The sequence below is a fragment of the Coloeus monedula genome (genome assembly GCF_965178545.1).
Source record: "Coloeus monedula genome assembly, chromosome: 3".
Classification (NCBI taxonomy): domain Eukaryota; kingdom Metazoa; phylum Chordata; class Aves; order Passeriformes; family Corvidae; genus Coloeus; species Coloeus monedula.
Window position 1 is genome coordinate 105,487,310 of NC_138783.1, and position 113,197 is coordinate 105,600,506.

Below are 113,197 nucleotides of genomic sequence, written 5' to 3' on the forward strand. Positions count from 1 at the left end.
CCATTTCAACCTGTCCTTCAGGGATGTTCACCTCCAAGAAATGCATTAAGGGAAATCAGAGCATATAAGGATGAAGCAGGATATCAAGCAATGTTGATATTGAATATTCAAAGTAAAAAATACAAGAATGTCATTTTAATTGAGCTGCAGAGAGTACAGCTCCTTTCTAATTTCCTGTACAAAGTAATGCAAATATATGGAAACTTAAAATTCAAAAATCATTTCAGTTAGCTTTTGTATTATCTGACAGAGCAAACAAGAATTAAATGGATGTCATTGTAAGTAATATTCAACTTGAAATCTGTTTTCTAACCAGAATAATTATCTTTATTTTATTTGAATAAACAAGAGCCAGGCACAGAGTTTCAGAGTATGTAGAATAGCTTCAATCAACATTAGAAGAATATTATTAAAAACAGCTCCTCATATCCCTTTACAGTAAGTAACATAAAAGAGACCAAGGAGACACAGTCTATTAAATTTCTCTAACAATAAGATCTCATTTCCAAAAATAGAATAGGCATCAGTCTTCTTTTATGTACAGTCCATATAACCCTAGTATCAAGGATTAATCACTCTATGTAAGAGCTGCTGTGATCATACACTACTTTTGCCCAGCATCCATATTCCCATGTCCCCTTTTCATTTGAGCTTTTGAAGATAATGATTGTTCAAGCTATATTCATGAACATGCTCCATCAAGGCTGGATGACTGTTTATTTGAATAAAGGTTGCAGGTTTTCTGTCAGCTACCTCACATCTTGTATATTCATTGTATAAAGGTGGTGCATAAGTATCAGAACAGCAGTGCATTTTAGATTTTGGAGAAAAAGAAACACTTTGTCTCTACAACAAAAGAAAAATTTAGCTCAACTCACCAGAAAGACCATTGCTTCTAATATTTTCCTTTCCTTTATTACACATGATACATGATTCCTCTTCTATAACCAGGAACTCACAACAGGACATAAAAGATTTTACACTCCTCACTTATTCTGCATTTTGTGAAGTCATTTAAAAACTCTTTTTATACGCATTGACATTTTTCAAAAAGAAAGAAACCAAATTAATTGCAAATAATGATGTAATTTTTTAGAAGTATTTATTCTACTTTTGCTCAAACTTCAAATTACACTATTCCCCGTTCTCAGGTCAAAATCATCCCTGTACACACACATATTCATTGCTAGTTGCTTTGTTCTGTTTTATTTCAGCAGTACTTTCCTATGTTAAACAAAATGGACAACAAGAAAGCATTGATATAAATGTACAAAGAAGATACTTCCTATGGGGTATTGAAGAGTTGGGAAGTTCATAGTCTTCATACAAATATATAAAATACTTGAAATTATCTCCATTCATTGGAATCCATTCAGTTTCACTTGTCAGACCTGTGCAACAAATACAAGACCAGAAATTAATCATTATCAGTGCACTCGTGGGTATTTTCATATCATGCAGAAAAGCTGTGAGGGGGAGGACACTCCCCACACCTGCAATTTTTCCTTTGCTGACAGCACTTGTTTACAGCCAAAGTCAGGGAATACAAATCTTTGTGATCCACTAGCTTTTCCCACCTACTCTCCAAATCTCTGTCTGATGAAACTTCATGATTCTGTCAAGACCTCAGGCCTTTAAAGCCTTGAGTTTTGCCCTTGCTACAGGGTGCTGGGGCTCTGCCCCACCCCATCTGCCCATCCAGCAGAGTGTGGGAGCTGCGCAGGGCACTGGGCAGGGTCCAGCCCTACACAGACCCTGAGTGGGACTCAACCCCAGGAAAGCCCTGCCACCGCTCCAGCAGGCACAGGGGGCAAATCCTGCCATGTGCCCAGCAGTGTGGCCATGTGGCAGGGTTTAGAGATGCATCAATTTATAAAAACCAAAACGGTGTTTAATTTTACCAGTAAATACTACTTACTGATATATACATATATTTCTGTGCATTTTAAATTTTTTTTTCAACTACTTTGACTATCCTTCTCTCTTGCCTTTTCTGTTCTGCCCATTACAGTCTTTACTGGTAAGACTCCATCCAAACTGAAAAGTCTTGGGGAATTTTCAGCCTCTCTTCTTTTGGTAGAATATATCTTCCTGTAACTACTTTTGTCACAGCTCCACTTCTCTTTTATTTCTGCTTTAATTCTCTTGATTGACCAGCACTGAGGACAGTATTCTAGACATAGTAGCAAAGCATTTTCTGTGTTCTTTTCATAAATCCCACTGATTTATTTATTTATCTAAAGCAAGGCGGGGGGGGGCACTTAGCTTCTGTCTGGGGAGTGATGAGCAATTTCTTTTGACCTGTCTACAGGGACTCTTTCCTGCATAGTCACAGCTAATTTGAAGCCCAGAAAATGGCCTATTTCTGTTCTCTTTGAAGTTAAGGAATACCATGGTTGCTATTGATGTCAGTGGTTCCAGACAGCTCAATATTGAAAACCAGAAAACAGGTTTTGCAATTAATTTTCAAAAGATCAAGACACTAACTGTCCCAGCATATATGTTTAATCAGCTAAGATATAAGTATTTGAGGTGGAGAAATATGTCTACTTTTGGTAAATTTTGTTGAACTCATGAACCTTTTATAAATGCTTAGAAAATAGAGAAAAGTCACAGGACAGAACAAAAAATGACAACTTTCTATATCTCATGATGTGTTACAAAAAGTGAGTTTCGCTGTGCTCCTGAACACATGCAGGCTGTGCACATTTGGACAAACACTGGAGGGACATTCAAAAGGCTGAGATTGCTTAGCTTTCAGAAAAAACTCTTCCCTGGGGAAGAGAGGTGCTATTAAGAGAAACCCTGCATTGCTTACACCGACTGCTTGAAAGTGACGGCAACTTTTAAATAAAGAAGCCAAATGTTAATTAACTTGTCTTGAAAAAAAGTGAGAGGGTGTCACTGCCTACAGTGAAGCGGCCATAACACCGTATGTGGTGCTACCAACACTCTCTGTGGCCTTTAGCAATCAAACGACGTGGCCATCTCATAGCTGGGCTCAGTAAGGCAATGCACTGTTCTGTTTCAGCTGAAATTTCCTTCCAATCAGGTAATTTTAGGTATTTCTCTTTCTGATCTAAAAACCAAAATCCAACTTTAAGGTTGTGCTTGATGGCTCCCTGGGATATGCAGGCATGTGTAATCCTGTCCTATATAATTACCTCCTGCCTACACACGCTCTCCATGTGCTTCAGCACTCGGGATTATTCTGTCTTCTCTTTCAAACTCTTCTGTGTCTGTTCCTGAGTATCACAGGGTGGCTGTTGTCAAGTGGTGTGTGAATAAAACATTGCTGGCTGTGACTGAACTCAAGGGCTCAAACCTGGGATTGGGAGAAAGAGTGTGCAGGGCACAGCAGGCAAATCTGAGCACAGTGTGGTCCCCGGTGTCACAAGTGTTTTCTGATCCTTCTGCTGAAAGGCACCAGTGACAGGTTCTGCCTCCAAACACATTGTGGGCAGGTTTGTGGCACGATGGACATCTGAAATTTACCATTCTGGGTTTTAGGATTACATGATTTTTTTTTTGGTACCTTTCTAGCAGATTCAGCTTCTTAGATTGTAAGGCTGTATTTTCTGCATTTTCTGTCTCCCTGGAGGAGACATCTGCCCTGCATGGGAGCTCCATGCTTATCTTCTTTAAGTAGTTTAGCCTCTCCTCACTTCCTGAGTTCCTCATGACAGCCATCCTGTGCTGGGCATATCAAGCCCCCAAGTATTGTGGTGATACAAAGAAGATGGGTACAAAGCCCTTGGGTACAAAAAGGATGGAGACAGACTTTCTTCACTGTGCCCAGGGACAGGATAGGAGACAGGCACAAATCGAAATACAGGGAATTTCATCTAAATAGGAAATAAAATTTCTTTTACCATCAGAAGGGAGAAACACTGGTCCAGGTTGCCCAGGAAGGTTGTGGAGACTCCATTCTTGGAGATATTCAAACCCTGAATGGACATGGCCCTGAGCAATGACCTGAGCAGGGCATTGGACTGGATGTTTTCCAGAGGTGGTCTCAAGGCTCAGGCATTCTTTAAATCCGGGAAGCGCCTTTGCTTGTCCCAAGGGAAGCTGTCCCCCGCTCATGAGGGCCAAGGTAGATTCATGGGCCATGTGCAAGGTCCCTCTTGCCCCTGCCTGGCTGTGGAGCCATCAGTGAGTTTACAAACTAATACAGCAAGGTATTATACACTGTGTTACTGTGTTGCTAAAAAGCCAAGTAATCTGGTTGATGGATTACTTTTACTCACACACTCCATTTTTCAAATACTTCTTTGTCCTTTCTTTGTTTCCTCATGGTTCCTAGACCTTTGTCATTCATCTCCCATTGAAATTAATATTAATATCACTTAATACCTTTATGACCTCAGGGCTGAAAAGTCCAAACTGGCATCATATTCTATCCAGCCAAGCAAGCACCCCTCTTCTTCCCCCCCTTCCATGACACAGGTCTCTCACCAGGCAGTGGACCCACCAAAAGACCTGCTGTGTCCAGTTCTTCCAGTCACAACTGAGACACAGCAGCTCTAACCAAAGGATCCAGCCTTCTAGGAGACAATGTGCCTACAAGAGTAGCTAATTAGCAGGAGGAGCAATAAAAAAACATTGCTCCCAGGAATTCTGCCACTTGCCATCCAAAAGAAGCAGAAATCAAATTGCCATGATGATAAATCTTTCCTCAGGGCTCAGGTGCTGAGGAAAATCAAGCCCACTGTTCTCAAGTTTTGTCTAGAGCATGCTGCTTGCAAGTGGTGCTATTTTAACACCTGGTAGCAATATTATCTTTCTTTCAGGTATACTCTCTGCACTCTGGTTGCTTATAATTACTACCTGAGTTCCCTTTGCAGTCAGTGGACCCTCTATTATCTCCCTGTGATGCTCTAATCCACTCAGACCTCCCACTGGCCAGCTCCAATTCTCCCTGTTCCAGCTCCCAAAGGCACGTTATTTTTAGAGCACAAACTCCTCCGGAGATCAATGGGAGCCTGTAAACTCAAAAATAGGTTGCTTATGGTACATTAATAATCCTCACAGTTATGTTCTCTGGTGAGTCTTTCAGCTGCTGCAGGTTATCACCAGACTCCCTCGCTGCTCCAATCAACCTTACACGGATCAACCCTTGGCCATTTAAACAAGGGATATACTTGAGAGGAAATGCTTAAATGTTGTCCTGATTAAGGGTGGGCATAAGCACATGCTTATGAGCACTTTGAAACATGGAATCAGAGGGTTTTTCAGCCCTCAAGACCTTCTCCACTCCCTGACTGAGAATCTGCAGGGCTATGACTACAGTCGGTTGGATGCCAGTGTCAGCTTCTGCAACAAAACAGACTGGATCCCTGAGGTTTCTAACCAGAGAACAAAGCAATAGCTATTTTTATATAAGAAATTATTTAATGTATGTGCTGTTCAACACAGATGCAACTTCAAAAATAAATGCAAATAAAGGAATGAATTGCAAAATCTCTTTTTTTTTTTTCTTTTTCAAAATTACAGTTTTTAATACTACATCTCCCTTTTAATTTCTGAAAACACCCAACTGGTTAACAGCAAGCAGATAAAAGATTTATTCTTAAAAAAGCACTAGTAATTCCAATTGCCAGTGTTTTCTGTTCTTGTAGAGTATGATAGCTGGAAGAAGAAGAAATATTAAATCCATCCAGATTTTTGCTGTATCTCCATATATGCAATAAAATGACCCCATTTGGTGCTAATATTATAAAACTAAAGACCATGCATGAATCACCTAGGCACTAAATAAATTTATTTTCATTATTTCAATGGTTTCTAGCCCTATATATTTAACCCCAAAATTCTGCTAAGGCATCATCTTCTATAAGAAGTAACTTTACACAGGAGAAAACAGACATTAGCACTTCAAGGAAGATCAGTGATTATAGCAAGTGCACCAAGGTTCAGTAAATGCCTCCCACTCAACAAGCTTCCAAAGTGAACGACCACATGATGTTTACTCCTCACCAGAACCCATTTATAGATCTCTTACTCACCACTATCTCAGTCATAAATGCAACCCTCAAAAAGAGGCAGCAAGGAGCACTCTATCTGGGAGCAGACAGAGAACTTGCAGTTGGAGAACCAGCCCTTGTCTTCACAATACTGTTTAGCCAGGCTGTGGATCATGATTTAAGTCAACTACACTCTAAAGATTCCAAACTACTGAAAGTGTTCATTGCATACCATGTGAATTGCACATGGACAACAGGTATGGCTGCTTGAAGAAAATTCTGCACCATTTGGAAAAACTGATAAAAAGGGGTAAAAAATGCCCCTTCAAAAGTGCAAGTGGTAAATGAAGGTAATGACTTCTTACGGAATTAGGAGACCCAGGAAAGAGTTTTGTTCCCATGATGTCATTTAAAAGACATCTGGCCATTCCCAGCAAATAGCACACTGGGAATGAAAAGGGTATCAGTTACAGTAAGGTAAGAAGGGGACAGAGGTCATGAATGTCTGTCAGTCTGGAGCAGAATTAGTCTGGAATTACAAACACACTCCTCTACAGAAGGAAAAACCTGGGCAAGAGGTAAATCCAGGGACATGTCTTCTTTGATTGCTCTAGTGAATTGTCAATGTGAAATAAAGCCAGACTATCTCCTTAGACTCTCTAATTCTCCTGCACATCTGGTAAAAGCCTTGACCTTTTGGAGACAGTAACCTGGAGTGCCAGTGAATCTGCTTTAATTCCTCTCCTCTCACTTCCCTTTGATGGGCAGCACTTGCTACGACCAGCTTCTCACATGCAACTACTTTAATATTTATATCATATCGGGATCACTGTCCACACAGATGCCAGAGGAAGCAGTAGGAAGTCAAATGTGCCCCAGGTTAACATATTAATGCTATGATGGGATGCCAGAGAGATGTTTTAAGTTGCAAAGGGGAGGGAGTTCATCCCTTGACTCCTTTCCAATGATATCTGGTTGACTAGATGAAAGATCCTACTTTAAATTAAACTATTCTTTCCTGCATGGTTTTTTACAAATTATTTCCACACATTTGTTATATTTCTGTCAGGATAATGAGAAAACTCTCATAGAGCTGAGTGTATATCATATGTCTGTTAAGATAAGTTTTCTCTCATTTATATTTTCTGGGCATTGTCCCTGTGAAATACTGGAAAGATTAACATTTATGCCTTTTTTTTTTAATTATTTTTTTAACTCTGGGTGGTTTTTTTTTTTTTTTTGCACTTTTCCTACAGTCAATATAAATGTGTAAGAAAGCAGCTGAAAATGGAAATGTAGATTGCACATGCACATACACATACATGCAGGGTTTCAAAACCAAAAGAAAAAGGTCAGAATTTTTATTCCTTCAATTTGTCTGATAAAGAATGCTAGGCAAAAAATATTTTCCAACAAAATGCAAAAAGAATCTTTTTAATTTCAAGCTTTGCCATCTTCACTATGAAGAAATTATTGAAAGCCAAATGCTCCTATTGACATGTATATGTTCTTTCTCTAATTTATATCTTAGTTCAGACAGTGTGACATGGAGAGTGAAGGGCAGCTTTGACCCTTTCACTATTTGCAGCTCAGTAGTGCACACACAAAGGAGCTGCAGCCGACTGCTGTGTAACAGCAGGTCTAGGCAGACACAATAGACCCTTTTATATAAGACAAGAAAAATCAGGTGGAAACATTCCTTGTGTTTCAAAATTTATCAAAATTTCTTGTTACCTACACTGACACAAAGCTTTCACCAAAGGAACTTGCAAAAGAGACCCAATTCCACTCAGTGGTTCTGAAATGACAGTTGTCAAATAGAAGTCTTTCAGATCAACATGAATTCTAAATTTTTGTTCTCTGGAAGACCTAATGTCCATAAAGTCATGACACTTTTCATGTGTTATATTGCCTTTTTTTGATAGGGGAACCCAGATGCTGATGATCCACATGTATGTGGTTCCTGACAGTCCAAGATGTTGCGATAAGTAGCAGTTTCAAAAGTGAAAAAAAACCCTCAGATATCAGTATTTCCAGTGAAAAATTAACAAATATCCCTACATCTTGACTAGTACTAATTCAAGAGGTTTGGGATTTGTAGTGTATTACAAACACTACAACCTCTAGAGCATGGAAATGTGTTCTGAACTTTTAGATCTCTTTAGCCTTATCGGTTATAAATTTACTCGTGTTTGGGCATCTCTTGGCTGAGATCAGAAAGCTGCCTAAAATATTATGCTGGGCTGCCAGTTATCACTTACATGAAGTAGAACCTTAATGAGCATGGATTTTCTTAGCTTATGGATTCACTACAAACGCTGATATAAATACATTGTCTATAAAGATAAAAAAACAACAGTTTCCTAAGGCCGGAGAAGCATATCTTGAAGTTTATCATATCTGAGTAGTTCATAATTTTAAAGGACTGATTATGCAGAGCACTTTGAAATGTTATTACAAAGAAAACCCTATATAAATTCTGGTATACCTTCTGTTATTGGTATTACTACTTCTGCAATGACTTTTTCTGGAGTTACCCTTAATATTTTCTCTCCATAGTGTACAGGTTTTAAAGCACAGTGGCTGTAAGAGATGCTTACCTCACATTAAATTCAAGTTTTCATTTCAGTTTTTTGGTTTTCATTAACATTTTCACTACAAATTCTCATAACTTAAAGTGTCACCCCTATAAAAAGATTTTGCAGACCCATCTTCAGTTGCTTTGGGATTGCATGAGGTTATTTGTGATTCATAATGGCTAGCAAAGATTAAGCAGCATATACCATATGCTGTGATTAAAGTTGTTGATAAGGAGCTGCAGAGACTCTTTCTACCTCTGTTAATGAGAACTATGCTGCAGCACTTTCTGCCTTTTAAATTAGTGTCTTCTGAAGAGAAAAAAAAAGCTTTCCCTCTCTAGCACTTTAGTAAGGTGTGCCAAGTCCATGCAGGTGTGTGCCTATAATTGTTATTCTTTGCAATTATTTATTAGTATAGGGAAAACAATGTTCTCTGAGTTTATGTTAAGTGGTTCTTATTCACCTATACATTTTCTTCTTTCAAAAGGGTTTGATTTCCAGTGTAGGCCTCATTCAAGAGCTTCATCCCCATTGGAAGGTATCATCCAGACCATATTAGCAGGTACACCCAAATAGTGTGTTCATGAATCCAAGTGACTTGAACAGCTTAAGCAGCAAAAAATTTATGTCGCTGACATTAGAGGGGGATTTCTTGGTCAGTTTAGTTGTACTTCATTTTCATTCCCCGTAACAGCAGACAGTGAAACTTCAGGAATTATCATTGTAGCAAATTCATCAGTAAGGAAGCCAAAGCCTAATGTCTGACCTTGCAAAGTGTTTATTACCTCCTTTGAGGTGCAACAAATCCTATTGATTTCTCCAACGATAACCAAAACCACTCAGCTGCTTGCAGGCACAGGGTGGAAAATAGCCAGTAGCAATGCACCTGGGTGGTGGTGTAGCATGAAAAAGAAAAGAAATTGCTGGGAACCCTTATGGATTGGTAATTGTGATGTCTACAAGATAAAGCTCTATACAGAAGGGACCAGAAAAAGCACTTATTACAAGTAAAATAATGATTGGTAAAATATTCAGTACAGGAAAAAAAATACCAAACCAAACAATAAAAATATTAAAAGAGGAAGTCAAAAAAAGCTGTGACATTTAAAACAATGGGACATTTCTTGTACTGAGAGTGGTGATGCAATATGAAATGCACCCTCTGAGATTTAATTGCATGACTGGGGTTTCTCAGCCAGGGTATGTCTCTGAAAACAAAGTTCCCAGCTAGGAGAAAATGTATATGGTGGTGAGTGCTCTTGCTGCAGAGGCTCCCTGCAGTCAGGACTTGGCAGCCAACACAGAGGTGGCTTGAGGAAAATGCCTCAGAGGTGTCTGCAGCTAAAGTACAAAGGCAAGAACATGATTATTGGTATTGAGCTCTCTAACCTGGATTAAATATTATTATACAGCTAAGCTACAGAATTCCTGGATTACTTCAAAAGTGACTTGTGACTGTGGGGGCCAGAGCCTTCAGGCTGGATCGGGAAGGAACCCACCAGAAGCATTACAGCTCCAAAAAGCCAAACCCTCTCATGTCCCATGAAGGGCAGCACAATCAGGAGGACCAAAGCCATTTTGCACCTCTCAAACCTTTGCTGCCTGCTCTCGGGGCAGCCCCACTCACTCCAGTGGAAGCCTCAGCCCACCAGCCCTGCATGTGCCTTGGCCAGGCACTCAGCACACAGAGACCCAACAGCAGGAGCTGTGCCTGGCAGCGAAGGAGGAGTTTGGTGAGGCATCTCCCAGCCTTGTAAATCCTCACTCAGTAGCTTGGACTGTAAAATTTCATAATGATCTTAATGGCTCATGTCTGCACCAGACCCATAGCATCAAGGATTTGAAGCTGCAGAACAACAGCTGTTGGAAGTACTTAGAAATGTTATTTGGGGTGGACAGGGAGCTGGAAATCTAACAAATCAAAGCTTCTTGACAAAAGCGCCTAATTTAGTTTAAAAATCTGGATTCATTCTCAGGAAATTGAAAATCCACAGATATTCTGTGCTTTTCTGGGAAAACTCAGGCCACCTAGGTTTGCTTTTCTAGAAAAATATTCAATTTGGGGAGGCTGAAATTTGGAGAAAGATGATGTTATTTTTACTGACATTTTTATGGTAGGGTAAAGACTCTTCCAGGTGAATCCTTTTGTCAGTCCTATTGTAGTCCCTCAAACAGTGCAATAAAAGCCATTGTAGGGGTGGGCTATCACCCTCAAGATTGTGCTGCCTCGTGCCATATGAACTCTAAAATGCACAGCTGTGCTACATAATCAAATTATGAACAATGATTTTCAAGTTGTTTTGCACAAAAGAGATTCTGGAGGAAGGCACTGGCTTTGGACTTCTTTTACGCTGGCACTTCATTTGTGATGGCTCTCCAATCAAATATTAAAGATTTACCCTAAATTATGTACGAGACATTCTCACAAATCCGAATGCAACATATCACACAGCAAAATGCTGCTGCTGGAAAGGCTCTATGATTTCACACCTGAATGCTCATGTCTTTTGTTACTGTCATGCTGGCTGCCACTTAAAACTCCTGATAAGCTGGCATTTTCTCCAGAGACACATGCCCCATGCTAAGCAACACTGCTTGGTGTCTGCATGGTTTTCACATACAGAGAAGGGTTTAAAAACTATTTGTTTTATTTGTGTTATTGTATTTTTTTAATTAAAAGTGGTAAGCAAAAGATTAAGAAATTTTATTTTGTGTAGATGGTAGAGCTGCAGGGACGAAGACCCTGAAAGTGAAATATTTGGCACGCTGCTGATTCCTATGGAGTCCCTCACTAATGGCATTTCTAAAGTGCCATTGATCTTTGTTGACAGCTGACTTTTGTGGAGTCAATGGCTTTTTCCTTTTCAAAAAAATTGAGGAACTTAATGATAAAAAGCACATATTAAAATAATATTGAGTTGATAAATGACTCACATAAGCATCAGTTAATCAGTCAAGACTGAACATGCCTAATAGTGGTTATTCATATTCAAATATTAAGGTATCAATACCAAGTTTTCTTTCCCCTATACTTAAAGTGAGGTAGGCTACTTCAGAAACTTACTGGCATGTAGAAAAGGTGATTCAGCATTGCTGTGCATTGTTTTGTAACTACCCAAATTTGTAGATATGAGATGGTATGAGGGAAATTGTTATGAATCATAAAATTCAGGCAACACAATATAAGGCAGACTGTACAGTATGTTAATTCATGTGCAATGACTAACATATAAACACTCACCCTTAGCTTCCATACTGCCTGATTTTTCACTTTCTATCAGACTTTAATATTGTCTGAAGATTTTTATTTCATTACCCGTAAGAATTCACATATTGTCCAGGATCCTAGCTCTGCCATTCATTTTTTATTGCAAATACTTTCCATTTTCGTGCAACTTTAATGGTTGAGGAGAAAGGTCTAAGCACTGGGTGTTGAGTGGTTAGACTTTCAAAAGCCATGTGTTCAAACTTTGGCAAGGCAGACAGTTGCCTTATGTTTGTCCCTGAAAAAAAAGCACAGTTAATGTTGATTTTAGAAATGACTACTTAAAAAAAAAAAAAATGTTTTATGAAACAAAGTCTGATCATGTGTATCCTGAAGGTGATTGATTTTTGGGGTTGTTTGTATATGCTTACTTTGGGATTAAAATTATATATATATTTATATCATGGCTTTTTATGAATTTCAAGTTCCAGGACAATGAAATTGGAAGCAAACAGCATCTTGGTGTACTGCAAACACGCCCTTTCTTCCTTCCATGAAGCAAAAGGGTGAAATGACAAGAGAATTATCAGGTTGGGTAATTTCTGGAAAAAAAGTTGAGTTTGCTTGATTTGTTGCTTGAGAGTTGGCATGGGCTGAGGCTGCTGAAATTTATTTAAAACGCAATGAGATTTTGTACCTTAGAGTATGCCAAGAGTCAAAATGGTCCAACATTTTTCTCATGGAACATTTCTCCACTGGGAAAGTTTTGTGCTTTGAAAATGTAACTTTTTATGGAAACATTTTGCTTTCAGCTATTCTCCTGATGCATCATGAGCATTGAGCATGACTGATCTGGCCAGTTTTTTATCCCAGCAGCTGCCCAGGAGGCTGGTGCTGCTCTTCGACTTTGGGGGCTTCATAGGGTCAACACCTTCAGATCTGACAGACTCAATAACCCTAATCCCTGCTCAACACTCCTAACACTCAGAAGTTGCTGAAGAGAGCTTCTCTAATCAGTGGAGAAATATCATAATTTTTAAAACTGTGTATTATGGCTTAACCCCAGCTATTCCTGCTCCTTTGTGGTTCAGCTGAGGGCAGGGCCCAAATCTGCAGTACAACATAACATTGGCATTCACAAACTGGTTCCACAGCCTCTGCCTCATCTCAGCCTCCTGCTGCATTGATCTGCACCTTCATTCAGGTGTGTGATGCCAAACACTTCAATGCTGCCCTTCAAGGTGCATTTTGACAACTACAAGCTCTAAAAATGATACTGTATACCCAGTTTCCCCCAGACTCAAAGACTGGCCCATAAGAAGTGAAAAGTTATTTTTATGAATGGGCCAAGCCCCATGCAGATGCTAAGCAGTACTCACAGTATAACAATAATGATAACAATAATAATAAAACCCTCTTTGGCCCACAGTGATTTCTAGTACACAATAAGACACAATTCATGGCACAAAAATTTGAAACAAAGGGGGGGATAGGTAAATGACAACTCAGTTATACTGGGTCTAATAAGCTGCAGACTTACAATAGCAGCTGCTTGACTGCTGACACACAGCAATGACTATTATTTTATGCAGCAGGCCTCCTGAGCCCTCCCAGGGCAGTATTTCGAAAGCATTTAGCTGATTAAACATGCAAGTCCCTAGGAGTGAGGCACTTAGCGTTTCCTTGGGAAGCTGAGGAGATACCTAATTGCAGGTTTACAGAGCTCAAAGTATTTTAGAAGCTTGCCCTCTAGTTTCCCTTAGGAGTTACTGCCACAATACAGTATTTACCGATATGTTTTGACTGGGATTTATCTCAGTGTAACAATTATTTCCCCCTTTTTTCCAGCAAAAAAAAAAAAAAAAATTCCCAAACGCAGATCCTACCAACAATCAACAGTGTAAATAAACTAGATTCACCATTAACCCTCTGGGCAATGTTCTGTACTAAATCATTATATTAATAGAGTTGACAAAACCACAATTCATTTGAAAACTAGTGCTTGGGAAAAAACCAGTCTTTATTAATGGCAAACCCAGAAGCACAAGAAGACAAACGACTGTCAGAAAAGAGTCTTTTGCATTTTTAGTACTTCAGATTGCTGAAGCAGCTGAAGGACACACTGTTCCTTTGCATTACTATTGAGAAGAGGCTGGGGGAAGTAAAACAACCACATTTCTGTGGTAGCCAGGGAAACACAGAAGGGCAGCAGCACAACCTACCTGCTTCTGCTGTTGGAGCTAAAGGGAAAAATGCAGCAGTGTAACCTCTACAGGCCCTTTTTGAACAGAGAGCTGCTGCCCCTTGACCCACCACCCTGGGGAGGAGGGACTGTCCCCTGCTGCTGCCTGATGTGCTCCCCCTTTAAAACAAAACTGCAATTAAAGTTACAAAGAGAATTGTCCCACTTCACTTCAGAAGCTTCTTTGTGCTAAACACTGGTGAGGGCTTTATCAGGATCTGTGTTTGTTTGGAAGCCTTAGCAAAGGGACATAGCTCTGTTCTAATTTCTGCTCTTTCAGGACTATTCAGGGATATCATGGGTGCTTGGACAGTTTGAAGCTCTGTGAGAGCAACACACACTGTTGTGTGTTGCTCTGCTACTGAAAGACAAGATGTGCCCAGAGATCCCAGTCAGTTGAAGTGACATTTAGTGGTCCTTGCTGGGCTGTGAAGGCAGGGGAGGTTACTACTTCTCAGCCGTGAGGCTGGTGTGCAGCCAGGTGGCTCCTCAGTGCAGCCCCACTGCAGGAACAAGCATGGGCAGCATGGTGGTGTTGGGGCTGGGACCAGCCAAGTGCTGCCAAACCTGAAGCAATCCCTATCCCTAAGCTCTCTCAGACTGATTTCTTTGCTCTCAAGGCATTAGCAGAAAGCTCTGTGATCTTGAAGACAGTGAGAAGAGGCTCCTCTCCAAGAAAGAAAACAGAAATCTCATCTATCTCTATTTGGGCAGCACTATCCAATTTATTCATCATGAATTCTGCCTCTTCTGCCACCTTACCCAGTCTGTACTGCAAATAACCCACATTTGACTCTCTGTTCCAGTTACAGTTTCTAAAAATGCTGCTTTCTCCTGGTCATATGGCTTCTTCTCACAGAATTCATAATGTATGAGTGAGTGTTGTTCCATATAAATATAGTGTACATCTGATATGCCTACAGATAACATCACAGCACAACTGAACTGTGATTAATTGTGGTACTAATCATCCACCTCTTTTCTTTCAATATAACTCTGGCACGTGCAATAAAAAGAGAGAGCCTGAGACAATGGTCACACCCCTGCAAATACACTCACAGATGAGACAGAAGCTGGCTATGGTTTTATTTTCAATACATTTAAATTGAGACTTAGTGGTCTCTGTGCACTCTGCAAATACATTTCCTGAAATTCTTAGCACTTTGTATCAAGCAAAATATATTGAAAAAATATAGCAAATGGGAGGAAAAGGAAAGGGTGGTAAGAAAATGGTTGCCTACTCAAAACCCAACACAGTTTTTCCATAACCCACATTTTCCATAACCCACATTCTCTGGAGCCTCTTCTGCATATTTAAGTCTCATCCTAGGTTTTATGGCCCCTTTGCTATGGAAAAGTGAGAGTTCTTAATTAGCTTGGGAAATTTGACAGCCGTCTTGCACCTAACCCAGAGGATCTCCTCAGAGATGGAAAAGCATGAAGCCAAGACATCATATACAGGCTGCTAATTTGACATGTTACTGACTGCATTAGAAAACTGTGTATTCTGACATCTGGTCCCTGCAGGATATGCTTAATTCTTCACATTATCTCGTTTCTTCAAAGCTACTGCAGGTAGCAGGGCAGTTTGTCCATTGACAAATAGCTTAACATTTGATACATAAATCTACAATACACATGTAGTTCTTTCACATCAGTAGCCTATATATATGCATATATATATATATATGCACATATATGTTGTGTTTGTAGGATTTTGTAATTTATTCGAGTTTCAAACATAAGCCCATCTTTTGCCAAGGAATAGACAGGTTTCTTCAAAACATAAATGGAAGTGTTACAACATGTTGTCTGTACTGTTAATACTTGATTTGCAATCTGTGGCAGGTGAGCATTTAGAAATGAGTTATTAGGATTGACTGGAAGACATATGGGAGAACTAAACATTCTCACGGCACCATGCTTCAAAACACAAAATTATTTTTTGACTAAAAAAATTGAAAAGAAATATGTTTCCACAGAGAAATAGAAGGGAAAGGTGAGAGGAATCACCTGCTGTTAAAAAACAGGCACCAGAGACCAATTATATTTTGTTTTTGAATTTGCACAGCTGTGATCTACAGTTTCTGTGGAAAAGATTTATTTTGCTCAGCTGGGCAGAAAGGCTCCTCCCGGAACCCGTGTGCAGCAGCTCCTGCTGGAGCACTCACACAGCTGTACCAGCACAGGTGCTGGATCTGACTGCAGAGAGACACAGAGCCCCATTCACTCTTAGCAGTGAGCAATATGAAACTTGAAGATTCAAATTTGGAGTATGATTTTGAGATGTGCTTAAGTGATTTATGAGCACAGTTCCCACTGAGTGGCCTCGGGGCTGAGCTCCTTACCTCTGGAGGACAGCCCCAGCAATTTGGATGCCTAAGGTGCAAATGGGATGCAGGTACTTAAATCCAAAATTGTGGTCCTCAAAATCATGATCCAACTACACCATAACCTCAAATTGTGCTCATGCCCATCTAAATTACCTGAGTTTCAACTACCTGCTCATCTGAGTAACCAGGAGATGTGTAAACCTGAGCAGCACCCAGAAGCTTGGTGAGTTTCCACAGAGACTTTCCTCCTCAGCACCTACGTAATTGCACCAGACTTTGTACAAAAACACAGCAGCAGCCACCCTGGTTTCTTTCAAATTACAGCTTGAGGAGACTGTTGCTACACAAATTAGCCTTTAGACATGGTACACAGCAATCCACAGGCTAAGGCACATGGAAGCAAGTTTCCTTATTGCCAGTTGAGCTCCACATTGCTAAGCTGCCATCAGGCTCACTTGTCTACAGATTCATTTTAATTCATTTCTGCACAGCAGCCGAGCTTTAGCTCAAATTCTAGAAAGGGCCCCCCTGCCAAGGTAGTCTGCAGTCTCCAAGGAAGCAAGAATTGTGGGTTTTAATCCTTTTGAGGCAAAGAAGGACCTGACCTGCTTTATTCATGCTTCCAGGCTGGGTATGTGTGATAATCACTGAGCCAAGGCAGAAGGGAGGCGCTACCAGCACATCCCTTCTCTTGCATGTTTGCAAATTTTTCTACTTGCTTTTAAAAAAGTTGGAGCATATCTGGAGGAGACAGCTCACACTGTAAATCCAGGGTGATGGGAAATGTCTCCTGGATTCACTGAGGACATTGCTGAAGCCCCAGGGGAAAAAATCTGATTGTTTTCAATTTTTTTCTGTTAGCTATGTCTAAACAGCTCTCCACACAAGCCTCACCATGCTGCTTGCAGAAGTGTCTCGAGGATTCTTAACAGCATATGCAAAACCATCTTCTTGAGATGAGAGAAGTGTGGGTTTCTGCAGGGCAGAAAGTTTCTGAAGGGACCTGTGTGATCAGAGACCAGAGACTATGGTTGAGACAGGACTCTGCCTCCATTTTCCTCTCTCTATAGTCTTTACAGCCGATTTCCTCTTGGGAGGAACCAGGACTTGTCCCTGAGCAATGCTAGAGCACCCTGGCAGGGGAGGACAATGCTGGCCTTCATCCATCCCCTGGGATACAGAAATCAAGGCAGAAGGCAGTGCCATAGTATGGACCAGCTCTTCTCCACTCCTGCCTGCCTGCCCTCAGGGTCTGAGGCACTTCAGCTCCCCTCTTTAGTGATGAAGCCAGCCAGCCACTAGGTGTTTACAGAAGCTGGAGTTCAGGCAGTTGTTCCCTCTGATAAGAGGATCACCTCCATGGCAAAGGGGGGCACTAGGAGACATGAAGTGTCCCTCTGAGGCAGATGAGAACACAGCAGTGCAATGTTTTGTTCTGCCATCCTTGGTGGCTAACTGGAGCTGCCTACATCACTGCTCAACAAGGATCTGGTCCCTGTGCTGTTCATAAAATTCCAGACACTGCTGAGGGATGTGAAGGAATGCTCCATTGGCTCAAGGTACTCTAATGCCATTGCACATGATTTTCACACCATGAGCTTGCCTTGATGAAAATGTTAAAGATGCCAAAAATCTCCCTGCAGATGGAGACCCAAGGACTTGATTTTGCTGCATGATGGTCAATCTTTAGCTCAAAAATGAGGCTTTTAGCCTCAGGTCAGCACAAGCTTCTCTAAAAGCCAGCCTCCACTCCCCTCTATGGTGTCTATTAAAGAAAGGCATTGAAGAAGTTGGAGGTGATCGCTCTATTTGTCATCCTGCCTTAGGGAAACAGGGTTTTTTAATTTCATCTAAACTGCAATAACTTCACACTTTGACATGGCCCAGCAAGCGACTGCTTGTCAACTGAGCTGTGATGTTCAGCCAGGTTTAACACAGGTTTGGCCAGGTTCTTGTTCTCTACACACATAAGGCAGAACATGAACATGGTTTGTGACAGACTTTGAAGCATTCACAAGCTCAACAGTGGCTCAGGTGTTGTCTACTAATGTGTTAAGCTGTAGTAGCTGGAGACAGACAACACTTAGCTGCAGAGTTAATTTGCCCCAGAGTAATTATTCACATACATGATAGCATATCTATTCTGTGCCGGAATAAAGATTTTAAAAGCATATAAAAAGCGGAAAGGGATGCAATACTACATTATTGCCTGATTCATTACTTTTTAATGAAGGGCTTAAACTAAAAAAAGGGTACATGTGTGATATACCCATCTGGACTCACTTTGCTTTCAGCAAAATGGACTGAAAAATTGAAAATAAGCCTCTTGTCTTCACAGAGAGATCTCTTCTGGTCTTGAGAACTAAAAGAGAGAAATATTATATATTTTTCCAAAATAAATGCTTCCATTCAAAGCCTGAAGAGACAGATAAATTCAAATATTTTTGGACAAAACCACAAAACCAAGGAAACCGAGAAATTCAAAATTAAAAGGTTTGAGATCCTTCATTAAGTATTTAATGGCAGAGGACATACTCTACCCTGTCTTTAACAATCTTTGGAAAGGATACTGCACTCAAGAGCAGCGTGATTTGTAAACACAGAAAAACTGAAGGTGTTCTTTTCTCTGTATTCTGCCTATTTCAGCTCAAATATTTGGTTTCAAGTCTTCAGATATGCATTTTCTTCCATTTCAGTACATACTTTGTGCTGGTTTCATCTTCTATATAAAGGCAGAACATTTCAAAGCTTTGAAACAGCAATATCCAGTTGTCATCATCCTTACCTCAGAATAGGAGCAGTTTGGCTTTGGGGGAAGCTTTTTGTTCTCTGCTGTTTCCTCAGTAAAAACAATTTCTCTGTGCACAGCAGCATTTCTGCTGCCACGGCTGCAGAAAGCACTGCCAGGGCAGCGGGCACGGCCCCGCCTCTCCTGGGGTTCATTTGCTGGGAAGCAGGGCAAGCACGACCAGCGCCCTCTCCTTCCCTGAGTGCATTCACGGCCACAGCCATTATTTGCTCCGAGATTGCTTTTCTGTGCCCTGAAAGACTCTGCGAGTTCACGTAGGAGTAACAGCAATTTTAAGACAAGGTGTGCTCCAAGGCAACAAATGAGAACAAAGACTCAGGAGAGCTAAAAGCTGAAGGACTCAATTTATTTTTTTATCCATTGAATAACTGAATTATTAAATTAAAAGCAATGCTACATCAAATTTACCAAGGTGGGGGAGTAAGTTCTGAACACCAAGACTGAGGGATTTATTATGCTTTTATGGAATCCATGTCTGTACATGAACCTCAGTCATTTGTGGTCAGAAACAAATACAGCCATACTGCTATAACCAGTAAACAGCAGGACACAAACCAGGCATTACACTTGTTCTCAAGTTGAAGTAAAGGTTAGATCAGCTGAGTCCCCTTTCAGCTAGCTACAACCTGCAGCAAATCAAACTTGTAAACTTTTGACCAACACTGAAAGTAAAACTAATACATATTTCTGCAGGAAAATGCTCATTTCTGCTGTGTCATTTGTTTTCTTAATACCTGGAAATACAGTGTATTTGAGACCAGTGTGGCAAATCAAAGGAGAATTAGGAGGTTAAAACAGCAGCAGATAGTGACAGCAAAACCCAACAACACTGGAAGCTTAGTATGTCCTCAGTAGTGTTGCCGATGGGGCAATGGATGTTGGGATCAGTGCCATGGTGAGCTCCACCTACACATGATGTTCTACCCACATACAGTGAGCTCAAACACTACAAAATGCTATTCTCAGGAGGAATTTGCAAACAAGCATGAAACACAGGTAGCCTTGGCACTAAAAGAGCTACATTTTCAAAAGAAGGCACACCAGGAGCAATTTGGTGGCTGAAGAAGGTGTAATCCTGAGTATAAAGCACGGCTTTTGACACTTGTAGATGGCCTGCTCCTGGACAGGGGTCACAAGGCTCATGCCACATTGAGCCAGTTCTGCAAGAGATGACAAAGTGCAGTGATGCAGTAATTTATGTGGTTTTTGAGCACAAGGCTGTGAGAACATAATTAGGTAGTCTTCTATCAAATGAAATGAATAAAAACTATAAAACAAAATGATGAGGCACTAAATTTAGAAGAAAATTCATTTGATTATCACATCAGAGCTGCGATATTTCAGATCATACTGTCAGCTTAATTGGCTAGAATTTATGTAGATTTGACAAAACTATCTGAGCTGTTACTAACGTGGGAAGTCACACTTCATGTATTCCAAAGCAGTTAGCCTTTTCACTCTGACGTAGCACTTGAAAACCTTGTGCTGAACACATTTTGAACTGTATAAAGTTGGAATGACTGGAATTGCTTATTATTTTGTGTTTCCGGTGATGTCTGTCATGACAGCGTCTGATTGCTCCAGGCATACCTAACACTGGCAGGACAGTTCCCAGGGACAGAGAAACAGCATCGCTCTCGTCTCACTGGTGACTCTGACAGTGATCAGTATGATCTTCCTGCTCTCCAGCTTCCAATGCAGACAGTTCCCTCATTACAGTTAGTTCTGCATGGATTTATATGCGTATGACTTGGGATAGGTGTCTTTTAAGTCACAGGACCTTCTCCTAAATTCTTGGACCCGCTCACACAGCAAATAACTGAAGTTTTAGGGATTCCTGATACCCTGTTTTGACATTTCCCAGAGGAATACATTTCAGTGGTACTTGTTCGATGCTGTACTTTATGCGCTAACTCTTAAAACATCTAGCACAGATAAGCAAGAAAAAGCCTGTTGACTGTATTCCATCTTCACACTTCACTGATCCCTCCACATCCATTATCTCCACGAGGCATCCTGCCTTTCTGTGCTTGTTTTGAGGGATGTCACCCCAGAAATTGCATCTAACTCAGGCAATTGAGTGTAAAGTTTAGTTTTTATGAAACTCTGTTATGAACAACACCAATGGAAAGAGAGGGGTTACTTTACAAAAGAGCCTAACAAACGTTCAGGACCAAGTAATCAACAGAATGACCACAGGGAAGCAGTTATTAAATATCAGTGACATTTTTTTGCTTTAATGAAAATATTCAGCTTTCAAACAAAATTCTTGGACCATTCTTCCAGAAATGGTTCTCACTTGAGAACGGAGCAGAGATTTGTGGGTCCACATTGCTAGCATTGGAAGTACTTTGTTACTTTAAGGGCCTTAATGTTTCAAAGGGAGAGGCTCAATGAAGACATTTCTCCTGTCTGTGTGTAGAGGCCTGTTCATCTCCACATCTGCAAACTCTCTTGTGTATGGTGCAGATAGATAAGTAGCATGCTTGTCTTCTAAAAACTAGGAGAGACTTCTTCAAGTTATTACTTTGTGTTTGTCTCTTCAGTAATAAAAAACCAGCTCTGCTTAAACATACAGTTTGGAAATAAAATACTTTTTTTCCCCATATTTTTGTTTTGAAAAAATACAAGCATTTGTTCTTGTAGTTTGCTTTGAAGCAAAATATTTTCTGATTCTTCAGTGTTTGTTTTGAAGTTATTAGTCAGTTTTCTAAACCACAAAGCATAATCTTTTCCTAACTAGTTTATGTAGAAGCATTTGTGGTTTATAAGAATATGCCCTGTTCTTTACTTGGGAAAATTAACATCCTAATACATACCTCCAAGCTTTCTTAGGCAATTAGAAAACAGACTCTCTCCAGTCTGTTCTCCTCTGTCTCTTCCACTATTCAACTAGAGAATAAGAAGGAAATCTCTCCTTGACTTGCAAAGGTCTGAGGAATGACGTGCTGGGGCTTACCACTGCATTGTGTCGGGGGTAGAGACTCAATTCAGGACAGACAGCAGCAAGCCATGTTAGACACAATTGTGCTGGGTTTGGCTGGCGTGGAGTTAATTTTCTTCCCAGTGGCTGGTATGGGGCTAAATGTTGGATTTATGCTGAAAACAGGATTGATAATACAGAGATGTTTTTGTTACTGCTGAGCAGGGCTTACACAGAGCCAAGGCCTTTTCTGCTTTTTGTACTGCCATGCTGCTGAGGGGGCTGGGGGTCCATGGGAGGTTGGGAGGAGACACAGCTGGGACAGGTCACCTTAACTGTCCAAAGGGATATTCCAGACCATGTGACATCATCCTCAGTATATAGTGCAGGGAAGAAGGAGTAAGAGGAGATGTTTGGATTGATGGTGTTGTCTTCCCCAGTCACTGATACGTGCGATGGGGCCCTGCTCTCCTGGGATGACTGAACTCCTGCCTGCCCTTGGGAAGCAGTGAATTAATTCCTGGTTTTGCTTTGCTTGTGTGCATGGCCTTTGCTTTACCTATTAAACTGTTTTTATCTCAGCCCACGATTTCTCTCACTTTTATCCTTCCAACTCTCTTCCCTCCAACGCTGGTGGGGGAGTGAGCCAGTGCCTGTGTGGTACTTGGTGGCTGGCTGGGGTTAAACATGACAACTAAATTTTTTCTTCTGATGACAGAAACTCTGGGAAACAAAAACATGAATAACTTTTTTTTCTTGCTTGAGGAGGTAACAGAATTACAAAGGTTACTCTGATATTAAATTATGTCCTGGATATTCCATTTTTCTCTTTGAAAATAAATTTCTGGCTCTTTTGTTTTAAAGTCTGAAAGCACATCATAAGTAGACTCAAAAAACCTGGAAGGCAAACCAAAAGAACTTAAAATATACTATTAAAAAAATCCTACAAACCTTCAACTACCTAGTTTCTTAGGACAATTTTACAAGAAGAAGGGACCTGAAAAAATTGATGGCTGGCCATGAAATCCTTGAGTGCTGCTGGTCTGGGAGTTCTGAATCAAAGACAGCAGGATGGTAGGAAACCATAGATAGAAGAAGACAAGAAGCACTTTGAAATTAACACAGGCCACACAGTGAGTATGTTGAGGGATGTCCAGTCACTGGGCATCACTGAGAAGAGTCTGGCTCTGTCCTCTTGCACTCTGCCTTTAGGTACTTGTGCACACCAAGGAGATCCCCCCATGATCCCTCTGACTTTGGCAGCAGAGTCCTGCAGAAATTCTTGATGCACATACTCCTTCTTCACCCCACAGTTCCCACTCCAGGACATCTTATCTCCTGACCTACCTCAGCATCCTCTGGATGCAGGATTCCCTTCTCTCACACAAGTTCTGGCTGCTGAGACTCAATCAAATGAACACACTTTCCTAAAATTGCAGTGCTCTTTAAAGAGCTCACAGCACATCAGAGTTCCTCTAGCAAGCACTGTTGTGTTTCTGGAGAAAAAAGGAGTAACCTTGCTTTTAACTGTACTGAAGTTTAACTGTACACCCCTGATCCATGTGAGCACAGGAATGAGATGCAAACACTAAACTGTGTGTCAGAGCAGGGACAGCAGGAGAGGTGAATGGCTGCTGTTAACTGAGGTGCAGCTTAAGACCAGTATATAGCAGAAAACTGTAATTAAATCCTCAGCACTCAGTGGGCAAAGTTATAATGTGCATTTTTAGCCTGGGATTTGACAAATTTTTTATGTAAATAATTAATAGCAATACCAAGGAACATCTTGTGTATATGGATATAAGAGCTTTATTCCCCAAGGCACTTCTGTTAGGGTTTTTTTTCCCTTTTTCTCTCTTCCCCGAGTGATGCCAATCTCAGAGGCTGCTCTGCTGACAGGAATTCCCATTTTAGGCAGGGCAGAATTCCCTGCATAATGCAAAGGCTAAGCTGCCCTAGGAAGTTTTGACAGTTCTTCAGCCTTCAAAATATAGTTCCCTTGCTTCTGTAAACTGACAAGAGAACTACCTTCTGCAATCAAACCACCCTCCCCAGCAGAGCTCCAAGACAACAGTTTTTCTACAAGTACTGCATCAGATGGTGAGAAACCATCTCATTGACATTGTGATAGGGATCCTGACCCTTCAGGATGGGGATGGGGATCCTGATCCCTTTCTCCAAACACAACCAGAACACAGTGCTGGGAGTGCTGCCCCTATGTTTCGTAACTTCAAGACAGTAAATTTCCTTTTTTGCCTTCTGAGAAATTCTTCTACTAAGAAAGTCTCCTTCAAGAGGAAAGGACAAGACCACTTTAGCTGAAGGTTTAGGTCCTCCAAAACCCAAGTCCAGCATTCAGACTCCATGGCCCTTCACTGTAAAAAGATTTGTTACACAGCCTTCCACACTTCAGGACACAAAACATGAAGGGATACAGAATGAAGAATGAGCATGAAGTAACTGGCTGCCATCATCTATATTCTCTGGTGAAATGCCAGTTTGTGCTCAGGCCCATTTTCAGGTACAATCACCATACTAGTTATCACAGGAGATACCACAACAATCAGCGATATATCTCAGCCACAGCAGGCTTAATTTGTCACAAACTAAATGTTTCCTACCATTACTTATTCAATAGGGCATGTATTTTTAGTGTGTGGTATTTTTTTACTATTTTATTTTGCATATGCTTCACTCCTGCGCATGCAGAAATATGCAGATGTGAAGGGAGCAGGAAAAAAATTGTAGATGGAGAAAGGGGAAATAAATCATAACTCACATTGTATATTAAAACTAGCTGCATCTAACACATCATCTACAGGTGAGGAAGAAAAGAATCTTTATGACAAGAGAGTATGCTAATTATCTAATTACAGATGATAGACCAGATCCCCATCAGGGGATGACTACAGGAATATTTTAACTTAGGAGCACTTGATGACCTTCAGTGGATCCAGCTTCATGACATCTCCCTAATTACATTCCTCCCACAAACTGTTACACTCACATCTATGATCTTAGCAAGTCTATTCATGTTTCCTATTCTGGCAAAGAGCAAGACCAAAGATATTTAACAGGAGTTACTCTAAAGTGCAAATTATGTAGGAATGGGTTTGCAAATAATGAATCAACCTACTGCTTTGCAGCTTTCTTATTTTTGCTGCTGGGTTTGCATGCTGTTAAACTGAGCAAGAAAACGGATCAAAATTAAAACACAATTAATCATGTTAGCTTGCAATTTACTGAAACTAACCATGAAATGTGACAATACAGGAGGTAAAGTTGGAAATAACTGCTGTGGATGTAAAAGCTTTGATATTTTTGACATGTTAAAGTGCACTTTTGATATTTTTTATTGTATCATATTATAGGATCACAGAATAATGGAAATTATCCGGAGTATTTGGAGTTATTCTAACTGTTTCAAGTAGGTATTTCCTACAGAGTACCACAAGAAAGACAAAAATAATATCAAAGAGAAATCCCTCAATAGTGAATATCTGAGAAGATTATAGTACTGATGTAGGAGAGAATTAATTTCTTAACTGTGAAAACCAAAGAACACCCTCATCTATCAGTACACACTCTGCACAGGCAAATTCTATTGACCAGTCAGTTCACCATTCCAAAGGATGATCTGTAATCCCTTCCTGTAGATGGAGCAAAGTATCAGGCACATGTGAGGGTGAATTTCTTGCAGACTAAGATAATCTTCACAGGATTTGCATGACCAATCATAAACCAGCTCTTTGACTATATCACATTTTATACAAGGCTGCAGGCCACGACTAAAACACCGGAACTGATGAATGTCCTCTTCTAGGGGACAGTCATTAGATTTAGTATAATTCAAGGCTGCTAGATGTGGCATGTGATTAATTTACATTTCAATTTTATGTGGAATTCATGCACATGCTTAGTTCTGCACTTCCAAACCCAAATTCCCGGGCTCCAATGAGTACTGTACCTGCAAGTCTTGTAGAAACTATGTTTTCAGATATGGCCTGTGACTACACTACTCACAAACTGGAAATCTGTATCACTGTCAGAACCTGAGAGAGACGGAAGTGACTTCATAATAACCTCACTGCTTTCGAGATGCCCTTTGCTGACCTTTCTGTAGAAAATTTTTCTTTAGAGTGAACATCTGAGCATGCCCTAAATGTTTCTGTCAGATTCTCAGTAATGTAATTAAAAAAACCTTTTAAATGTTAAAAATAGCAATCATTAGAGAATAAATATGGGGTTAAATTTATGTTGAAATAGCTCTTACAAGAAAAAGCCTCTTTAAAGACTCACATTAAAAATTCGTATTTCTCTGGGCAGTGCTTTAGTGAAATGAATAAAATCTTTCATTTTACAAAATGTTATTTTCCCCCCCCCCCCAAGTTTCCTGAAGAGAAAGACTCCATTGCTTCTTTAAAATATCAGGAACATTATGACACAGCAGGGTAAAAGCAAGAAAAAACTAAATGCTCTTTCCTTCCAAATGGTGTATTTATGCTGTACATAAAAAATAAGTTAATGATGCAGTGTGCACTGGGGCAATTCACTCAAATTATATGCCATTTCTTTTAGGATTCCTGGTCTTTAGCACTTCTGCATTTCCAGAACCCCTTTGTATTGCTTTCTGTTTTCCTCTGTTCTTCATTTATGTTTCTATGCAGTAAATTCCAGATTATTTTCTCCTGCTCAATTTAACTCCTCTGCCTCTCTTCAGGATAAAAAGGATTTATCAGTCAATATGCACAACTAGCAATTCAGGTGACGACTATGTGACACAACTATCTTTTTCTTACTGTAGCCAGGGTGGTTTTTTTTTTTTTTTTTGTATTGAAACTTCTCTGTACATCTGAGTTTTCATTGTAATTGCCTGATGCATCTTTACTGACTCAGGCTTTTCAAAGGAAATCAGAGGATAATTTCATGGACAGAAATTATTATTAATTTCTTTAAGGTTCAGAATGTAGAACAACAGAGGTTTATGGGTCTTATTTGAAATCAGATGTAAATTATTCTGAAGTTGGCACTGAAGTGATGAATATTTCCTTTTAAATAAAATGATAGAATCATAGAATGGTTTGGGTTGGAAGAGATCTTTAAAGGTCATCTAGTCCAACCCCTCTGCAATGAGCAGGAACATCTTCCACTAGACCAGGTCGCTCAGAGCCTCATCCAGCCTGATCTTCATTGTTTACAGGTATGTGGCATTTACCACCTCTGGGCAACCTGGTCCAGTGTTTCATCATCCTCATTGTAAAAAACTTCTTCCTTATATTTAGTCTAATGTCCTCAAGTTTAAAACCATTACTCATTATCCTATGACAACAAGACCTACTAGAAATTCTGTCTCCATCTTTTCTATAAGCTCTCTTTAGGTACTGAAAGGCCACAGTGAAGACAGCCCAGAGCCTTCTCTTCTCCAGGCTGAACAACCTCGCTCTGTCTTTCATAAAGAGATGCTCCTGCTCCTGCCCCACACATCACCTTTGTGACCCTCCTCTGGATTCACTCCAACAGGTCTATGTCCTTCCTGTGCTGGACTACAGCAAGTCCTTGGGTGCCACAAATAGCATTGAGTATGTTTGCGTGACCAAATACATGGAACCATTAGCATATCAATTTTGAATTACATAAATTAATATCAAATAACTAATGTTCCAAAGGAGCTTTCTAAAAAAAATTCTGACTTACTTGTCCATTGCTGCAATAAATTTATTTGCACTGTAAATCATTCATTTGTAGTTAGATTGTAAAAGTACAAGTCCTGTATTTTGCAAAACTGGAACTTGTGCTTATGAAGCAATAGGTTATTTTAAGGTGGCTTCGATATTCCAAATACACTGAATTCCTAATATGCTGAATAGACTACTTGTTAGGCTGGTTGATGGGTGCCATATATCATTGGATATAGTCTCCAACATGATCAATGTTTGAAATAACAGAAAATCCTAAGGATTACGACTTCATGTATTTTTTCTTTGAATTATGGGGTGCAACTCCAGGTCCATTGAAGTAATTGAAAAGCCATCTTTTTACTTAGAGAGGTTTCTGGATCAGCCTACTACTCCTAGAGCCATGCAAAGAATCTCTCTTTCACTCACCTGCTTCTTCCAGCTACTGTTCAGCTTTGGGGACATATTTCAGCTCACTCTTTATGTTCTGAATCTCTGACAAGTTGACAGCAGGACCTGGAAGTTTCTTAGCTCCTGGGAGGCGTTTCTTCTCTTTCTCCTCCTCTGTTGAAGCAGGAACATTCTGCACAAAAGGACACAGTGACCTTCCTGCTGCAACAGCAATCTCTTGAACATGAACATAGATCAGTTATTTGAAAAACAGGAAAGGATGTTTTTATACTAAAGGCATTCCCAGTGGAAATTGGGGTGGAGCCAGGAAGAAATAAGTTATTTTGGTTTTTTTTTGTCTAAAATGTCTAAAAACATTCTCAAAAGAATAGAAGATGCTCAGTTGTAGAGGAAAGTGGATAAGAATGGGTAAGAATTTACAGAGCCAGACCATTAGCAGAAAATAACTGACTGGAGAATTAAAGGCAACTCCAAGTCCTTCATATTTTAGATGACAAAAAAGTAGAACCATTTTTATCATCTAATTCCTTTGAGAGTTTCACAGTTGCCAGACAGTTGGAGAGGAAAACCATTATGCATGTCTGCAGCTCTGGGGAAGAGCTATGATAGTAGGTTATGTACCCCAAAAGCTCCATGCAAGATCAACATGAGTTGAAATTTAACTTTTCATGACCTCAGTTGCAAGACCAGAAGGGTTTTTGTCATTTTATATTTGAATTAGGGTAGTGCTGCATGGCTATTCTGCTGACACTGTAAAAATACCAGTTAAATAACAGCACTTACGCAATAGTGAGCAACTCAGATAATTTCCCAATGGACCAGAGTATTTCAGCCCTTGGTACTTCCTCAGCTGTACTATTGCTTCTAGGTGAGTAGAACAGGTATTTTAGACCATTTCTAGACTGGGTTATGTTTTGCAGGAGTAGATTTCCAGACAGGAGATTACTGTTGTTCCAGCTTGCTGTGTATCTTATAAAGCTGGCATACATGAGGAATCAAGTACATTTAGAGATTAATTTATATTTTATTGCAAATAATTTAATGAGGAAAATATTTTTTCTTTTTTGATTACTCTGTGAATGTCCTCCTGTGATGGACTTTTTGAAGTTCAACCACTATTTAGATTTATTAGCCACCCTTTTTGAAAAGTTGTAATAACTGTGAACAGTGAATTCTTAGTATTTAACTTCATTTTTTAGATTCCAACATTACTTGTCAAATATTATTGGCCAGTAAACCCCTCTTTTTTTTCTCTGTTGACTAATGGACTACATGCTAATCAGGAAGAAGAGTTTGCAATATCAACTAGCAAACAAACAAGGCATTGTAGAAAACTGACATTTTCTTCCTATCTGATCTTTAAGGACTTTCTTAAGACCACTATACATAAGGAAACTGAAGTGATAATTACATTGCTTGGCTTGGTAAACTTGTATTATCTTTTCTCACATTTTAGCCAATTCACTATTAATTAATACAAGATAATACTAATAATATATTTTAATATTGTTTTTGCTAGATCATTTCAAATCCCAGACAGTAATTCAGCCCCAGGTACTGTATGTACTGTCTGATATATGGCTCAATGATCTAACATCCTGAAACAGTAGCAAAGCACAGCAGGAGAGTAAGTAAACTGATACAGAAGCTGTTTGGAAGGATGCACAAAATTGTATCAGTAGTCAAAGATGCCATGAGCTTGTATTGTTTCCTTTGACAGTTTTCCTAGGTAATCTGAATAATCAGGGGAAACAAGCACTCCCTCAACTCCATAGTTCTTATCAGTACATAGCAGATACTATGTAAAAAATACCATTTCAACTCATGGCAATACCATTCCTCTTGTGGAACAAATGGTGCAAGCTTTGCCCATGTTTTGGAGACTTTGTGCTCAGCTTGCTCTTCCAACATCAGGTCTGTGCTATTTATGACTTCACCCCTCCCTATATCACTCACTCCATGTGCAATGCACAGCTGAGATCAGACTATGGCCTTCAGTTTTATGGAAGGAAGCCTGAAGAGTGACTTGGATATACAACAAGGGTTAACAAATACAAGCATGGGAATGCTCTGACTGATGAAGAGTTATTTTCTGTAATTCCCACCTTCCATTTCTTTTCATGTTAACATGTTTGCTCCACTGACCTTCAAAAATACACATTCCCACCTGACTGCACCACCCCTGTGAGTAACATCCATATTCCACTCATCTCCTTTGTCAAGGCTTTAAAATACAGTGGAAAATATTACTCACTGTTACCAAAAGTTGCATTTGTCTAAAAATGCTCTGAAAAATCATGACCTGTATGGAAAAACCTAACAAGATGAGACAACTGAAATGACAAGTTCACTGGTGGCATTTGTATTCTATTCCTGTAACAAGACCTGTTTCTGTAGTGATTACTCCCATCGGTTTGGTTGAGTACTGGCCATAAAACCTGGGCCAAGAACTTCCATAACGTCTGTCTTATATATAGTATTCATGTAGCTGAGAAGCAAAGCAACATTCAATTACCCAAACAAATGTAATTATCAGCACCAGTCATTTATTTTAGTTCTCAAACACTACTAGAATTCACACATGCTATATTAGTTTCTGCTTAATAACATGCACTCCTTCACCCGTTTAATTACTGCGCAGAGAACATGCTTTGATTTCTTTCCAATGGAAAAAGCCACAATATATGTTCAAGGTCATTTTGTATATCTGGCTTTTTTAAATCTTAAGAGCTAAGTCAGCCTAGGTTTGATTACTTCAGGAAAGTTCTCTGTAAACAGAGCACTGTTTATATCAAAATATGGCAAAAAAAAAATATGACTGAGACAGAAAATGAAGAATTAGCTCTTACATAGCCTTTCCTGCCCTTAGCTGTGAGGAGCATTGGGAGCTCTGGACCAGTAGGATGAGTTCTCATGTGGGGATTACAAATCCAAAATAAGTAAACTGGCCAGGAAACCAAGAACACCCATCTTTTTTATCTTGTTTGGAGTATCTACCACTACCTTTTCTTCCACTGCTGATTTTAGGTCTCATTTATTATAAAAGTTAATGATAAATACGATAATTTAATATCATCCAGAAATATGATATCTGTGTTTACTCATAACCTTTGTGATCAATGTTAGTTAAGGTATAAATTGGATTTTAATATTCAAAACTCAGTGCTAAACACTCCCTGTAAAATACAAGCATGAAAATGCAGAATTCAGTCTAAAATGGAGTCTTTTCACCCCTGGACAGGCAAATGGGTTCAGAATTTCTGTTTTAACTTGCAAGTGTCTTCACATGCAACTTCTTGTTGATAAACCTTCCAAAAAGCGTTGTGTTTGAAAACCTGTTCCAAAACTGTAAAGCTGTAACAATAAATCACACCACAGGGTGGCAGGTAGCAGCAAAGTCTTCCAAAGCCTTGCTACAACTTTTCCTGCTGTATCTCACCAGGTCCTATCTAGACAAATGCTGCTCGGGAAATCCTGACTCTCTCTCCTGACAGCAGGTACTATCCCGCTGTGGCAGCAGAGCTACACACCTTTGAAACAGTTTATATTCCTATAGGGTCCTTGGCACACAAAGCAGAACTATTTATACATGAAGTGTTAGTAAGTGGCCGTTTATTTCCATGAAATATCAGTGCATGTTCAACTGTGGTACCTAAGATTGGTATGCAGAGCTTTAAGATCACTTTAAAGGCTTTCTTCCATTTCATGGCAGGGATTCTCCTTGGAAAAAAAAAATCAAAAAAATCTTTTTTGCTTACCTCCTCCACTTCTTCAGGTGTAAATTCTTTTCTTTTATGAGGGTGGCCTGCACCAGGTCGAAATGCTCCCATTGGGATGTTAATATTAGCCTGTGAGAAGGAAATTGTGATGTATATAATAGTGACTGATAAATAAAGATACTGTTGGTAAATGGCAAAACTTGGAGTGGGACAAGCATATAGACATTATCATGGTTTCCAAGCACTTATGCCTTCAATGTATGCACATCACACCACTCCTGGGAAAGAGAAGTGCTTTCATCTCCATTTTAAAGACAGAAAGTAAAAAATAAACTAGAAAGTGAAGTACTGCATTTTAGACTAATGTTTCCTAATTTCACTGGACTTTAAAAAAATGAGTACTGGACACTAAAGCATCTTTAGGCACCTGGGTCTGCTTCAGTTTGGTCAAGGTCAAACAGAAAGTGAGCGCCAAAAGCAACATTTAAGTGAAAATTACACAAATCTTTCAATAACACACGATCACTGGACCACTCTCCATTCTCCAATGACACCAGTTTTCACCTCACTTAATCACAGGTAGCTTAGAAGGGAAGCCTGCCCTGAATCAGCTTAAGCCATAAGTGTTTAAAATGTGATTTTACCAACAAAATGTACCCACGGGTGCTACAAACTGTGAATAGTTGAACCAGCTCCAACACTGGGCAGACCACTGGCCCCTGGCTTCAGCAAACTCCCTCCAGAATGATACCCACACAACTGCATCAATCTGATCTTTTAACTGGGGCAGAAAGCCAGTAGCCATAATGTAATTGGGGCTGATAATAGGTATCTTAAAAATAAAGATTTTGGGGAATAGAATGGCACAAAACACTGCTTAGGAAAGAACATCTGAAAAGTATCCATTTCCAAATGTGACCAAGCCCAGATTATTTTAAAAGTCGAATGGCATGATCAACTAAATGCACAATTTATACTTATTCTTATCTCGTGATCTCAGAAGAGAAGCTGCTCCTAGGAAATGTCATCAAAATACCATGGCTCCCACTGGTAAAACCAGGGGGTGAATTGGTAATGTTATGGAGCAGAAGCAGAGAACCTTCTAACAGCGAGCTCTGTTCTTGTCCTTTACCATCTGACTGATCTGCACTAAACAGAGATGAATAATCTCATCCTTCTGCTCAAGTTATGGTCTTGCAGATCATGCCCCACTTGGGCAACCACAGGAAACAGCCCACAGTTTTCAGTAACAACTGTTCTGACGGCTGTAATCAAATGACGAGCAAATTAAGAACACATCTGCCAAGAAATGAGTACTTTTCCCTGTATTCTACTTACCTGTTTCCCATTATCTTATTTATGCAAGATGATGCTGTAATTTCAGCAGGGCTGCCAAATAACTGCAGGGTTACAGAAAACCAGGTATTTGTTTCATGAAGCTTTTTCACTGAGTATTAGTTTAGATATCATGAAACTTTTCACCTGCACTTCGTAAGTTCCCAGGAAAAAGGGCATTTTCAGTCTCACAGTTCTTAACTCATCATTTCATTTATGGGTGGAAAAAAACCAGCTTTGCCATTTCTAATTTTAAGTTACTGCCCCGCCAAGTGCTGGTATCTCCAGACAGCTTCAATATTTGGACTGGGAAACTTCTCTGCAAATTACAGCTAGCATGGTCATACAAGTTTGCAAAGTTGAAAATTTAAGAGATATCTCTCCTTTTGGTGCTCATCCTGAACTTGGACATTCCTTTCCCTTGGAGATAGTCAAAGCAGAAGCCAGCCCCCCATGGCACACTACAGCCCTTGCATGTTCCACCATGATTGACAGGTCAATGTGACTAAAAGTGGTTCAGAAAACAAAAATGAACCTCTAAGTTCCAGGCTGCTAATTAAATTCAATAAACCACTCTTTGGTCTGCTTCAGCACTTTCCCAGTAATCTGTGTCACACAAAAGCAGTTTGCACTTTGTTATCTGCAGTAAGGACATTCACGTCAGAGTTTGGGCAAGAAATACACAATCATGACATAATAACTTGGTAAAATGAGCATCCTTTGAGACATAGTTAAAAACTGTCTGGATCTGATAACAGATTCTGTAAATTAAAATATTTCCAGTATAAAATGAAAGTATGACATTTCCAAACAATTCTGAGCAGAGGTACCAAAGTCCTGAGCTGCAAATCTCTCTTAATCCAATGTTGGTTCTGTCTCTCAGATGAGCAGCTGTGTAAAGAGTGGGCCAAATTCTGTACACCAGCATAGCTCTGCAAAGACTCATGCTGTGATTAGCACAAGTTCACAATTTTGTTTTAAAAATACGTTTCAAGGCTTATGTCACCTGCAAGCTGAGATGGAGATATAGCCCCTGGGGATCTCCATCCAGTAAAATGCTAAATAGGAAATTTTCTGTTCCAGACTTCTGAAATCCTAAATTTTAATTGCTTTAGACAGACTTTCTAGGTCTGATTGTTATGTTTAACCATCCTAATTATGAAAACTACTGAGTTTGCCTCTTCCTTTGTTTGAAAGGCCTACCATACTGTGTGCCATTGCAGTTCTTATAATGAGTAGGTAGGTATGTGCACTGATGTACTCTACCAAGGTCATTCTGAATAAACCAAAGGAAAAATACCTGTAAAAATGGCATACTAATACATTGCTATTCTCTAACTGGTATTTAGAGAAATTTTTTGTGTGTTCTTCTTTCTGTTTAATAGAGAGAGGGTGTTCAGATTAGGCTACAACTGATGCAGCTGTGCATGACTTGAGGACTGTTATGGGTAAGTCCTTCACAGCATCACAGCGATTCCTGGCTGTCCAGATGGATGACTGAGTAATATGGAAAGACACTTTTGTATAGACATATTTAATTAAAAAAAAAAAAAAAAGGAAAGAGAGAGAAAGAGAGAGAAAAAGACAGAAAGAAAAAGAAAAAGAAAAAGAAAAAGAAAAAGAAAAAGAAAAAGAAAAAGAAAAAGAAAAAGAAAGAAAGAAAGAAAGAAAGAAAGAAAGAAAGAAAGAAAGAAAGAAAGAAAGAAAAAGAAAGAAAGAAAGAAAAGAAAGAAAGAAAGAAAGAAAGAAAGAAAGAAAGAAAGAAAGAAAGAAAGAAAGAAAGAAAGAAAGAAAGAAAGAAAGAAAGAAAGAAAGAGGAAACTGAATGAAATCCAGCAACAACCAACCAACCAACCAAACCAAACCAACAGCAACAAAAACCCCAGGAATCTCCTCACCCTTACCTCTGGGGAAAGCCAAGAGTGTTTAAAGATAGAATAATTTTCAGTCAGAGCTGTTCCCAGCCTTTTACACACTGAGAAGGGGAGTGATGTCTTAAGAGGCCTCGTAGAAACAGAGACTAGACAGGAGTAAGAGAATAAAGGTGGGTATTTATTTGAAAGGCCTTCAAAGTTACCCCCTGGGGAGTCCAGAGGCTTTTGCCAAGATGGACCCCAAGATGGACTCCAAGTCAGGAGTTCTTAGCACTTTTATAGGTTTAGTTCATTTGCATATCAGGGTTAATTCTCCAATTAAAGCTTCAGTTAATGATGTAATTTCCCCAAGCTTTCCCCCCCTTTAGAGGCTTTTGGTTTATATTTTTTGGGCCTAGGATGGTCTGAGTGTCCTTGGAGAGCAGGCCTGGAGAAGCTTGGTTATGTCTACCTAGGATGAGAGAGCAGAAATTAACAGGCTACAAGAAACTTCAGTTACACGCTGGGCAACACAGGATTTGAAAAATATGAAAGTTAAAACCTAAGGTATCAGGAGGTCAGCAATTGTTTAAAGGAATTAACAGTACTTTGGTACTACTCTTGGGAACCAGTTGCTGCCTTTAACTCTCACACATCTAGTAGCTATTGGCAAGTGAACATTTTTGTCTACATCTCGTACAGTGAGAAAAAAGACATTTCAGACACAGAACACCAGAAATGCTTCAGTTAGTTAGGTGCCATTACATTCCCATTGCTGCAGCATGATGTACATTCTCTAGGGCACGTCAGTCCTATTATACCACCACACAATAGCAAAGGATCATAATATATGAATCACAGTGTATAAAAGTAATGTGACATTTTGTTCTTAGAGTGCTCAAAGCGTAAAAAGCATCAATTCAAGTGCAAGTCTCCCTACTAGAACCACCTTTGACAAAATGCTTAATAGATATATTTTAAAATTTGTGCTGTAATTATTTCTCATGATTCAAATTACCTTCGCAAAAATTAAATTTTCTTAAAATATTAAACTTAGTGCTTAAATTTAAAGCATTTTTTAAATGAACAACCTAGGAACATTGTTTACATTTAGAAGTTGGAAAGTCATCCTAAAAATAAAATGCAGCATATCATTACATCTTTAAGAAAAAAATGTAAACCAATTAATTCCTTAAAAATGTTTGTATGTGCCTATGGAGTTTAAATGTAAAATGGAAATAAATATTTTTGAGCTACTAAATGTCTATATATTTTCATTAGTCATACAAACATTTCTACAGCCACTGTAAAAGAGGCATGAAAATTTGAACTGAGTGAAATCAATATTCTGGCAAAACGGCAAAATTTTTCTAATTTCTACAGAATTAGAGTACAGTAGTTTGCATGCCTGTTTCAGTAGAATTGATGATGATAAAGAGAATCTGCATTTTTACAGTGCCTTGATCTTCAGTATGCTGCCTAGCCCCTGGGTAATTAATCTTGATACCCCAATCTTTGCACTAGTATTATCTCAAGGAAACAGAGAACAGAGCAGACTTCAGAAATTCCATTTTGTGTTTCTTAGGTAAGGCAACTGAACTCATGGCAAAATTTCTCTGGAAGTGCATTTTACAAAATACATGAGAACTCTCTAAGATTCTCCAGTTCAGAAGACATTTTTGCCTCTTGACAAGAATCATTGATAACATGAACTAAACACATTCTTCATGATACTACTTCATTATGATGTTGGGATAATTCTCTAGCTGTTTCTTTTACAAGTATGCAACAATCGACTTCATCCTTATAATCATGCACCATCGAAGAGGTATGTGAGAAACAAGAATCTTTCAAATTAAAAGATCAACATTTCTCTCATTTTACTTTGGCTTTTAAATAAAATGCTTCTTAATTATTCAAAGTTGAGGGTTTTTCTCCTTAAGGAATGCAGACATAAAAAACTTCACTATACCCATGCCATCTTTTTAGCCTATAATTCTCCCAGTATTACATCAGCTTTGTGGGAAATCTAACGGTTACAGGAATTATTTTAACTTAACAGTTATGCAGATGCATTACCATGTTTTGCTTAGATGATCCTCCAGTAGGCATAACCTAACACTGGAAAGACTGTGCAAACAAGTGATTAATGAACTTACCTGATCCAGTTTTTTTATCAGCTCAGAACAAACGATGATCTCCAGGTCACACTTTTTCAGTGCTTTTATGTCTACTAAGTTTTTCACTTTAACAGAAGAACCCCAGCTAGCACTCCTATGGTACTTTGTCCAAGTAAAAATACAGTCTGCCAAGCAATGGAGATTGAGATTTATCATTTTATTATATTAAAAACATAAATGCTGTCTCTTACCTGAATGGCTTTGACATGTGATGCTGGTTGTTTTGACATTTTTATGACAGAGGCTTATCCCTGCAAGCAAAATTGGAAAGTGTTACAGGCTCTGACATTCTGATAGCTATGGAAGATAAGCCAGAACTTAACCCACGCTGCCTCTTGACAGGCATCCATTTCATCTGCCCAGCTCCTGTTTCCATCTCAGTTTCCAAGTTGCTTAGTTATTCCTTCTGAATATCAGAAGGAGACAGAACACCTGAGCTTCTCCAATTAATCTTTCATAGCCACAAATGAAGCTATCTCTTTCACATTAAAAACAATAATGAGTAGAGATAAGGAATCTCTCAAACCTTAACAGCACTGTAAAATGAGTAAGAATTAAGGGAAGCATTTGAGGATAGACAATGTATGATTAGCCCTGTCACAGTATGTATGTGGGAATTATTAGAACTTTCAGTTTAAGCATAAATAAAATAAAGCATAACTTGTTAGGAAATATTGATAAATGCAGACATAACCATTTTCTGACTCACAAATCCTTGCAAAACTTTAATACCTGTGGACTGAAAGTGATCAAGATGGTCAAATGGAAAAATCCTCCTTGACAGTTGCTAGTGCACAAAGTAGCCCCTCCTCAAAGTTTTAGATCATATAGATTAATCAATTTTCTTTAGCAATAAGATCAAAAATAACATATTTTTCCATATAATTTTGTGCAGGTGGAGAAATATGGACTGATACAGTATCAATATACAATAGCAAATGGAAATACACCAAAGTAAAAAGAAAGAAATTTTATTAGCAGATTATTTGAAACACCATCTTAGCTTTTTATTCTCTCACTGGGAAGTTAGGTTTTAACTGGACTAGACTTTCATCAAAGTCTAGTTATTTAGCTACTATAATATAAAGTAAGGTAGTAATTCTAAAAGCTGAGAAATTATTTCACCAGAGAAATTCACTTATCACCACAAACTACAGCACATTTTTTATACTGTATTTAACCTGAGATAGGAAGGGAAGTAATGAGAATAGAAATAAATGACATAGGAGAGAATAGTAGAATTACACTGAGAAATTTAAAGTGTGTCAAAGACTTGGGTACTCCAAAGAGTAAAACTGTCACATGAGGCAGTATCAAAAAAAATATATGGATGAATTGTAGGTTGGCTTCAACTTGGAATACGAGCCTGATTGTATTGCTGGGACTGACTGGAAGACCCTCTCCTGCATATTCTCACATCGGTTTTAAGTCTGTGTACAGTGCTGAGCAGAATTAAAAGTACAAATGACCTGCCATTAGAGGTCTCCCTCTGGTCACACCCTCAGCTGCAAAAAGTGCTGTCCAAACCAACAAAGCATTCCGTCAGAGGACAATCATGGTCTTAAATTGCTTTGGGTTTAAATTTCTTCTACTGAATTAATAAATCAGAAAAAATCCCACTGTGCAAAATAAAACCAGCATTCTTTCAATGAGTTTTATATTGTGGTTTTACATATACAATCTTAAAATGAGAGGGAGTTTAAAACACTTTAGAATTCACTTTAGGGGATGCAATCTCGGCCACTGACCTTCATGACAAAATTCAAACAAATTTCAGAAACACAAAAGGATTTACTACACTCTCCTTTCTTTCTGAAAATCTTTATATGCGTATAAATAACTGCTCTGTTGACCAGTGACTGTATTCCAAAATAAACAAAAAACAATCCCCCAAGTGACTGGGAAGATAGGACTCATAATACGGAATGTTTAATTAATTTTTCTTATCAACTTTTCATCTTTTTAATCAGAATGAAAAATGGAAACAAAAGCACAGGAAAACAACATTAAACATTTTAAAACACAGTGGAACTACTTCCCAAGCACTGCTACAAAGAAATTCTTGCCAAGATGAACTTCATCTTGCATGCCTGTGCATTGCAAAAACAGCCATACAAGCCTCTTGGGCCACTTAGAGATAAATGGCAAGGATTTACCCTGAACCTCAGCTTTAAAACAAGCACAGCAGTAGTGCTCCTCAGCGAGGTGCTCTGGGTTCACAAGCAGTCAGTGTTCAAAATTACTGCAATCAGACACCAGTCCCTAAACATGGATGCATGATACAATTGTGTAGGACTGCTTTTGGAGGAGGTGATTTTCCTACCAGACCGTGCTGTCCTCATTACCGCCAGAGAAATCAGGACAACAGCACACTACTGAGTAAAAATAGATCTCTGGCTCTTTCCCCTTGCCTCCCTTCCCTGAATTTCCTTACAGAGCAATACTGACCATCAATCACAGGAAAATAGACCTTAGATTACAGAACTACCCATTACAGAAGTGATTAGATAATTTTTATAAATTCCTTTGTTCTTTCACCATGTGTCTCAGAGAGAGTCAAGAGTGCTGCACTGATTGTATTAAGTTATTTCTGGTATTCCAATCAGCTCTGCAAACTTGAAAAAATCGCACTTCACCCTTATTTCCACAGCAGGATTTCACATCTCTGGCAAGCAGAGAAACGTAGACAGGCAGCCTGTATTCCCCGGTGTCTTTTTGGCCACCCCACACCTTACCTTTTACCTTTTATGGGCTGCATGCTGAGCCAAACTTAGAAAGCAGTGGCAATGTTAGCTCAGTCTGGAGCTGGTTTATGGCAGACTTCCCTTGCAAATTCCCTTGATTTGCAGTGAAAGTACTCATGAGCAGGACTACTTGTGAAATACAGGACTAGTGCAGTGAAATAAATGAGTGTTTTGAAGCGAAACTTTGTAAAACAAAGGAACCTATCTTCTGTCTCTCTGCTAAAAATAATTTCTGACAGGGCTGCAGCAAGATAATAAGCTGATTTATTCAATTTGCTTTAAATACGATGAGATATCATAATGCCATCTTTTGTAATGCACACAAGAGATGTACAGTACCACATAGACAACAGCAAGAGCCCTCCCCCTGCCCCAGCTGGAAGCTGTCCTCTCCCCCTGCCACATGCACGGCATCAAGCACAATGGGTATTTTGGAGACAGAACTGCAGTGTATTATCTTATTAAAAGGCTTTGACAGGAACTACACTACCCAGACAGTACAATGAAAGCTACCCTGCAGCTTTCAGCCTGTTACATGAAAACTTACTATAAGCTCTAGGCAAATGTGGTCACATTTTCTGTAATACATCACAATAATCTTTGCTACAGTTGCCTGTTAAGAATAGCGAAAGAAACCTCTCTTACATCAAAACCATAATGTAATATTTCACTAACTATAACAAACATAGAGAAAACAACAACCATCTTCCTATGTACTACCGTATTCAAGCTCATACACAGTTCTTATGAGTCACGAGGCATTTAAGTGACTTTCTGTTTAAAATCTTTAAAGATCCCCACAGACTATGAAGCAATAGCAATCTGCTCTGAATACTCTGATACACTGCACGAAACATTAAAATAGGCAGAAACCCGCAACTATTGCAGTAAACTCAGAGCACTTACTAAAGAGTTTTCATAAGGGTCTTTCAAGACTTTAATTGACCCCTTCAAGATTAGCTAATTTATTTACTTATACAAAAAAAGTTCCAAACCGTCAAGTGAGTATGCACACCTCCTTTTGATGCTGAAAGAGATACCTTCTTCTACCAGCTGAGGTATTGACTGTGACCGTTTTAATGTGTCTGAAATAGCTCCGATGCTTTCAGCCTGGACGGCACTGAGTGCTGCTCCAGGCTGGAGCGGGACTCAGCAGAGGAGCGAAGTGTAAAAGGGAATTCCTGTCATAGCTTCCAGTTGTTCTTCCTAAATATAGAGTTTGATTCACCCTGTAACTTGGTCCCCTGTGGCACTTGACCATGGTAAAAGCAGGGCTCAACTGTCAAGCAGGAGGTGTTGAAGGAACACACCTTTAGGTCCTTTTCCTGCCCTCCCTCTCCCTGTCATTCCAGGCTTTTCCCAAGTGCCAGGCATACAGCGGTAGTAGGTAATGCACAACTCCTCCCATGGCATTTGGGGCAGTGCGTGCCTGCCTACGCCACACTGGAGAAGGAAATAATTATGGAGACGTAATTATGAAGAAGTCACCTCGGAGGAACTATCTAGGGGAGGTGAATGACACACCAACGTGACCGTACTGCTGCTGCTTCAGGAGCAAGCTCACACAGCAGCTGCCCTGGGGTGTTGGCAGAGCCTTCCCCCATGCAGGACAGCCCTGCTCACAGGGGAGGGCTCCAGAGCATGCGAGGCCATAGTGACCAGCTGCTGAGCCTGTAGGCATGGGGATGAAGAAAAGCCAAAGGAAGAGCGTGTGTGTGTGTGTGTGTTCGTGAATCACACAGTTGTGCTCGTGCTGGCTGGAGTACTGTCTTAGTGAGGGCTATTGATGGAGATGTCAAAGTTGTGTGTGGGGCATATCCTGAGGTTTCTACTTCCAGAAGCACAGATTCCTGGTCATCTGTGCATCTTCACAAGAATGAATTTCTCTCTTCCTCACTCCTCTGCTGTACCTATTCTCCACCAGATCCACACCAGTAATGGTGACAAGAGCAGCGTCCTTATGAGCAATACTGTACTGGCCACTTGCTGCTGCTACTTGCCACTTTTAGGAGAACAACAACTTTCAAAATTAGTGCCAAAGACATTTATCAAAGAATCACAGAATCATAGGAGTTTCTTTGGAAAGAACCTTAAAGATCATCTAGCTCCAACACCCCTGCCCTGGGCAGGGAACCTTCCACTAGACCATGTTACTCATCAAGACCATCCAGCCTGGTCTTGAACACCTCCAGAGATAGGGAGTCCACAACCTCTCTCAACCTGTCCCAGTGCCTCACCACCTTCACAGCAAACAAGTTCTTCCTAATACCTAATCTAAACCTGCGCTCCTTCAGTTTGAAGTCATTCCCCCTTGTCCTATCACTACAAGCCCTTGTGAAAAGTCCCTCTCCAGTCCTCTCCTCTTGTAGCCAACTCTATGTACTGAAAGGCTGCTAGAAGGTCACCCCAGAGCCTTCTCTTCTCTAAGCCAAACAGGTCAAACTCTCTCAGCCTGTCTTCATGAAACAGGTGCTTTAGCACACTGATCAACTTTGAGACTCTCCTCTGGACTTGTTCCAACAGGTCCACATCTTTCTTATGCTGGGCACCCCAGACCTGTATGTAGTGCTCCAGGTGGGATATCACAAGAGCAGAGTAGAGCAGGAGAATCATCTCCCTCAGTCTGCTGGTCACACCTTTTTTGATGCATCCCAGGATGTGCTTGCCTTTCTGGGCTGCAAGGGCAAGGGCACATTGCAAGGGCACATTGCCAAGTCGTATTGAGCTTTTTGTCTGCAAACACCTCCAGCCTTTCTTCCCAGGGCTGCTCTCAATCCATTCATCCAGCCTATACTTGTGCTTAGGATTGCTCCAATTCAGGCCCTTACACCTGGCCTTGCTGAACTTCAGTAGGTTTGCACAGGCTCATCTCTCAAGCCTGTCAAGGTCCCCCTGGGTGGCAATTAGTTGTAACAACTCATGTCTGGGATAGCGATTTCAGAGAGGATCTCCCTTTAACTCATTTGATCACTGATTCTTTTCATTTCAAGTATCTCAGAGAGGAAGATGACCAAGCAGGCTGCTTCATTAAGCCTGGCTCACTCTCCACTGCCCTCTTTCCCAAAAATGCTGTCATCTGGAAGCCAATAAAGCTGATGACTTGCCCTGGGAGATTGCTGACTCCTTATAGCCACCCCCTTCCCAAGTCGCCACAATAAGATGGATGACTCAGAACTAGGTGCACAACATTCATTTGTGCAGGTCAGGACTGATGGATGTACATATAGCAATCAGCTCAGTCCAAGGAGACCCCTTGGAATATTCCTCAGTAAGGCCGATTATGGCTGTTGTCAAACATTTTGAGGCATGAGAGGATCACTGCACTTGAAACGTGCTGGAGGTCGCAACAGGGCTCACAGAGCTGTTCTTTGGCTAGAACAGAGGCGTCTGCAGTCAGTCTAAGGCCCTGCCTTTCAAGTGGTCGAGACCACATTAAAACAAAGCCAGAATCAGGTAAGTGACTTTACATATCTCCTTCTGAAGGTTCATATTTACAACAAAAGTACCAGAAGGCAATGGAAGAGGCAATATGTTTTTGTAACATGGTCTTGTACCTTAACTTATTTCAGTTTATATTACAATAGTAATATTACAAACTAGCTCTTGAACACAGAGTTCTTTCTTCCATGTGTTGTTAATTTAGCAAAGGTAGGCCATTGTTTAGATTTTACAATCTTCATCTTGCAAATATGCCTAAGAAATACCAGCTCAACACTACTCCCTTCAAAAAATTTTCATAGCAGTGACAAGTAATAGTCTTAGTGATGAGTAAACAGGAAAAGAGTCTGTCACCTACCTAACACCCAGTAACTATCACACCTGAATTGTATTAAATTGTGGAGATAAAAGGAGTAAACTCAAATTTTATCACTAATATCAGAAAATGCAGATCTGAGTAGATTTTGAAGGGGAAAATAGTCACTCTTAGCATTATTTTGCAGCATATCATTGCCGTTGAATAACCTCTAGGATGCACAGCCCCATGACTTGCAGAGTCATCTGTTAAATACATGCAGCAGATGAATTTGTAAGTAAATAATGAGGCATAAGTGCATTTCAGATGATGGATTCAGTGTCTGGCAAGTTAGGCCTTGTACATTGACACACACGGCATAAAATTATTATGTCTTGTGTATAGAGATACAACAGACATAGTAGAAATGCATTTATGTGAAGTATAAAATCCCAATATAGTTAAAAATAGACTTCCGTGGCATTGGTAGAAGCTTGTCTAATTAATATGCTTCCTGGCACAACTTACTAGTTTTGAAAGTGAAGTTGATGGTTAACAGAAATGTGTATGTGTCTTGCTTCTCCACTGAGATATTTCACTGCATAATGTCAGAACTGTTTTTTAAACCTGTCACTACTTAATACACTCACATAAATGTTTTGCTTTTTGAGAAACCTCATGAGCACAGACAAAACTTCCCTGAGCATCCCAAAAGAATTTTTTTCTATTGTAGCCCACAATGTTTTAGTGTAATGCAAACAGTGTAATACAGTTAAAAATTCAAGTCCACACATAAGAAGTCACAACCTCAGCTCACTTGAAGTAAGACTTTTTTAAAGTAAAAAGCTAAAAAATATATTTCTGGAGTTTTGCTTTAAATTACCATGTAGTAGCAACATATTATAGACCTTTAGCAATGCAAAACTTTGCTTCTCTGTCTTAATCTTGGCTACATAAATTACAGTTTTTTATTAGGTAAGAATACTGAGTCCACGATACTAAGTATTTGGCTAATTAATTCCTATCTTTACAGTCATCTGAATTTTTTGATAAAGAATATGAAAACCAAAGTTGCAGTGTAACCAGTATAACTATTCTTTTCATTCAACACACCTAAATTACTGACTAAGATGTAAAAATAAGAAACCTGCTATCAGACAAATTTATCAGAGGACTAATGCAGAGGATAGTGAAAAAAAACCCAAACTCACCACCCATTTTCTAATTCACTCAGATTTTATTTGTATTTTTGGGCTCTCTCCCCTTAGTAAAAATGCACCCATGCAACAATGACTTGGCCCATAGGCTTGATGAAAGGCAGAGCCTTTTAGCAATGGTACCCAGTCACATGCAGTCAGACAGAACTACAGAAATTTAAAATACAGTGGAGCTACCAATTTTCCCAAGCATCACAAACCATTCCTATACTTGGTTTTAACAGAAAACAACTTTGAATCCTAGCTTGCAGAAAGAGTACCAAACCTCAGTGATTTTGTCAGAAGAAAAATTGTTTGAGGAACTATCATCTACTGGTTGTTTACTTCTCCCCATTTTGCCTAATCTTTATTTCTTAATATCAAGAAAAAAATCAAGAACTTGCTCTTGAGTTTCTGCTTGTATAGTTATGCCAACAACAATAACATCAAGTTATTTAAATAATGAATGACATAAAATAGCATGCAAAAGTGTTTGTCTAATAGGCAGGAAATCAATAAAATACAAATCTAAATTAGCTTATTTTGTTCCTGTGGCATTTCTAGGCTACTAAATAATAATTAAACTCCAGCATGCTCTCTTTCTTTTCCACAGAAAAGCACGATGATTATTATCACAGACTGTTCCATAGAGAAATAATTAGCCTTGTATTAAGGAGATGGTCTCGTTAAAGGCGCGCAGTGACCTTGTTCTGAATTTCAGAGTTACAGAATCATTAATAGTGTTGTTAGCATCATCTACGAATTTGTAGTAACTTCTGAAAACTGCCTTATGAATATAACCCATACAAATTCTAGAACATCATAGCTTTGACCACCATTACCCAAAAGCCATACTCTCTGTTCCTTTGTATTGTGTAGAACCTCTAGTTACCTAAATGTTTTTGGTAACTGAAATATGATGATGATTATAATGACGACGATGATGATGATGATGATGATATACAAGCAACAAATTTGTTTCCACTTTTCTCCTGGTCAGCTTTAACCAGTGTATCTGGCAGAGCTGATAGCATAAGAAAGAGAAAGGCTAATGGCAGATTTTGAATATGAAATTTAAATTACATGCTGATTTTTGTAAACATCCTGTCTACTGTAACGATTCACAATTATTTGGAAAAGAAACAAAAGCACGACACTGCACCATGAGATACTGTTCTCAGCAAGCAATTTTGACAAAATAGGAACTGACAATCACTGTCGAAACTTTCAACAGAGAGACTACTAATTGTTTTCACAGATCAGAGTAATTCAAGTAATCATGTACTATCTTTTTCAATCCCATCACACACTTATTTTGCTGATGCCCATCCCCATCAGTTGATCACATCAGCTGTGCACTAGTATATCTTGTCAGATTAAGACCTTACCTGACTGCAGCAAGGCGTTTTGCTGTTGACTCAACCCAGAGATACATATGAGAACTAGGTACAGATATACCAGAGGACTTGGGGACTCAGCACCACAGAAAGTAACTTATTTACCTTTTGAAATAAACCATGACAAAAAATTGCAGCTATGGTCCCTCTGTTAGCACAATCATCTCTAGTCTAACAAAGAGAACAGTGACTAAATTCTGATGATTTCTCATCTGAATGGCATATTGAGAGGAAAGAAATACATGTCTGAGACATGAAAAATCTGTCTGGTAGAAAGATGCACCCAGAACAAGTAAGATGAGGAAATGGGCAGGAGCAGAATTTCAAGGACATTATAAATAAATTATTGCCTTTAGATAAAAAATTACCAAACTCAAGGACAACTTCACCAACCTGCTGAATTATATGTGATTTATCAGTTGCTATCTTTGGTTTGTACCTGCTGAACAGAAAATAAAAGACAAAGATGGTTAAATCATGGGTGTGAAGATTTTTAAAGTTTGAATCAATATCAGGGCACTTCCCTTAGTTCTAAAGAGTCATAAGGAAAAAGTCCTTACCTTGTCACACCTCCAAAGGTCTGAAAAAATAAGGGCATTAAGAAGGAATGCTCTCTATGGTGAACACATGAATAAATCTACTAGTTATACCTACCTATCAAGTAGTCAAACATGACCTCTATTAACCTTATTTTTATTAAATCAAATCTGCTACAGGAACATTCTTCAATTATCTGAGGCCTCTGCCATACAAATATTGCAGATTTTCAGAGAGAAATTGCCAAAAGAATTCAGTGTTAGCACAGAAAGACAATTCCTCCCACTGCTCCATTGGGCATTGATGTTTTCCAATAAAATATCAAATCTCCAGGACTAAAAAGTGTTTCTCTTAGGAAATTACATGAAGGAGTTTTTAAAATCTTCACATCTCACTTTACACCCATATGAATTAGAGTTGTGGACAGGCAATATCTTCTATACAAGGATAGAAACAAGTCTGGAAAAATAAACTATATTAAGCTGTTTCACTCTGTGTCCTCTGGCTGTGCAACACAGGGGTGGCTCTTCAAAGCACAGTTCAGTTCTCAAGATCTGGAGCTAAAAGTGATGATTGAAAATAATTTGTCTTGGAAATCACTTTTGAGAACTGCAGACCGCTCTGTGTTTCCTTTGCCCACCAGCTCTTGGTGAGGTGCTGGCCATTATCTTTATGCCCTGACTAGAGTATCCATGAAGACGTTCACAGCTTTATTGCAGCCAACTCTCAAACCATTTATTTTTATTAGTAAGAAAGGAAATGTTCTTAGCTTATGCTCCTAACATAAAGTGGTCTCTGTAAGGCAAACCCACTCTTTCGTCATGGATAGTTCCGGTGCTCTGGCTGACAAGGGGCAGAGTGGATTTGTAGTACTGGGACACCAGTTAAAATTAGTTTATCCACTGTGTGCAGTGCTGTGCAATCACAAAGCTGCTCACCTCTGTCCTTGAGGTAGAACAAAATCAGTGCTGGTTTAACTGAGTGCCATGCTGCATGATGAAGCAATTCAGGAGCTCCTTCAGCCATCTGTACAGTCCAAGTGGACAGTTACGGGGATATCCTCACCGGCTCATCCTGTGCAAGACATTCCTATTGTTAGACAGCCAAGTATCACACATGCATAGATGAATCCAGACTGGATGGGGCCCTGAGCAACCTGGTCTAGGGGAAGGTGTTCCTGCCCATGGTGGGGGATTGAAACTAGGTGGTCTTTAAGGCCCCTCCCAACCCAACCCTATCCATGCTTCCATGAACAGAAATGCTTCAGGCTTTAACAGCCTATGAAACTATGAACTACTTTGTCCCAAACTGTTACCTCACTTTGACTTTTCATGCTAAGGCCACTTCTTTTCCTAGGGTTTAAGGCTGCCCTACAGGTTTTGGGGTTAAAAGTTGATAGGTTTAACGCTATCATGTGCATTTATTTCAGGTTACAGTAAGCATGAAACAATACCTGTTAGACTGAAACTATTCTATTTATTTTGCATTCTGCAGTAGAATAAGGGGATTGTGTCCATAGGAACTTTACAGGTAATTTAAAGCAGAAAAATCCCCCAAACCTTGAAACAATTGTTTGATATTATGCCCTTTTATACTCTCCTCCTTCACTAAGCCCTTTATTTCCTGTAATTTAGGTAAACTCACTTTCATGGATAGACTTTTAAAGTTGTAAAGGGCTCCCGACATAAGAGCTAATGCTGAAGAGCTGTTCTCCAGTAGATATTCCATGCTTTTCCTCATTCATAACTTCTAAATGCTTACAGAGGGTACAAGCAAGACTATAATCTAAAATGGTCAGTATAAGCCTGAAACTAGTATTCCTCTGGAAATGTACTCTAGAATAATATTCAAGCCACATGTCTCAAGTTTCACCATTTCCTTTGCTTTTCTTTAAAGTCTGATACTTACTTCTCCTTGGAGCGCAACAGCTTTAGAGGAACCTCTTTTAGATGTAATTCCAGCTGAGATTTGCCTAACAGAGTTAACAGATGGCTAAAGGCTGCAAACTGACAGCAAATAAGAAAAACCTATCATTTGTTTTGCTATAGACCAACACCGTGAAACAACTGGTGAAAAAGCATGTACGACTACTGTGTTTTGCAGAATAATCTAGTAAAGGTGTGTTTCTAGGAACACTTGTGCTTCTCCTTTACCTATGTTTTCATATGGGTAGTGACTTTAGAAAAAATGTCATTTGTTTTGAGAATCAAAATCCCACCTTTCCAGCAAGTGTTTTTGGTAACCAAGTTAAATACTGCAAACAAATCCTGAACCTCAACAGAGTATTTTGACCTCATTTCTATTTAAATAAAGCTAGACTGTTTCATACTGTAATTGGAACATGAAAGCACCCAAACCAATAAAATTGTGTAACATTCTGCTCTTATGTTTTTTAAGCAGAGCAAAGATGAAAGGATTTTTTTATTGTCTTGTCTGAGTTTCAGTTTAAAAGATCATACATACAACATATCTCCATAATTCCCATTACCTGTTACTCCCCTATACAGAGATTTTTTTATACAGTAATATTAGTAAGATAATGAAAACTTATTTTTCCTTCATACTTTTACAACCGATACTACACATCTCTGTAGTGTGCCAGTCTCTGTATGTCTCTTTTCGTGTCTCATATTTCTTTATTCTGATCTCTTTATTTCCTCCAGAAGCAATCTCCTACCCTGCAGAAGTACTTAATGGACCATCCATTTCATCTTTACCCATGGATTCCTTCTTTCATGCATTCTAGTCTGTACTTTAAATTCTACTCTGTATTTTAAATAAAGCTAGGCTTGGAGGCTCATTCTGGAAACATTCATGTACTCTGTGAAACCCCCCCTTCACTTTATGCTACACTGGCACATAACCATTTGCAGAGTCCCGTTTTATCCCAGCTGTCCTCTCCTGTCCTTAGCTCATCTCCATGCCCAACCATCTAGAGATGAAGACTACTCAGAACGTATCTAAAATCCCATTTTCTTTCCCTGAGGCTCAAACACTTATCCAATCAATTCATGTTCTGATTGTAGTGCCTTCAAACTGACAAAATTTACAACCTCTCCTCGACAAAATCAACATCTTAGCTGATTTTAGGTCTCAGCCTGTGATGAACTGCAATTGGGTACAATTTCCCTGAAACCCTGCAAACTCCTCTAACATCAGGGTTTTTAATGGTGCTGTTCAGGCTAGTTCTACTTTTATTTTGCAATGTGTCTTCTGTAGTAACATCTGAATAATCACATATCTACTTCAATAACAGATCAAAGTTGAAGAGATTAATTATTAGACATACTGATAATTAATCTTAAGATAGATATATTTACCATGTCTACAAAAAGATACCTATGATATTAAATCACGAATTTGATAATATCTTAATTACTGTATTATTAACAGATTCGGTTTGGTATTTACTTGAGAAATTATGTTTAATTAGTAGTATTGCTTATGAGTATATTTTTTCTGTCTAACCTTTTTGCATGGACTTACATACTCTTGAATGATAATTGATGTTTAAGCTTTTCCAACAATCCTTGATGCTTGCCCTGCTGAGGTCCGCCCATGCCCTCCCCTGATGCACCCCTCAGCTGTGACCCCTGAAACTCTGACAGCTGAACTGCTCTGTAACAGCGTGTGGACACTGGGCACTCATGTGGTTACTGCGGGGCATTCTGCTCTGGCCACTGCTCCAGCTTAATAGCTGGCTCTAAGTAAAACCAAGCAGGGGTAAAGCGTGTATCAGTATCTGTGCTACCTCCTGAACCATTTTAAAGTGGAAATCTTTGATCCTGAATACCTTTACTTTTAAAATGCAACCACTCCACGTAACACTTCACAGTCCACAACAATTTAATTCCATGGGACCAAGGATAAACTTTGCCTCTCTGCCATGGGCAAAACATCTGCTCAAATTACCCAAGTCAGAACTCTGGGGCTGGCAGTCACTCAGAATATCCATCTTCTGTGTTCTAGAAAATTCTTACTTCTGTTTATTTTCTGGAGATAAACTTTCCAGCAATAAAATATAGACTGTGTATTTTATTTTCATTCCTTTTTTAGTTGCACTTCCAATTTCTATGAAAACTCTACAAAATTCAAGTCTGTATTTTTATGGTACACTGAATATAGAAGTGAAAATACAATAATGCTACAAAACCTGTTTATCAACTGGTTCATTTAAACACATCCATTTTAGTTTGCTTTATTTCAGTAAGGGTATGACGCTAGTTAAAGTACTTGTGTTCTCAACTGTTTGAATGCAATTCTTCTCCACTGCTTCTGAAGTCCACCACTGCTTTAGAGTCTGTACATTTATATTAAATTCATGTTGGACTATGGAACAACTTGAGTTTTCAGTTAATAAGGTGTAGAATAAACCATATTTGCATAATTTCTCCATGATTTGCTGCATTTGTTAGACTGGGAACCAGTGCGGAAAAAAATCATTATCAGATCTCAATATTCTGTGACTGTTTATAACTCCTTTTAGATGCTGGGCACATCTCAAAGTCATCTATGTCAGTGCATAAACTCAAATCCCGTTGCATGCAGGGCTGGATGCGCTTCCTGTAATTAGTCAGCTTTTGTGTCCAAATGAAGGTCTTTCCAAAGTTCTCAAAAGGCATCAGTCAACATGAACAGCTTCCATCAAAAAGTAGGGCTGTTAGGATGATAGAAAATCTAAACGTAGGGGGAAGACAATCCCTGAGTTGAGATGAAAGACAAAGAAATTGAGCAAACAGAACAAGTGAAAGCCAGCATCGACTACTAGATCAATTACTGCTCTGCACCTGCAAGTGCCAATGATGAGAGACTGCCCAGGGCTGTGTTCCCTCACTTGCTCTAGAAGTCAAACAAATAACAAATGCTTCCTCCTCCTTTCCTTAGTTTTTATATCTGATGCCACACGGCATAGAATATCCCTCTGGTTAATCTGGGCCAGCTGTCCCAGTAGTATCCTCTCCCAGGATCTTGCCCACCCCCAGCCCACTGGTGGGGAGAATGTTGGAGAGACAAGTGTTGAAGCTGTGCCAAAACCCCGGTGTGTTATCAACATCTTTGTAGGTACCCCTGAAAGATGTGAGGCTGCTGTGGGAAAATGAGCTCCATGTCAGCCAGACCCAATACCGGCACACGGCCGGAGAATTAGCACAGTGGCCTGGGAAGGAAACACAGCCACTCTCACAAGCAGCCTCATGGAATGATTTTACTGTGAAACGAGGTCGGTGCTGAATTTCTGACAGAACGTCACCAGTTAAAGGGAATCTTGTTCCTCTCTCGTTACTGAAGCACTTCCACAACCGGCTTTGATCTTTCCACCACAAACGACTTTTATTCTCCCGCGCAATTTCCGGATCGCTGTCAATGGATCTTCCGCAAACAACCCGCAGGGCGCCGCAGCTGGGGTAAATCCAGCCAAGGCAGGAGGAAGTGTCCCAGCCCCCGCCGCCCTCAGCCGCGCCCCGCCCCGCCCCGCGCCCCTCCCGCCCCCACTGCGCACGCGCCCCGCCCTAACGACCCCTAACGCTGCCGCGCGCCCGGGCCGTGACGTCATGCCGCCACCTGCCCTCGCCCGACGCGCTGCCCGGAAGCGTCCGCCCGGGCAGTAGAGCCGATCGGAGAAAGGTTCCGGGCAGGTTGCGTTCCGGGGCTGCCCCGCTGAGGCGCGGCCCGGCCCGGCCCGCGATGATCCCGGTGCCGGTGGTGGTGACCGTGCTGGGCGGGTGGTGCGCCGTGTACCTGGCGGACACGCTGCTCAAGGTGAGGGCCGAGGGCGCAGGGCCGGACGGGGCCGGGAGGAGGCAGAAGCAGTCCCGTTCCCCACCCCGCCGAGAGCCCCCGGCGGCCCCGGGCCCCGCTGCCGTGCCCGGGCCTGCTGCGCTGTCTCGGGCTGCTGAGGCGATCCGTGGCCCAGACGCGCCTCCCCGCCCGCAGCCGGGCCCAGGCAGCGCCTGTTTTGCTTCCGCCCGGCGCTGGGTTCAAAACGCCTCCCAGGAGACTGCACGGGCTTCGGTCTGTGTTAAAGGACCAAATCTGCCGAAAGTTAAGGAAGTCAGCTTTTAATCTACTGCTTCAGCAGTTCCGTGGCATTTTAATGTGTTATCTGGAGTTGAATTGTTATTATACTTAAAAGACCTAAAAGGCAACCTTGTAAGTTTGTGGTGTGGAGTATGTGCCTTATAATGATGATTTTTCTAAAAATGTAAAAATTAATGTGTATTTCTTTCTTTTGAATGTCTTTAGTTTTAGTGAGAAAAATAAGTTGAGACAGAACTCGATACGCTTACTTTTTTAAAGAAATAAATTTTGATCCTTGGAGAATTTGTCCTTTTCTTCCTGATGTAGGGGGAAGGTTTAAAGAGAAAATACACCCAGACATAATTTGTTATATCTGGGATGCATCCGTGCATTGCTCAAGTTTCATTAAGTGGTGTGGCATTGTTTTGATTTTTTTTTAAAGATTCAGAGGTATGATTTTTAAGACATGACTGAAATTACAAAGAATGCATGCAAAGTAAACTGTGTGCTGGTTAAATATGAGAGAGAACAAAAGGTTTGATCTGTGGTTCTTAATGTTGCAGTCCAGGAGCTGCTTCTGTTTCTGCCAACACAGATAAGACATAGTGATATGAAAGTAAAAAATGTTCATTTTGTCACTCCTGTAAAATATAGGAAGAAATACAAGAAAATTCAGGTGCTGAGAAAACTTGGAAAAGTGTCTCCCCCTGCAGCTAACTGGAGAGCAAATGTAGCTCTGTAAATCATGAGAGCTGTTAATTGCAAAATATTAGTCTGTGCATAATGACAATAATAAATACAGTCATTTACCTGAAGACTTCTCAAATTTTCTTACAGCAAGTCTGTGTTAAGTATTTGGAAAAAAAATACAGAATTGTTTTGAAACGCATTAGAAGATTGGCCAGGTACCAGAAGAACGTGCTGTGACTGTAGTGAGACACACCAGGAAGGTCAGCCAGGAGGCTGCTTCTCTTTTGGCAGCAGCTTTGTGTCTGGTGAAGAATCTTGGGCTGTGAAGCAAGAACTGAGCTCAGGTACCAGACCTGTTGTGCCATGATGCTGAGACAATTTGCATCTCTGAGATTCTGAAGACCTCCTTCTGCATTAGACCATAAAATAATTCTCTTTTGTAAGTAAGGAGAGCCACTGCATTTCTTGCAGCAGCAAGGGAGGAAAAAAACCCTACATTGCAGCCTACTTAATGCCTGATTTATGTTGAAAAAGAAGGGAGAATGCCTAGAATTCTACAGCAAGCATGAGAGTCCAGGAGTTAAATTCTAATTCTGATCTTTTAACTAAAAGTTGTCCAAGGTTATTAATCATCAGGAATTACGTGGGAGCTGTTGAGTTTCAGTGAACTTACTGGTAGATCTCATGCTGTACATCTCAATCGTAGGTTTCACTGTGAGTACCACAGTCGAAATAGAATCTGGATTAAATAACCAGACTTATGTAATTAGGAAACTCAGGTTGCTTGTTTTTCTGCTGATACTGTAAATCTCCTACCACAGTCACAGCCCAAGGCTGCTAGCAACCACAGCAAACGGCAGGCCCTGTTTAAACCTCAGATCACTTTGAGTGTAATTACACCAAGAGGATGTACAGAGCGTGAGTGAAGAGTAACGTAGGAGCACTTTGCCATGCACGTTCCTGTTGATACTTTTGGTGAGAGAAGGATGCGTGCTGTAACTTGCAGTTAGTGTTTATTCTGTAAACCTGTTCAATGTGCAATGTCTTTTGCTCAGTTTGTTACCTTACTGGTTTTGTTCAGATTTTAGATAATTTATTTGGCAGTCTGACTCTTAGACTACAGTATAGGAAGTATAACTGTGTATAAATGTATTTTTGCCCAGATAAATCCACATATTATCGTATTGCTAGAATTAAAAGATACACTTGTGTTAGGAAACTAAAGCTATACCAAATCAAACTGGAATTTGGATGTTAAGTCCCTCTTGTTGCTCCTCATTTTACCACTGCCACCAACCTTTTCACTGAAGCTTGGATTCTGGAAGAGGAATCACTCAGATCCCTAAATTCCTTCTCCCCAGCATCCTAAGTCATCACATTTCATTCTGCCTGAAGGATCAGGAATGAGGGAAGAGTAGAAGGTTGTCCCTCCTCTGCTGTGAGAAATACTGGATGCGTTAGACACATTCAGTCAAGGTTGGCTCTCAGCTTTTGAGATCAGGAAGCTGAAATGATTCAGAGCTCTTGAATAGATTTTGTCAGTAAAGAAGAATGTAAAGGACTCCTGCTTGCTGGCACATACCAGTGGAGCTCCTGGAGTGTTTAGCAGATGTCTGGTATTTTGAAGGCTTGCATAAATAAATAGGTATTGCTTTTACAGTAAAACTAATATAGCAAAGATCACCTAGATCTCGAAGAAGCACAGCCAAGGCGTGTGTGAAGGCAGCTTGAAATGAAGCACAGCAGGCATGAAGGTCTGTGTATAATGTGGTGATCCCACTGGATCAGGACAGAAGGAGCAAAAGTTTGCAAAGAACTTTTTAGTGCATTTTGCTAAGGATTGCAGTCATTTAGTGATCATGAATAATGTTTTCACAACTTGTGAGGAAAATACAAAAGAAAAAACTTTTGGTACCTTTCTTTTCCACATTTGACAACTGTATGGTCAGTGATTCCATATTTCTCATGGAAAACTTAATATTTTTTTATGTCTTGCTAATACAATGGGGCTTTGATGTTGTTGGAATGAATTTGAAGGGATGAATTTGTGGCATTTCTAGGGAAAAAGAGTGGGGTTTGCATGTAATAAAAGGAACACATTTTCAAGTGCCAAGTCAATGTATTTTTACATTGACAACACATACATGATTAACTTTATTAGAGTAATGTATTAGGGTGGTTTTGAGGTTTTTTTGACTGTGAATGACTAGGATGGGGGTTTTTAATTCACAAAAGAGAGTTTCTCATATCAGAGGTATGTAATGATGTATGTATTTTTGTTCTTAATTATCTAGTAGATTATATGAGGAGGTCTTTTTCTTGGTTTCCTTGGCTTATACTTCACTAATTGTGTGCAAGTCTAATAATTTTTGTGATCTCTTCTGTTGAAATTAGCAAAAGCTGATCTGATTGTGGACACTAAACTTAGGGCGTCATAGGGAGTGAGTGGTGTTGATGGGAATGCATTACAGTGAAAATTCCTGTTGGTGCCCTCAGCTGATGGAAGAAAAATGTGGCTGAAATCAGTAGGGTGAAGAAGAAGGAAGTGACACAGAAATATATTGGCAGAAAGAATAAATGGTATAATAGGTGATACATGAACAGTTACTCAAGTAAACGGGTCTCACATCTGAGGAAATTTGTTACTTGAAATAAACTTTTAGTGTTCAAGTTTTAATTAATTTGACAAAATGAGAAAAGCTGTTAATGCAGTTGTGCAATATGAGATCCTCAATCCCCACCAGCACTGTGGTGCAGGGCAGGAGGAATGCAAGGGATTGGCAAGTTCTAAATTTGTTCAAAGAGCCACGAAGAACAGCCAGAAACTTGTGAAGTTCCTCATGGGGGAGGAGAAGGGAGCCTGTTGTGAATGGCACGTTCCGGATGTCTTCAGTAGGTGCTGCTGCTCGTAGGGAACCTTGGGAACAATGTTCCAGTTCAGAAAGCTCCAAAGACTTGTCTGGATTGTGTCAGAGACACTCCTGCTTTGGGAACTGCCCCATGTCAGAAGGCTCAAAGCTCATGTGTGCTTTTCCTGAGCTCTGAGTTCCCCTTTCTCCTCCAAGGAAAGCGTTCCTTCATCTGGGTTTCTGACTCAAGCTTCCATGAAGCAGGTGACTAAAGCCTACTGAGAGTGCAGGCGCCATATAATGTAAAGTTAGCAATTGCAAAAACCATGTCTACTGGTCTGTAATTCAAGATAATTCTGCAGATAAGTATTCATCATGTGGTTTACAGGTCACATTTCTCATCAAGAGAAATCTTTGGAACTACTAGAAGTATCTTGAAATGCTGGGAAGTTACTATAGTGAAATTGCTCTTGCAATGCAGATTGATAACTTTAAATTCCTTGTGGTTCTTTGTTAGCACAATCTGATATTTCAGACCCTCTTTAAGATTAGTTACTGTGTTTGAAAAATGACCTCGTTTTTATCCTTGCTAACAGGTATCTGCAATACTGAGTCATATCTCACCTGTATTAGAAAGTTTTTTTCAGCTGAAGACAAAAGAAGTATTTTTCATTATTGTAGTTCTTAGAATGTTTATTGGAATATAATTTCATGTTGAAAGAATAGCATCAACAGTCTGTAGCCTTCCATCCAGAAGGCAGAATTACTGAAAGTGATTTAACACTAGGAAAGATGATGGAAGATCTTGTTTGTCAGATAACTCTGGATACCCGATCTCTCTCACAAACCTACAGTTGTTGCAAATGACATAAAAACAGTGGCATAACTTTTTCGTGTTACATGTCACATCTACCTATTTGTCAAAATGTAAATAATGTGTAGGACATTTATCTGAAGCCATACATCTGTTTTTATATAAACAGATCACATTTACTGCTTGGTCACATTACAAAATCTTCCTAGAATGTTTTGGTTAAACTGGTTTTCCATTGCTTTGCAGTCCTCCAACTCTCTGAAGGCATCGTACGAGGAGTGGCTGCTGACGTACGGCTTGAGCGTCTCTCCCTTCCACCTGCGGTGGCAAACAGCGCTCTTCAACCGCCAGTTCTACAACTGGGGGAGATGGAGACCCAGATTTCTCTACTTATGGTATAAATTCTGTGTCGTTTTTCTTCTGTCAAATACAGAGTCAACAATTGAACCACACTGGTGCCTTTCAGCATTAGAAGGGCAGTGGATAGACATGGTTATTTTAATAGGCTAATGATAAAACCAATTAGAGTGGTTGCTCTAATTGTTCTGTGCCAGTGTAAGTCTTTCTCCTCTGCTAAAAAATACATAGTTGTAATACAGGTTGCATATTGAGATACTATAAAGCTAGAAATCCTTAAACTATTTGTACCTGTGGTTTGAACTATGTGTAGTTCTGAAGAGTACAGCTGTTACATGCAATACTGCATACAGAAGTAGATCTGAAAGCAGCTTCTCGGATCCTAAATCACTTCCAACGCCGTACACTTAGCTTTCCCAATCACTAGAGTTTACAAAGTACTCAGAGACAGTTGTGTCCCTGCAGTTAGTCATTGCAGTTAGACATTCAGCAACGATACCTGCTCAGAAGCACCTTGCTCACCTTCTGTCTTTATCTGCCTGCACCTTTCCATGCTAAGGTTGCATAGTGCTGGGAATGGGTAGATAAGTAGGCTGGTTTAGTATGGATGCGCCTGGACTGGTTTAGAAAACTATTGTTCAGTTGCTTTCCTAGCTTTACTTTGTATCTGCTCTGAAAATATAAAGTGAGTAAGGTTTGAATTTCTTTTCATTTCCTGTACTGCTACCCTCAGTGAGATAATAATAAAAGAGAGGTCTGCTTCGTATTGGTTTCTCTAGTATGTAATGATTTTGTAATAATCAGTCTGAAATAGCTCTATATCAATTACAATTTTTAATGTGTATGATTTATTACAGTATAATGTTTCCACTAGTCTCTTTAATTAACATTACAAGTACATGTTGCTTAAAATAAATCTACTAATTCCCAGTGAGCTCCATTAAGGATGATAAGAGAACTCTTACAGTGTTGTGAGAGGAAGGAGGACTGGTGGTGAAGTGTTTTAGTTATAAAAAAAAGTTATGACATCCTTCAACTATAGGACAGTGTAAAATAAGAATAATAATAATGCTGAATAAAAATTTGTCACTAGGTGGAGTGACATGAATTGAAATTATTTTCAACATTGATTTTAATGGAAAATAAATTGGTGAGAAGAACAATGTAGCTTAAGAAATTGGTGTTAGTGTGGTCTTGCGGTTGTATTTTTTAGTTGTTCTTTAAAACAGATTGTCTCATTTATTGTTCTTTAGCCCCTTTTATTGTTTGTGAAAAAGATGCAAAATGTACCGAAGAAGCTTATATATATAAGTACATAAGCTGCCCTATCATTTGATCCAGGTCTCTAAATATGTGATGGTGTGGTGCAACATGGTCAATTATACATTGTTAGTTATGTTTATATATTCATATAAATTTAAATATTCATAGCTACAGACAAGTTACATGTATTGGGTAACTGAATAAAAGTATTTAAAATTGATCAGGATATGGTTTGGCTGTAAAACATTTATTAAACACGGACAATGTATGTTGTTAGTGTTATTACTATTTATTATTATTACTAGTTTCATCTAGTGTTTTTGTACTGGGGTGTTGATGAATTGTGGTTGCATCATGGAAGTTTTGCCCTGTGTTTTGTGTGCTAACTTGTGCTATAAAGCAGAGATTATACCCTTTTTTTCTTGAGGCTGTGCATTGTTGAACTATTTGCTTCTCTGTGTAGGTTCAGCATAGGAATGGTGTTTGGAATAGTTGCCATGTTTGGCTCTGTTATTCTGCTGGGAAAGACCCTGCTGCAAACACTGACCCAGATGCTCACTGAGGCTCCAAAAGCCCAAAATGATCGAATGCTGCAAGTTGTGGTGAGTGTTCCCTCCTTGGGTCTTTGTTTGAGAGCTGTGAACAGATCTAAAGCAGCTTCTTTATGGGGTATAAGATGCTTAAATATTCCCATGCAAGAATAACCCAACTCCTGATGTTCATCTCCATGAAAATGTGCTGGTGTATTACCAGCCTTAAAAACCCAACTCCTGATGTTCATCTCCATGAAAATGTGCTGGTGTATTACCAGCCTTAAAAACCCAACTCCTGATGTTCATCTCCATGAAAATGTGCTGGTGTATTACCAGCCTTAAAAATGGGGGAGTGGGTATAGTAAAAGGGCAAATGAAGGCAAACGTGGAAGAGTTTATATTAAAAATTCTGAGGAGTGGGAATTTGATAGTAATTTTGAAAAGCCCTAAATTATAGTACTAAGAATATAAAACTGAGTTAAGAACTCACTTCCTGTGACCTGTGCAGTGTAGAGGCTCTAGTGACCCTAACGTTTGCAGAGCTCATACAAATTGACAAGAAAAGACAAGTTCTGTTTCTTTTAATACAATACAAAACAGCAGTGGAAAAGGAAAGAAGGGCAAAAAGCTTTGTGTGATAGTAGAAGCAAAGATTCATTAGTGGTGAAGTATTTTTTGATTCTTCAAGGACTTATGACTTAATTTACAATGTGAAATTTCAAGTGCTGCTTCTGGCAATATCTACGTGAAGTCTAATGATACATTTAATTGTTTTACGGACAATATATTGTATGGTTTTAGAATGGTACGTATTTCACAGGATAGGAGAGACTGCAAATGCTGTCTTTTTAATCTCTTCACAAGGCAGTAATGGAAGAACTGACATTGCCATACAACAGTTTTAACCTGGAAGGATTCCTAGTCACCTTTTTTATACCAAGAGTGCAGTCTGGCCAAAATGTATGGTCATTTTCCAGACATTCAGAAGGTCTTATGGGATTACTCTGCCTTCTGCTACATGGCTTAGAGCAGAGGTGCCCAGCCATGTTACTCTATTTAAGTACTCAGCTATTCTAGTGAACAGAAGTTGAGAATTGTGTGCAGACAAAACAGACCTTCCTGTAAATGCTAAACTGACTGCATGCAGCTAGACTTACAAAATGGCATGAGTGCAGGAAGCCTGATTTAGCATGTTGCATAAACTCAGTGCCTGTGGATGGTTGGGTCTGTTCCACACAAGCAGGGTGAATATAGAGAGTGCAGTATGTGTTGGCAAAAGCAGGCAGTGAGACCTGAGGGAGGACCACTGTCACTGCCACTGCTATCCCCTGTCCAGAGCCTGCTCCTGAATTACCTCCAGGGGCAGATAGGAGTGGGTAGTCTGTGCATCCAGGAGGGCACGAGCTGAAGATGAGACAGAAAATTTTGTAATTTACGTTACAACAGGATCTCTCCTAACCATTCTGGAGTAAGGAAAGCCGCCTTTACATCTTCATTTCCTAAGATCATTATATGGATCCATCCACTTTTGTGACACTAGAGTAAAGTGGTCATTGACAATATATTGCTTTTTGGAGGAAACAACAGACACAACCAAAGTAAAGATGAGCCTTTGGAATGAATCTGGTGTGAACTGGAACAATGAAAGCAGAAAAGCAGGATGATGTTCACAGTTCAATGTGGAATTATTTCCTCTGTGACTGCCTACTGGCAATATCACTGCATTCAAACCAAGGATTGACTGGCACTGAAAACAGTTTAATTTATAGGGATAATGTAATGTCATGTGTGTGGATAACGTTACTTCTCCTAATTTGAGTTGTGGTTCTCTTCCTTTCTTAGCTCATTATTTCATTTCTGAATGGTCACAGTTGTGTAATTTTGCCTTTAGCGAGTTTCAATGTTCTTTTTAAGGGGAATGTGCTAGTATAAATTGACACCAAAAAGAAACTTACGTGGTTGGAAAGAGGTGAAGAACGGCTTAGGAGGACCTTCTCATTTAAATTATTTACTTGTATTTGACTGCCTGGAAGAGAGCGAATTAGTTAAAAAAAACAACAAACCCCCACTTTTTCTTTTTAAACTTAATTTTAGTCTGTGGCATAAACCTGTTTAGCCTTTAGCCTCTGCCTGTGGAGAGAGGGAGAAACAGTTCTGATTATATCTTATTAAGATTTTTGTACACTTCCTATTTTGTTCAGTCATGTACTTGATTTAAAATACCTGTCTGTAGGTAACTGGGCTGTTTCTCTTCAGCTGCCCCCTCTTGTGTTGGTTGCCTACTGACAAAAGTAGGAAAGAGGCAGATTAGTTACTAGCAAAGGATCTTCTTGTACTAAAGGCATTTCCAGAAGGCCATCAAATACAAGACAGTGTGGTTTTTAACAAAATACTGCTATTGGTTTCAGAGCCCTTCATGAGAGGTAGCTTCTGTTTTAGGTGAATCTTAAAATAGCTTCTTTGACGTAAAGTCTGAAAGCATCTGGTGCTGTGTTCTAGCAGGCTGTAGTCATGGTGGAATTGAGATAGCAACTCTTGCTGTTGCCATCTGTCCTCCCATAGCAGAGGCAACACCACTGAAGTGATGCATTAGTGCCACCAGCTGATGCTGTAGTGCAAGCAATGATGTTTAACAAATAAAGTGTAGCTGTCTTTCATGCTGTGAGGTACCACAGTTGAGCCAGTTTAGGTGGATACCTTGGTTATGATCACACTCTGGACAGATTTGTGAGATGATTAACATTAATGAATCCTTTTGAAGGATTTATTTTAGCTAGGTTGTCTTAACAACCTCTTGTAAAGTTCTGCTGCATGGGTAGGTAAATGCATTTTAGTGGGGAATGTGCAGGACTGAACAAAGGTAGAATTCAACCTGTGTAGCTGGGATATGCAGCCTTTTGTTTTCCACAAGGGTGGTTTTTACGGAGTTCTATAGAGAGGCCAATCTTTTGTGAAACTGGATTGCAATTCAAGTTATGTTCACATCAGTTGTTAGTGACTATACTGGAGTGCAGCCTGCCTTGAGTGGAAAAAGCTGTAGACCTGACAGGAGAAATGTCCTAGAGCAAGCAGCAGAAGTGGCCTTATCATCCCACTGCAGCCCAGGAGCTGAGGGGGGATGGAACCAAGCGTTATTGAAGGTCCATCAGGAGGAAGGAGGGGATGGGTCCTTATGCTTTGACTAGTGGCCACTTTGGAGCCTGTCTGGAAGCAGTTGGTGTCTCATGAGAAGCGCAGTGAAAGACCTGGGAGTGGTGGGAATCCACAGCAACAGGAAGAGTATGAGGGGCCTGCTATTGTGTCTTAGGTAAATAAAAACAGTGTACTCATTTCAAGGTGGGGGTTTTTAAGGTTAAATTGCCATGTGTAGACTACCAAAACCTGAACAACAGATGAAAATTACCTTTTTCTTTTTGACCCTGTAAACTGGGATAATCTTGTGATTTGTATAGGGAGAGTGAAGGGAGACTGACTGTTCAGCTGTCAACTCATTTTTGAACTTTTCATGTTCATTCTGTTTTAAGTGCCATAGAGTTTTTATTACTTTATTTGGAAAGGAGGATCCTTTCTATAGCTACATGACGGGCTGCAGGAAATTATAAACTAATGCTCACAGCGCCAAACCTGTTTCATTTGAGTGGAAGTCTGTGTACATTTTTATAAACTTCTTGAGCTTAATATAGAGTAGGACACATTTGGTCATTGCTGTGGTGAATAAATAGGAAGAGGGGCTTTTGTGCCCAGAGAGCTATTTAATGTTCATCAAAGAATATGTATTTAATCTACTTTAAAATACACCGAACAAGTTGGTAAAAGAGGTACAAACTGATAGTACTGCATGAGAACAGCCCCTGTTCTGTTGTGGGTCTGAATAAGCTGAGTGAGAGCAGCAAGCTTAGGAGCAGAATGATTTGTCTTTGTACCTCTTGTTTTCCTCCTATGTTTTGTTTTGTTGTCATGCCCACATCAACAGGTGCCTGGTGTCAATTTGCCCGTCAGCCAGCTGACTTATTTCTTCTCTGCAATCCTCATCAGCGGTGTGATACATGAAGTCGGCCATGGGGTGGCAGCTATTCGGTAATACATCGCTTTTCTCCTGCTCTGACAACAAAGCCAAATATTCCAGAGCACTTACTCACCCGTGAATGTTGTTAGCACTGCTTTGTTTTATCCAGAGAGAGTGTGTAGTCTGTAATTCTTAGCTTCCTTAGATTTGAAGTTCGGAAGGGTGTACAATTAAAGAAGAGTTTCAATACAGTGTCTATTGTATAGATCATGAGAAAGGACTTTGGCTTTGCAAATATAGCATCAGGTTTAAAATACTATTTTTTTCATTTCTGCACCTGTGGCACTTGAAAAGAACTTGTGCTCTTGCACAGTGATACTTTAAAACAGATGTTTAATTGATTTGTTTAACCATAGCTTATGAAACAGCATATGAACAGGTTGAAGCAGTAACTCAGTCAAACGTGACTTGCCCCTGTTAACCGCAGTGATGTATTAGTTTTGATCAAAGATTGTATTTTTAACGTCCTTAAGTGTGATAATTACTTCACAAAAGTTATTTGACAAGGTTAGTTATTACTGTTAAATGCCACTTCAGCATAAGAAGGTTAAGCAGTGATTTCTGGGACTGATGGTGAGGTGTCCTCTGCATTTCTCCCTGACAGCATCGTTATCTGTCCTATTAGCATGAAGCCCTAAGTTGTTTCTCTGATTTTCCTGAGTGTAGGGAGTCATGACTTCTTTTTAACCCATATACTACCTTTTTTACAACCCCAAGAGTTCTCACTCAAAGGGGTGGTTTGGGACCCTCTGTGTTTCACATGCTCTGCTTGTGTTTCAGCTTTTTTCCCTCAAATATTCACAGGGAGTTTTCTGTGGATGATGAACCTTTTGCTTATCCCATCACAGGAAAAAGCAACAAAATTTTCTTTCTATTACATGTTGCTGGCAGACTGCAGAGAAGCTAGGTGTTACTACAGAGCTCTTTTTAAGCAGAAGGAAAGAATAATTCTTGTATCCTAGTGGTGTGATATCTTTATTCAAGGTCTAGAGCAAAAACTTTGAATGTTCAATTTTGGGTTACGTTTTCATCAAAAAATTGTTTCCCAGATATTTCCAGAGGAGAAATTAGTTGCTCCAATGTACCTTGGCAGCCAGTGTTGCTGCTGCTGTTTTCTGCTTGACTTTTTTATTTTCCTCCTAGCACAGGTTGGGTCTATAGTGCTGTTACTGCAGATCCTCAGGGTTTCAGCTTTACTAAAAAGCTGTGCTGTGGGCAAACTTTATTATTCTGGCAAATCACTTAGCCCTCCTGAAATCTAATACACTTTTGCTCACCTCAGTTCAAGAGAGCATTAGCTGTGAACTACAAGAGCTTAAATATTTGAGCCTTAGCTTAGTCAAGGCTTGTACCAAAAATGTCTTGTTTGTCTTCCCTGTGTATCTTCTACCCAAGTCATGAAATCCTGAATTTAAACTGCCTATTATTAATTGGTAGCATGGGATGAGTATTAGTGTGTGACTTAATTCTGAATAGATTGTATAATGCTTTGTCTACTTTTGGTGTATATACATATTAATAGATAAATGTGAATAAATAAAATGTTAGACCCAGTGTATTGTCTCAATAAAGATATGGGATTAGCTGATCTGTGCCTGGTTTGTCGTGGAACATGATTGTGCCACGCTTCTCTTAAGTCCCTTATGCAATTTCTAGCTTCAAAAAACCTTAATGTTTTTCAAAAATTAATTTGATTTTTCAAAAATTTAATTTTTAAAAAAAAATCCGTTTAAAAACAATTTCAAAACCCCTGAAAAAAAAAAGATATTATCTGTATAATAGTGTCAGCTACAAATGTTTTTAAATAGAATCGTAGAGTGTTAAAGTTTGGAAGGGCATTAGCATTTGTCCTTTTAACCTCTTGACTTGTTTCCATTTTTTCAGATGACATTTCCCACATTTTTGTTAGTTTCCAGTGTACTCTAAATTCCATTTAGGAGAAACAGAGGAATTAAAAATTCCAGAACTGTGGAAGTGTTTCTTTAAAAGGAAAGCAGTTTCTTCTTGCAAATATTTTTACATAGATGGGTTTGAAACTGCTTCCTACAAATTACCATTTTTTTTGCCTAAAAGAAAAATTACCCCAAACGTTGAAATATATCTTAACATTAAGGTTGGGTGGGTTTTTAAAAAGTATTTTATGTGTTCTTGTTACCAGGAGACAGAAAAGAAGTTGAACTTATCCTTTATGTTTTTACCAAACATACAAACGTATACTTCTTAGAAATGGCAAGTACTGCAGAAAACATCCTTTCATTTAATTATCTTTCAATTACTGATAGTATCAAAAATAAATTAGTTTTATAATAAAATTTTAGTCATTCTTGTCAAAAAATGTGTGCTATGTAGAATCTCTTCAGTTTTTCTTTTGTTTTTTTGCAGTTACACTACTTCATTTTTCTTTTCTTCTTTTTAAGAGAACAAGTACGATTCAATGGATTTGGGATTTTTATATTCATTGTCTATCCTGGAGCATTTGTTGACCTCTTCACAACTCACTTGCAGCTGATATCTCCTGTCCAGCAGTTAAGGATATTTTGTGCAGGTAATAGTTTGTGCTTTTTTATTAAATCTTTGCTTAGCACCATTACTTTTTCTAAGGCATCATTTGTGAATCTTTGATTGAGTATTTAAGGTTTAGAATGAATAAGTACGAAAGCTTCTCTTTACCTAATGCTGATCCTTCTGTTCTGAACCTACATTGGCATCTCAGAAAATCATTTAATCATTGCTGTCCTTATTGAGCTGCTTTCTGGGCTAGAGATGTCGGTTTCTAGGATCTTAAATGAGTACCAATTTCCTGTCATGAAAAATATTATTATAATCTAGATCCAATTCAGAGTAGTCATGCATAAGAAATTCCAGTTGTGTGGTTGGGGAAAAAGTGTGGTTTCTGATCTTCCTCTCATTAGAAAGAGCTGTGACATCAGGTGCAGAAGTTCCTCTGTCTTTTTTGTTTGTGTATTGCTTGGGATATTTCTGCATATCATATGACCTAAGTAGCAAAACCTTGGAGCACACAAGCTGGGAAATACTCAGCCAGAATGGTGGTATGAGACCAGGACTTCCTATCACAGGTCAACATCCTTGAGCAATTCACTACCATTTTCTGCAGTAGGAGCAATCTAATTTTCAGTAGTACTGTGAGTGGTTTTCACTGAGCTGTGAGTTGTGTTACTGTACAGGTCACCGTGTTTTTATGTTGCCATCGGGAGGAAATAAAGGTTAAAACACAAACATCCAAAGAGAATCATACCTTGTGGCTCCAGATGATCTCCAGATATTTTTGAATTGATGTTTTTTGGTCTCTGGCTACTGGGAAGTAGAGCCTGGTTGCTGTGAAAAGTCAAACTGAGACTGTATTGTTCTGCCTGAACCACTTGTATGATTATTTCTAGAGACAAAGGTGGTTCCCAAAGAACTGAAATAGAGATAGAAAGGTTACCATCTTGGTTTAGTTCTTGATACTGATGTTTTTCTGTTGCAGGGCACAGTAGGCTGGCAGCCAGCCTGTTGTAATGTTTAGTTACCAACATTGTTTCTTGACTATTGTATCTAAAACGTCATATAGAGGGTGGACATACAGAACCCTTTAGCAAGCATGTTTTCAAACTTTCATAAATCAAGTAAATAATTACAAATGTTAGGTAAGTAAATATATCTGTATTCCAAATACCCTAATCAACAAAAATCATTCACTACAATAGGCTACCTTTTATGAAGCCCTGTTAATCTATTTCCGTTTCCATCTACTGTGAGCAGAACTGAAAGAAAAGGCATTCTGAATTTCAGAATGGGTTGATGTAGTGCATTGAACCTGAGTTGATAGATTCCTGAGACATTATCAGAAAAAATAGAATTCTAAGCTGTAATAGAAAATAATTGCTTGCATGTTTGATGACAAGCAAACACCTATAATAATTTTTCATGTTTCTTGGGAAACCTGAAATAGGGGAATACAAGGCAGGAGCAAACATGTTGCAAGACTGGTTAGCATGAATGGCTTGTTTTCAGTTAGGTGTAACAAATAAGTGCATTGTTCTACAGTTTATGATAGATATGTTTCAGAACTAGGATGTTTGATAATGATAAAATGTGATATTCAGTAAACGACTGAATTTGGTTTTATTTGTCAGAACAGTTGGATGAACCAATTCCTGGTGTTCAGAAATTTGAATTTAGAGAGACACACTCTCAGATTTTTGTATGGCAGCTATGTAACAGAGCTAGACTAGAGGCCAATTCCAAACAGTCTTTTTGCAGTCCAGCCATAGTCTGGAGATTAAAAAATATATTTGTTGTACAGCAGATGGCATCATGAGTTCAAGAACAGGAAATGAGTGTTCTTGTAAGACTTGTGATATTTATAGTTATAGATATATATAATTATATATAGTTCCATGCCTGCTAGATAGATGAAAACTGATTCTGTGCAGCACTTTCTTGCAATTAGTTCAAATATTTGTATTATTTTCTGAGATAATTTTTAATACATTTCATCTTGTCTTTAACAGGAGTTAAATAATTTTGGGGGGTTTTTTTAATTAATAGTAATTATTTTGAGGTTTTTTAGGTAGGGTTGTGTAAAGTGTCCCTTTTAAATGTAAGGAATTAGGTATCCGAGAACGAGGCTGTTTTAGCAAGATGAAGTTGAAGGTAAACTGAGCAATGTGCCTCTACAGGTATTCTCATTTTGAGCATTTTTCTGTGGATCACCTGGGATGAGTCTGAAACCTTTCTATCTTAGATGTTTTGCTGTATTCCACCCAGCAAATGGTGTCGATTTTGGTAGCAAGGCCCATGTTTCCTAGATGTTTGAAAGTATTCCTTGTTACTCTCTAGCAGTTCCATCACCTCTTTTTTATTACCACTGTTTTAAGGATTTTTTTCAGTTTATTTTGTGTAGCAGCCACACTGGTGAAAATAATTTTGTTTCCATTTTACATTTTTGTCTTTTGTTAAGCTGAAAAAATATTTTTAAGATAAAAAGGTTAAAACAATAAAGTTAAAATATTTACTCAGTACTTCTGGATTTTTTGCGCATAAATGTGTCTATGTGAAATAAGGAAAACTGATTACAAAAACATTTCCTCTATCTGAGTTCCTTTCCATGAGATACAATTAAAACTATAGAAAGAAATAACTTTAAGAAGCATCTACTATGGAACTGGCAACAAATCCTTACTTCAAGAATTCCAGAAATGTCTCTCATTTTTGCAGCATTAGAAGTGTAAAAGAAGACCAGATGAGATGTAGAGATAGACAAGGGAGATAAGTCTGCCATATGCTATGATGTCTGTGTTATATACACTGCAAGAAAGATTGAATATATTTTTAAATATATTTACTTCAATTCCTGCCCTGTAACTGCACTGTAAATATAGAATTGAATAAACTCCTCTTAACAAGATGAAGCCCTGTAAGAAAGAAATAAAGACTCTTCAACATTGAAAAGTTTTCCTGCATTGTTCATACAAAAGTTTTTGTCTGAGAACACAAACTAAATGAGAAAATTTGTGTAGTGCTGAATGTGGAAAGCCATAAAGCTTTGATGGTGAACGCCAACTGTGTCCTATGATAGTGGCTCATTGGTTCCTATGGAGAACCACATACTGTAAAGATGGCAATTGCAAATATGTTCCTCAAAATAATGTGTCAGGAAATGCTGATTGTACAACTTAGTTTCTTGATGGGGTTTTAGGTCCATATTTTCTTGTAGAAGAAGCCTTTTTTCCAAATAATTTTCTAAATTCATTTGGCACATATACATGTAATAATTTTAATTTAAATAATGTAGATTACCATCACAAATACTAAATTGCAAGTAAATTTCAGACATCTTACTCTCTAGGACAAACAGTATGTATTCAAAAATAAGCCCATTTATTGAGATTCTTAAATTCAACAGTTTATTGTGGTAGAAGGTAACACCTAATACATTTCATTCTGTATTTTAATAATTGATTCAGAAGCCCAGTTTTTCTTCTGGGTACACTGCCCTCTGATACTTAGAAATGTAGTGGTACATGAACTCTCATCCTGGTGGAGTGACACCTTAGAAATGGATGTACTGCTCCCCTGTCTTTTTTCATAGTATAATTCTCAGGGGCTTAGAGGTTTCTCTGAAACTCCCTTACAATGTGCCATCATAGAAGCTAAAGTTTGTAAAGTAATCTGTGTACTCTTCTTTTATGCCTGTGTTCACAAATTAACTTTTAAGTCATTCTTGCAGTAATTATTTCAGGAAAGTTAATTAGAAGGCAGCTGTAGGATCATTTCAAAACCAGTTTTTTGTTATTAGTGTTTATTTAGAAACTTTTTTTTTGCCTTCTTTTTAGGGGTATGGCATAATTTTGTTCTTGCTGTTGCAAGTTTCATGGTTTTGTTTCTGCTGCCGGCCATTCTTTTCCCTTTCTATTACACGGGTGTTGGGGCACTTGTCACTGAGGTCGCAGAGGTAAGAGAGATATTTGCTGTTTCTATATTATATGCTTTGTGACCTGAAATGTACCTGTATCTCTTAATGTCACAATCAGATTTGGTCAGTGCAGCACTTTGCAGAATCTAATATATTGAACTTCTTGCTGTAAGTTTTCTTCTCAGTCTCATGTATTTTAGTATCAGTAAATAAAGGAACGTGGTGTGAATAATGATAGACTAATCAGCATACTATAAAACTGTTGAGACATTTGAGATGAGTTTGCAGGTTTATTTCTGGGGATTTTTTATCTCTTTTTCAGTATTGGCACAAAGCAAATCTACCGGAAACTGCATTATCACTCCAGTTACTGCTATCTGTTTTTAATGTTAAAGATTATTTTGAGCTGATTTCCTTATTTGGTCAGCTGAAAGCAAAGTAGAGATAGACTTTTGGGATTCTGGAAAAGCATGATTTTTTTCTGACTTAATCAAATACAGCACAGTTGAATAGCGGAAGTGAAATGATCCTTCTTGGATCTGAAAGTCAACTGATAAAACTCGGGAGAAAGTGACATTTATTATGTAATATTACCTTTGAAAGTATTGGTACACCTGCTTTCTTGAAAAGTTCAGAGTATTAATTTAAGTTACTTGAACTTAATATGTTATGATTTTTCTTACCATTTTAACCTGTATGAAAATAATTATTCAAATTTTAAGATGTCTCCAGGATACTTGGAGACTTCCCTTTCCCTCCCATTTCCCTCTATTTCCCACCATTTTTTAGTGCCTTAACCTAAAGATAGTATTCAGTAGAACTGTAAACAAATCCTTGTGGTTTTAACTATAGTAATAAGACTGACTTCATTGTTTTTCTCAGGATTCACCTGCCAATGGACCGAGAGGTCTTTTTGTGGGAGACCTTGTCACTAACCTACAAGATTGCCCAGTTTATAATGTGGAAGACTGGAATTCCTGTCTGGGAGACATTTCAGAGAAGTCACAGGTCGGCTACTGTGTAAGTGCAGCCACCCTACAGCAATTAAGCTTTCCAGCTAGAGGTATGACTTAAGGTGCTCTCCTCATTATTTTATATATTAATTAATTTATATTTTAATTTTACCATGTCTTAAAGACTATTTTGGATTTAGAATTTGTTGTTGGGGTCAGATTTCTTGTAAGTGAAGTCTGCTGTCCTGTTTTAAGCAGTTACCAATGTGCCATGCTGTTTTGTGGAAACTGAAAGTGAGGGAAGGCTAGATAGAGGAATTTCTCTTGTCTTTCAGTCATTCTGTACAAATACCCTGTATGATCTGCATAATTAAATTTGCTTCTTCAGGATATTGCTGGACTTGGTTCTCAGCAGTAGTACAATTATCTCTTATCTCCTCTAAGTTCTGTTAAATGGATCAACTCAGTGATCTTCTGCAGATGTAAATTCCACGGGTTACCTCACAGCTTTGATCAGCATGATGTTGCAAATTGTATGGTTTAACCCAATGATGTGCTTTATTATGGTCACTTCTTCAGATATGTCTCCCTATAGGGTTTTATGTCATTGACCATAAACTCAGTTTTGTCTGGATTGCACATACTGCTTCTGGAAGTCAGTCTACTTCCTTCTGTTTCCATTTATACGTTAGAGTGCTTGTTGCTGTAAGGGTTTACCCCCAAGAAACCAAAAAAAAAAAAGGAAAAAAAAGAACTGGACTAAACTAGAACAATAAACAAAAATCAAGTAGAACAAAAAGGAACAGTCAAGTTAAATTGACTGAGTGTCTTGTGACATGCTCTGAAGCTCTCTAAAGTTTCGTTCATGAAAGCATTCATGGAAACTGAATTCCAAAGGTAAGGGGCTGTTGCTGAGCAAAATCTATATGATGCTATTCAGAGCTTTAAAATTGTCACTGCGTTTTTCCATCATACTGGAAATAAACAGCAGGTCAGGCAACTCGGCTGTCCATGGTTTTGATGCATAGTACTTTCGTGAGGCTGAAAAAGGAATTTTTTTTTTTTTTTAGTACGTAAAGAAAGTGATCTTATAGCTGGTACTAAGATAAATATTTAAACTGGAAACTAGTGGAGTATAGGTAAGAACCTGCTTTTAGAGATCTGACAGTTTGGATTATGCCCCTGAAGAGGAGGGCAACTTTGGCACCTGCTTGCAGCTGGGCAGGGATGGCAAGAACCAATTCTCAGATGCTGTAGGTATATATCTCCTCAGATTCTGCTGTTCTCTGAAGTGCAGTTTCAGAGTCATGGGTAATAAAACTGCATATTCTGCAGATGAACCAATCCCATTTAGAGTGAGATACTAGAGGCTTAATGCTGGAGACTCAATATTGCTTCCAAGCCTGGTTGCTGTGTTGTGTTAGCAGCACAGTGTCCTCACTGCTGCCTTCTAATCAGACCAGTCTGTCTACATTTTTGGAGTCATAAGCCTCCAGCAGTGAGAAATATTCCTCTGAAATTAAAAGAACTCTGGTCTCCAGCAGCTGTCATTTTTCAAAATCTTGACAGTTCACAACTTGACATAAATACAGAATATTGATAAAAATGTATATAGCAAATGGACTCCATCTAGTTGACCATAAAACAAATGGAGAGTGAACTATCTGAGTATGAAGCTAGAGAAAAAACAGTGCCCTAAGGATCTTCTTGAAATTAAAAAAAAAAAAAAAAAGTGTTTTCAATGTAGTTTATAAGGAAACTAATATCATGGTCATTCACTATTCAAAAATATATGTGGTTTCTTAGCCTCAGGGTACTTGAAAAAAGGTTTGTACAGTACAGTGCTTGCACCTGTAAGCCCCAGGCATACAGCTCCGTGTCAGTGGACTTCAGGTTATGCAGTGATAAATCAGCAACCAGTATCCCAGGCTTGATGTGCTTAAGGAAGGGACTACAGTTGCTGTGATACAGATCCTTACTGTGACCATTCTACTCTGTGTGTGTGTGTTTAAGCTGTTGCTGGACAGTAAGTTAGGCTTAATTCATTTAAAGAGCATATGTACAAAGGTTCTTTACCAAGTTAAATCATGGTTTAAAACATCATTTATTCACTGCTGCAGCCTTCAAGGCTTGGAAAGCTTTCAGAATCTATGTCTTGTAAAGGCTTTCATGATTTAAAAAGTATGTTTTGAGTCTTGGCCATTTCCATAGCCAGCCAGTGAAATCAGTACAGTAGTAGCTAACAAATTTCTATTCCAAACGTTGGTGTAGGTTAGGGGCAATGGATATAAAAGTGTTTTGCAACTTGTAATGCTCAAAACATTGCAGCATTAGATCCCCAGTATCTCAAGGAGATTCCTTAAGGTGAAAAAATCAATATGTGACATGATCAAAATCATGTAACATTCACACATATTGGTGGTGAAGCTTTATTTTTAGTTATGACTGAGCCTCAGCTAGGCTGTATGAATTACTGTAATTCTTGAAGGCCATAGGATGATTGTTTTACTTCATTCAGAGACTAATTTTTTTCAGGAAGTTACTATAATACTGATTATTTGCTCTATGCCTATGTTATTTAGTCTACAGAAGACTTGATGGCACAGTTGAGTGTTGTAGTAACAACAGCCTCACAGACATTTGCTTTTCATACAGCAATAAGTTGGACAGCCATCTGGTAAGTTACTTTAAACTGCTAATTCTCTTTGGTAAATCTAAATTTTTTTATATTAAGTTAGAAATATTTACTGACACTTAGGCAGCATACTCAAGAATATCTACAGTTTGTAATAAAGGTATACATGTATACTATTCTCCCAATTATAGCTTAAAAAACCACAAAATACTCCTTTTGATTTTTCCCATAGTCAAACAGGGGGTCTCTGGAAGAATCATAAAAAATCTTAGACACCTCATTCCTTTAGGCAGAAGATCACCTCCGTCATTTTCAGTATTCTGGATGCACAATACTGGTGAGAAAAAACAGCTTTTGAGAAGAAGGTGAAATTGCTTATTTTGGTGTTTCAGTCTTTAAAGGTATTGAGCACTACACGGAAAGCAAAGCCCTGGACTCTCAGTTCAGTTATTTTGTCTGAAGCCAGCAGTGCTACTCCCTAAATTAAAATAAAAACATGCAGGAGAAGGTCCTAGAGATTGCCCAGTTTCTCAAAATGAGGGGCCATACTTGAATATTTTTTCACCATGTTGATGTTCTTGTCACATAGAAACATAAAGTTTCTCTGTAGGATTTTGACTTACTCCCTTATAAAAGGGTTTAGCATCGTTCCAGTGCCTAAAGGGGCTACAAGAAAGCTGGAGAGAAACTTTTCACAGGGGCATGTAGTGATAGGACAAGGGGAAATGCCTTTAAGCTGAAAGAGGGCAGGTTTAGATTAGATATTAGGAAGAAATCCTTTACTGTGAGGGTGGTGAGGCACTGGCACAGGTTGCCCAGAGAAGCTGTGGATGCCCCATCCCTGGAAGTATTCAAGACCAGGCTGGATGGAGCTCTGAGCAGCATGGTCTAGGGAAAGGTGTCCCTGCCTATGAGTGAGGTTGGAATGAGATATCTTTAAGGTCCCTTCCTACCCAAGCCATTCTATGAGTCTATGAAAATACAGAAATGTTTGTTAAAATACGTGTTCCATACTGACAGTGCTGGAATATTTCTGTTCATTATAAGCAAAAGAGTACAAGAATCAACTGTGTAAACTTTTCTACATGTACCAGTTTATTATTCTTCTGAACTCTAGTGATAAATACCTGAAGAAATTCAAATAAATTTTTTCCAAATCTAGTATGTTTACAGTTTCTACAGTGGTAAACTTCCCACTCCAGGGTGTTTTTGTGGTACTTAACCACTAAGAATTGAACACATTCCAGCAATTCATTGGAAATATGGCAGTGGCAGCAAGATTTGATACATCACTATCCCTTTGAGCTTTTGCATTCTTGAGCTCATAGCTGCTACTTATAAACAGAGGAGAAATAAAAACATTCAGAAGCCTGAGACCTTGTGGCTTTCAAGTGTCCTTAGACTGGCTGTGAGGTTTTGAAAAATTATTTTAAATGGTCTTCGCAAGCTGTGCAGCAGTTTTTGAAGTGTGTCTTCTCCCTCTCACTAGATTAGAAGGAGTTTGTGTCGAGGTTAATGGTGAGGGTCTGACACTCATGCATTTATGGGGAGTGCAGTGATCAGGCTGAGAAGGTAGAAATGACTGGTTTTTTCCTCCTAAGACAAACAGTAGATTAGGATTCCTTGTTTCTGTTTTTAGAACAAAAGGAAAAGTGTCACTGAGATTTTACAAGAGATGTGAAGGGGAAAACTAATTTCCTGTTCCCTTCTGCTGTACTGTCTTTGGCCTGTGGGGAGCAAGAAAGATCTGGTCTGTCAGACTTACAGAGTGAAAGAGTGTTACAGGCAGGGGTTGGAGCACAGCGCTGCATTGAACATCCTGTGTTCATCTTAGTTGAGAATGGTTTCTTAGCTATCACTCACCTGGTAGATTTGTTGGTTTCTTTGCTAAAATTTCAGCTTGAACAGGTAAGTCACTAGGATGTTGATACAGGCTCTGTCCTTTAGAAATCACTGAACTATGTTTAGATGCCATGATTTTTTGTTGTGCATGTGTGTATCTTTCTAGAAATTCTGGTTTGCTTTTATTTTGGTATATGTATACACCCTCCCTTCCACATTGCACAAAATATGGAATGACTGATTGAATATGTATCAGGTAGAGATTCTTCAGGATTTGACAACAAAAAACTCGGAAAAAATCAGATTTCAGCACTTCATTGGCTTATATCAGTGAGACATGTCTTTGCTTTAAAAAGGCACATATAGTTCCTTTTATTTTGATCTGTTGGAAAATACCTTTACCTTTCATAATATTTTTAAATGCCCTTTGCAGTATGCCTGTCTGCCAGCACGAAAAGTTATTGAAGCCAGCAAGGTTTGTCGAACCAACGTGGACTGCCATAAGGACTTTGTTCCAAGCTTTTGTGTAACTCCTTCTTTGGAGAACCAAACAAGGCTAATCAGGGTAAAGCATCCACCCCATATTGACATGCTATATGTAGGACACCCCATGCATCTTCAGTATACAGGTTGGTATTATTTATTGAAAGTTTAGCGAAAACAATCTCTAATATGGTTTTCTTTGCCTGGCTGCTTAAACAAAGTCTTGGAGTGCTTCTTAGTTGATTTGTTTAAACCAGAATGCATTTATTGTTACAGCCAGTGGAGAGACATGGACTACTCAGGCCTAAAATGAAATGTGCACAGTGCAATGAGTTACGAAGGTAATAGAAACCATGTGTGGTATGAGATGGTTGTTTTTTCAGAAAAGTATGAAAGGGCTGTTTCTAGAATAGATCTTATTCAGGTTAGTAATAGGATTTTCCTAACACATAAATGTCTCAAAATGCTATTGTAAAATCTGTAGGGCACCTTGCTCCAACACCTTGCCTGGAATTTTAGAATGACTGCTTAAATTGTACCTAATAACCAAGTATCTGCGACAGATTGCTGTGACTACTGAGCCACAAGTGTCTTCACAACAGTTTTTTCCTTATTTATTTTTTCATTTGACTGCTCTAAATTAAATAACATACAACATTTGCTAATACATTGGAGCAGTGGCATTTTCGTTGGTGTTTGCTCCTGAACAGTAATTCTGCAGAAGAATTGAACCTGCCGGTCTTTCAGAAGTTGAAAAAGAATGTTGTTACCTTTAAAGTGGTAGTTCTTCTTGAAGAAGTTACTTAGTAAAAATACTGTTTGCATACATGTAGGAATATAATTGTGAGGTGATTTACTCTTGGAATTCTGCATAGAATGTATTAATTTGAAAGCTAAAAGCTTGATTTTATTACCGACTTCACCGCAAATGCAATCTGTGCTCTATGTTCCCTTTGGAAAAACACCAGACCTAAAATGATAGGACCGTGGCTTGGGTAGCAGGCAGTCACTGTACAATCATAGAGTTTCATGGATTCCAATGGAACAACTAAATATTTCAGACTTAGCTTTGCACTGTACAATACTGACTGGGGCCAACCAGTTTGGTGTGCTTTTTTTTTTTCAAATGTGACTGATCAGAATGTGGTAACTGTTTTTTTTGTTAAAATAAAATATAATTTCTTCTGCTACTGTGTGAGCTTTGAAATAGGAATATGTTTTGTAGTGAAATGAAATGCCTTATTCTTTAGTGTGATCTTTCTGCCTGCAGGAAGCATTACTTTTTAGAGTAGTGCTACATTTAACGCTCAACACGATACAGGAATTGTAGTACTAGCACTATGACTTTATTTTCTCTAGAAATGTCACTAAAGTAATGTTTGAATAACATTCTAAGATTATGCATGTATTATTTTCTGCTTAGGCTTATATTGTTGTCATGTTAATCCTGATTTATGGAGAAACAGTAATTATTTCGTATTTTCATTTGAAGATAACTTCCAGATAACATTTTTTTAAAAAATGTGTTAGCTACTTAGAAGATATAGCCTCTACAGTTTATTTCTGTTAAATCTTTCCGTTGTCTCAAATTAAAGTATACTAGCAAAAATATTTTTTGTTGATATGGAGGCTATATATAGCACTTGTTTCCAGTATTTAAAAAATAGCAAAACTGTAAAGAATTATAATCCTAAATGAACTTACAGTGACAGAGATTTGGCCAAAACTAAAACAGAAAAATGATTAGGAGTGCATGTTGTTTGGGACAGACACATTGATAAATGCTTTTAATTAGCATTCTTTCTGTAAAAAGTATCTAATGTTATCCAATATAAATTCATACTGTCGGTTTAATACACATGGTATTAAGTCTTTTAAACTTTTCTTATTGCAGCCCAGTTATGCTCTAGAGGCTCTTCCTGTGTTGGACAGTTGATATGTAAGGTTGAAATGGAGGGCCCTGTCAGTACTGCCATGCAAATTTGCAGTGTTTCTTCTTTATTATGTATGAGGGGTTTTATTCCCTCTTGTAATTTCTAATACTGCAACATTTTTGCTTCCTTCTCCAGCCCTTGTTGGTTGGGAAGAGTCTGGTGACTTAAGATTTGTGTTGGGAATTCACACTACTTGAGGAAACATCATATCCCTGAGTGTTACTCTTGTCCATCATGGACCAAAACCTGTAAGATTTCCTTCATGAAAAGAAGACAGAATTTACCTAGAAGATAATTTCCTCAAGATGGACCAGTTTCCTACTTCTGTTGTATCCGAGTCTTCTGAAAAAAAAAAGCCACTTCCTGGCTTTGGGGATGTTTATGAGCAACAACAGCCATAACCCATGATGAAGGCCTTTCTGGTACAGCCTGTTCTCTCAGCATTTCCATGCTTGTTCGTTACTGCTGAGGATGGTCCTTCTTTGCCTTTAACCCATGTTTAACATACAGTTCTTCTGGAGACCACACAGGAATTACTCATGCCATGCTGTCTGTCTCTTCCACAGCGTACATGCCCCTTCCCCCACAAAGAAGTTTGGAATAGGTCTTTGGTCAACCTAGTCTTCAAGTCACTTCTAATTAAAATTGTATCTGTTGTGAATTCTTCTCAATATTTGCCAACACCATCTAGCATTAGCCAACAAAAGAAATGTTATTTCCAGGTCAAAGAATTGTTTAATTAGAGTGGGAAAACAATGACTGTTTTCTCTTACCCACGCTCATTGCTCTTCACCTCTTCCCAGCAGTGTCTTTTTGAAGACAAGCCTGGGGACCATAATTTCTGTAATTCTTTTGTTATTCTTCAGAGGACAAATTCACCTACTGCCATTAGGTTTGGTCCATTACAACCAGTAAATGTATTGCCTCATGTTACAGTCTCTAGAGCTCAGTCCAGCAACTTCCTGAAGTTTCTTTGTGTTTGAAGCTTGCTTCAGCAGTAAGGTTTGGAGTTTAGATCCATGTCTAGTGGCTGTCAGTGACAACAGTTTATTGTAACAAAATGGGAAGATCAGTGATCCATTCTCAATGTAGGCATAACTCCAGGCTCAGGATGGTGACTTGGTAGTGGCCATTAAGGTGTTTGTCAAGAGGCAGTCAAGCTTTGAAACTACAGTATTTTGAAGTGTATGTCTTTTGAAACCTTTGAATACACTGGGTGCCTCAGCCATTTTGCTATTTTGGCTCATGAACAGGAGTTTTCATCAGATGTTCTGATACCAGCCTTCAACTTGTCAAGTTTGCTTTGGATATCACTTGACCTGTGCGTACAGACAAACTGGGTAATGTGAGGCTGGAGAGCAGCCCCACAGAAAGACATCTGAGTGTCTTGGTAAGCAGCAAGCTGAACATGAGCCAGCAGTGCCCTGGCAGCCAGGAGGGTCAGCTTTGTCCTGGGCTGCATCAGGGACAGCATTGTCAGCCAGGCCAGGGAGGGGATTGTCCTGCTCTGCTCTGCGCTGGGGCGGCCTCACCTCGAGTGCTGGGCGCAGTTTTGGCTGCCCCAATATAAGAGACATGTAAAAGCCATTAAAGACCATCCAAAGGAGGGCTACGAAGATGGTGAAGAGTCTAGACAGGAAACCATTTGAGGAGCACCTGAGGTCACTTGGCTTCCTCAGCCTGGAGGAAACCTCATCATGGTCTACAACCTCACAAGGGGAAGTGGAGGGGCAGACACTGATCTCTTCTCTCTGGTGACCAGTGACAGGACCCCAGGAAATGGGCTGAAACTGTGCCAGGGGAGGTTTAGCTCAGATATCAGGAAAAGGTTCTTCACCCAGAAGGTGGTCAGGCAGTGGAACAGGGCCCCCAGGGAAGTGGTCATGGCACCAAGCTTAACAGAGTTCAAGTAGCTTTTGGACAATGCTCTCAGGCACATGGTGTGACTCTTGGGGATGTTCTTTGTAGGGCCAGGAGTTGGATTTCGTGATCCTTGTTGAGTCCCTTCCAGCTCTGGATATTCTGATACTGTGCAAATACTTGTGTGAAAACTCTCCCTTTTATTCAGACAAAAAGAGCTGATCCCTGAAGCTGTTGGTCATGTTTCTGTCAGCCCAACCCCTACCCTGGGAGGCCCCCTTCAGCTTTGTCTGGAGGGCTGGGCCAGCAGGTTTGGGGGTGGAGGTGGCTGTTTCTATTGTGGCTGGGGCTGGGCAGTTTCCACAGCTGCTGAAGGGCAGCCGAGGAGGGGCAGGAGAAGGACAGCTCAGGGATCAGATGTGTGAGTTTCTCAGGGCTACTACAGTGGCAGACCAGGTTCAGGTGAACTGGGCTGGCTGTCTGAGCATGCGATCAGGCCGGTGCGTTCCTGCTGATCTCCAGAGAGACGCCTGTGGAGAGAGGAGGTGGCTAAGCTGCAGGTGAGACACAGGGACTCTCCTGCACAGCAGGGCCCAGAGCTGGCAGGGCTCACCGCTGCACACCTTGGCCAGGGCACCACCAAGCAGGGATACTCCTCCAGGCAGGTTCACTGGTCTGCAGCAGGTGCCAATGCATCTCTTGCTTTCTAGAGCAATATCACCCCTCACTCTTTTTCGTCCTGACTTTGTTTTGCTTCTGCCTGACACTCATGCAAGCTGTTCTTGTCCAGGCAGGCTCAATTTGAGCAAACACTGGCTCCAGTCCAAGTAGGCTCCCCAAGAGAAGACCCAGAAATTAAGAGGCCAGTTAAAGCTGCTGACAGCTGCAGAAGCCTCAGAGGAGTTTTTCGACCAACCACTAGCTGCTGCACAGCAGCCTGACTAGAAATGCTTTGTGGCTGTGAGCTGCCTTTGAAGGAAGCAGGAGCTGTGGGGGGATCTGTGACTCACCGTTTTCTCTCACACCACCAGCAGATTGCGAGAGAACACATCAGTATCCCAGCTGGCACGGCAACCAGGACTATCACTATGCCTATCATACAGCCTGCTCCATGACAGAAAATACTTTCGATGTGCTCACGGGCATTAGGAACTTGTTTGGTCATTTCTCCAGCCTTTTCTGTGAGAGCAATTCCAAATGTTAGCCTGTCATCTGCCAGTTAACCACTGGTGAACTTGCAGCACATTTGATATCACCAGAATGTTCTCTTGTTTTCTCCCCAGTGCTGGTCCTGGAGGCACACTCCCACCCCCTGGGGACAGGTTGTCCCTTGAACAGAGCTCAAATGGTCAGGAGGAGAGCACAGTGGGGAGCACTGCTGCTTGGCCAGTCACTGCTTTGACAAAAACTCATCAGGCAGTTCCACCTGCAACTCTCCCTCTCTGGGCCAGCTCCCACACCCCAATGGGATGGAGTCAGGCCCTCACAGGAGACACTTAAAGCTTGCTTTCCCTGTCTGCCCTTTCTCCAGCATGAGCACCCCTTGCAGCCACTCACACGTTTCAGGATGTGTCTCCCCATAAGGGATCCCAGCAGGACTGCTCAGTACCTGACTGCTTTGAGTCTGCTTGAGGAGATTCAGCAGCTTTCTCATTCTGTTTTTCTCTGGACTTTGGCAGCACTGCCAAAAAGCAGACACGGGTAAAGCCTCCGCATGGCTCAGGCATGGAGGACACAGGAGGATGGGGAGGTTCCCTCTAGCTTCCCTGCCCAATATGCAGTCAGAACACTGATCTGGACCTCAGCTCATGAGAGGGATCCTGCTCGGAGCTACCTTTGTGCTTTGGTCATCTGGGTACTCAGGGCAAGCTCTGGGATGAAGCTACAGAGGGAGCTATGTTTGTGCAAGAGTCCTGTTTCTCATTGTCTCTGTAATGGGATCCAGATATCTTGAACCCAACACACTTTCAGCTTAGTTGCTGATGTGACATGCACGAGTAGGCACTGGGGAAAGAGCCTGCTAAATGTATCTTCCTCCAACTAACTTACCTGTGCGATTACGCATATGTTTGACGACTGAAGATTTCAGCAAGCCGTCTTAAAGAAAATTGTTCATTACTAAGCTATTGACACATTGGTGATAATTATTCTTTCAAAGGAAGGAACATTGAGAACTTACCTGCTCCGGGCTCGCCCAAGGGCTCCAAACCATCTTTCTGCCAAGCTGCCACAGAATCAGCTAGAGACTCAGCTAGGAGCAAGCACAGAGAAATGTTTCCATTGCATGTTGGGATCTTCTGCTTTTGTGTGCAGAAGCACTGGATGGGGGGTCAGGTAACAACGTGGGAGCCAGATGTCAGTGGATTGACAGAGCTGCAGAGGAGGACCCAGGGACCTCTGAGCTGGCAGCTCAGCACTCTTTGAACACAATGTGCAACACCCCTGGAGGAGAGATGGACTTGGGACTCTTAGCAGGAGAGCGCTCACAGAGAGGAAACCCTCAGTAAAGCACTGGAGGAAAAACCATCTTCTTGGTGAGAAGACCCCACTAGCCCATGAAAGGCTGCACCAGTGCTGGCAGCTTACCTGCTTCCTGTGATTTCTGTGGAGCATAGTTGGCAGCCCTAGGATGCAGGACCATCAGGAGGATGAGGAGGAAGAGGAAAAGACGGTGGACAAGCGCCATGGTCCCCTTTCCACCACACAGTCAGGGATGGGGGCTGAGCAGTTGGTTCTTATGGCCAGTGCAGTGCCATGGGGCTCTGTGACCTCATGGCCCCTGCAGTCAGGGCACAGCTGTGTGGGGATGGTATTCAGGGAGCAGGGCTGTATGGGGCTGGCACTCAGGGTGCTTATGGACAGCTGCTGGAGCCCCCTGGGCCTGTGTGACCTCATGGCCCTGGAATGAGCGGGCAGCCAGGGTGCGGCTGTGTGGGGATGGAACTCAGGGTGCTCCTGGGAAGCTGCCCTCCCAGGTAGGGGAGCACATCCCATAGGGCAGCTCCACCCACAGGCTGGGACACAGCCTCCCCACAGCAGGATCAAGTACACCTTCTACAAGTTTGCAGACAATGCCAAGCTGAGTGGTGCTGTTGGCACACCTGAAGGATGGGAAGCCATCCAGAGGGACCTGAAGAAGCTTGAAAAGAACCCTCATGAGGTTCAATAAGACCAAGTACAAGGTTCTGCACCTGCACTCAGGCAAGCTCCTGTGTCAAGCTGCAGAAGGCTGTGGTGTCTGCTTGGTTAACCAGTGTAATTTTTAAAATAAGGCTAAATAAGTATTTTAATAAAATATTGCATTTAGTTGATTAATTTTGTGTGTAGAATAGATGTAAAGGAAAAATACTGTATCTTTGGGGCTTTTTTTGTGGTTCAACTATATTTTTACTGTCATAGCTTGATACTAAATACTGCTAGACAAACACATAGAATGTTTCAAAGAACTTTGTAGTTGTATCTCTTATAATCAGTGACTCATCATACAGGCTTTCTTCTAGAAAGAGATTAGATACAATGAAGAAATTCTTCAATAAATATGGTGAGGCACTGAAACACATTGCCCATAGAAATGGTGGATGCCCTGTCCCTGGTAGTGTTCAAGGCAAGGCTTGATGGGGCTTTGACCAACCTGGTCCAGTGGAATATGTTCCTGCCTGTGACAGGGAGATTGGAACAAGATGATGTTTAAGGTCCCTTCCTACCCAGATCATTCTATGATTCTGTGATTGACTTGGATACCTCTGACTTTCTGATCGGGGTAGTGTCCAGGGTTTCTGTCTGTTGTGTTCTTCACTCAGTTGTCCAACAGATTTATTTTCTCCCAGTTCCCTTAAATCAAAGGTTGGTCTTAAGCTTTAAGAAAAAACATGACTTTCAAGCGCACTGGCAATTTTGATACTGAAAAGTTCTCTGCTTGTTGCCACATCAAACCCATTCTTTTTTCGGTTCTCCTTGCTATCCATGTCTTTCCAACCCATGGTATGATTGCTGGCTGGACTTACCAGAAGGGCATCTGCTAACAGAAGTAAATGTCTTTATGTGACCAAATGGACCGTTCTCTGCCTTATGTGACTTTAGAACTACTTTCCCTCACCTTTGTTGCTGTGTCCTTGAATTCTTTATCAAACCTGAAGAAATCTGATCTCACTCTTAAGTAAGATATACTTAGCAGCACTTTTGGTATGTTCTGTTCCCAGTGTTCTCTTAGCCTATGGTTAAAATTTCTCTAAGGGTCAGTTAAACTGTTCCTTTCCCAAGGGATGTTTGTATTGAGTGGGGTTTGATCTCTTGCCTTCAAATATCTCTCTGGAGGTATGTATTTCTTATGGCTATAACTTTTCTCCACGTAAGTAGGGAAAATTCAGGCCATTGTGGCTGGCAACTCACATCTAAAGTTGTACTTCAAAGACAGCAAGAGTATTGGTGGTATCATGCAAGTTTATTATCAAGGTGATTTTCTAATTCTGCCTCAATTTACCCTAACCTCTTCCTTCTGGGGATTAGACTCCTCTGTGCCTTCCTTTTAGTAGGAAAGGTGTCCTTCCTGCAGCTGTCACAGAGGGTTTCAAACGGTCCTTGGTGCTGGCAGACTCCAACTGCTACCCAGATGGAACAGCCCTTTACTAACAAAGTGCCTTCTGGCAGGTCTCAAACCACCACACTTTCCTTGAAGAATCTCTCAGAAACATTTGACATGCAGTCAACTGAAGGTTCATGTACACCTTCAAGGAACAGTGTGTACAGTAATAAAGTATTTCAAGATCCTGTGGTCCTTGACACTGCAATTTTCCAGTCACTATTTTTAAGAAGGATGGCAAGTCCCCTCTCCCAGGTTTTTAAGTTGCACCAAGTTCTATCTTGAAGTCCCTTACCATCTGAACACAGAAGAGAAGCCACTTACACACTGGCTGACTGGTGTTGTGTGATGCAGCTGTGCATTCCCTTGTAGCCTTTGCTTTCTCAGATGGACTCCACAATTCTGCTCCCCATCTCCCCTACTCCTGTACACCATGAGCTTGGCCTCAGGTTAGGGAGATCTTCTGCAGGTACTGCAAGGGAAGATTTTTCTGGCCTTCAGAGAAAATACACGTGTGCAACCACAGTATGCATGTGGACTGCACATGTTGAAAAAGTCTGGTAACTTTTATAATCTCTTTTCTTTGAAAAGTACTGGAATCACACAGTGGGGTCTTTATGACTAAAGATGCCTCTGAAAATATGTATTTTAGATCTAGTTTTACTGAAATACTAACTGTGCTTTGTGTAGTGACTTTACCGTGATAGTGACCATGTTTAAGAAAAATGTAACAGCTGCAGTCTTGTAAAAACAAAAAACAAGCAAACCCTTATTGTTTATTTGTCCTTCAAGGTCATTTCACATGTGATTTTTCTGCAAAATTAAAATCTAAAGCTCATAATGTTTTAACCCTGGAATGACTTTTCATGCTTTGTGTATCTTTTTATTTTCATTTCAGTAAGTCTCAGCAGTTTTGTACCACGACAAAACTTTCTAAGTATCGACCTGCCTGTGGTGATAGAGACGTTTTGCAAGTATCCTTTGAAGTATGTTTGTTCTTTTAAGGTAAGAAGGGAACTGTTTAGTGACCCAGCGAAATTTCAGTTGGATATCATTCTAGACAGGATGCCGTGAAATATTTCTGTAGACATTTGACATCTTTATCCCATCTCTGCATTGATTATTGTCCCTGTGCCAAGCTAAAAATGAAATCTCTAACTTTCTTGAGCTTAAGAGCGTATTTTTGGTCAGTGCTTTTTTAACTCTTGAGGATGAGCCTTAACAGATGTGACAAGAGAGCCAAAGTAAGCTTGAATTTAAGTCAGGAAAAATTAGATGTTCTTGCTAGCATTGCAATGTCAGGGTTTTATTATTTTTGTGTCATTATACGGAACTAAATAACAGGATATGGTTGGGTTTTTTATTTTTTTTCTTCAAGAGAAAAGAAAATAGCTATTCAAAAAACAGGATAATTTGGTTAACACTTGCTTATTCGTGAACAAGATTATATATATACACATACATATAGATTAGTAGACTTGAATGTGGCTAATGTTGGAACCTTTAGCCTTAGAAACTGAAATGTTCATGTGTGGCTATAGAATAATTAAACTATGTAGTTCAGTTTAATAACTAGTCCATAGAACTAGAGTAAAGGTACCACATAAGCTCTCATTTTCTGGGAACACATCAGGGTTCACACTGCCCCAGCTGCTTTCTGACTCATGTATTCTTGCCTGGCCACTGAGGATGGAGGTAGGTACTGCAGTTAGCAAGCCTTTACCAACAGTAAAAATTATCTACCCATGCCTCGTTCTCACGTGCACACACACGTACAGAAATCCACCCAGATTTCTGGCTGACAGGTAAGTAGGAGAGATAGGTCAGATTTCTGATTATATTCTAGTCATTTACTAGGGAGTGTTTTGGAAAATACTGCTAATCATGATTTCATACTTGGGTATAGAATACCTTCTTAGTTCAGGCATGGTGTCAGAGCTATAACCTTCCTCCAGAAGCACACAAAGCAAGCAAAGAAGATGGTGGTTTTTCTGTTTCCTGCTTTCACTCAAGTTGTGAAGAGTGCAGGTTTATATATCCAAACTTAGCTCTTAAAAAAATAAAAATCTGTAAGGGCAATTCTCTGAGCAGGTACGTTATGGTGTAAAACTAATTTTACTCATATAATTTCTGTGGAATGGCAGCTAGAAAATTAACCTTCATATGTCTCTCTCTGCATACTAGAAATAAAATACATGTATCTTTTTTTTTTTTTACATTTTTTTTTACATTTTCTCAGATATTCTTATGAACCTTAACTAAATTGAACCAGGTACCTCATCTCACTATCAGGAGCACTGGCAGTTATCAATGCTGTACCCTGCTTCGCTTTGGATGGTCAGTGGATATTAAATTCCTTCCTGGAAGCCACGCTGAGCTCCCTAATTGTAGAAAAACAAAACAGAGAGCTTGTTGGCTTTTTAATTTTGCTTGCTGGAAGTGCACTTTTGGCTGCCAATGTTGCACTGGGACTTTGGATGGTGACAGCACGATAGGACATTGGATATTCTTCCATCAGTTCTCAAAGTACACAGAAATAATGAATCCATTGCCTTTTAAAATTTGTCCAGTACTGAGATTGAAATAATTCCCTTAAAATGACACTGAAAGAACAATCAACTGGTGGTTGCTGTTTTAATTTAAAACTTTACAACACCATGCCTGTGGTCATGGGAAATCTAATAGGAAAAAGTAGGAGCCTTTTTATTTACTCTTTAAGCACTGTATTAATTTTGGAGAAATTGCATTTTAAGATTTCATAGGAAAAAATCAGACTTCATTAATTCACATCTTGAAATAAGGGAATTATTTTGCCTCAAACATTTGTAAAGTGGGAGGAAAAAACAGTTTTATTTTATAATTTTAATAATTAATTAATAATTAAATTTAATTTTATTTTATAATTGTCAGAAGATCTGTGTGGGCTCTGATCATTTCTCAATCAGCATAGTCTTCAGTGACTTGTTTTGGCTTTTCTAGCCTGGTATTCCACCAAACTGGATTCTAAGAAGCCCTAAAGTGTGGTCTCAAAATGGGGAAAAGCTAGGTAAATGCATAGCATGTGTTAATGGGGGAGAGCAGCCATATGGGTTAGTGGCTTTCCTTTTCACCTGGCCAAAATGACTGGAGGAACGTCGTCCTCAGGATGTAGATGAGAAGTGCCAATGTCTGCTAGAAATGAAGCATGTGGGAGGATAACAAAGCCCACATTTGTGTTGCTTACACTTTCAGTTGTATATTATCATACGCAGCTGAAGTTTTTTTAAAGGCAATATTTGTCAGCAATAGCTACAAAATAACTGAAATTTAGTTTCTGAGTGTATTCTGAAGTATGTTGTGCACAGTTTTCCTAAGTGATACGTAATGTTTGTGGTGTTTTACTCAGAAAATAATACTGTATTCTACCTGTTCACAGTTGAAAGTGAAACCTATTGTTTTTATGGTGTCTGTCCTCCAATGCTATGCATGTAATATGTACAGTAACTCACTGATGATTTTCTGTATTTCAAAGGGTTGTTTTCCTTTGCTAGGATTCATTCTGTTCAAAGATAACTAACAAAGATATTTAGCTGAAGCTGGTCTTACATATGAACTATTTAGAGGAAGAGTATGATTGTGATTTGAACTATTTAAATATTTGGCTTTGCTTTCTGAGATGAATACAGACCATATCTTTGTTCTTAAATGAACAGTGGAAGAACAGTCAGTATTTTACTGACTGAAGTATGTCTGACATGCTTTGAAGCCCTTTAAGTCTGTAGTATTTTGTACCCAGTAGGATTATATATTGAATGTCTTGTCCTCCTGTGATATATTGCCTAGTTTATATATAACAGGTTCAATCAGAGCCTTGCCTCAATATAGGCTGATATTTAAACAAAAATGTTTTAGTTCAGGAGCCTCAATATTTGAAATAGGAAACTTTAGAAAATACCCTGCAACTTCTGCCTCATACAGTGCTCCCCACAGGAGCTGCTGCAGCTCAGAGTTCCTTTACAGAAACAGCCTTTCCGTCAGGAGCTAAAGTGGAACCTAAGCTCATGGATCCTGGCTTGCAGGGAGTACTGAAACATCCATGACCAGGTAAAATAGATTCTTTTGGCACTTGAGGTGAAAGCCTGGGTAATTTCAAAGTGGGGCTGAGCCCAGTTCCTGGTGCTACTGCACAGATTCATAACTGATGTTTGCATTTGCCCACTGATGTGTACTTTTGCACAGTAGTTTTCACACTTAAGATGGACTCCTTTCTTAAGATGATGCAAGCAGTAATGAGAGACCATGTTTATTTATTTGTTGTTGGCTGGTTTACATCCCTCTCCAGTGCTGCCACAGGCTGGGTGGACTTGAAGTTCACCTCTCTGGGGTGGCTGGCCTGTGCCTCTCCTTTTCAGTCATTTCAACCCAGGCAAATTGGGATGGGTCCTGGTAGGAGAGAGTAAATCCTCCAATCTAGTGTGAGCTCGTCCCTCTGGGGACCTTTAAAAGTAACACAAAGTGCAAGAAAGAAAAAACAAACTACACCCTGTAAGTCTAACTTGTCATCACTCCTGGAAACATACAGAGGTTTCAGAGTAGCCGTTCTGATGGGCCACTCTGCCATCCCTCTGTGGACAGGAGGGCAGGAGCAGCCTGGTCCTTGCCCAAGGCCTGGCTCTAAGGCTCTCTTCCAGACTGCTCTCTCGCCTCAGTGGCTGTTTACTGATCTGAGCTCTTCCTTTCAATGGCTCTGTGACACTTTCCTCTGTCTCATCCAATCTACATTCCAAAAAATGAATTTGCACTTGGAAGTTTAATGTAATTTAGTAAGGCAGGATATTTACTTTCAAAACATGTCAAGTCTGATATTTATTTATTCATGTTGACTACAATGGCTTGGAACAATCCTTCAGCATAGTGCCTCTCATGGAGATGTAGGCAACAGATTTAGAAGAACCCAAAGCTTCTGAATTGGCATGCACAAATTTCATCTTCTACAATGAGGCTGGCAGGCTGTTCCTGGTTATTTATTGTGCTACCAAAACATGCAGCTTTATCAAATGAAGCTAAAGCCAGTTTACTTTACACAGTCACTGAAGGCCACAGTTTTACCAAGTAGAACTTCAGTCTGTGTCTGACCTCATAAGCAAGAAGAGGGTGGATAAGACATCGGTCATGGCTTTAACAAAACAGACAAACTAGTGCACTGTGAAGACCCTAGATCTCTTGTATGGAAGAGAGAGTACTAGAAGTGCTTAAAAGTAATTCATGAGTCCATTTCTCCATATGCTAAAATTCTACTGAGTAAGGGTTGATTTAGGTATGTACAAGAATCAGGACTTTAAGCAAACTGGGTATGAATGGTGACCCAGCACATCTTAGATTAATGTGGACAAAGGTAATAGGTAGGTTGGACCACTCTCTGAAGAAGAAGTTGTTCAGTGGATCCATTTCATTCTCCATAATCCTAACATATGGATTACATTCTGATAAGCATGGGCCATACATACACTTACTGGGAGGATTTTTCCTGGGGTTTTGGTCATTTATTTAGCAAGAGAAAACACAAAAGTACAGGGTAATTTTTGTGTGTTGGATTTTACTGGAGTATTTGTGATGTGTCTTTCGTTTTTGTAAAAATAGAAAGGAAATCATTCCTTAAAATTAAATCCTTCTACATTTTAGTCTAATTAGCCCCTCAGAATCTTTAATACAGGGTCCATCAATATAATTATAGGGCGTATTGACTGGACTATAAAACACAGCACTCTTAAAGATTGGATGGCTGCTACTATTTATGTATATACTATGCATTTTAAATCTGTATCAGATGGAAAAAGTAATGTCTAATATTCAGAAATGTTATACTTAGCTTTTGTTTGAAAATTTCCAGAAGAATTCCATAATTATAATCATTGTTCTAACTTGTTTTTTATTAAATTTTTTATATCAGCAAATATTTACATAGCATGTTCTGATAATGCATTATATGACATGGAAATGGCAAACTCCTTAGCATGGGGGATGTTACATGCTCTTTGCTAACTTAGGAAATTAAAACCAGCTTGCTTCTGTACAAGTTAAATGAAAGAGGCTTCACTAGAAAAAGTGTAGACAAACTTGCAGATTAGTCATCCCAAATTATGAGCCACAGTGGAAAATTTGTTAACTCATCCTTTTTATTTAGAAGGAAACAACCAACGATATTGATACTGATTCTTTCAGTGATAATTCTGCATTTGTGGATGTGTGTGTATACATACATTTGTATAACAAATATGTACATAGCCATAGGATGTATTAGTGCTTTTTTAGGGATAACTTAGAGCAGTCCTCCATATTCTGCAATGTAGGCTTTTGTTTTTCCTTCTCTCTGTGAATTCTCTCTATGGTTTTCTCTGGATTTGAAAACAGAAACTTATGTTTTTCCCCCATAAGTAATTCTTAACTTCTTTATTAACAGAAGACAAGTGATTGGGACATGATGTAACCACAGCTGCATGAGTTTTGTTCAGCTGATGTTTAAAATATGGTTCTTACTTTCTGTGAAGCCTCAGCTACAAGCATGGTAAACACAGTTTTTTCAGGGCCACTAAAAGAGATCAGCCTTGGAATGCATCACCCTCTTACTGCTGCTGTTTGTGCTGTTCTGAATAACTGGGATGAACAAGACTGTGTAGACCATACTGAAGAAATAGTTTTCAGGACAGAACTCTCCATGGTAGGCAGGGTGTTTCAGCTTTCTTTTAATAAGGATATATTTTGTTCCATTTAGCACAATCGCAGCGTTCCCATAGCTTCCCATACATTTGACCTGTAGGAATATTTTTAAAATAAATTATGTATATCTTACTAATTCAGAGATCAATACAGATCTGGATATCACTAATGACAGATGAAGAAGGCTTATAAAGTTTTGTATAGCCTAGTCTCTATTTATATATAGAGCTAAACTCTAGATATAGTTACTTGTAAAATATGCATTCTGTACACTTGCATTCAGACCATTTTCCACAACCAGTCTTTCCTCAGCTTTGTTCTTGCAATCTTGTGAGTAAGGAACCTTGAATCTTAACACAGGTAAGATCCAATATTGGCAAATATTTTATATCTTCTTTATCCTGAATTTCATGTAACGCTTTCTATTGATTAGTTATTTAATGTGGCTGAGTTACCTGGGGTACACACCCTGCATCAATGCAGCATTTGGGAACATCGCACTGAGGACTGCCAGAAAACAGCAGCTCTGTGACTTCTGGCTTGGGCTCATCCACTCCATCATGTGAAGAGCAGATGGCAGTGTTTAGGGGCAGTGAAGAACTTCAGCTTATGGCAGCTTTATGAAACTTTCACACTGCTGACCCGGTGTGAAAGGACAGGAACAAAGAGCAGGATATGACACTGCAATTCCATTCATTCCATTTACATTGTCATGAAACCTGAAAAGAACTTGTAATTAACATTTCAGAGCAGGAAGATGTGTTTTCCAGCCCTTCACTGAATCATTCAGTGAGTGGTGATCAAACTTTTTTCTTAACACTTTTCATTCCTTCAATATACATGTGCTGAATAAGTAGCATGGGTAGCTGTAGCTTATTTTTTTAAATGGAGTTGGATATTTCTCACCTCTAGATGTTCATCCTGGGATGGTTTTTGGAGCATCATAGTATAACTGATCTTTATTGATACTTGGTTGAAAGTTTGGAGGCTATTTCCAAGCCATCACTAGAAAAATCTATTTCCAAGTTGTTTGTTGATATTTTAAATTCATCTTTTCCTTACATAACATTGCTTTTAGATTTCATATACTTAGTTGATCTTATCTGAAGCCTGTCAATAGAATATGTATTGTTTAGAAATTCACTGTAGGTTTTTTTTTCCTCTACATGGCCTTATTTTTCACACTGACTCACAGCTGTGGAATGTTAGATTTTTAGACCCTTTGTTCCCACTATGCATTGTTCATGATCATGGTTTTTTTTAAAAAAGGAAAAAAAAGAAAGCTTCAGTTTGAAAATGTCGGCTAACAAATATATGGAACACTGAATAATGTATTGTAGTTTTGTTTTGCCTTTTTTCTCTATTTAATTAACGAAACAATAAATATTGTTTTCTGTGTATGATAAATGTATCCTGCAAATAAATTCATTCTCTGATTGTTGATGTGCTTAAGTCTGTTTGTAAAAATAAGGTAGAGTGACATAGTTCCTTGTTAGTGGCAATTGCCATATTCTCTCATATATTCTCATTCTCTTCATATGTGATTCATATTCCTTCTGCCAAGATACACCAACAAGATACACCATTCTTTTTCGTGTCTGACCACCTCCTAAAAATAATAATAACTATCACTTTACTTTCCCTTATTTATCAGTTTGTCACAGTAATAGTTGAAGTATTTGATACAGGAGGTCATTGTCAAGGTAAGCAAAACCACTGCTCTGGCCAGTCCTGTGTGAAGAACTTAAAATGTCAGATCTTCACAGGTGAACTTACATCTCACTACCTTTGATGTGTTTGTCCAGGCCAGCCCAGAGCTGGGCATGTTCCCTGGCTGGTTCTGGACAGGTTTCCTTCAGTATCCACGTGGTGTCTGGGCTCCACTAGCACAGCATAACCTCAGCTTTGTTTGAGAGGGAAGCGTTGCTGCTCTGTTTCTTGAGCGAGCTCATCTGGAGCCAGCCAGGTTATTTGTTCTGAGAACTAAATTGTCCTTTGTTGCTTATTGGACACGCTGTTACTTTATACAAGCAGAGCTGTTTCAGCAATTGTGGCTTTGTTCCCAGATAAAAGATTACCATGAGAAATGGGCACAAAGCACAGATCAGACACATTGGTAGGATTTCCCAGATAGGTTGCTATGCAGTTTTTGCAATTTTCTGAATTGCATTCTTCTGGCATGAGGAAATGCCTTTTATTTTTCCTCTTACCCATGTTAAAGGTAGAGACAATAGCATATTTTTTTTGCTGAAGCATGTAAGCTTTTAGGAGAGTTCTGAGGTTTTTCAGTTGGTTTTGAAAATGTTATCCTTTACTGTGTTTAGGTATGTTCCTCTTGTAGTCTGAAAAAACAATCAGTTATATCCTAATGTCATCCTGAGGAATGTTGCCTTCTTCACTAATGTAATTTCAGGGTAAGATTTAAAAAGAAATCCTGTATCTATGAGTCTTATTGCTGGTAACTTTATATAGAAAGCTAAATATAATTCTTCCTCTGATCATACCAGTTTGAACCACCAAGCAGAGGCATTCCTAAACATCTGCAGTAGATTTGTATGCACTGAACTCACTTAAATACTTTTTTAAAGTATTTTTATGATCTTTTGATGTGACCTAATAAACAAAGTACAATTTAAGGTTTGATTCTAATGTTGTGGTGGTAAACTGGGAGAATTCACAACATTTATGAGGACTAAGCACACAAACTAGTGTAGCTAAAGTTTTCCCCTTTTTTTACCTCAGAGAGATGTGGGTCTGGTGTTTGCTTTCATACTTTTAAGGCTCTGGTGGTGTTGAAATGTGATTGGATATTTTTACCAATTATGTATCATATTCTCTACATTTATGATTAGTTCTACCTCTTTTTAGTTCTTTGCAAGTATATTAGTGGCTGAATACTATGTCACTGCCACTTCTGCCTGTCTTGAAAACACATGGTCATACATCCTTTTTTATTTCTCCCTCAAAGGAATCTTTCAAACTGAAATACTTTTTTCCCTTCTTTTTTTTTTTAATGTCATCCTTTTTATTTGCTATTGCATTACAAAAGTTCCTGTCCTTTTCCCTCTCATGCCTCTTTGAGGACCTCTATTAAGATATTACTAGATTTTTTTTTTTTTTTAATTTCTCCAAACCGACTGAATTTGATTCAGTTGCCCACGCAGGCATCTGGTGTGATCTGAGATATCCTAAGGTGTTCTTAGGCTAAAAATCTGACTTGAAACAACGTTTTGAAACTCATCCCCCACTTGTCTCCTTTTGTCTCCTGGTGGGTAAGTCTTAGGGTTTCTAAGATCTACACATGGGGCTGGCAGATGTGGGTGAGGCCCTACTAGAGATCAAAGACATTCTGGACCAGCTGCTGGATACTTGGAAAGGTACCTGAGGGCATTTTGTATCACACCAGATGCTTACACGTGGGCAACAAATCAAGCCAAACAGCCTCCTTTTCTTCCTTGTGTTTTTTTTTTCTTTTTGGCTCATGAATTACAGTAGACTTTTTGAGTGAGTATATCTGACATAAAATTCATCTAAGCTTCTCTGTTTATGCAGAATAGTGTGATCCAGACTGTTGTATGAAAGTCAGGCTAGCAGAATACATGCATTGTCCTCCTGCACTGACCTTACACTTGGAAGCAGCAGAAATTAGTGTTGCTGCCTTACCTACAGCAAGAAAAAGGAAGGTGGATCTTATAAGGAAAATCCCATCAGTCTCAAGCTGTGGAGGCACCAGGTAGAGATAAGGCTGTGTGAGGGGACTGTGATCATCTCAGCCAAGTGCCATAATTGTGCATTTGTCTGGTTTTTAACTTGCAGAAGAAAAGAAATTGTGACACAGTTAAGAACAGGATAAAATTGGGGAAGAGACTGATAGAGAGAGGTGGTTTGTTCATTTACAGAATCATTAATAACTCCACAATAAGCATTTTTACTATTTTTTTTCATTGAAGCATTTATAGAGCTGACCTGCAACTAGAACTAACAAACTTCCATCACTGGTAGAAACACATTGGTGGTAAGATCAGAGGGGCAATAAAAGCCAATCCTTCTAGACATCAGTTCAGGGTGTTCAGACTTTGGAGTTGTGTCCCTCTCCCTGACCGAGGATCAGGACCAATCTGACTTTCAGGTAGTCTGGATGCAAAGTCAGAACTTTTCTCCTTCTGTTTCCACGTTCTCCCTTCAGCATGAGTTAACCTTACAGATGTAATTATTAAGAAAATAAATTTTTTTAATGTTTTGCCCCTTGGCTTTGTTTTCATTCCTGCAGCTATTTGAATAACTGGCAGATACTTGGACAAACCACCTGTATCTCTATCATTGCTGCAAAATCAACAAAGACAGATTATGAATGTGCATTATAAACCACAAATTCCTGGGTACTTACCACTGGTTTTACCACCAACAAATTTAATTTTTTTTTTTCACTTTGACTGTTTACTGCTCTTTATTAGATGCTTGAATTTATTACCTGGAAATGTTCTGTGAAGCACGTGCAGTGCTCAGCGTGCTGCAGTGCTGATGGAAGGGAAAAATGGGCAACGCAAAAACTTGCATAGTGTGCTTTTTTACAACAGAATTCACTGTTTCATTTAGTGAACCAACACAGATAAGATTATTTTGGCATAAATGAAGGATCTGGTTATTTTTCTAGCATTTATATTCAAAGGTATTCCTAAGAAGAGCAGTTCAGTAGTTAACCTAACTGGCCTCTGTGTACCATTGACCTCTGCAATTAAATGTAGCTGAACCAGAAGTTAGACCAGAAGTTAAAATACTACTGTCATTGTTGGGAAAACTTCAGCATACTATCAAATGATAATTTTTCATAAACATGCAGAAACCTATTGTTCACTTGAGAATTTAACTAGCTGGAACGGCACTTTTTTTTAACTTTTTTTTTTTCATTTTGATTGAAAATATCAAAAGCCATTTTGAAGAGAACATTTTAGCTTTCACTTACAGGGTTACTTAGAGGGGTTCTCTTTTAGCACATGCAAATGATGGTGTAAAAATAAAACTGTATAATTTAACAAAGTGATACTAAATGTCTAAATCACTCTGTTTTCATCTATATGGTCATGAAAACAAATCTGTCATATTCTGACATAAAATAGCAAAAATAATCCAAAAAATTAATGGTCACACAAGTTTAAAAAAATAATAATTTTTATTATTAATTACAATAAATTGGGAGTGAAAGCCCCTTAAATGAAGGTCCTCTTCTAGATCAAAAAGGAGTTAAAAGGCAAAATAAACCTCTTGTCTTCTGCCATGGGTTTGTGTATATACAGAGATATGAATTTGATAAGCACTTGATTAACTTCTGCTGGCCTGCACTAGCATCAGTTTAGATAAAAATAATGAGTGTTAGCGGCCTTAGAAGGCTGTGAACCATACAGGTCGTGGCTGCAGTGAAGTGGCACTGTCAGATCCATAAAACACAACTTGCACTGAAGAAAAATGGTCGAGCAGCTCTGTCTGGGGCTGGGCTGTGAGGCCAGGCTGCAGGACGGGAATCCATCCCATTGTGCTTCCCTGTGTGATCTGCAGCACCCTTCGGGGCCAGCCCCAGAAAGGCACCTGCAGTCCTTAGCAGGGACGTGGGCCAGTAGAGCTCACTAAGCTCCACCATTAAGACCTTTCTTGCCCTGAGGTCAAAGGTCCTCCAGAACAAGCTCAGATTTTTACCCAAAATAGCCCCAAGCTCTTCTGCACGTGCCCAGCCCTGGCAGCAGAAGAGCTCAGGTACAACATCCAGGCTGGGGTCTGGCAATGGCACTCCGTCTCAGTGAGGAATTTTTAAATCCAGCATCCCATTAGTTCTGTCTTTGAAAATGCTGTGTGCAGGGGTGGGAGCAGGATACAGCAGATGGGAAACAGGCTGTGTACAATCCAGTGTCTATTTAGTGAACCACTGGCCAGTTTATGTAATACTATGGGTGAGTTCCAGGTCTTGGCAAGGACCTACTTAAAATCTCCAGGACAGAGCCACAAAGTTTCCAGAAATGTTTTAAATGGTATCTTGGTTGTTGGGTTTTTTTTAATCTTTGCTATATCTGCAGATGCATACCAAACATGTAAGAATGAGGTGTTTTCTTGCTGGAGAGGAATGTTAAAGAGATACTGCCAATTTTAAGCTTTAGGGGAAAATGCTTTTATTTTAGAGAATAAAAATGCTTTAATATTTGAAAAGCTGTTCTGCTTTTCTACAGTATTTGCTGAAATACCTTTTCAATGTTTAAGAAAACATTTTAACTTTCTTCCAAGTCTAGGAAGTGTGCAGCTTGGGCCATGGAAACTTAGGAACACAGGAGCTTTGAAATGGGCTGTCTCCTCTTCAATTGCTCCAAATGTTTGACTTTGCTGTATCAGCACCAGTTTGGTGCTGATAAAAGCTTGCAGTTGTCTAGCTGTAAGGAAAGCCAGCTGTCTTAAGAACAGCTTAAGTTATTAGTCAGTCAGGCATCTGAAATTAGAAATTTTTGCTTGTGCATCCCAGGCTTTGGAATGCTATTTCCTATGAAATCTAACACTGCAGCCAGACAATTAGACCTGATACCAGGAAATTGCAGGTCCAAATTGAATGGAGTCCTTGAAGTAGACCCTGAATATGATATGCATGTGAAAACAGAGCTAAGTTATGCACGAGCAATAAGACTGTTATCAATATGAAAATGTGAAGGACTCCTTTCTTCCATCCTCATTCACCACAGACAGTGTAGCCACCACTGTACACTGACATTAGTGGGAAACATCCTGGCCCTACATGGGGGGGAGTATCAAGTGTTAAAGCAATAGCAGAATAAAGCGGCATGGCCTAATGAACAGTGTCAGAATTGGACCTACTGAAGGAGGAAAACAGTTGCTTCAACTTAGAGAATGAAGGAAGGGGTTTCTCTTGATGCATTTTGCAAAGCTCTTTACTTCTGTAGTGCAAGACATAGCCCTGTTCTTCAAGCACATGTTGTAAAAGTTATTTTGTACTGAAGCATAAGGCTGTAGCAATCAAATGGAATTTGGAAGGTTTCTTTGCTTTGGGCTGTAACAAGCTTTCAAGGCTGCCTGTTGATTGAACAGGCTCCTGCTATGAGGAGAGGAATTCAGGGATTGAACCCCACCTAGCTTGAGTCACTTGCTGTAGGCATTTGGAAAGTCACCCCAGCCTCTCTCTAGAGTTAATAAAGACAGATATACCACCACAGATAAGCCATGTGAGGAGCACCAGGCTCTGGGGCTGCTTCTCACCCAACATACTACAGATCCAGCCTGGGTGAGCAGCCTGGGCACAGCCTGCTCCACAGCCATGTTGCAGAAGGACTACATTAATAGATAGGATTGCTCAGAGCACCTGCACAGAATAATGAGTGTTGGTTTCTACACTGCCTTATTTCCTCTTTCTTTCTTTGGTCCACAACACATTTAAAAATAAAAAGCTTGGTGTGAATAAACTGGCTTGTGGCTGATTACCGTACTCAAAAGGTCTTTATTCATGCACACCATATTCCTCTAGAGAATGTTTTAGAACATGTTCTAAAAACTGTAACTGTTGGTCTTAATGATTCACAGTTTTAAAATATTTCAGTCTAGTAACACAATATCTCTTCTTATATATGTGGGTGTCATTAAGACCACTGAAACATGATGAATAATTTGTAGTTGCTAGGTATCTGGAACTATCAATCTCTTCTTATTTTTTAAAGTAACAATTACAATAAAAAGAGTTTCAAAAGTAAACAATAGTGCTTAAAAGTACTAATGATGAAGACAGTGATTTAGAAACCAACCTATCTAGAACAGGCTTAGAAATAAGCCAAATGTATGCCTGAAGACAGGCATTCTCAGTTACATGTGTGGCCTCACATCATCCCTGTCCACCTCCCACACCATACATCTCTGCTGTCGTTGTAAATAATCACTTTTTACCTTCAGAACTGTTCACCAGCCTTTTCTCTATCTTTCTGCCAATACCAAGCCTCAAGGCTGGAAAGCCAATTAGAGATACAACTTCCCTGTCACGGCTGACTGCCACATTCATTCATTGGAGAGGGACTTTTCACAAGGGCGCGTAGTGACAGGACAAGGGGAAAAGGGTTTAAGTTGCAAATTTACAATTAATTACATTTAGATTGTGTATTAGGAAGGAATTCTGTGAGGGTGGTGTGGCACGGGAATAGGTTGTCCAGGTTGGGGATGTCTCTGGAAGTGTTCCAGGCCAGAGTGGATGGGACTTTGAGCAACCGGGTCTAGTGGGAGGTGTCCCTGTCTATGGCAGGGGGGTTGGAATGAGATGATCTTTAAGGTCCCTTCCAATCCAAACCATTTGATGATTCTATGATTACCAGTTTGACACTGAATTCACAACCCGTGTTTTTTCTACCTCCTGCCTTTCCCAGCACCTCTCCCACCTCCTCACTTTGACTTCACCTTCTCACTAACAAATTCAGAACCACATTGCAGAGTTATTAGTATCTGCCTGCCTTTGTTTTGTCAGTAATAACATGATTTTTAAATGAAAAAGTGATAATTTCTCAACAAGCCATTCCTATACAGTCAGGAGGAAGCAAAGGAGGAGCACGGCATCTGTGTTTTACTCTTGATTTAGCTGGGGATTTAATTAGCAAATATATTTGTCGGACTTTCTGGTTTTCACATGTCTTCAAAAGAAATGACTGTGGTGATACAATTGACAAGGACTGCTTAGAGAAAGATGACTCCCAATGTAATTATGTTCAGTTTGCCAGCTGTGGCAACTATTTGAAAGACTGCAGTTCTGGCCAGAGATTATTAGCTTATATATACCAGGTTACATACTTTCATACAATCTATTGCTTAATGCTTTATCTCCCTTGAGGGCATTAGAGATATTAGGGAAAAACCTGGATTCACATTGAAGGATGATTTGCTTTAGAAAGAAAGACATTTTTACAGTGAATAAGCATTACATGCATCATGTAAAGATGCAGCTAAGATTTTGGAAAGTGACTACTGAATCTGGGTACATTTTTAGAATTCTCAATCTAAAGGATTTATTTTACCAATGCAAGAGAACAGAAAATGAAGTCTTTTTAAAAGAGCCAACCAGAACCATTGCTTGCCACGCACTTATATTTGCATTTGTATCTGTGACTGATTTGCTTCCCACTGAAATAAAAAATAAAATGGTGGGAAAAACTGAAGACAGGTGCTAGTAAGGGCACTAACCATATTATCACATGCAATCACACTAGTTTCCTGGACAGCTGAAATAATAGCAGCCTGGTTTAGTGCCTTGGACTGGTTTCTACTGGATGACTGCACTTCACAGTAAAGCCTGCAATATATCTGTCATCAAAATCAGCAGCACCTTAAATGTGATGCTGAGTAACTACAGCAAGTGCTGAGAAAATCTCCACATCTGCCCAGGCTTGGGTTTGCTTCCTGGAGAAGCAGAAAGATGATGGTTTGAGTTACAGAATATTTCCACCATTAATAAACTGAACTAAGTTTTACAAGATCTGAATTAAACTTTCAGCTCAGCCTGTGTAAAACAGGAGCAATAATGTTTTGGTGATTTGCTGATCCCTTTTGTTTTCAGTATTTGGATCATAAATTCTCTGTGTAGAAACTCCCTTTTCTGAGTGCAGTGGTGTGAGGATATAACTCTCTGGAGAGAGGGGCTCCAAGTACTGATAAAAAGATGGTTTGAAAGTAGTGTGCACTGGAAAAACTGGTTTTTAGAAAACAGATACTAGGTTTTAAACATGATCCCTGTCACACAGTCCAAACCCCAACAGCAGGATGCATTTTGAAAATTAATTCAGTCAGGAAGTCAGCAACAGTGAAAGCAGAACAAGAAAAGGCAGTTGCAGACAGCAGAGAAATCAGAAACTGATGGAACTAACATCATACAAAGGACTCAGCAGGAGGGGATGCAAATGACCAGTATCAAACAGAATCAAGTATGATTGAGAAGAAGAAAGGAAGAAGCTCTGAGAACAAACAGTGCTGCATTCAGAACAGGTTGGGCAAAAGTGCAGTTTGAGTGGGAAGGTGGAGAAAGCTCTGCTGATTTCTAAATAACAGATAAAGATGTTAAGATAAATGAAAGATAATAAGGTAAATTAAGTATCAAAGAGCTATAGACAGAAGCAGGTCTGGAGTAGTATGCAGCAAAAGAAAAACCAAGTTAATAGAGGAAATAATTGGGAGAGCACTGAAGAATAAGTGAGGATTTTAAGTGATGATCACAGGAAAGAAAGAAGAGAGAATGGAACTGAGGAGACAGGAAGTTGAAAGTGGGAATGAGAGAGATGACTGGAACTTGAAACTGCAGAAAGAGTGTAAGGATTAAAGAGGGGTCATATAGATAGCCATTACTTCTCCTTCATTTAGAGGTATCTCATATTTTGGGGTTTTTTTATTTCCTTGTCTTCTTACTCATGCAGCACTTTATATATTTACACCACAGCTGCATTACATGTTTTTAATTTTGTTATTTCAAGCAGCTTGCAATATGACCTTAGGGGAGGCTTAAGGTTTTATAGCAACCTTTTACCTACCCACCATCTCTTCTCAGGAAATTTCCAGTTCATTCCTGCCATGACTGAAATGCTGCATGATAGCATCTTTGCAAAGCCTTCAGAAACAGCACAGGGCCAAAAGCATCTTATTGCTTCTCAGTTAGCATTCTCTCAAAGTCAGTTTAATCCCACATATTTAGTGCTGCAAGCAAGCAATTTCAGAAAATTAAACTGGAATTTCCCTATGTGTTTATGATATGGCAGTAATGATAGGTTTTTTTTTGTAGTTAAATATTATCCTGCAGAATGATAGATTTTTTTTTGTAGTTAAATATTATCCTGCAGTGTTTACCAATAAAATATTCAAGGCACACAGGGAAAGTGATTGTGGGCTTGACTGAAAGCCAGAGGAAGGGAGAAAATGTCATCAATTCAGCTGTGGTTTAGAATTGATAAAACTAGCCCACAGAATGATTTGTGAATAAATGTGTGCATTTCACTAATACATTGGAAGTGGGAATGCTTGCTTTTAAGGGCTGGAACATTTATGAGACATTTAACTCCTAAACAGTTTATAAATAGAGCTTTTTGTTGTTTTCAACAGGATATACTGTAAACATGTTACTGGAGGCTACCATTCAGACAGACTGCATATAATCCAGGAAATGGAATATGCCATGCATGATGGATGCCATATGAATAGGACTACTCTGGCAATAGCACATGCACTGTCCCTTAAAGCTGAGCTTCATTAATTATTATAAAGGTAGAAGTGAGGCTTACTAACAAAAGTAAGCTAATGCTACTCACAACATATAATTTGACCAGAAATATCACCTACAAGCAGAAAACTATGGATTCTTTCCCATCAAAAAGTACCATTTACATTTTGAACAAAACACAGGAAAAAAAAAATATTGTGTTTTTAGCTTGATATTATTCATTAATGAGAAAGAAAAACAATAGGAAAACCATAGAATGGTTAAGGCTGGAAAAGACCTTTGAGATCATCAAGTCCAACCATCAATCTAGTGCCACCACCATGTTCAATATTAAACCATGCCCCCCAGTGCCCTACCCACATGTTTTTTGAACACTTCTAGGGATGGCGACTCTAACACTTCCCTGGCTAGCCTGTTCCAATGCCTTGCAATGCTTTCAGAAGAAATTTTTTCTAATATTCAATCTAAACCACCCCTGGTGCAACTCAAAACCATTTCTTCTTGCCCTGTCACTTGCTACCTGGGAGAAGAGACCAACCCCCACCTGGCTACAACCTCCTTTCAGATAGTTGAAGAGAGCAAGACGGCCTCCCCTGAGCCTCTTTTTCTCCTGGCTAAAAAACCCCATCTCCCTCAGATGCTCATCATAAGACTTGTGCTCCAGACCCTTCATCAGCTCTGTTTCCCTTCTCTGGACTCACTCCAGCACGTCAAATAAATCTAATAGGAAGTAAAGCCAATTTGTTGCCAAGTGGTCAGTAGTCTAAACAGTCCTATAATGCATAGTGATAATGGGCTTACTGTCTTGTCCATATATCAAAGAAATTTTTCAGAGTCCCTTGGGTTTACCTGGCAGAACTACAATCATGTGGTCTCATAACTAGAAGGGATCCAACAGTAGAAATGCTGACAAGAACATATTTCCAGGGAAGCAGAGTACTTAAGAGTAAGGTGCTTACTAGTATTTCCTCTGACAATCTTGACTGCCTCCTGCAGCTCTGTTGCAGCCATGTGATCCCATGGGACTTGTTTCCATACCACTAGGAAGCACTACAGCAAGCACCGTGACTGCAGATCAGAGGGACCCCGACATCAGTACTCAAGCCTGGTTTATGACAGGATCAGCTGTCATCTCTTAGGGCCGAGTCTTTTAATCCGTCTACATAGTTTCAATGCAGGAGAGTGTGTGGGAAGGCAGAGCTGGGTGTTGCTCCTACACTCCTGCAGTGCTGCAGCCAGCAAAGGCTCCACACTAAGTCTGGCTGCACCGAGCTGCCCATAACACAAAGGATAAGTGGTCCCATCCACCAGGAGAGCCCTGGGCTCCTTGTGTCAGTGGCTCTCAGTGCCACAGAGAAACCATGTCAGAGTGCAATAAAATCTGTGGTAAAGTTTTCTGAAAGAATGGAGTCAGGCAACTGCATAATTTGTTCCAAGAAGTCTGCATGACATATTGGTTAAGTTTTACAGCTTTGTTTGAGATACCCAAAAGTGGCTGTCACACAGAAAATGTATCTTGTCTTTTCCTGAGCCATTTTTATTGCAAAATCTGTTATTCAGCATTCGTTGATCCAAAAATGAATTCATACACTTTCTCATTAGTTCCCGCACACTTCCTAAGCAAACAGTAAAAGTTAAAGGCTGGCAGTTCAGTATTGTTTATTGTTACATGGGGCTCTGTCAGTTTGAGTACGTGATGAAGACAAATACAATAGTGCACGATTTAAAACAGGAATCAGGAAGAAAATATAATCCAAGAGTTTCATTTCAGCATTCTCAAATATCTTTTTGAATCCATGTCTTTTGGCACTGGCAAGACACCAACTGAGCTCTTTTGGCACAATGAAACACAGTATCATTGATTATGACAGCCCCTGAAAACTGGGCAAAATAGAAAAAAGGTCAGGAAGTAGTGAGCACTCAGAGCACCGAAGCTTGAATTCATCAGAGTACAAAAGCAAGGCCACCATATCACTGCCTAGATCAGAAGAGAAACCTAACCAGGATTTCTAGAATCCTGCAGGTACGACAATACATTCTTTTCTTCTTACAGCTTAACCCCTGCATAGTAGCAATCCCAAAATACTGAAAGCATAGGAGCCAGACCAAACTAAATTTCCAACCATTTGCTTTAGGTCATAAAACCAACTCTTCTATGAAGTTTTAATTGAAAAATTAAAATGTTTCCCCACGAGAAGTTCTAATGACATTACCTATTACTGACGTTCTTAATTTTGCATGTCATGCTAGTAAAGTTGGGATTGGGAAGTGACAGGAAACAAAATAGCTACTTGCTTTTTTTTAGGATTCATGCACTCACAAAAGTAAGACCCTTACTTTAAAATAAAGAAAATACAATTCCATGTTATTCCATAAGATACTTGAAGTCCTTAGTTTACAGAACCCTGTATGAATACCCTTCCTTTGTGTATCTGTACAGTCTTTGTCTATTGAAGCAACTGGGATCTTCAGTGCCTATGCTTTGACATAACTCTCATCAAGGGAGGTTTTTGCTTCAAATTTTGTCCAGACAGAGGAAATTAATGACAATTTGAATTTTGTATAAGAAATCTTTTTGCTCTGTCTCTTTCTCCAAGTCTGCATTTCTTTCACCATTTTCAGCCCAAAAGTCAAAATAGATACAGTACTCAAAAGTCCTACCTTTGAAAATTATCCTCAGGTGTTACCAGCAGCTGCAGGTTCTATTGGAAATCCCCTCAAAAATTTGAAAATCTTCCCTCTCCAGATTTTCACCTCTCACCACTTTGCAGAAAACCTTCCAGAATTCTGATGCTAGGAGGAAAAAAAACCACCTACATTTGAACTTTGCATATGGTAAGTATTCCTATCTGATTACTTTTCTGTTTTTCTTGTACTCTAGGTTAATGTTGTTGGCAATAGTAGTCATTATGTAAGTGTTGCAGCCAAAACCTCTAAACAAACTATTTGTTATCTCTTGAACAACTGCTTGCTCACTGACAATGCCATTTTATGTTCACCAGAAGTTCTTTCAGTTTAAAATTAACAAAGTAAAGACAAAAACCTAAAAAAAGAAACCTAAACCAACCTGATAAATAATTGGAGAATATATTAAAGACTGTGCAAGGAATTGCTCAGATAATAAAACGCAAGTAATAAAGAACCATTATGGAAATTTGTGTAGAATACCATATACATTATTCACAAGAGGAATTTAGAGCTGCCTGTTGAATTTGTATTTTTTTAAAATGTCACAGCTGAAACAGTTTTCATCCTCATGGGTGTACAAATTAATAGAGAAAGAAAGTACTGTTATCACCTCTTTTTGTGTGGAATAATCATTAGCAATTGAAGCATTAAAACACTGATCTCCTGACTCCTAAGCTACTGCTCTAGTTCCTCTCAAAGCATCAGCAGAGGCACTTTAGTAAAGACTGAGCTGGTACCTAACTTCTACAATCAGTATATGTTATCTGCCAATCTTCTGGGTTGCAAGGACACACAAATTTTCTGATATTTACATCAGGCTCTTTCAGGCTGAAAATTTTTATGTCAATTCCAAAAGGCAATTTGCTGTAATTACTGCCAATTATTACTTTATTGAGTTCTGGTGAACTTTTGGTAACAGATTGCAATACATTGTTATTGTATTACCTTGTCAATAGGGCCAATATTTTACACAGGTTTTGGAGGATTAACTACTAAACTTTTGTCTGTTTCTCCAAATTTGTTTTATGCACTTTAGCTCTAATTGTGAAAGTACTTAGGTGAGCTGTAGATCAATCACTTTGGATTATATTCTTGACTCTACATTTTGATTTACCTTGCATTTAAAAACCATACAAATTTATAATTAGATGTTACATGACAACTTCTTAGAGGAACTGACTGTGAAAAACCACAAAGTCTTTCACCAAGTCTTTCAACTTTTTTCTGTGATGTTATTTAATGAACTCAACGATGGTCTGACAGCCAATAAAATGAGATCATGGCCAGCTGAGTGGATCAGTATTATCTTACAGTATTGGTTTTTTTCCCCTGGAAAACTCATCTCTCTTTCCTAAGCACATGCTGTTTCTTATTTACAATAGGAAATGGAGAAGTTTGTGCAAAAGTTTCTGCTAAGGAGAAAACTTAAAAAAAGTAATCATGGCTCTTATCCCCACATGGCAATTCTTATTTCATGCTGAGAGTATCTCTGAATAGAAGGGAATTCATTCAATCTGTTTAAAGCACTCCACGAATGTGGAATTCACCTGAACTGTCCATAGACAACCGATAGAACCAGAACACATTTTATCTGCTGTGGCTGAAAATGCAGATGTGATGAACTACATCTTAAAACTGGCTCTCTGCTGGTTCTGAATGCAGTGAAGACAACCAGATCAAAGACAGGTTTCTGGATTGTAGACATCTGAGTTAGAGGAGATGAGCTTCATGCGCAGGGCTCACAGGAGAGGCTGACGTGCAGCAGCTGTTATGCACTGGCACCTTGTCCTGTTTAGACAGGCACCTTTCTTTAATCTGGAAATCCCTTTGAGGAAGAGACCATTTTCTAATTTGGAATTTGTATTACACTTGCAACCAAAAGGTTCACTTATCACAGGCATAATGGTAATACCTCGTCTCATAATAAGAAAGCTGAACTCATCAATAAAGTAATACCTGTTATAGAGTTCTGAAGGGTTAAGTTGAGTTTATGACTAAATTGTAGCTAGTATGAGTTACTGGCATGTATTTAAGCATTTTGTTCATTTTCCTTGGTTTTATACTTTGAATGCTGTTACATACAATTCTGCCTGGAAAGTCAAATGACCAGGTGACAAAGAGTATTGGTCTAACCTTGTCTGCAGTACACCAGACAAATGCTGACATTCTGGCTCTCTTGAAGTCAGCATTAAGTCTTTCTTTGACTTCAGTGGCAACAGAATTTCATGCAAGCCCTGAATCCAATATATATAATACAGATATGAGAATAAAATTCACACTATAATTTATCAGCATTTCTCAGAGAGTGCATACTGAGGCATCATCTCTCAAAAGAGAATTGGAAAAGGTAACTAAAAGGAACAGTTTTATGATAAATAATACTGTAAAACATGCATATAAAGTACATATTACTGATATCTAGTTAAGGTAAAACATCTTTTCTGTTGTGGTGGGTTTTTTTTACACTGCTTCTCTTTTGCTCATCTGTTCTACTGCCTCCATGCTGTCTGGATTAGTTCATTACTCTAATTTTAATCAATTTACCATCCATTCTTCTCTGTGCAGGGATTCCATCCCTCCATAAACACACTTTGATCAGAAAGAATATTATTATCTTCATGTTATGAGAGGTTAGGACTACAAATTACCACCCCATGTATATTTTTCCATAATATAAAGAGTTTTACAAGGTATAAAAGAAATTATTTCACCCTGATCAGGTTGCTTTTGGTTTGCTATAATATTTACATTATTTCGACTGTAGCTGCTGATGTTGGTCGAAAAGAAAGGAGAATGGTGTCCACTGGATACAGAGTGCTGTGATGAAAAAGAAGAGATTTACCTTTTCAGTGTATTTTGATATCTGGGGATAACCTCTTCCTGAAGTCACCTGCATACCATGGGAAATTATAATCAATAGACAAGATACTGTAACAGGGGAAACCAGTGCATGACTGGTTTTGTGACAGTAATTATTAGGAAATAGATACAAAGCAGAAGGAAAACAGAAAAAAACCCAAACAAACAAAACCAGCTTAATGTAAAGAAAAAAGATTCTGTTGTATTGCTGGTGGAAATGAGTGCTATCCTAAAGTTCCAACCATGTCACACACAGCCACCCCCAGCACTAGTTTTCTGACCTCACCTGAGCTTGCCATCATTCTGCTTTGTGTGAAGGGAAATGAGGCAACAGAATCCAATTTTTTCTGTTATATTCTTTTTGATTGTGAACCACAGGTCCTGTCCTGTACTCTGTAAGTCACCACTTGGGAGTGGTTTAGGTAATTCTAACAAGCTGATGCAGCCATCAGATGTAACTTCTATAGCTTAGGTCATAAAGAAAGACTAGCACTGGCAAGCCCTATCGATGCCTGAGGAGGTGCCTCCAGACAATGTGACAGGCATGATAGACGGTGGACAAGCCAGGCAAGTCCTTTGGTTGCTGTTCAAGATCATGATCATCTGATGTGTTACTGGGAATCACCTGATGAGCTGCCCATGGGATCAGATGATGACTAGGGACAAAGAGCTAATAGTGGAGATAATCTGATAGGAGTTATAAAAAAGGGTCCTCAAAGGCTGTTTTCAAACACCAAGAGGGACTTCTTAGAGGATATAATTATTCTGAGAGATGTATGGGTGTTAAGGGAAAAGCTTGATCAAATTTTGCTGCATCATGTGGTGAGTTCACAGGCAAGACTGTGGTTGGGATGGAAAAGCAGTGTTCACCTAGCCTTTCCTTGTATTTGGTTTGGGGGTGAGGAAATACTTATTGGGATTCTGGAGAATTCTGTCAAATGGTTAAACATCTATAGAGAAACACAGAAAGAAACTCTGCCGCGTCTGTGGCATTTTGGCAGTTAGGAAAAAACCCCAACCCCAAACCTCCCATTATGTGCAGGTTAAGAGGCATGGCCTGGGCTAAGCTAAGAGGATACTGCCGGGAAGGCAAAGGTAAGGAAGGGTTTCTGTGGGTTTCTGTGTCAGTGGTTTCTGTGGCTACTTCTCAGTGTTATCAAAATAATTTGTTAGTTTCTGTCAAGATTGAAACCTGATTAGCGAGTGTTCTAACACAAGTAAGGTGTCTCTGAAGAAGATGTGCAGGATGACCAGGATCCTGGGATGACTGGACTTGAGCTCTCACCTCTGTGGTAAATAACCTCTGCACAAAGAGAACACACTGGAGTCTATTTGGACCAAAGGAAATCCCAAGGGTTCACACACAGCACTCTGGCTGAAATCCAGCAGAGAGTTCTCAAAAAGCAGAGAGTATAATAGCTGCTATAATTTATAGTAGCACTTATTTAAGTAATCAACTCTTATCTGAGTTTGCTAACTTCCTGAAATTGTTCTCTTGTTCTGTGAGAACTCTTACATCCTATGATATAATTTGACTCTCCTGGGTCTTTCTTTGCAGAATTAAAAAAAAAAAAGAAAAAAAGAAAAGAGTCTTTATTCACCTTGTAATCTACCTGAGTAAGTTTCCTGTTGAACTCAATATGCTTGTTTTTAAAGTTAGAGATTTTTCTCATAATTTCCACTATGATGTAGCCTCCACACTGCCTAAATTTAATTTGAAACTGACAGTTTTCTATCTTTTTTTTCTTAAGCCTCTAGAGCTATGCCCCAGCAAGCCTACATATCAGATTGAAAGCGTCCAAGAGAGGGGAGATAAATTGTATTTGTTTTAGTAAACAGAAACATGCTCAGGCACAAAAGTAGAAATAAGAATTAAAGAAGTAAATTCATTACAACAATCAGTTCTAGTTTTCTTAGCTGTATTAAACAGTTATTCACCTCTAGAAAACATTAATTTCGTCTTGTATAGTAAGATAATGCTGTTTTGCAAAGTGGTGAATTTCATGTTTGGTCAAAATTGTGATACCACATTATTACCTCAAAAGAATTTCTAAAACAACCATTAACTTACAAGATCCTTTCCCATCCCACCCTACCAATATTTTTCTAAAATTAAGTATTATCTTCCCTCTCCTACCCCTCAAAATTTACCATGACTTCTGTCAATGATAAGCAAATACTTAAGGACTAGAGCTGTGCTCAAAAAAAGAAAATTCCTGGGGAAAAACTGATCCAGATGACAAACAGCGAAGATGATGAAGGCACTTTCAAGGGTTTGCATCAAGTTCTACGCCTCTTCTGTTTGCAGCCCCTGCTTTTCCCATTTTGGTACCATCTTCTAGCAGGCACTTCAGCATGGGGTAACATGTTTGCACATGTTATTCTGCTTATTTAATTGTGTTGCACTAATGTTTAACAATACTTTGAATATACAGAACCAGGCATGGAGGGAGAACTCATGTGTATGTATATTTTAAATAAATACGTTTCATTTCAAGGTTTCAATTCCCATTGTGAAATGTCCACATTATTCCTCAGTGATAAATCTGTGAGATACACAAGTATTCCTAAACAAGGGCTAACACAGCCTTTGTGAACTCCTGTCTTAAATGTGTCATCACTTTAGAAACTTTTTAACCATTCAGGAAAAAAGTCTACTATTCTTAAGCAACCCTAGTGAACTCTAGGCTGGACTCAGAAGGACCTGAAGTTAATGAATTTCTGAACAGGCAGTAAAAATGAGGAAAAAATCTTTTTCTTAAAGGATATTTCTTAGCTGTCTATGAGAAGAAGTTGGGTTTAACTTTCATTCCCTAGGTGAACTTTGGGTTGTGGCAGTTGTAAGTGAAGTATTTTCAGAACAATGATCAGAGGTGGATGTAGTCAGAGAGGATGAACTGGGAACCTGTGGTTGAAAATGCTATTACACTCTGCTTAAAAAAACCCCTTGAGACTCGAAACACTTGCTATTTCAGCCTGCTGTGGTCCTGTATGAAGAACAGAGGTTATTCAGCCAAAAGCACACATCTAGTGCAGGTTATTGCATACTGTGCAAGGCCTTTGTTCCAGCTATTTGCCAGTGCAAGATTGTTCCCATCAGCTGGTATCTTTATCTAATCTGTCCAATCTACCTGTAGAGGGTATGGTCTCTGCCCTTGATTTTCAGCACAAAGCTTTTCAAAAACCAGTGCCTCAACCTTTTTCTCTCCCACTTTTTCAGTTTCTACTAGTTTCAAAATATGCATGTAATCTCACACTGAATAAACTCTTTCCAAATAGTCTGTGCTAATCTTAACAACATGATGTCATCCAAACTCCACAGCATTTGTGAAACATGTTTTAATATTCCAGATCTTTTGATCTTGTCTCATAAATCAATCCCTTCATCTCTCTAATTATTTTAATTGCTCTTTTTAAAATTCCCTTCGGTGTAATTTTCTAACAAGAAGATTCCCAAAAATATCCCAGGCATGACCTAGTTAAGTAGTATGCACAGAGTACTCATGCCAAAGAAGTGGAAGAGAATTCTGTTAGTTCCTTCCTCAGTGATGGGATTCTTCCCACGGAGGCTTAAATTCTGTGGGCTTTGTTGTTACATTTTTCTGTATAACCATATGTAATTTACTGTTTGCTTTCGTTCCTACATGTTGATATTGCAGGTTTCTTCCTCTTGTTGATGTTTTCCTTCAGCTCTATCAAAGTTTCCAGGATGAACCTCTTCTTTTCTGCTGTTTTTTGAATTTGCTCATGCTGTTTTGCCAGCTTTCCCAGTTCCACCTAGCCCAACGAGCAGCTGCAAAAGCCATTTATGGCTAATAACTGTTCTTTAAATCAAAGTTTAAGAAAGAGAGGCTTCATACTGTTCTTTGTAATAATTCATTAGCCTCTTCAGCTCTTCAACCTACTACTAAACCACAAAATTCTCATCCATACAAAAAAGGACACAGTAAGGCCACTGTTCTTTTTTCCACAGCAAATTTAACTGAAAAGATGATGTTTCAACTTTCTTTAAGTGCCAGTCTGGAATGGTCAACCTTAAATTGCAAAGCTAATGCCAGGAAAAGATTTGGATGACATATTGATGTTCCTTTTTTTTCCCCCCCTGTAAACCCAGGAAAGATGTTTGTTTGTTTGTAAGGGCATAATTTAGCAAAGCACTTGGCATGTATGAACAATTACATTTGAAGGTACTTAGGTGGCAGCATTGATATTACCTTCTTCCAATTATTCCACAGTGGAAAGACAATGTAATAGGTTGAATGGAACACAAGGCGTTGCTCCCACTGAAGAGAGTCAAAATCAATCCTTTATGGAATGAGGTAACTGAAACCACTGCAGCAGCCACAACTGAAGCTGAGATGTAAGAGATTGTAAACTGCAGGGATGTTATTGGTTGTCTTGTGTCAGCTGCATATCTGGAAAAAAAAACCCCAAACAAACAGTAGAGAGATTGAAGTCAGCAGTATGGAAGCAATTATTTTGTTTAAATAAAAATAAAAAATAGATGGCACTAAGAAAAATCGGAGTTCCTGATGGAACGGCAACAAGCATACACAAGCCACCCAAACAGAACTATGTAATCCCCTATAATCTCCAGGACTGGATCAAAGATATTGAATGGGAATCTGCAAAGCTGTATATTTTAGCTAATTAATCATAAAAACCCCCAGCCTCTCATGCATGACTTGTGTCAAATGAAGACCATCTGAAGAAAAGTGTAGTTACTACAGACCTGCAGATGTCTGTGTGTCTCTGATGCACACCTCCAGTGAATGTTTCTGCTTTGCTCAGGGTGCCTATGTGGAACTGTAACTGTTAAAAACAAGGATACTGTAAATTTGCCCTGAAAAAAACCTTATTGAAAGTTATAGAAATAATCACGGTGGCACATTAGATTACACACTAACAATTACTTGTAAATCTTTTCATTTAATTGAGGAATCATGTGAAACCACTGATGCTATGGCATTGTGCAAATCCACTCTCATTCATGCAATAAAATGAAAGGAATTTGCCAGCTGGCAAAGGTCCTAGTAACTGACAGTCAAACATCTTTCTGTGTACTCGGTACTGGTGAGGCCACCACCTGCAGTCCTGTGTCCAGTTCTGGGCCCCTCAATTCAGGAAGGGCATTGAGGTGCTGGATCGTGTCCACAGAAGGACAACGGAGCTGGGGAAGGGTCTAGAGCACAAGTCTGATGAGGAGCAGCAAAGGAAGCTGGGGTTTTTTAGCCTGGAGAGAAGGACACAGAGGTGACCTTATGCTCTCTACAATTCCCTGAAAGGAGATTGTGGACAGGTGGGGCTCGGTCTCTTCTGCCAGGCAGCCTGTGACAGGACGAGAGGACACAGTCTTAAGCTGCACCTGGGGAGATTTGGGTTGGAGATTAGGAGGAATTTCTTCACAGAAAGGTTAGACACTGGAATGGGCTGCTCAGAGGGGTGGTGGTTACCATCCCTGGACGTTTTAAAGGGAAGACTCAATGTGGCACTCAGTGCCACGGTCCAGTTGACAGGGTGATGTTTTCGGTCACAGGTTGGACTCCATGATCTCAGAGGTCTTTACCAACATAATTGATTCTGTGATATTGTGATTCTGTGA

At 39.4% G+C, this 113,197-nt stretch overlaps 2 protein-coding genes across 6 annotated transcripts; one reads left to right on the plus strand and one right to left on the minus strand.

Annotated features, from left to right (window-relative positions):
* Positions 1-300: 300 nt before the first annotated feature.
* On the minus strand, positions 301-41,130 carry SMPX (small muscle protein X-linked). Of its 3 annotated transcripts, none has more exons than XM_082278882.1 (5): positions 40,990-41,130; positions 37,422-37,481; positions 31,902-31,991; positions 28,162-28,315; positions 301-1,391 (listed from the first exon to the last, which is right to left on the minus strand). In XM_082278882.1, exons 2-4 carry the CDS (start codon positions 37,458-37,460, stop codon positions 28,175-28,177), a joined length of 270 nt encoding a protein of 89 aa, XP_082135008.1. In that variant the 5' UTR covers positions 37,461-37,481; positions 40,990-41,130; the 3' UTR covers positions 301-1,391; positions 28,162-28,174. The 3 variants fall into 3 exon arrangements, with proteins under 3 accessions (XP_082135008.1, XP_082135009.1, XP_082135010.1); XM_082278883.1 differs by lacking the exon at positions 301-1,391 and adding an exon at positions 18,540-18,687; XM_082278884.1 differs by lacking the exon at positions 301-1,391 and adding an exon at positions 19,545-20,294.
* An 11,366-nt stretch (positions 41,131-52,496) lies between these two features.
* MBTPS2 (membrane bound transcription factor peptidase, site 2) lies at positions 52,497-92,235 on the plus strand. Of its 3 annotated transcripts, XM_082279404.1 has the most exons (11): positions 52,497-52,594; positions 57,452-57,600; positions 59,289-59,427; positions 63,332-63,435; positions 65,842-65,969; positions 69,763-69,881; positions 70,725-70,905; positions 73,378-73,472; positions 75,706-75,901; positions 85,027-85,102; positions 86,401-92,235. In XM_082279404.1, exons 1-11 carry the CDS (start codon positions 52,520-52,522, stop codon positions 86,621-86,623), a joined length of 1,485 nt encoding a protein of 494 aa, XP_082135530.1. In that variant the 5' UTR covers positions 52,497-52,519; the 3' UTR covers positions 86,624-92,235. The 3 variants fall into 3 exon arrangements, with proteins under 3 accessions (XP_082135530.1, XP_082135531.1, XP_082135532.1); XM_082279405.1 differs by lacking the exon at positions 73,378-73,472 and having other exon boundaries at positions 70,725-70,862; XM_082279406.1 differs by lacking the exons at positions 85,027-85,102; positions 86,401-92,235 and adding an exon at positions 76,032-76,189.
* Positions 92,236-113,197: the final 20,962 nt, after the last annotated feature.

Excerpts from the sequence above, each read along its gene's own strand:
- SMPX (XM_082278882.1), bottom strand. The coding sequence starts at position 37,460 with ATGTCAAAACAACCAGCATCACATGTCAAAGCCATTCAG. Across the intron at positions 31,992-37,421 it reads CACATGTCAAAGCCATTCAG|GCTAATATTAACATCCCAAT; the intron begins GTAAGAGACAGC and ends TCCTTCTCACAG. Across the intron at positions 28,316-31,901 it reads CACCTGAAGAAGTGGAGGAG|AATGTTCCTGCTTCAACAGA; the intron begins GTAAGCAAAAAA and ends CCTTTTGTGCAG.
- MBTPS2 (XM_082279404.1), top strand. The coding sequence starts at position 52,520 with ATGATCCCGGTGCCGGTGGTGGTGACCGTGCTGGGCGGGTGGTGCGCC. Across the intron at positions 59,428-63,331 it reads ATCGAATGCTGCAAGTTGTG|GTGCCTGGTGTCAATTTGCC; the intron begins GTGAGTGTTCCC and ends CCACATCAACAG. Across the intron at positions 65,970-69,762 it reads GTTAAGGATATTTTGTGCAG|GGGTATGGCATAATTTTGTT; the intron begins GTAATAGTTTGT and ends CCTTCTTTTTAG.